We start from the raw sequence: 144,179 nt of genomic DNA, 5'->3' as shown, positions 1-144,179 counted from the left end.
AGGGTTGATCAATGAGTGCTAAGTGATTGTTGGATAAGAGAAGTTCTGATGTGCTTAATATATAATTCCTTAGGTTTAAAAAAAAAGAACCTACCATTAATTATTTTGATTGTGTTCACCACAAGAAAATGATAAACATCTGAGGGGGCAGACAGGTATACATGTATCAAAACATCCCACAGTATTCCATAGAATATGTACAATCTTAATGTGTCCATTAAAAATAAACAAAAATAGAACACTTTCTTGCTCTATCTTTTGTGTGACTCTCAACAACCATAAAGATTTTACTGTCATATTTCTTGCAGTTTCGACTAAGAGTATGTTTGCTATGTTTGCATTTTTTTCAGACCTAAAATTGTGCTGTAGGGGCTGGGAATATGGCCTAGTGGCAAGAGTACTTGCCTCGTATACATGAAGCCCTGGGTTTGATTCCCCAGCATCACATATATAGAAAACAGCCAGAAGTGGCGCTGTGGCTCAAGTGGCAGGGTGCTTGCCTTGAGCAAAAAGAAGCCAGGGACAGTGCTCAGGCCCTGAGTTCAAGCCCCAGGACTGGCAAAGAAAGAAAGAAAGAAAGAAAGAAAGAAAGAAAGAAAGAAAGAAAGAAAGAAAGAAAGAAAGAAAGAAAGAAAGAAAGAAAGAAAGAAAGAAAGAAAGAAAGAAAGAAAGAAAGAAAGAAAGAAAGAGAGAGAGAGAAAGAAAGAAGAAAGAAGAAAGAAGAAGAAGAAAGAAAGAAAGAAAGAAAGAAAGAAAGAAAGAAAGAAAGAAAGAAATAATTGTGCTGTAATGACTGAATATGCTTTTCTCACCAAACACCCCTCAGCATGAGCCACGGCGGCGACTCTCCCCTTCACCTGCCCAGCCTCGCCCACTTTCCCCACTCCCTGTTTTCTGAGAATCACTACTCTAGCTGAGGCACAGATCTGAAATGTCTATGATGCAGAACAGTAGGTGACAGGATCCACACAGGGACCCTCCTCAAAGAGACAGCGCCTACAGCCAGAGGCTTTCCCAAACCTGCAGTGTAGCCATGAAATATGGAACTGCATAGATGTACAAAGGCATCTACTAAGCTTCAGATCAAATTAACAAACACTCTTCCCTTCATAATGAGGGGTGATGATAAATTAGGTGGTTACACATTTTCATGAGGGGATTAAAACAGGGATAATTTTTGAAGTTCAAAGTGGTGGGGAAATGGTCTATGGATGGATGGGACAAGCCAAATCCAAAGCCATATATTCTTTAGATGCCATGCACTGTAACAATGCAGCAGTAGTTTGAACTCAGGAGTTTGGTGCTACCTACCCAGGAGCTCTACCACTTGAGCCATACCCCCAACCCAAGCAGCATGTTCATTTTAATAACTGCTAGAATGTCATGTTAGACCTAACGACAAATGAGCTCAGATACAGTTTTTCAAAACCCAACCTCTTGGTTGATGGAGGAGACTCTAGATCAAGTACAGTCTGGAAGCATTCTCTCCATTTCCAAACCACTTTGCTTTCTCCTTCCATAGCTTTGCTTAGGATCTTTGACTTTTTTAATGGCATATTTTTATACTAGAGAGAAAATGGAAGGGCCAATCCTTGGTTCTGTCTTTCTCTCTCATTCTGTGGACAGCTCCATGAAGGCGCTCAGCTGTGAAGGACAGGCAGCCCTGCCTTGGGAAGTGGAGTGGGCAGATGCCCTCCTAGCAGGGATTAGCACAATTATGTGCCAGTGGCATGACCCGGACGAGGCACGGTGATGAGCTATAAAGAGATACCAAGCTCCCGGTAGTTGTCTAGGGGGAAGGATAATGGATAGAGCGAGGTGTTACTTCCCACATGTTTCAAAATGTACAGGGCTGGGTTTCAGCCAGGCCACCTTCTACAAGTAAATAGTTGATTCTTTTGTTTTGTTTTGTTTTGTAGCATTAGGTCCACCTGCAAAATTATAATTTTACCACTTCCTTTACATGATATTTTGCCTTCTTTTGTTCTCCTCGCATCTCAAAAGCAATCAATTCCCGTGAATTCTTTAAAAATATAACCTACCAAAGTTATGATATGATCGAAATGTTATATCTACTCAAAAAACTGAGACACAGATTTTTTTTTAAAAAAGAAAATCTGTTTTGGTATACTTTGCCAAAGCATTCTACCATCTTGTCCTCTGAGTGACTGAAGGGAATTCAAATGGAAAAGAAGACAGCAACACTTTGTATCCATCACCAACGGATCTTCTTTTGCCTGAAAGAAAGATTGGTCCTGAAAGAACCACAGGATCACCAGAGAGAGCCCCTGATGGTCACTACCCTATTCCCTTCTTCACTGGAAGGTTTTAGAACATCCCGTCAGTTCAGAATCATTCCCCTCACAACTCAAGAGAGGAAAAGGAGTCTCCAGGAGTATCCTCACTAAGAATAATTATCCTCCCTTGGCTCTCATAGTCTCATCCTCCATCCATCTTGCTTCTTCCCTCTGCTTTCCACAGCATCCTGCCCAGCATTATATAATCCATTGCAAATGCTAAGGAAAGGTACCAGAGCCAAAGCAAGTACCAGGGACCCTTGAGCATCTGTCTTTACAGCTGCAGGGGGGGGAAAGGGGGTTGCTAGGTTCCATGGCTCATTTTCTCCCACCACTTACACAAGCATCCCATCTCTATACCCATTTACTCCATTTGCTGTGCAACACAGAAAGACAGGCCACTGGGGCAGCTAGCTGGGCGGGTTAGGAAAATGAACATAGCCTTCAAGCTCGACTCCAGATTCACAGGATCCAAGGGGATTCTGCAGGACCATGGGCTGGTGGGGCTATCAAGTCCCAACCCTGACTCATGGGGTTAGAAGCAGCTCATCAGTTTCTCTCATGCGTGACCAGGGGGTCTACTTAGGAGGCTGACACATGTGGACACAGACGGTCTCTTTGACATCCTAAAGGGCCCTCTTTAGGAAGAGGAGTCTGACTCCAAGGGCATGGATAGGCACCCAGGATAGAACCTGAAAGAAACAGATCTTCATTTCCTATGAGGAGGAAAACAGGGCTACCCACAGGTCACACACACACACACACACACACAACCATGATTTGTGTAAAGGGGGGAATACTGGGCCCAGGGCTGTGTGTCACCTTGGCCAGCAGTCAAAGGTCTGCCTTGACCTGCAGAGTCCCGTGCACCCCTCTCCACAGAGGACAGAACTTGACCATGGGGGAGGGGGTCATACTTTTGTTTACCCAAGAGGTATCAACTTATACGCAACACTGCAAGCTGATTTTGAAAGTGATGACTTTGGGCATTCACTGTTTATTCCTAGGAACATATCTTTCTATCCGGATGTATAAATCTACTCCTTTTATTTTACATGCTGTGTAGTATTCCGTGAAGAGTTTATTCAGTAATCTGCCTTTATTGCATATCTGAGGTATTTCCAAGCCCTTCCAAAATCTCAGGTAAAAATCCTATGCACTGTTAATATTAATACATCTGTTAACGTTCAAACAGTTCACTATGGCCAACAATATATACCCTTGAGTATACATCTCTATGTGCATGCATGGGTATTCCTGAGGCTCTATTCCCTGAAGTGGAACTGTTGGGCTAAAGGGGATACATTGTTTTTAATTTACTGCCAAATTGCATTTCAGAGGATCCCACTGATTTAAATAGTCCTAACAATGAGAGGGTGGGAGAGTGCTCCCCTCATATCTACTGCCACTTTGTTTCTTCTGAACTGAGTTTTTTAAAACAATTTTCTTGGTAAAAAAGAATCATCATCATTATTATTTTTTTTTGCCAGTCCTGGGGCTTGATGAACTCAGGGCCTGAGCACTATCCCTGAGCTTTTTGCTCAAGGCTAGCACTCTACCACTTGGGCCACAGCGCCACCTTGGGCCTTTTCTGTGTATGTGGTACTGAGGAATCAAACCCAGGGCTTCATGCATGCTAGGCAGGCACTCTACCACTAAGCCACATTCCCAGCCCAAGGAATTATTATTTTTAATTTTTTTATTTGAGGGAGCATCTTGCTATGTAGCCAGACTGGCCCCAAACTTGCAATCCTCTTGACTCCACCTCCTGAAAGTTGGGGTGACAGGCATGCACCACAAAGTCCAAAAAGGAATTTCCTAATGGAGGAGAGGAGGAGAAGGAAGAGAGGACTAAAGAAGAAAAGGGAAAGATGAAGGAGGAAGAGGAGGAGGGGGAGGAGGAGGAGGAAGAGGAGGAGGAGGAGGAGGAGGAGGAGGAGGAGGAGGAGGAGGAGGAGGAGGAGGAGGAGGAGGAAGAGTTGACTTTCCCTGGTCATTGGTGAGGCTGAGCATCTTCTTCAGACTTTTTTATTCCTTCTTCAGAAATAACCTCTTTCCTCTGCTAGTTTACTGATGTGTTGTTGTGTTTTTTCCATATTTATTCAGCAGAGCTCTTTATATAGAGAACACTTTGCTACAACCTTCTCTGAGTCTGTCACTTCTAACTTCATCTATTTGTGGTGGATTCATAGAGACTTTTGCTGTCTTGAAGATATGGATTTTGGTCATAAATCTTGAAAATATTTTCATTGTCCATTTTGTTTGGAACTTTACTGATCGAGAGGGGATTTATGACTCTCTTTAGCTGCACGAACCTTCCTGTAGCCTAAGTCATAGGAAGCTGTCTCCCACCCTGGAAAGAGGGCTTCACGAATACCGCCCTCCAATTCCCCATCAATGAGCTCTTAACCCAGCTGGGCTTGGTTCTGGTGTGAGGTACACCATGAGAACCCCACTCTTTTTTAATGTAGTTTTCCAAAATGGTCAAATTTCCCAATATCTTTCATCAAGTGAGTCATCCTTTCCTCTCGGGCTTGCCATCCCAACTCACTCATAGGCTTCATTTTTATTTGGCCTTAGAAGAAGCAGAAGTGATTCTGATCAGCAATCTTGACTTCATGTTTAGGGGAGGCACAGAGTGCTGTTTGTTTTGGATGGAAGAGGAAAGTGCAGCCTGGGATAGAATCAGGGAAAGGCGGTGTACACAGTCATGGAATTTGTTGTGAAAAAAGGAAAGTCTGAGGGAGACATGGCAAGAGAGAAAGCTACTGAGTCACAGACGGAACAGGTTATCAACAAAAAGGAGAGAGTTACAGATGGCCTCAGGACAGGAAGGCACTGAATCTTTAAATAAATGACACAAACAGCCTTGTCCTGGGAAGGGAGAAGAGGGCCTTGCCATCTAATCTGGTGGCTGTCACCAAGCCTCGAAGACATTTCTGGGCTGGTCAATGAATGAATGAATGAATACCAAGCACTTTGTTGCATTTATGCTACCTGGAAGCTACCTGGGTTACCTAGGAGTTTGAAACTCAGGGTCTTGTTAGGCTGGTGCTACACTGCTGAGCCACGCACTCAGCCCTGCTTCTCGCTGGTTATTTTGATCTGCCATTTGCCTCTTCATTTAGGCTTCCTAAATGGGCATATGGAGATAGGACATATGGAGATAGGGAGGGGAAGTTGCAGGTTTTTGCTGCCTTGGCTGGCCTGGCACTGTGAGCCTGCCCAGTACCGCCTCTCACATAGCTTTGGATAAAGGTATGTTCCCCTGTCCCAACTATAAACCAAGACAGGGGTATCACAAACTTTTCTACCTGGGTTGGCTTCAAACTATGATCCAATTGTCCTCAGCCTCCAAAGTAGCTAAAATTACAGGCACAGTTGTAACAAACAGCTTTAAATTAATGTATGTTTGTTATGAAAAATTAAAGTAAGAGAAAGAATAAGGAAAAAAATAGTATTTCATCTTTTATTGGTCACTTACTATGGTCCAACTCTACATAATAGGTGCTCAATTTAAAAACATCTGCTTTACACACACTTTATGAAAGAATCTTTAAAAGTCTCATAATTCCAGTACCTGACAGTATCCATCATTAACACCTGGCTCTATTTCCTTCCAGTCTTTCTCTGACATATATTTTATGACATAAGCTAACATTCATAAAATCCTTATTCCCATACCCAGCACTAATAAAAACCAATAAAATACTTGGTTTAAACCTTTGCAATATTGTTTTAATCTGTGTAGCAATCCCACAAGAGACATCCTGTTATTTTCCTCACTTTACCAATAAGGAAATAAGAACTGGAGAGAATCAACCATGTGCCAAGTGTAGCAGATCGCTTTCTAATGGCTGCATACTATTCTATCACATGATCGGGCCACCACTTACTTAACCATTTCACTATTTCAGATTAATTGTTGGTATACTTGGAATCAACCCTCCCATTATGAATGCACTGGGACTTAAGCTTTGCATGCCTGAGCACTCAGACAAAAGAGAAATCATCAGTAACATGGACTTTGCCTATGCTACATGTTGTCAAATTTCCTTCCAGAAAGATTCTACTTTTTTTTTATATTCACCAGGTAATAAGTGAAAACTCTGGCTTTATGCTCTGGCCAATGATAGGTATATTACTAATTTTAAATCCTAAATCATTCAAGTGGTATAGCAACTCCACACCAAAACTTTAGCTCGTTTTTATCAGGAAGGAGAAACAAAACACACTTTGGTTCTTCCAAAAAAATTTAAGGAAAGGGGGTCAATTCTCAGGCTAGGAGGCAGCCTTCAGACCTGGTAAGAGGAGGAGAAAATAGAAACGTCCTTGGCCAGGCTCTTGCAGGAAGGGCTGCGTGCGTCCACCTGCAGGCCCCGCGGCTCTGGGGCTCCGGGGCCCCGTTCCCGCGGGCTGCAGCGCCACCTAGCAGAGGAGAGGTGACACTGCATCGTCACCGCCCCGCAGTCGTCTGCCAGGCACTGCCTCTGCCAGGTGCTGACCTAAGGGGTCCTTCCTGGAGGTCCCAGGACCAGACCTGCGCATGCGTCCAGCGAACAGAGGCGCCTGGGCTCACCCTGGAGTGCTCTTGCAGAGGGACCAGCACTAAAGGATGGGAATGCATTTGTTATCTAGACACCACGGGTTGGGGGGTGCGCATGGAGGAAGCCTGCAGGCTGTGATTAAAGCCTGCAGGCCTTGAGACCCCAGGGGCAGGTGTATGAGAGAATCTAGAGCTTTCCAAGGCTGGAATGCTGGCATGACAAGCCAAGCAAGGTCCACGGGGTCTAGTTCAGCTTTCTGCTGACTCAAGCGAGAGGGACGGTGTGCAGAAAGGGGCACATCCCAATTTAGGAGTGGACTCTCCATCCTCTACAGACAAGTTCCCCTGAGCTCCAAAAAGACACGTTTGCATTCAAAACCATCTTCATCAGTGCTACAAGATGTTGGCCAAGGTGCTTACCATCTAAGCCTCAGTTTCCTCCTCTGTCACATGGAAATGATAATAGCCCTCTGTGTGTTGGTTCTTGGCACAATGTCTGGTACATGCTGAATAATCAGATATGAAAGAGGACAAATTTAATGTCCTCATGTTTTTTTTTTTGTTTTTTTTTGTTTTTGTTTTTTTTGGCCAGTCCTGGGCCTTGGACTAAGGGCCTGAGCACTGTCCCTGGCTTCTTCCCGCTCAAGGCTAGCACTCCGCCACTTGAGCCACAGCGCCGCTTCTGGCCGTTTTCTGTATATGTGGTGCTGGGGAATCGAACCTACAGCGCCGCTTCTGGCCGTTTTCTGTATATGTGGTGCTGGGGAATCGAACCTAGGGCCTCGTGTATCCGAGGCAGGCACTCTTGCCACTAGGCTATATCCCCAGCCCAAATGTCCTCATGTTTGATGTTAGATTACTGATAGGTTTCATGTGTGCATGTGTGTGTGTGTGTGTGTGTGTGTGTGTGTGTGTGTGTAACAGTATTAGAGCTTGAACTCAGGGCCTAGGAGCTGTCCTTTCCTCAACTTTTAACCTTCAAAGCTGGGACCCTGCTACTTGAACCAATGCTCCACTTCTGGCTTTTCGCTGGTTAATTGGAGATAAGAGACTCATAGACTTTCCTGCTTGGACTGGCTTTGAACTGCGGTCCTCAGATCTCAGCCTTCAGCACAGCTAGGATTACTCATGAGCCAGTCCGTTATGGGTTTTTTTAATTGGAATTATTCCTAATACACAAATCCTTTTATCCATAGTTTTGCTTTCTTCATTTTAAGTTTCTTTGTTAAAAAAAAAGCATCTGGAAAATTTCATGAACAGGTCATAAGTTTTTAAACATGTGCTGCTCTGAGTAGCAAGATGAAATCTCATGCGGTCCCTTTCATCCCCTCCCTTCACCCCCATATCTGCATTGCACACACCCCCTACCTGCGCTCCACTCAGCAGCCATCTCAGTTATCAGATGACTTTCGGGGCTACACAGTGTTCCACATTATCTGCAGTATTAGATACTTACTAGGGCCTTGGTTCACAGCACAAACAAAAGGAGAGAACTATTATAACCGCTCACCATGTATTATTTTTCCCATTTCTCACTAGGTACTAAGGACTGGTGGAATTGGGATTCTTCTGTCTAGATAACAAATACAGAAGCCATGGTCATGCGTTCAAAGCTTGAAGGGTTGTGCTAGACTAAGTGAGCGGAGGCAATCAGGAGTCAGACAGAGCTCTGAGTTCAATGTGAAGGGTTTTTCAATTAGGCACTGGTGGGTCACACTTGAAATGCTATCCACTTGAAAGGTGGGGAATCAAGAAGATTGATGTTTGAGGGCTGGGGATATGGCCTAGTGGCAAGAGTGCCTGCCTCATATACATGAGGCCCTGGGTTCGATTCCCCAGCACCACATATACAGAAAATGGCCAGAAGTGGTGCTGTAGCTCAAGTGGCAGAGTGCTAGCCTTGAGCAAAAAGAAGCCAGGGACAGTGCTCAGGCCCAGAGTCCAAGCCCCAGGACTGGCCAAAAAAAAAAAAAAAAAAAAAAAAAGAAGATTGATGTTTGAGACCAGCCCATGCAAAATGATTACAAAACCCCCATTTCAGCGGGCATGATGATACTTGCCCATCAGCCTCACTATAGCAAGAAGCAGAAATAGGAGGATCAAAATCCAGGCCCATCAGGGAGGGGAAAACGCAAGACCCTCCCTATTCAAAACTAATCAGAACCAAAAAGGGGGTGGAAGTCTGGTCCATGTGGTAGCCTGCAAAGGTGAAGCTGTGAGTTCAAACCTCAAGACCACCAAAAGAAGGATGAAGCCCTTTAAGGGGCCTGGAGAAGAAAGAATTTACTTGTAAGGGGAAATATTCAACTAAGAGCAGATGTCAAGGGTGCCTCCTACCTTGCGCAGGGCAGGAAGTCAGCCCATCCACGGTCACGGGCGATGCTCTAAGCATCTCATTGAGCTCTGCTTTCTAGGGGAATATGATTGGGCAGGTCATCTGGGAAGACAGCTGTCTGTGTTTGTAAATTTCAAAGTCATGAACCCTGCTCAGAGAAGTCAGGGTCCAAATGCATAATCTTGTTTTTTTCAGAGTAAATTCATTCGATTTTATCTGGGAACGTGGGGAAGTGGCTTAGATGCCTATGGCAGACTGGAGACAGGGGAGGGGGGGAACAGGCCAGAGTACGAGAAGACGGCAGCTCCACCTTGTCCCTGAGCACTGCCTGGAGAGTCTGCTTTCATCCTGAGAAGAGGTGAAGGGTTGTAGATGGCCAAGTGGGAGACAGAGGTGCTATCTTGGGATAATTCAATCACAGAGGACATCAACCATATCTGCAGGGTCAGCTATGTATAAAGCACTTGAAGTAGAAAAACAACTCTTCACGTGTGCGTACACACACACACACACACACACACACAAAAAAAAAAAACAAAAAAACAGTCTGAAGAAAGCCCAAGGGGCATAATCTAAGACAGGCAGAAAGACCTGGACATAAAACCTGCAGCTTAAGGCAGAAAAGGTCTCGTATTATTACTCAGCAAATCTAGCTTCCACAAAAGACAGCCCTGGATAAGGAGGAAATAACATTCTGACTGGGCCTTTGGTAGCCAATAAGATGAGAAACTCAAGGGGAAACAGCAGTGTGGACGGAAGCACATGTGCACACACACACAGAGGACATCACATATTATCAGCAGTATGTTAATTTTGATATATTTATTTATTTATATTTTTGTAGGTCATAGAGCTTGAACTCAGGGGCCCAGGTGCTGTCCCTGAGCTCTTTTGCTCAAGCTAACACTCTATCACTTTGAGCCACAGTGCCACTTGTGGTTTTCTGTTAATTGGAAATAAAAGTCTTATAGACTTTCCTGCTTAGGCTGGCATTGAACCACAAACCTCCAATCTCAGCCTCCTGAGTAGCTAAGATTACATGCATGAGCCACCAGTGCTCAACTTGTTTTATTTTCTAAAAAGAGAAAACCAAAGCTGAGATTATACTAGTCCATCTTAGTCTAGGAACTTACCCAGTATGTCACACCAGTGTGGTCAGAGAAGTTTAAAAAGCTTTACTGAATGTATGATACATGTATCATGTTCCAAAAAGCTTCACCTTGATCGTGGAGCCAATGCTTTGCCAGTCAGTTATGTGACTTGATTTAAAAAAAATGTTTAATCTTAGCTATGCAGAAGGCTGAGATCTGAAGAGCAGAGTTTGAAGCCAGCTTAGTCTATGAGACTTTTCTCTCCAATTAACCAGCAAAAGGCACCAGCCTTGAGCAGTGCCATGACCTAAACTTGGTGTTCCATCCAGTATCATGGCGGCTCCAGTGGGTGACCTGCCTCCTACCCCATCCACACTGATATTCTTCAAAGGCTAAACTTCAGTGTTTCTGGATCTTTCCTTGCTTAGAGAATTCCTCTAATTTCTCTGGCCAGCTCAACACTGGGACAATTAGCACTCCTCCCCTATCACTGCCGATGTCCAAAGCCATTGGGCAGGCAGCAGGCTTTCAGCAGGAATAGTGCCCTCTCCTGGCCTTCATGATGCCCATTAGTACCAAAAGTGGCAGAAAAGCCAGGCACCAGTATAGGTCAAACTTGTAATCCTAGCATCTCAGTAGTCTGAGATCTGAGGATCTCAGTTCAAAGCCAGCCCAGGCAGGAAAGTCTATGAGACCCATACCTCAATTAGGAGCCAAAATGCCAGAAGAAAAAATGTGGCTTAAGTGATAGAGCACTAGCCTTGAAGAAAAAAGCTCAGAGACAGTGCCCAGAACCTGAGTTCAAGCCTCAGGATGGATACAAAAAGGGAAAAAAAAAGGGGGGGGAGAGAATGGCAGAATAGAATAAAATAGTTTATTAAGTTTACAAGTACATCTTCATACTCATTCCGTTTGAAACACACAGCCCTTCTCCCATGAAAAGAAAACCAGAAAGCTACAGCATCCAGGGTTTGTTGCCTCTGAGCCAAGATGGCACCTGTGAAAAGTAGGAGGGAAGGATCCAGTTCTGGCTTTTGAGGTTCATAGCAACCGTCACGCAAGACTCGGGTGTGGAAAAGTCCGTCTTTTCCAGATCGCATAGGTCCTGAGTTCTAGAACATGGCTTAGGGCATGAAAGGCAGAGCCTGGAGAAGTGAGGCCCATCCCCCCAGCCCCCTGTAGTTTCTCTTTCTCCCTTCTCTGTCTCAGGGGCTCTGTCCTAGGGGCTCAGCCACTCCCACATATTTGCTCCTTTCCATCAGGCCTGCTCCTGGCTGGGCCCTCACCAGCTCCTTACCCAGCACCCTGGGCTCAGCCTCAGTCTCCCTCAATTCATGTTATGGTGACCTTTCTTAAATCCTTCTTCCATCTCCTCCAAAGTCCGCTCTGTCCACCAGAAGCAATTCATACCGATTCCATAGATACCCATGGGCCCCCACCAGCTGCTAGGCATTGTGCTAGCCAGGAATCAGCCGACTACAACCTCTGGGCCAAATCAGGCCCACTGTCCACTTTGATAAATCGTTTTTACTAGAACACAGCCACAGCTCAATCAGTTACTAGGAGTAATGTCAAGTAGTGACTGAGAAAGTATGCTCTCCCTCCACCTCCTGTCCTCCACCACCTAAGTCCCCAGTGCTTACGACTGGGCACTTGACAAACATGGCTGACTGACCCAGGTACTACATTCTGGAGAAGCTGTTCTTGCTTATGTCCAGCAAAACAGAGAATGCAGTAGCTTTTAGAACTGTGAAATTCACACAGTACAAATAACACTTTTAGCGACTGCGGAGGGACATTAGGTTGTCAGGCAGGTACAGTTTAAAAACTAGTCTACCACCTTCTCCATCGCTGTATCAGGACAAAGTCTTACTATCAGAAAGCAGTTAGAGTTAGTGTAGTGGCACATTCCTGTAATCCAAGCTACACAGGTGTGATGGTATCCACCTACAATCCAAGTCACTCAGAAGGCAGAGGCAGGTTAGAGCTTGAGTTCAAGGCCAGTTGGGACCAAGTTAGTAAGACACTATTTCAACAACAAAATATAAACAAAAGAGCTATAGTTGTGGCTTAAGGGGTACGGCTCCTGCCTACATAAGGCCAAGGACCCGAGTTCAATCCCCAGTATTGTTTTTTAAAAGTCAGAAGCATATCTTCTAAAAATGAAGGACAATTCCTTGAGTTACATTCATTTTATAGAATCTATCCTCTTAGGCTTATTTTTCCCCCTATGGAATAGTGAGCATTCTTGTCACATCACCGTTGAGGCACACAGGATCCAGTGGCCTAATCTAGAGACACTGGTTTATTTCATACCTGTTAAATCTGCACATCACACCACTTCCTCCTGAGCAATTAGTCTCCCCACTTCTCTTCCCAGTGTGTACACAGCCCAGCTTGGCAGCAAGAGCCCAGGTTCTTCCAGCAACAACCTAAGTGATAGCTGTTCCCAGAAGAGGTGACTGTGGCGTTGCTTGCCAGCCACAGAACAGGATGGCTGAGCTCCTGGCACTGACCTTCCTCTGGCACATGAAGGTGAACCCCTGACGGTCATACCCATGGCTCCATGACACAGCTTCTCACCCAAAATGGGAATCGGTGAGCACCAGCTTCCTGCCAAGTCTCTCACATGACCCAGTGGTGGCAGACACTGACAGCGGCTGGCTCGCTGGCAGGCAGCCCTGGGGTAATGGGTACTCACTGTCCACATGATGCCTCTGGAATCCCCTTGGACAATCCTGAGGTCGACAGGAAATAAATCATGGCTCTCCCATGAAGGTAACCCCAGAAGGGCTTGGTGCCCAGGACGCTACCCCCCCTTGCCTGATGACATCACTCATGGACAAGCACCTTCCAGAAGCTCCAGTTTGACCAGTACCTACCAATGCTCATGAGTGTGTGAGCAAGTGTGTGGGCATGCGTGCACACATGTGTACGCACGTGTGTATGGGCACGCAGATGCATTTGTACATTCTTGTGACCCCTCCCCCATTAAATCCTCTACTGGGGGTAAGAGATGAACCTAAGAGCCTGATTTTGATTCGTATTTCTTTACAAATGGGGTGAGGCTGTACATTTCTAATAGCTTGCCACTTTCAAGGTCAGAGGTCTTGCCCTCCTTTTACTGGTCTGTAGCAAAGTTGTTTTACATCTCAATCATTCTGATTTGGTCCACTCGTGAGACCCAGGAGGGGGACATGAAGTTAAAGTCTCTCCGGAACATTAGGAACCCTGCATCAAAACCAGAAGGACATTTCTGAGATTCCCTGGTCTCAACATCTCACAGCTGATGTTTGAGGTCTGGAAGTGGAGATGGCTGCTCAAATCTCTATTCGTGTAGATCTGAAAACAAGGAATAAGATCTCTTGGGTCCGTTGCAAATCTCCTTCTGACAGAACAGTCCAGCTCATTACTTCAACTCCCAAATGAAGCTAAATTCCTTCTAGAAAATTCAAGAGGCGCTGCCAGGTTGGCTCAGGATGTGGTGAGGAAGGGGGAAGAGGGGGGAGACAGCAGATAATCACGTGACATCTGCTTATCCTTATAGAAATACTTCCATGAATGATGAAAGGAACGGGGCTCCAAATTTAACTAGTCACCCCACAAAACAACTTGTTCTCTAAACACCTCACATGGAGGCAATGGACAGAGCCAAGGCTCTGGGTGGGACAGGGAACAAGTGAAGGTCACGCAGTCAAATGCAAAGTAGAATTTAGGCAGCAGGGGGCCATGGCCAGCTTGCTGACCCCGCACTGGGTCAGAAGGTAAGCAATCCCTGTCCTGGGGCAGACAGCCAGCCTTGAACTTGGAATTTCATCTCAGCTTTCCCTGCAGAGAGTCAGCTGCTCTCTCAGATCCCTTGGTGCCAGGCTGATATTGCATTCCTCTCCCTGGCTCTGGGGCCAGGGACACCGGTGACTGCCAGGCCTGGTAATGGGACCCTTCCCGCCACCTGATGTCATCCCCCAAGGCGTGACTCCTGTGTTGTGGCCTGGGGAACAGCTGGCTTCCCCGGCTGGTAGATGAGGCTCTGAGTCAGGTCTGGCTTGTCCTCGTCCTCGAGGATCGCCTGCCCTCTCACCAGTGTCACCAAAGGACAGGCTAAACTCTCCCCGTGACTTGAAGCCATGGGTCAGGCTGCCCAGGGCAGGTGAGGTTCTTCCAGGCAGCATCTCTAGCCTGCCTGCGGGTGACTTCAGGACAAGCAGCAAGGAGGTAGAGGCCCCAGGCCCTGCTCGTGGGAAGTACTGGGCCTCTCCCAGTCTGGGTGCTCTCATCTGTGCAGGGACACCCTGTCCTGTCTCCCCACAGCATGCAAAAGATGATCAGCAAAGGGAAGAGCTTGGAGGCCATAGGGTAGTGTACAGAAAGAAAACTGTGCTGAGAATTCCTAAGAATGATTCTTTTTGCCCCAGGAAGAAAGTATAGGTGGCACAACCCTCATTTCCAGTAACAAATGTACATTCAATGAGCATTCACTGGGCACTTACTATGAACCAGAGACTACACAAGGTTACCAGGTTCTAGAGAGAGAGGCAGGCACAAACAGGAGGAGGAGGGAAAGAGGAGGTGAAGAAAGAGGAGAGGAGGAGGAGGAAAGGAGAAAGAGGAAGAGGAGACATATTTGCTGACTATTATCAAAGGAGACTAGAGCCTGCAGGGCATGGTGACTTGTACCTACCTACAGACTCAGCAATTCTGGAGGCTGAGGCAGGAAGGGTGCTTGAGGCTAGGATCCCAATTTCAACAAAGGCCAGAAGGCGGGACTTCCCTTGAAGGAGAGAGAACGACGTGGACTCGTGAGGTGCTTATGCACAGAAGCTGTCTGGTGGCTCTTGAGCGGTGTGGCCTAGAAGCCCACTTCGTTGGGCTGCATCTCATCCATATGAGGGCGGGTGAAATTCTTTTTCTCCATCCCTGGGTGCTGATTAAGGCCCAGTCACTCATGTTTCCCAGTGAGGAAATGCTGGCCAATCACAGTGCCAGCAGCCAAGCCACAGGAGGAGACGGAGAACTTGGGAGCCTCCTAGGAAGGGGTAGTGAGGGCAGTGTGCCCAACTTCCAGACAGCCCAAGGTCAAGAGCACTGGGGTTCTTGTTTGTCCTTGCACCATTGCTGGGACTTGAACTCAGGGCCTGGGTGCCATCCCTGAGTTGTTGTTTGGTGTGTTTTTTTTTTTTTTCCCCCTGCTCAAGGCTACCACTACACCACTTGAGCCTCAGCTCTTCTGGCTTTTTGGAGGTTAAGTGGAGTTAAGAATCTCACATACTTTCCTGTCCTGGCTGGCTTTGAACCATGATACTCAGATCTCAGTCTCCTGAATAGCTAGGATTACAGACATGAGCCACCACAGCCTAGTATCAAATTAGAAATTTAAGGTCCAAACTAGTTATGGCCTTTCACACTCATCTGTAACATTTATCATTGAAATAAGATAAAAATCTGGGGGCTGGGGATATGGCCTAGTGGCAAGAGAGCTTGCCTCGTATACATGAGGCCCTGAGTTCGATTCCCCAGCACCACATATACAGAAAACGGCCAGAAGTGGCGCTGTGGCTCAAGTGGCAGAGTGCTAGCCTTGAGCAAAAAGGAAGCCAGGGACAGTGCTCAGGCCCTGAGTCCAAGGCCCAGGACTGGCCAAAAAAAAAAGATAAAAATCTGGTCAGCACAGAGTTAAAAATGAAGTTGGCATTGTGTTACTGTACAGATGCCTGGTGTGAGAATCCACTGTTTCACAAATCACAATTCTTAGGAGACTAGTATAGACCCATGATGAGCTGAACTGTGAAGTCATGGTTGTGAGTTGAGTTCCCCTCTTCACCTGAAATGATCCCAGGCCTGTTTTGATAAGTAAGATACCACAGTTCTAACTCCTCACATCCAGGTACTGAAGCATATTTACAGCATAAAATCTCCTTTCCACCCCAAGTCTGTTCCTTGAAATAAAAACCAACTAGACACAGTGGGGACTGGAGAGGCATTCTAGTACTGTCCCTGATAATACGAGAGCATGTGACAAGCAATTCGTCACACCAGCAGGCCAGGGAGGATTTTATTAGGCAAATCAGACAGTCCATTAAACACCCCAGGGCCCTTTCATCCTAAATGGAGCCCAGCAGGCCCAGGGAATGGGGATGCAGGCTCTCGTGAGCTCTAATCTCTGTATTCTGACATTTAATGAGCATGAATAGCCAGGGATGGACAGTATCATTTATGATCCTTGTGAGTCCAGGGAAAGGGTGATTTCAAAGGTTCCTCTGTGGTCTTTCAGGCTTTGTCTATAAACCACGTCTGAATTAGCTGTATTCCTTTTCATCCCAGCACATCACCTTCATCTACAAGAGACTCTGAGAACTGGGGTCGAGGAGAGACGTGGTCTGGAGCCCCTACTGTAAGTTACTGACTCAGGTGTTGAATTACCTCTTAGTGATGACCTGCATGATGGAAACGGGTGGGGGGGAGAGCTGTCCCCTGCAGGTATGTGAGCTCATCTCCTGCCCAATACCTACAGAGTGGCCCCAACTCAAGAGCAGTGAGCTCCCTGTCATTGGAGCAATCCAAGCAAGATGCAAGGTCAAAGGCTAGGAAAGGTGGGATGACCTAAAGGTCTTCAACTCCCTTTTCAGACCTCTGAACTGGAGATTCTGTGACTTATATAGGAGCAAATACTACACAATACAAAATACTTTATTATTTAAAGATTATTATTATGGCCCAGGAGCTGTATTATTTTCCTTGAAAGTGTTCATTTATTCCTCGCATAAAATAGAAGCCCACTCTCTTATCTCGTTTTTATTTTTATTTATTATTTTATTTATTTATTTTGCCAGTCCTGGTGCTTGAACTTGGGCCTAGGCATTGTCCCTGAGCTTTTGCTCAAGGCTAGCATTCCACCACTTGAGCTACAGCTTGACTTCCAGCTTTTTTGGTAATTTATTGAAAATAAGAGTCTCATGGTCTTTCCTGCCTGGGCTGGCTTCAAATCACAATCTTCAGACCCCAACCTCCTGAGTAGCTAAAATTACAAGCATGAGCCACTGGGATTATTATTTATTTTATTTTCTTTTTCTTTTCTTTTCTTTTTTGGATGAAATTACACCTGATTGCCCACAGACTGGGCAGAACTGGGCTCAGAGCTAAGTGAGCCAGGAGACTCCATGGTTCAGTAACGTCAGGCAAAGTCCTAGACCCTGGGGGAGGCTTCCTGTTTCTCACCTGCATAGGGTTTGTTCACTGACCTCCCTGACTAAGCAGGCAGCCTGAGCTCCAGCCGAGGGCCCCCTTCCTCCTCTGCAACCACTTTGCAAGGATCTATACATGAAACAAGAGGAGATGCAAGGGTAACTAAGCTATGGGGGAAAAAAAGGGTTGAGACTGGGGGGAGGTCTCATAAAGGCGGAAGGGCAGCAATAGAGGATGTCAGACAGATGCACGCGGGCAGGAAACTCATTCCCTAAGGAGGACATGTTAGGGACAGGAAGTTTTACCTCAAAGTGTGCCTACTGCTTTGAGCCACAGCCTTGGCTATGACCTTGCTGAGCAGAATGCTTAGAGCAGAGGCAGCCCCTGTTCCCATCCTGAGTTCATGTGGCAAGAACTACATCTCTCAGCCACTGGCACTAGAGCCGTTCATGGTTGGAGCACATCAGAGCAGCCTGGCTTTCTCTCTCTGAAAAGGAAGCTACAAGAAGTGTTTATTTTCTAGGAAGTCATGGGAAGAAGGGTGATCCTTTTCCTTCCCTTCCAAAGACAATTAGAGAGAAGTAAGAAAACGCCTGTGTTTAAAGGCAAAATGACGACAATTAATCTCTAAGCACAGGGCCTGGCCATTAAATTCTTTGGGCAAACAACTTTAGGAGTTTAACGACAATCAAGAGAACGAAACTGAATTAAGAGAAATAATAATTAAATCAGGAAAGAAGTTTTTGCAAAGGGGATGGTAAAGGAGATTAAAAGCAGTAATGCTGAAAAATAGGGTGAGCAGAGCTGGGGCGGGGGTGGGGGGAGGAAAGGGCAGAGCTCTCCACCAAGCAACCTAGGTGAGGAAAGGCAGAGCATTTGATGCTAAGAAATATGTCTGGAAAGTTCTCTTCAGGAAACCAGGTGTCTGGCACTTGCACGGTGGATCTAGATAAGCCCAGTTCTTAATGGGGACTGGCTTTCCTTTAGAGAAACAGCAGTAGTTAGTTAGATAAAATATTTTTTAAAAGCCACAAACTTGAAGGACAATGACCAGTTGCCCCAGGTGGCTCAGGATTGCCCCAGATTTAGTTCTCAAAGTCTCATGCCCTGGAAAAGCCGGGGTGCTTGCTTACCCTAACTCAGAGGGTAGGATAGGGCCCTGGGCCCTAGATCTGCTGTTCACAGTAGTCACATGACTTTGGATGGACCTCAGTTTTCTCATCTGTAAAACGAGGTCATCCTGGGAACATAGATTTGTTGAAATTCCTCTATGTCAAGATGGCTAGAACAGTATATGACAATTAAAGCTTGATAAACAGAAGCATAATGATAAAGAAAATATACACAATACTAGCCAACACAGTATCCAAGGCACACTAAAATCTGATACATCAGAGACCATCTCACCCAGACCATGATGTACAGGGATGTTCTAGAATATCTCATGGGACTCAATATACAAAAGAGTTGGACTCAGGGAAGCGCACATAAGAGTGGTCAGAGAGAAGAGACAGAGATAAGGAGATGGAGCGGGGAACTCTGCTCAGTCCTCCCGCTCTCTCCTGTGAGATGCAAGGATGTTCCTTTCTCCAGTAGTGGAAAATGTGACTCGTGTGTGTGTGTGTGTGTGTGTGTGTGTGTGTGTGTGTGTGTGTGTGTGTGTCTGTCTGTCTGTCTGTCTGTCTTCTCAAGGAACCTGCTAGACACTCAGCCCTGAGGGTTTTATTGGTACTGGTCAGAGGCCTCTTCTGTGTGGAAACTGCCAAAGTCTGAAGTTTCTGAAGAAAAAGGTAAATCAGTGTCTACTAAGCCTTATTCGTTAGTAAACGGTTCAAATGCCATGTTTCTAAATTCCTGCTAAAGACCAATCTTGCAAACTGCCTCTTCTAAAAAATGATACATTCAGTACAATGACCAAGTAGAGAACTTTCTAGAAATGCAAGATTTACATATATGAGCAATAACTTGACTCTGACTCCTCAAGCTTGCTGCGTAGGCCATTTCAACTAGCTGGACCGTCCTCACTGGTCCTTACTGGTCCAAACATGGCTGACAGTAATATAAATACCATCAACTCCACTAAGCAAACTCACCACTACCAAATTCCTTGCTACGGATTCATCACAGTCAACACTCATCTTCTTTTTCTTTCTAGAACTTTCTCCATTCACTAGGAGATGAACAAGCCTACAACCTAAACAATCTATATAGAAACAATGCTTACCTTGTTTCTAAAGAGAGGTGGGATTTCTATTTATAATAAAGGATATGTTTTGTAGTGAACCGCCTCAAATGCTTCTATTTTAGAACTGGGATGGCATCTTTCCTAAGTGTAAGATTCCTAGAATTCAAAAATCACCGAAAAGTTGCTTTTGAAGCCAGGCACCAGTAGCTCATGCCTGTAACCCTAACCATTCAGGAAGCTCCGATCTGAGGGCCACAGTTGGAAGCTAGCCCAGGCAGAAGAGTCCATGAGACTATCTCCAATTAACCATCAAAATGCCAGAAGCAGAACTGTGGTTCAAGTGGCACAGCAACAGCCTTAAGGTGAAAAAGCTGAGACAACACTCAGGTCCTAAGTTCAAGCCCCAATACTGATGCAAAAACAACAAAAGTTCCTTTGAAAGTTGTGGACGGGAAGTGGGGCAAGATAGGGATGGAGAAATTAGGGGTTCAGAGCAGCTACAGATGTGAGGGACCCAGAAAGACAAAAGGGGGGATGGATATTCAGAAGCCTCAGGAGGACATTGAACTGGCTTCTCCTTTAACACCTGAGGGTGTTAAGTGTGCTAGGGTCCCAGTAACAAAACATCACAAATGGGGTACCTTCAACAACAGAAATATATTGCCTTGCATTCTGGGGCTTGGGCTTGGCTCCTGAGGGCTGTTGGAGGAAAGAGCTGTTCCTTGGCTGGTAGATGGCTGTCCTCAAGCTCATGTGATGTTCTTCCTGTATGGCCGTCTGTGCCCACCACCCTCCCTCTAATGAAGACATTTGCCACATTGGACAGGCCCACTCTAATGACCTCAGTTTAACTTGACCCTGACTACAAGACCCTTTCTCCAATTATGGTCACATCTCCAGTTGATAAAAGAACAAAAGAGAGTAATGGAAGGCTGGACTGGGAAGAGGAAGAACAGGAAGGAAAGAAAGAAAGAAAGAAATGGGGGGCTGGGAAGATGGCCTAGTGGCAAGAGTGCTTGCCTCCTACACATGAAGCTCTCGGTTTGATTCCCCAGCACCACATATATGGAAAACGGCCAGAAGGGGCGCTGTGGCTCAGGTGGCAGAGTGCTGGCCTTGAGCGGGAAGAAACCAGGGAAGGTGCTCAGGCCCTGAGTCCAAGGCCCAGGACTGGCCAAAAAAAGAAAAGAAAGAAAAGGAGGAAAGAAGAAGGCAAAGCAGTGAGCTGCGATGGACCACCAAGGTGCAGAAAGAATGAAAACTCACCACATGCCTACCTTGCTTTAATGTTAGTTTATCCACAGACAGCCCCAAAGAGTGCAAAGAATACACACAGCATTAGTATAAATGTCCCATGGTTCCCTGGTGCCGCCCTTCCCTTCTCTCCCAGAGGTGCAGAGCGAATGTGGATTCAGCAGCCTCCTGCAGAGAGGATCTGGGGAGGAGGAGAGAGCCAGAACTCCCCTCTTCTTACAGCATTGCAGTGCAGGAAGCAGGGGCCACTACCATATTAATGAGCCCACTCAGGAAGGAAATTCTTGCCTGGCAGGATTGGTACTTTGCCACTCTGAGGTGTCAGAATAGCGAGCCTCCTGCAGCCTGCCACAGAGAGGAAAAGGAAGGCACAAAGGGCGTCTCCCAGCAGTTTATGCTGTTTATTCCAGTAGCAGGCTCCATGAAGAGAGGTGCAGTTCCTGAGTCAATGTGAGAGAAGGCAAGGTGAGAATCGGGGCTGTCTGGCATCTGGGTACTGCCCAGTCTACAACTAGGTACCCATGCATACCAACAGGTTACTAAGACACAGAATGCCAAAGTCATAAAAGACAGGGTGAATTTCCCCCCAAACTAACCATAGCATGGTTGAGGCTTCAAAGAAGTGAAAGGGAAACAAAATGAGCACATCCACATGGCTGGTCAGGCTGGAAGAAGTGGCAGGCCTACCAACACTAGCTATGTGACTCGGCTGAGACAGGAGATTCAAGACCTGCTGGGTGTCAGCAGCAGGGTCCCTGCAGGTGACCCTGTGCAAGGGGAAGTTTGAGGAGCCCTTACCTAAGCAGGAGGCTGCCCCGAATTCCACACACCAAGCCGATACGGACAGGACCTGGGAAGAATGAGCTGGGAGCTTCTCACTGGCAACTCTAAGCTTGTGCAGAACATGTGGGAGGACAAGGGACAGTCAATTGTGTGATCTATTACCATGCAGCCCAGGACCAGAGTCAGTGCAATCACCTTAAACCCGTCAGACACAATGAAATGCTCCCTCTCGTGTTTTTCATTTGCTCTGCAGGGCATACACTTCTAGATGTTTCTTTGAAATGGGTTCATCCAGATTAGGTATGACTACACCTTGGATATCTATTCAGCTCATTTGCACATTTCATCTGGTTTTAATATCTTCAATTGCCATGGTAACCAGGAAGAACCCTCAGACAGGTCAGCCTTTATTCAAACCTACTCTTCAACCTCTCCGGGTTGGCTTGCCTCATAGTTGTGTCCCTGTTCTTTCTGCTGGCTACTTTTCCCTATGCTATCTCCCTCATGACTTTCGTCTAACCTTGCTAACATGTATCTACCCCACTGATGAACCTTGCCCCCGACTGAGAACCCAGCCATGGACTCAACACAAGTCTCACCATGCAGCCCAGGAAAGAACACTGGTTTGCAAGCAGAAAGCCAATCTGGCCTCTGCTCTGCTATGGACTTGCTCTGCAATCTCTTGCAAGCCCCTTCCCTTCTCGGGGCCCATCTCCCATTGCACAAAGGAGAGAACATGATGCTCTTCCAGCTAGGGCATCCCAGAATCCTCTTGGGTTAGGCCAACCATTGAACCCAGGTGAAGAATTCTTCCCAGCCTGGTTTTCCTCTGCTGGACAAAGGGCCCCAGGATGAATTCCTGAGGCATGGGCTAGAGCTAGCTTCACAGGCCTTGGCGCCATGGCCCAAGTCACACATATACACATACTAGTTAAACTGTTGCCAATGGCAAGGATCTGTGAGAAGGCTCCCTGCCTGGCTTCCTCATAAACACATAGCTGTAGTCCAATGGGGCTAAGGACTTGCATTCAAACAAACACCCAGCCCTTTAAGCTATGAGCTTCCTTGCTGGGTCATTTCTAAAGCCCACAGCGAGGGTGTGACACCCAGGGCTCAGTGCTTTCTGGATAAACATCACACTTCCTCTACAACCCTAAGAACCACAGAAGGATCACAGCCAGAAAACCTCACACTTCGACTATAAGCTACAGCCATATGACAGTTCCACACTCTTGAAACTTTGAGAAGTACTATGTTAAACCCCTACTTCTGTGACACCCCTACTTCTGTGACACCCCACTCCCCCAATACTTAGGAGTCCCATCTATGTGGCTCTAGTAGGTCAGTCAAAGATGTGAAGCTAGACCCTGGCACTGGTGGCTCACACCTGAAATCGTAGCTACTCAGGAGGCTGAGATCTAACAATCACCATTCAAACCCAGCCTGGGCAGGAAAGTTTGTGAAACACTTACCTCCAATTAACCACCAAAAAGCCAGAAGTAGAGCTGTGGCTCAAATAGTAGAGCACTGGCCTTGAGCAAAAATGCCCAGGGACAATGCCCAGGCTCTGAGTTCAAAACCCAAGACTGACACCAATTTTTTTTTTTTAAGTGAAGCTAAATCCCAGTTCTTCCACTCACTGGCTGAGCAACTTGAACTTCAGTTTCTTCCTGTGCAAAATAGGGTATTAAACTGCCGATTAAATAAGAAAGCCCAGGGCAATGTGGTACAGCTACTTGGGAGGCTACTGAAGAAGGATTATCTGAACCCTAGTTCAGTACCAGCCTAAGCAATGTGTAAAGGCACACCTCAAAAAAAATTAAGCAAACTAGGAGCCAGTAGCTCACACCTGTGAGCTGAGATCTAAGGCTGAGATCTAAGGATCAAAGCCAGCTGGCAGGAAAGTCTGTGAAATTCTTATCTCTGTCCACCTGAAAACCAGAAGTGGACTGTGGCTTAAATGGTATAGCATCAGCCTTGAGCAAAACAGCTCAGGGACAGCGCTAGGCCCTAGGACCAGCACAAAAGAAAAATAAAAAAATTTTTTTAAAAAAAGATACGCTGCATGTCACCTGTCAACATGTCTTAAATTAATTCACTTTTGCTTTCTTTGGGGGTGCTATTTACTTTTAGGGGTAGTACTTTCACAAAGGCAAGGTAAGGGAAAGACTGACACAACAATCTGAATACACTACAGGACTGAGTGGTATAATATACACACAGGAACTTAAAGTCTGATCTTAGAAATTTCATTTTTTTAATTTTTAGTTATTTGATTGCTGTTGGTATAATAAATCTGTGGATAAGGGAAGACAATGTGCTAGGGCCCAGCAAATTTCTAGAATTTCCATCCATGGCTAGTTTCAGGAACTTTAGCCTTTCCCTCACATGCTTTTCTCCACTGAAGTTAAAAACCTCCGCTCAAATTGCAGTCACCAATGTCTCACTTTACCAGCTGCTTCTGGCCCCACAGTTAAGATGGTAGGTTTTATGTGTATTTTACCATAATAAAGGGTGAACAAGAGCAAAAGGACCAGCTTGAATACTATAATTCTCAGTGACAGTATTAGCATTGTGCCATCCAGCCAAAAGCAGCTAATAGCTGTTGTACATCTTTACACCCAACTCCAACCTTCCTTCCTTCTGTTTCGATGGAATATCTCATCTACCACTGAAATCTAGCATCTGCTTAGAAATCACTGGCTCAGAAAAACACCACGCTCTCAGCTCCCCATCTACTACCCACTACCATCACTGCCAGGTGGGAGGGAGCTTGCACCCCAACCCAAATACCCCTGTGGGGCTACAGCATCGATCCAGGGAGACACACACACACACACACACACACACACACACACACACACACACACAATCAGATCAGGAAAAATACTCCATTAGAGATAAAGTCAGCTTCAATTCCTTCCAAATGAAATTGACTTATTTCCTGCTCTCCAAAAAGGAACACCTGCTTCATGCAATACGCAACCCACAGAATCCAAGAAAACCAGTTTTGCATCAATTTCTCCCCCGATAAAATGCCATTTGGCTAAGATTTACAAGAGCACTGCCCCCCCCCAATAGATTGCCCTAAGAAATCTTTTACCAAGACATATACTTTCAACATGCATCCAAAAGAACTACTACTTTACCTCTAAGAATTTTAAAGAGCACTTAGAAAACCATTTGTTTGAAACAGCCTTACTGCTGAATGAAGATGTGACTTTCAGTTACTCATCCTTCTCCTTCCCATCCCTCATCATCACTTTCCCACAGTGCTGGCCAGTCAGGATCTCCCCAGGGATAACATCTGCTTCAGGAACTGGACTTCAAATCCTGGGCTGCCGGGATGAGCTAAATCTTGAGCAAATTCTGCCTATGTGTTCAGAGCTAACGGTGACAGCCTGAGCTAAGTTGAACTTCAAAAACTTCCACTGGGATGGAATTAAATAAACAGTGTAGAAGTCACACTCTAATGTTGAAGGTCTTGTAACATTTAAGACAAAATGTTGTTGATAAATCCAAATTATCCAAGTAATTCTTTCTAATAGGTTAAGGAGAAACAAACAGTGTACACTTGAGAATTAAGTGGGGGGTGGGGGGTATGCGGAGAGAAGCAAGTGTTTTAGAGACAGAGGACAGAAGGAGCCATGGTAGCACAAGCCTGTAAGCCAGACCGGCACTGGGGAGGTGAGGGCAGGAAGATGGTAAGTTTGAGGCCAGTCTGGGCTACACAGCAGGGCCCTATCTGAGAAGGGAGAATAGAATGAGCAAACATCCACCCAAGATTTCTGGTTTTGAATTTTTTGTTCTGTGGTATCAAATTGCCTTTGAGCACAGCTCTTCTTGGCAGAGTCACCACAAAATACCCCAAAAATCACAATCCCCAGGACAAAAATACCCTGGAAAAAAAAAAAATCATGCCAAGGCCAATTACAGTTTCCTGGGGTTTGAGTAAGTACATGGTTGTGAGGGACTGTCAATCCAGCCAAGAACACAATCTCTACAGGACAAATTTCCACCTAGTCAATAGCAATCCTACAGGCAGACAAAGACCCTAGCACGGAGACAGGAGCAACCTGACTGGGATATATCAATTAAAAAATTTATTAGTCATAGAAAAAAGAAATCTGATTCCTCACTCAATTCTTATTATGTTCCCTGTAAAACAATACGCTTACAGAAAATTTCTTTCTCATGAACAGAAAAATCATTTCACTTTTGGTCCAAGATATGTTGGGGTTTTTTTTTTTCCTTCTTCTTCTTCTTCAGATGACAGATGGATGCAGCCGAATCTACGAACGCGTGTACTTGCCCCAAATGTGCAACATAAATACAGAAGCGATGAACAGGAGACTCATAACCAAAACTGGAACGGGGCCACTAGAAATAAGAAGACAAGGCATGCATGCTTTAGTAATAAGGTATTATTAGAGCTCACACTCAGGCTCATCCCGGGGCAAAGTGAGGACACTGCGGGGGGGGGGGCGGGGGGGAGAGGGTTCAGATGTATCCAGGGGCATTATTTACATGGTCTAAAAATATTTCCAAAGCTATTGTGACTGGCTAGAAAGCATGATGATGGCACTTCAGTTGGACTCACTCTCGGTGAAACACACCAAACAATATATAATGAAATACTCAGATGTCCTGGGGAAAAAAAAATCACCTCTAACAAAGACAGATTCCCCCACTGAATTACAATGTGTTAGATATACAATGAGTATCACATTATATGACTGATGAAATGGTTTTAAACATATGATGCCATATGATCTACACAACGAATTCATGAGACAAGTATTAATTTCATCAGATACACAAAGAAAATGGAGAAATACAGGAACTATTATTACTTGCCTAAAACACACAAGAGGGACTGGGAGAGATTTGAACTCAGGTTTTCTGGTTCCATTGTGACTACCTCAAGGTCCTGTCTTCAAGACACAAACATTCTAGGCACCATGCACCAAATCTGAGTTATTGCTATGTATCCAATGTAGGAAATACACAGATTTTACTCATCTGCACTTCCCTTATGTCAAATGTTCTCCCAATTGCACATTAATGGATGGGTTTCTTAAACGGAAAGCTCCCTCAATTTACACAAGCTGTGAAGTTTACTTCAGAAGCTGCCTCTTTAACTCTTCCTGCACCCCCCAGATATAACCGAGGAGCAGAGAGAAGGGAAGAAAAGGAAAGCCCACAGAAGAGGAATCATCATAATCACCACACAGAGGCAGGAACCCCAAGAGGCAGCCGAGTGACAGTGACCACAACTGGACCAGAGTGGTACAGAGATCACAGCCTCCACCACCCTCCTCTGTGCTTCCTAAACATGAACAAGTGAGGGAGCAAACAAAAGTTAAAAGACCCAGGAAGAGACGACATCACATTGCACTCCATCTTACTCCCTCACTACAAGATACTGTGAAAACCTCAACCAGAGCACAAAACTGAGAGTAGATCCAGGGACTCAGTATTCTCAACCCTGTCACTGAAGCCCCATTCCTTGCCTACCTCAAGCCTCAGCCTTCCGCTTGTAAAGTAGGATTCATCATAGTACCTATCTTATAGCATTGCTGGGATGTTAACACATAAATGAATACTCAAAATGTAGGTTTACAATACCTCTCAAAGAAGTGCTAGCTATCAACCTGATGGAGAAAAATGAAGCTCCAAGACATTGTTTGCCTTTTCCCAGACATGGATTTATAGGCAGAAATTCCCCACTCTGTCCTCTTGCCAAAAACCCTTATCTCTGCAATGGTGAGAATATGTTTGATTCAGCCTTAACCACTTCCTGGGAGGCCTAGATGTACACAGCAAGTCTGGTTATTTATTCAAAAGCAAGAAGCCCATGGCAGGCATGAACCAGACACAGGCAGAGAAGAACACCTTTGCCCACCTTCTGGAGAGGGTTTAAAACAAGTCCCCCAGGTCCCAACAGAACAAAGGGATTCCCACTACCTCTGAAGTGGTCAGGAAAATCACCTTTAACCAAGATGGGAAGGAAGACTCACATCCCCACCCGCAATGAGTACTTCCCAAACACACTCAAGTCTCCAGGATCACAGTAACAAAGTCAACCAAATCTCCAGGACTCTAAGGAAGCCTTCGTAAACTACACCTGCAATGCAGGTCATGGTGCTGGTGAGATGAATTCAACTCCTCTTCCTATAAGCAGCACAATGCAAGTGCAGGGACCTTCCCAGTCTTGTGTCCACCTGTCTTTGAGCACATCACTCTGTCTGTCTCACCTGAGCCTCCCCTGTAAACTGATTCTCATACCTAGCAGGTCTCTGGACAGATCGGAGTAGAATCAGATACACAGCTTCTGTGCCCAGCATCAAGCGCCCCTCATGACCTCTGCTACTACAATCCCTGTCCTGGCATAGGGTTTAGTCACAATGTTCTGGAGCCTCTGAGCCTGGGAGAGACCTGCACTACTGGAGTGGCCACAGCACCAAAAACCCTGACAAGTGAGGCAGGCAAGCATGGGATGGGGGCTCCTGGATGCCCGCCTCCCTCACACACTGACTTCTGGAAAGCGCCAGGTTCACACCCAGATTCACAAACACCAACACACATAAGGAGGCCAGGGAACTTTTGGTGACACGGCCTAATGGGAAAACCTGCATTAGGCTGTAATCACATCAGCCCGTGCCTCCAGGAGAGCTGTGAAAAATCACCCGATTCCTATTCAAATTGTTCCTCCTTTTTCTCAGTGTGGGGCAGGAACACCAAATGAAGAGCAATCTCATCTCATTAAGTGGGTTTTCCCTCCAGTTCTCTCTGCTGCCATCACTTACGGTGACAGGGCGACAGGCAGAGCCTCCATGTCTCTCACTCACGCCACGCACAGACGTCATTTCAGGGCCTAACCTGTCTTAACAGCTGACAAATGGCCAGGTGACACCCGGCCTGCCTGGTACAAAGGAAGCCACTATGGATCACAAATGTCATCAAAGCCAGCGCCTTGTGGCTGAGGCACCACACTCTGCAACCCTGGATGCGTACACGGGTTCTGCTCCCAAGACTTACACTTTGAGCCCAGGGGAATCCTCTGTGTAGAATCGCCACATCCCTCCAGTTCCTGCTGAGGTTGTGCGGCCTGCGCTCCTTGTCCCACAGCTGGCATTTTTCCTGAAATAAAAGAATGCATTACCAAGGGACTTTCCTTGGAGCTCCTTTTAACATTATAGCATAGGCTACCATTGTACCTTTAAAGAATCAATAAGGAGCTAGGTGCCAGTGGCTTTCGCCTGTAAGTCTAACTGCCCAGGTGGCTGCGATCTGAGGACTGTGGTTTGAAGCAAAAGCTGGAAGTGAGGCTGTGGTTCATGTGGCAGAGCAAAAGCCTTAAGCAGAAAAGCTCAAGCCCTGGTTCGAACCTCAGGTACTGGCACCAAAAGGGGGGTGGGGTAGGAGGAGGAGAAAGAATCAATAAGGAGAAAAAATGTCTTGTGGAATTACTGCTATGATACCAACAACTATGAACTTAGTACCTACCATGTCATATGACAGTGTATACATCCCTAAGAAACAGCTACTATTTCCTGCTCTTTAAATGAGGATAATTTAGAAAGGTCAAGAAAACTGTCCTTTGGGTATTGGGGTTTGAAGGCAGGACCTGATGCTTGCCAGGCAGAGGCTCTACCATGCAAGCCTTACCCCTAACCCTTTTGCTTTAGTTACTTTTCAGACAGTCTTCTGCCCAGAACCAGCAGCCCTGGACCCACAATCTTCCTACCTGTACCTCCCACACAGCTGACATTACAGCTGGTACTTTCCACTCATTTGTTAAGATGAGAGTCTTACTAACTTGTTGCTAGGGTACCTCAATCCATGATCCTTCTACTTCTGCCCTCCCCCCCCCCCCCAAGTAGCTGGAATTACATGCATGCCACTACATCTGGTTGAGCAAAGTCTCTCAGTTTCTCCTCACACATATTTTTTGTGAATCCAAGTAAGAAACCCTCGTGTTAAAAAGATCTTGAATCCATATAATTTGATTTAAAATTACTAGACTTATTGCAGAAGAGACAAAAGCACTAAGTTTTAATTATATGCCAGCCCCCCAAATGGAGTGTATATTAAAAAGGACTTTGTGAAGGAAGCTTTACTATTTTGATGAAATGACTATACATCTTGGACAGAGTGGCAGATGTGAAAAGCAGCAGGAAACATCCAGATAGAATTTGTCCCCAGCAAAGGGGTGGAGGCTCAGCTCAGATGAGGCCTGTGATGCAGGCAGCCCAGGCCAACAGAAGCACTGCTCCCAGGTCTAGCCTGAGGTGACTTCTTCCTCTTGGCTGGGAGCCCCATTCAGCAGCTACTCTCCTGTGCAGTAGTACCCTAGTACTGCCTCTCACCCAGCCCCATGCTAGGGCGTTCCAACATGGCGGAAGTGGTAAGTGTGAGTTGAAAGGCCTCTTCTTCAGCCCATTCATCTCCCCAGGTGAGGAGAAAGAAAAAGGAGAGGAAAAAGCTTGTCTCAGTATCCCCTCCCTTAGAAATTCCACTTATGGTGCGGGATGCTGATTCTGGATGGTGTGCAAAGGGAAGAATGCACAGGAAGGAAATGCAACTGAAGAACCCACCCCTGCCACCCCTTTCCTCCCAATTCTAGTCCTAATGCCCTTCTCAGCCCCCATGGCCTTTATGCCACCCTTTACATGCAAACGGGCTGTCTACAGCCCAAGGAGCTTGCCCTGTCTGCTGCATGAGAGGAAGAGCAGAGTCCTCGGTCCAGCAGGAAGAGCTGCGTTCATCATAGAACTCTGAAAGCAATCAATATCAATGATTTGGGCCTACTGTATCATAGCATTACGTATCAGACACTAGGCATTAATTATGGACTACATGGTAGGCTGCTCCAGGGGCACACACTGAAAATAGTAAACATATGCAGGAATTTACAGATGAAGGCATACACTTAGAAAAGCGTTCACATGCTTTAATCTACAGGGCAGGTCCCTGGATGTTCCTCCTCGTTCATAAAAGGGAACCCTCACTGGAAGATAAACCCAATGTGGGCCACGTACTCACCACTACTACATCTTGCAAATCCAATTCCTGTCTTCAAAGCTGGGGTGACAGGAGCCCCAGCAGAATGAACACGGAAGATTCCATTTTTCTGCTAGCACATGTGTGTTCAGGAGCTGCCTGAACATCACTGAATGTACTCAAAACACTGTCCATTCTCTCACTGGGAAGCTAAGGAAAGCCCACTTCACGCTCTTCAATTTCTACTTGGGATCCATTTGGCCCTCACTAACCAGTGTGTAACTGCCTTCTTCTAAGACCTTAACAAACTGATTTTTATATCTGTTTACATCCTTTGCTAAACACCATTACCTGCTTCTGTTCCTGGCATAAACCAAGCTCAAGGACTTCTCTTGTTTCTTTCAGCTCTCCACTCAGATACAGCCCATCCAGCACACCCTGAACAAAAACAGCCATCCCCACCACACTCTGAACCCCTACCCAGCTTTACTTCTTTTCATAGCCTTTACTGCCTAAAACTATGTTGTTTTATTTATGAACTCCTACACTGCAGTAGAGTTCACCGAAAAAGAACAAGCCCTGCCAATTTTGGTCATGCACATAGTCTCCAAGCTAAAACAGTGTTTGTTTGCCATGCCGCAGAGTTTTAATAATTATTCGATGACTATCTTAATGTCCTTGATTCCTACTAATTCCGGTTGACCACTGTACAGTACTTCATAATTTTACTGTTTCTGATGTATTATTGTTCCTTTTCATTTGCACAGCAACACTATATGAAGCATTGTGAGGATTCCAACCCTGGCTTTGACCTTAAGTCCTGTACTGCTTCTCCCCCAAGATACGATTAATCCTGTGACTTTATTCACGAAGAATGCAAATCTACAAGCTATATAACCTAAAGCATTATTATTACCCACGAGCCTCAACTTTCTTCTAAAATCTTAGAGTGGATTCGCTCTTAAACCCACACTTAAATCACAAAATAATACTTAGCCAGCACCAAACTTCTAAAAGAGAATATTGTAGGGTCCCTCAAGATATCCATTCATACTGTCTAATTACACTGGCCCTGCCACAGTTAACCCTGTAAGAGCCATTCCGCTCTGGAATTTAAAATATCCATCCATCCACCTCACATGTTCATTCATTACATACAAAGGACCTCTGAAATCCAAGGCAGTAACAAAACAGAACACTCTAAGCTCACAGATTTTAAACCACTTCCCTTAAATACCTAGAGGACATGATACTATCAGTTAGAATGATCTTACCATTTCTGAGTTCTACTACAATTTCCTTCTCTGTTTCACCAATGTTCAAACCACCCAGTTTTAGGTTAGCTATTGTAAAACACCTCATCCCTCTTCACCGTCTGTTTTTGTGTTGTCATTACTGGGTTTGGGAAGTTTGGTGCATTTACACTTTAGTCAATGCCTCCTGCCCAGCTTTTGGCTAGTTAATTGGAAATGTTGTCTTGTGGGCTTTTCTGCCCAGGCTGGCCTCAAATCGTTATCCTCTGGATCTCAGCCTCCTGAGTGTGTTCCAGGAGTGTGACCCCAACTCATGGTATACTTGTCGTCTCTACAGGAACTGGGGTGAAAGGGGGTGCACAGGACCTCTGGACAGGAATATAAAGGCAAAGCTCAGCTCCTGGATCACCAACCTACTGACATCTGCTTGAACGGATCAGGGTTGGCTGTCCCAGATCCTTGTCTAGTTTAACTTTCCTTCCTAAAGAGTGGGACAGGTAAATGAGCAACGGAGACGAAAATGAAGCCTTCAACTCCCAAATGCCCTTCGACTTCTCCCCTGGCCCACGTCAGCCCGGGCTCGTTGCGCCCCGGGGAGCCTGAACGTCCCGGGAGTCTTTTCAAGCCCTGGGATCTCCTCCCCGGGCCCAGCCATCTCTCGGACCCCATCTCTGCGGGTCCACGCCCAAATGGGCCAACTGGAGCCTCACCTCTGCCGGACAGTCGATCCCGCGGCTCGGGCGGCCACCGCTTTGCTGGGAGATCGCCCCGAGGAGCCCACGTTCGTGCCGCTGGGGGTCGGGCCCGGCTGTGGGGGAAGACAAGCGGAAAGACCGTGAGATCCCCGAGGGCGGCTGGGGAGACAAGGGAACCCTGGAGGGAGGATGGGACGTCGGGCAGGGGTCAGCGCGCCTGGGGAAAGCAGGGAACCGGGACGGAGGCTGGAGCTGCGTACCATGCTGGAAGCTGGAGGACTGCTGAGGGTAAGAAGCGGACCGCAGGGAAAGCAGCAGCGGCTATTGCGGACCGCAGGGAAGGCCGCCGAGCACTCAGAGGATCTGCAAGAGGAAAGACAAACTCAGGCCCCGCCCCCAGGCCTGCTGGCAGGGTCCTCGCTGGCTCCAAGGACGCCTTGGCTGCCTTAGGATATGCCTTATACAAATTCTGCCGAAGGCAGCTTGCCTAGAGACTGAATGTGAAGTAAATCCCTTTTAAATACTTTTCTTGGGCTATATTCTGCGTCAAAGGACCCATTCCCTCCCATAAAGAAGCTATAACCAAAGTCTGATGAGACACTTTACCCGGCAGTTGCTAGGCGCCCACAGCTTTACGCTGACGTGGCCTCACGGAGGTGTACGAGGCGGGGCGGAGTCGTCCCTCAATGGCCAGCTATGGGCAGAGGGCGGGGCTTACGGAAGCCCCCTCGGGGTTCAGGACGCAGGCGTGGCTCTCCGGCTATGGCGGAGAAGCGGGACCCAAACCCGGACCTGTGTCCTGGCCCGTCGGTGCTGTTCCTGCACCCGGACCTGGGTGTGGGTGGCGCCGAGCGGCTGGTGCTGGACGCGGCGTTGGCGCTGCAGTCGCGCGGCTGTAGCGTCAAGATCTGGACGGCGCACTACGACCCGGGCCACTGCTTCGCCGAGAGTCGGGGGCTGCCGGTACACTGCGCCGGGGACTGGCTGCCCCGCGGGCTGGGCCCGGGCGGCCGAGGCGCCGCGGTATGCGCTTACGTGCGCATGGTCTTCCTGGCCCTCTACGTGCTGTTCCTCGCCGACGAGGAGTTCGACGTGGTGGTGTGCGACCAGGTGAGGCGGCCTCGGGGTCTCGGGGGGACCCGAGCTGCGGTCCGGCGATCGGAACGGACCTGCGAGTGCACCGGGAGGGAGACGCCGGCAACTTCAGCCCGCACCCAGAAAGGTTACACATCGCCGCCGGGCGCCGGTAGCTCACTCCTGTAATCCTCACTACTCCCAAGGCTGAGAGCTGAGGATCACGGTTCGAAGCCAGCCTGGGCAGGGAAAATGCCGGTTATCTCCAATCAATGACTAGAAAGCTGGAAGTGGAGCTGTGGCTCAAGGGGTAGAGTACCAGCCTTGAGCAGAAAACCCCAGGGATAGCACCCAGGCCCTGAGGTCAAGCCCCAAGACCCGCACGCGGGCACACATAAACACACACATACAATTTTTTTTAAGGATAACATGTAAAAGAAATTGTAAGTTTGTAAAATTGACGTGATGATCCAAAACAAAGTAAAAATAATTAAGGTGGCCTTTCTGTAACTCTGCCTTGAAAGTTCCTGCCCTGGCAATATTGTTACTGGAATCTGTAGCTCATTTAGTTCCTTAGAAGGAGAAAGCTCCTACAGCTGCACCGTTGTCCACTGGTAGCCATGTGGCTACTGAGCACTTGAAATATGCCAGTCTGAACTGAGGTATGCATGTTTGAAAGTATAGATTATAAACTAGAATTGAAAGACTTAATGTGAAAAAGAAAAGCATCTCAGTGTTAGTATTACCTTTTAAAACCATAGTATATTTGTTTTTCCTCAAGTTTAATGTTACTGGGTATTTATTTTATCCTAGAGGAAACCACATGCTTTGAAGCTTTGCACACATCCTGCACCTGTCTACCAGTCTTGGATACACCAGTCATTAGACAGGGCATGGATGAGTGGCTCACAATGCTGAATCAGACATTCCCCAGAGAAACCCATAGACTGGGTGGCTTTCCTGGCGGGTGTCTGTGCCTTTGGTTTGGTTATGATTGAGTTGTCCAGTCACTTACCTGCCATTGGCTTTGCTTTGGCTAGGTGTCTGCCTGTATCCCAGTGTTCAAGCTGGCCAGACGCCGGAAAAAGATCCTGTTCTACTGTCACTTTCCAGATCTGCTTCTCACCAGGAGAGATTCCTTTCTGAAAAGGCTATACAGAGCCCCAATTGACTGGCTAGAGGAGTACACCACTGGCATGGCGGACTGTATCTTAGTCAACAGCCAGTTCACAGCTGCTATTTTTAAGGAAACCTTCAAGTCCCTGTCTCATATTAACCCTCATGTGCTCTACCCATCTCTGAATGTCACCAGCTTTGACTCCACTGTTCCTGAAAAACTTGATGACCTAGTCCCTGAAGGGAAAAAATTCCTTTTCCTCTCCATCAACAGATATGAGAGGAAGAAAAATCTGACTTTGGCACTGGAGGCGCTAGTACAGCTGCGAAGGCGATTGACCTCACAGGACTGGGAGAGGGTTCATCTGATCATGGCAGGTGGTTATGATGAGAGAGTCCTAGAGAATGTGGAGCACTATCAGGAATTAAAGAAAATAGTCCAGCAGTCTGACCTTGACCAGCACGTGACCTTCTTGCGCTCTTTCTCAGATAAGCAGAAAATCTCACTCCTCTGTGGCTGCACGTGTGTGCTTTACACACCCAGCAATGAGCACTTTGGCATTGTCCCTCTGGAGGCCATGTATATGCAGTGCCCGGTCATTGCTGTCAACTCAGGTGGACCCTTGGAGTCCATCATCCACAACGTTACAGGATTTTTGTGTGAGCCTGACCCAGTACACTTCTCAGAAGCAATAGAAAAGTTCATCCATGAACCATCCTTAAAAGTCACAATGGGCCTGGCTGGAAGGGCCAGGGTAAAGGAGAAGTTTTCCTCTGAGGCGTTTACGGAACAGCTCTACCAGTATGTCACCAAACTGCTGGTATAATCAAGATTCTCTTAAAGCCTCTATACTATATTCATTACTATCATTTTAAGGATTGTAAAAACACTTTTGAGACCAAAAAGGAACCTAGAATCCAGTACAAAGGGTTTTTGTTATTGTTTTTAATAAAGTTGAGTCTTGAATGTGATACGCCTTCCTGGATACCTCCACCTCCATTTTTAAGAAAACATTCCAAGTCTTACCACTGTTAGAAAAATGGTAGAATTCCACCTTCCGCAGAATATTTTCATTGTATCTTTTGGATTATTGTTGCTCTGCATATAAGTATTTAATTATATTGTGCCTTAAGTGGTTTTCTTGTTTTAAGCATATGGTTATCAAAATTGGTTAATTTGACTTCAGAGCATGAGAACAGACAGCTGTGATTCCTAGACTTTGTCCATGAATCCTTGCTAGACCCCCCTCCTGGGTGATAGCAAGAATGCAGTGTTGTTTGCAGAGATGATGTGTTATATTTTTACATTCTGAGACGTGACAAAATGTGTTCAGCATAGTAATAGATAATAAACGACTACGTTTTAGCCTCCTTGATTTCTTTTGATGCTACTTAAATAAGATAACCATCCTGGCATCAAAAAAACTGGTGAACTTCTCCAGACATGATGAGCATATTATTACATATGTGGTGTGCATTACATTCATCACTTTGCCATTACTGTGACAAGACATGACGTAATTAGCTTGAAAGGAAAGAAGGTTCCTTTTGGCTCACGGTTTAAAAGGCTTCAGTCCTTGGTTGTGTAGCGGTGCTGTTTGGGCCTGTGGTGGCTCCATGCATCATGGCAGGAGAGCCTGTGATGTGGAGGACACCCCACCTCATGGCTTCCAGGAAGCAAAGACAGGAGAGAGCCAGGATTCCAATATCCCCTTCAAGGGCATGCAGCTAGTCATCTTGACTTCCTTCCATGAGGCTCCACCTAAAGGTTCTCCCGCCTCTGAATAGCAGCATTAGCTGGAGACTAGGTTTTCAAAACATAGGCCTTCGGGGACATTTAAAATGTAAGTTGTAGACCAAGTCTAGTAATATATGCCTGTACCTCCAGCTTGGGATGGACAGAGGGGAATCATGGTTTGAGGCCAACATAGGCAAAAAGACCCCATCTCAACAAATAAGCAAAATGTCCTGGCACACCTTTGTTCTCAGCTTCTCAGGAAACCATACATAAAATTACCATGGGCTAATAAGTACAGCCCAAGGCAAAAATGTAAAATCTTAGGTGAAAAGTAACAAGCAAAAGGCTGAGGACCTGGCTCAAATGGTAGAGCACCCAAGTAGCAAGTGAGACATCTAAACTACAGTGTAAACTATCTTGTTTAGGACCTGGTTCTTTCTGGTTTGGGGGCGGGGGGGTCGTGGGGCTTGAACTCTGGGCCTGGGCACTGCTCCTGAGCTCTTCAGCTCAAGGCTAGTAGTGCTCTACCACTTGAGCTACAATGCCATTTCCGGTTTTCTGGTGGTGCGATTAGAGACTCACAGACTTTCCTGCCCAGGCTGGCTTTGAACCTTGATCCTCAGATCTCAGCCTCCTGAGTAGCTAGGATTACAGGTATGAGCCACCCATGCCCGGCTACAACCTAGTTCTTAATGTCATCTAAGCCCTTATGTCACCAGCTCTGTTAATACTCATGTTGTATTGACCAAAGTAGTAAGTATTGAGCACTTCCAGGGTCTTCCATGAATCTTGACCACTCACATCTCAAGCTCAAGTAATCTAATTTTTCTGTAGCACTCACTAGTCTTACCGTTCATTCTTTACCCAGTAGCCATATGTTCTATATTAATCATCTCCTGAGAGGCCGACAGTCAGTGTGACCTTGAAACAAGGTTTGCCCCTCAACGCCCTCACCTGTGAAGTGAGATAACTGTCTTGCTGTGTTCTCGTGGGGTGCTTACGACAGGTATCCACAATATGCTGAGTGCTTAAAAGCAACACCACACAGGATAGAAATGTTAGCTGCTTGCTGTTGCAGTTCAGGGATGTCGGTGCTCTCGTGGGTCTGTGTGACACCAGAGCAGTGTCAAGGGCTCCTTCGGGGATCAAGTTCCCCACATGCATCTGATTTGCAGGAGAATTTGGACTGGTTGGCTTTGTACCAAAATAAACCAGTACTGCAACATGAGAGTGTTGTCTAAGTTCTATGGACTTTCAGACTGAAAGCTCACTGTCCAGTAAATAGGTCTTCTGTAGTTTGTGGCTTGCTATGCAATTTGAGGAACTGCAGCCTCTCCAGTAAAACAGCTCTGACTGCAGTCGTGTTGTGATTTCACTTTGTGATAGGTCTCCATTGCTCAGCTTTTCCAAACACAAGATCTTTTGCTCATGTGACCATTTCTGTACAGATCATAGCTGCATGGGTTCATAGGCCTTTGGCTTGTCTTCATTGTCCTAAGCCCCATCCGTAACTTGTTTCTTGCAGGTCTGGAAGGGCTGCAGAGTCCTGTCTGTCTGAGCTTCCAGCTTCTGACTTGATGCACAGCTGGTTGGCAAATGCAGCTAAGGATGTATCTTTGCCTACAGGAGACGTTCATGTTCATAGCTTCCAAATCCAGCTGTGGTTTAGGAAGTGACCCGTCAGGACCACATCCACAGTAATCCTAGCACTTAGAGAACTGGCCCTCCCTGGCCACAGGGATGGGAGATGCACAGCCAACACCTCATTTAATCCTCACATCAGGTCTTGGCCTTCTCTGAGTTGCTAGGATTACAGGCATGAGCCACCAGAGCTGGGCTCCTGCCGTACTGTGTTCTCTTCATAGCATCCTTTTAGGTCATTATGAGTACCTGTACAGGTGACTGTACAGGTGAGAATCTGAGGCTTACAGCCAAGAGGTAGAGGAGCTATACGCTAGCCCCAGTCTGCCCTGCATGGGGAAGACCAACCATGTCAGTCTGCAAATCCATCCTCACCTTCCAGCCTGTCCCACATACCTGTTTCACGCTATCATCTTCTGTGTCCTGTGTCTGTGTCTTCCTTAGAGAAAATAGGGCATGGGAACATGTGAACATTGCTGCTCACTTGCAGGCTCGCACTCTCTGTGTCTCTGTGTCTGTCTGTCTGTCTGTCTGTCTGTCTCTCTCTCTCTCTCTCTGTCTCTCTCTCCTACATACACACACACCCCTCATCCAATCAGCCATTCTCTGGCCACCTCTGACAGGACAGGGCCACTAACTGTCCTGTGGCCTCCTTTTTTTTACATTCCCAGAGTCAACCAGTTAGAAGTGACTAAGTCACCTACACTAATTTACTCTTACAGAGATGCATAACAGGCCCAGACAGAGGAAGGGGCAATTGCAGCCCTCTGCTATCTTTTCTGGGAAATACCTTACCTAGGCAATGAAATCTGGAGGCTGATCTCAGAATAGTCAGAACTAGAGGCTGGAATGATGGTGAGGAGGAAGAGGTAGGAAGAAATAGGTACAAACTTACACTTGTTCCATCCCACAGATGACCATAGTGGATACTGTGTATTGTAAATTGGCTGGAAGAGGATGCATTTGTTCTCATCCCAAGGAAACAATAAAGAAATGAAATGATGGAAATGTGAAGTACCTGATTTGACTATTATACATAGGATGCACATATCAAAACCACATTGTGCCATTAAATATGCACAGTGATGTGTCAAAGACACATCTTTAAGAGGAACTAAGGGTTTGGCCATGAAAAGAGGAAGTAATGACTTAAAAAACCAAACCTACTTTACAATATTGTAGACATTGAATGGTTCCAATGAATGCTGTATTTGGGATAAATACTCTGCTCTTTATAATTATTTGCTAGTACAAATGTCTCAGAGGTAAAGTAATTGGCCTTAGACTCTAAAACTAAGTGCTTTTAAATGTAAAAGGCAAATACAACTATCTAGAAAATGAGCTATACAATTTGGGGTGGGGATAGGAGAGAGAAACTGGAAGAGAACAAAGAAAGGAGTGACATCATCCAAAAAGAAACACGCTCATTACTTATGTAACTGCAACCCTTGCACATCACCTGTATAACAGTTTAAAAAAAAAAAAAGCAAATACAGGTAGCAAAAACAAAAATCTGAACAAATACTGAGCATGTAAAAACATTGCAGAACTACCAAGTATGATGCCAAAAAGGAAAAAACATCTCAAAGAAAAACTAACTAGAAATAGTTATTTTTCAAGCCAAATGACCACATTAACTTACTTGCATTCTGCCAACTTGTAATCTCTCTACTTTCTGGGACCTAGAAACCTAACAACACTCCAGTAACGTACTACCAGATTATAGGCAGGACACACAAGCTCTCTGATGTGTTTAGCGACTGTATTAGTCCAGACTCTTGGTTGAAAGTGAGCAGAAAATCAACTTTAGGCAGAAAAGTAGATGTTTTAGGAAACTTCTGAGACTGCTCACAGAATGGAAGGAAAAGTGCAGGAGGATATTCAAAGGGAGCAAGGAACTCAAAACACTATTTCTTTATAATGTGTCACTATCTTCCATTATTGACCACTTTCTTCCTCATGACAGGAAATATAACCACTAACAGCCAAGACTTCCATCTTAGTTCTTTCACCACAGAGGAACAGATTTTATTTCAGATTTGGACAAAAAGCTCAGGGAAGGACCCTGGTAAGGCCCCACCCCTGCCCTTGGTTTAGGGGCCTTCACTTATGTTAATGAAGCAAGGCCCAGCAGCAAAGGGCTTATGTGTGGCTTTCCAGGTTCATATCAGCCTCCTAACCCTGAGCCCTCTGGCTGGGACCATGTTCCAAGATCACAGGAATCGTGGCTGGGATAGGAGAAGGAGGTGTGCCAGGAAGGAAGCAAGCCCTCTCTAAGGTGAGCTAGTCAGGTAAGCAGGTGTCCCTACAGTGCTCAGGGATGGAGACCCCCTTAAAACTTACTCCAGCGGGCCCTGGCAGACAAGCCATCCCTTCCCACATGCCTTCTGCTCGTGGCTTCCATACTAATTCTGTGGGACCTCCCTTGTGAGAGGCACTGGGGATAAATGAAACCAATAGCTTTCCATTCTCGAACAATTCCTCATTACTTTGGATTCATATTCCCAGCCCCCTGACACAGCTTTCTTTCAAAGCTTTGTAAGTATTCTGTTACCTTCCATGGGAAATATTTCTATAAAAATGTTCTGGGGGAAAAACAAGCTGTCAGATGTTTCCGGGACAAGGGTTCAATACAAGTCATACAAGTATTGCAAAGATTCCATTTTCTTCTGAGAAGGTACTAGATCAAGTAGCATGGTAGAGGTCCTAAGGAAGTGAGGATGCTTTATTTCCAGTGGCACTAAGCTATTTGAGAAAAAAATGATCAGCAATAACAGGAGACATTATTGGGAACAAATGTTAACATTTGTTGGGTTCTGACTGTGCATTTATTGTTCTGAGACTAGGTCTGTACATATCTATTCATTTAATCCTCATATCAGCTGTATATTGCTGATAGGATTTTTTAACCTGTCTGCCTTAACAGATAAGAAACCAAAGTACCAAGAGCTGTAGAAAATAGGGGCTTCAAATTCAAACCTAAGCAGTTAACTCCTAGTCTATTTACCTATCACCTTAAAGGATGTCAGAGAAGGAAAGAATACAGGCAAACTTCTCTGTATCTCTTGCAAGTCTGAAAAGCCTGGCAAAAGATCTAATTGCGGACTAGAGGGAAAACTTTCTTCCAACTAGAAACAGGCCCTGCTAGGCTGCCACAGAATTTGCTGCTGCATTGTGGCCGAGGCACTTGGGGGTAATCTGATTATCACCCGTGCAAGTGCTCCAACTCTGCTGTTGGCTCTGGTCCAGGACCCATCACTAAACACTCATCACCTCATCAATTCATCCTTCTTCAACGGATGGGAAAAAAACAACATCCAAATATTCATTGCACATCTGTGCTGGGCAGATTAGGCATTAGCAATTCAAATCTGGCTGGTTGCACTGGCCATCACTGTAAATGCGTCTGTTTGGGTACGATGCCTTGTTGTCTAGGATGGATAGATAATAAGGCAACTCGGTCTAATCTTGACGAACAATCAGCCCATCTTGCGAAGGTGACTGGCCGTGTGTGTTCTTGCCCTGGCAGCACTGGAACAATGGCCCCATAATGCACTCGCCTCAGCTGGCGATGAAGTCCCAGCCTGATTAGTAGCTGTGGCTGGTGTCAATCACACAAGGATGCACCATTGTCCTCTGGTCCCCAATACAGTTTATTTACAGGAAAACAAAGGCTTTGGGGGGCTATGGCTGCTTCCCAAAGATTGCAAAATAGATTGAGCTGTCAAGCACACAAAGTAGATGAAGATTAATGAGTTGTGGGGACAATAAATATGAAGAGATGACCATGAATATGCTAATAGGCATTATCCATATACACCGTAATTGCTACCAAAATTAAAAGGTGGCATGAAGAGGATGGGTCATGAGGTGACAGGGACATAATCTTGAATGTTTGAGACGCTCACCCCCAGATAAGACTCTCTACAGGTTTCCTTTCCCCCAATTAAGCCATCAGGAGAAATATTGTCTACCAGCTGTCTGAATAAGCCAGGGGAGTGGTGGGGACAGAAGTTGAAAAGTTACTTCAGGGAAAGGTGTGATTAGAATAAGAAAGGTTTCATCCCTAGGGATGGAGCTGATGAGGCCTGTCACTTCACACCAGGTCCCTCACCCCAGAGCCGCTGCTGTGATTGCAATTGAAAATGTTATTTAGACCATCTTTCAGGAAGGCGATTCTTCAAAGTATTCTAACACTCCTCTGAGTTGTTGTTGTTGTTTGTTTAATACACACTAGAGAAGTTGGTTTGGGACTCCCTGTGCTGGAGAAGCGTGACGTGACTGAGTCCTTCCATCCACAGGGAGCTGAAGAGCTTTTCCTCTGCTCCCCTGAGCTCGACCGAATCTACATACATCCAGTGGTTCTCCCCAGGGTTTCCCAGCCCCCACTGATTGCATGGGGATCCTTGGCCTCTCTCCAAGACTCAGATATCCATTTAGGAGCACTATCCCTGCCCCACTGGCCCAACCTCTCATCACTGAGGGCTGCCTTACCATTTCTATGCCACATCAGACATGGCACCAGAGCAAAGGTGGCTTCTCTGAGTGGCTCAGAGTGCCAATCCTGATACCTTTTAACTCCTCCAATGTTAGCAGATACTTTCTTCTCTGGAGTTCAGCCTCAAGACCTAGGTGTACATGTCAGCTTCTGCATCATTGCCGCTACATAACCAAACCACCTCAGAACTCAGCAGCTTCCCACATGCATTTCTCTTCTTCGTTTTTAATTCAGAGGCAGGCTTGGCTGCCGACCCTGGCTGCGCATCCAGGCTAGGTTCTGATTTGCTCCCTGTGAGCCATATTCCATTTGGAAAAGCAGCAGCCAGAGACACATTCATCTCATGGAAAATCCAAGAGTCACAAGCAGGCCTCAGAGGTGCACCACTTCTCCAGGCCGTGGCTCAGATGTCTTTCCACTGTCTCTGCGAGTCACTCGATGCCAGCAAGGTCACAAGACCTTCTTCCTCTGGAGAGGGACACAGGGTTGACAAAGTTCAAAGAGGGAAAAGCTACCTGCCCTAGCTGGAACTGCAAGTGCCAGCCGGCCGGCCACAGGTCAAAGACTCAATCTCCATCTTGGCATTATAAGAAGTGATGGAACCTTTAAGAAGTGGAAATTCTTCACACAACTAACTCATGGCTTCACAAAATGCATGTCAGGAAGCTGAAGCCTGTGTTGTCGGGGTGGGGGCCTCCAAGGGAAGGCAGAGAAAAGGAGAGATAAAGGGTGCGCAAATAATATTTAATGTATACATGTGACCATAGAGCTAGGTAACTCAAGCAGATGGGTGGGGTTGGAGGTGAGGGAATGATGGAAGGGGTGATATTGATCAAGATGCATTGTACTCACAAGTTGATATGTTGGTTTGAAACGTCTTACTATAACTACTTGATTTATTAATTTATTAATAAATTTATTTATTAATTATTTTGCATGTATGCTAGTCCTAGGGTTTGAACTTAGGGCTTAAGTGCTGCTGCTGAGCTTCTTTTTGCTCAATGCTAGTGGTCTATCACTTGAGCCACAGCTCCACTTATGGCTTTTTAAAAATTGTATATTGGAGATAAGAGTCTCAAGAACTTTTCTGCTCGAGCTGGTTTCAAACTGCAATCCTCACATCTCAGCTAGGATTACCGGCATGAGCTACTGGTACCCAGCTCAAGTTTATTAATTTCTCTAGGCAAAAAGAGCACCACATAGTTTTGGCAGGGAAGAAAAGTACAATCCTCCTTTTAGTGGACTTGAGAACAAGGTTTTATAGAAGATTCTAGCCACATGAGTTTCTGGGTGAGGCAGGAATGGTGGCCTTGGGACCATTGACTTCTTGAAGTACTGACATCCATCTCCAGAGTTGTTTCCCTTGCTGTCCTGACTGTTCCTTCACGTCTATGGTTGGCAAGATAAGGGGAGGCCTGAGGTCACCTTGCCTTGTGTTCTGAGGAAAGGTTGAGTCATCACTTTGAGATGCCCGGATGAAAGCAGGAATGCAGGGGCATCTGGCACACTTGCTCTCTGACAGTGACGATATGGTAGAAGAAGTAGGAGCAAGTTCACCAGGAGGAGAAAACCTTAAAGATAATCTTTTTTATTTATTTTTTTTCTTATTTATTGTCAAAGTGATGTACAGAGAGGTTACAGTTTCATACGTTAGGCCTTGGGTACATTTCTTGTACTGTTTGTTATCTCCTCCCTCATTCCCCCCTCCCCCTTCCCCCTTTCCCTCTCTCCCCATGAGTTGTTCAGTTGGTTTACTCCAAATGATTTTGCTTTTGTAGTCGTTTGTCTTTTTATCCTTTGTCTCTCAATTTTGATATTCCCTTTCACTTTCCTAGTTCTAATACCAGTATTTACAGTTCCCAATGTACTCAGATAAGATACAGTGATAGTGCAGGTATAACCACAGGAAGGGGATATAAGAGGATCATCAACAATAGAAGCTACGGTTTCACATGGCATGTTGGAAGTAATTACAACAATGATTTAACAGTCATTTCCATAACATGGAGTTCATTTCACTTAGCATTAGCTTATGCATTCATAAGGGCATAGCTATTAGGCTCTTGTGATCCTTTGCTGTGACTAGCCTAAACCTGTGCTAGTTAATCCCTAGGAGGGAGACCATAGAGTCCATGTTTCTTTGGGTCTGGCTCACTTCACTTAGTATATAGTACTAGAATTCCTAGCCAGAGCAATTAGGCAAGAAGAAAACATAAAGGGGTTCCAAATAGGAAAAGATGAAGTTAAACTTTCTGTCTTCACAGCTGACATGATCCTATACCTAAAGAACCCCACAGTCTCTACTCCCAAGCTACTAGAGCTGATCCAAAACTTTGGCAAAGTAGCAGGACAGAAAATAAGCCCTCAAAAATCAACAATCTTTCTATATGCTAATGACTCGAAGACCGAGGCTGAAGTCAGGAAAGCAACTCCTTTTGTAATAGCCTCAAAAAACATAAAATACCTAGGAATAACCTTAACCAAAGAAGTGAAAGACCTCTATGATGAGAACTTTAAAAACATGAAAAATGAAATTAAGGCAGAACTAAGGAAATGGAAAAACCTTCCATGCTCCTGGATTGGGAGGATTAGTATAATCAAAATGGCAATATTGCCAAAGGCTATCTACAAATTCAATGCAATACCCATTAATATCCCAACACCATTTTTTAATGAAATAGAGGAAGCAATCCAGAAATTCATATGGAACAATAAAAGACCCAGAATAGCAAAAACAATCCTAAGCAGAAAGAACAGTACTGGAGGAATTACAATACCAAACTTCAAGCTGTATTATAAAGCTATAGTAATAAAAACAGCTTGGTATTGGCACCAGAACAGGCCTGAAGACCAATGGAACAGAATTGAAGACCCAGAAAGGAACCCACAGAACCATGCCTACTTAATCTTTGATAAAAGAGCTAAAAAAAAAAAAAATAGGATGGAAGAAAGATAGCCTCTTTAACAAATGGTGCTGGCAAAACTGGTTCAACACCTGCAACAAACTAAAACTAGATACATAAGTATCTAGTATTACTCTGTACCAAAATCAATTCCAAATGGATCAAAGACCTCAAAATTAAAACAGATACCCTGAAAACACTAAAAGAAGGAGTAGGAGAAACACTTGGGCTCCTTGGCACAGGATGGAACTTCCTTAACAAAGACCCAGAAATGCTACAAATCAAAGAAAGGATGGACAAATGGGATTGCATCAAACTACAGAGCTTCTGCAGGGCAAAGGACATAGCTCACAAGATAAACAGAAAGCCCACAGATTGGGAAAAGATCTTTACTGGCCATACAACGGACAAAGGCCTCATATCTAAAATATATACAGAACTAAAAAAATTAAATTCCTCCAAAACAAAACCACAAAGAACAAATAGCTCCCTCAACAAGTGGGCTAAAGACTTAAAAAGAGACTTCTCTGATGAGGAAATGAGAATGGCCAAGAGACATATGAAAAAAGTGCTCTACATCACTGGCCATAAAAGAAATGCAAATCAAAACAAAATTGAGATTCCACCTCACCCCAGTAAGAATGTGCTTTATCAAGAAAACTAACAATAATAAATGTTGGAGGGGATATGGCCAAAAGGGAACCCTACTTTATTGTTGGTGGGAATGTAAACTGGTCAGCCACTGGCAAGCGGTATGGAGATTCCTCAGAAGGCTAAACATAGAGCTACCCTATGACCCAGCAGCCCCACTTTTGGGTATCTACCCAAAAGACTACAAACAAGAACACACTAAAGCCACCAGCACAACAATGTTCACCACAGCACAATTTGTCATAGCTAAAATATGGAACCAACCCAGATGCCCCTCCGTAGACGAATGGATCAGGAAAATGTGGTACATATACACAATGGAATTTTATGCCTCTATCAGAAAGAATGACATTGCCCCATTCATAAGGAAATGGAAGGACTTGGAAAAAAGATAATCTTTTTAAAAAAGATGAAGAGGAGATGAGGAGTAAGGGGAAGAAGAAGAGGAAGAAAGAAGAAGAAAGAGGAGAAAAAGGAAAAGAAAGCGGGGGAGGAGGAGGAGAAGGAGGAGGACCACAACAATGAGGACCTTAAGGGATAGCTTAAGGGATGGCAGCATGCCTTCAAAGATGGCTGCAGGACACTGGCCATTCTCTTTGCTTCCTGCCTACTGTGAGATGAGCAGCTAGCTTCCTCTACTGTGTACTTTAGCCATTGTGTGCTGCTTTGCCGCAGGTCCAAAAGCAATTGAGCCAGGGAACCATGGCTGGAACTTCCAGAAGTGTGTGTCGAAGTAACCCCTTTGTCTTTTAAGATTGATTGTCTCAGGTATTTTTTGTCTTAGTGACAGCCAACTGACCAACATACTACCTCTTCCCAAAGGACACCACGAAGTACCCAGAAAGAGGATGACCTCTGAACTGTTTTAAGGTAAATTATTGCTTATCAAATGGCTCAAGAGGAAAGATAACCCAGCAGAAGTTGCGGGATCTATAAAAGGACCAGGAAATTATACAGCCAGTGTGTACCAAGTCCTCCCAGCACAGTGTGGTATGGTGCCTGCCTGGAGAGGGGTCAGAGGCCAAGTGCAGAGGATTCCACACCAGACTAGGATCCTAAAGGCTGGACTCCTAGAAGCCATGGGCAGTCTGTGATAGCTTCTGACCAAGGAAGATGCCTGGCCAAAGATTCATGGGGTGAGGGGGCGGGAGGAAGGGGGGAACAGGAGTCTCCTCACCCCCAAAGCTGTATCTCTCCATTACAGTGCATCTCACCCTATTTGCAGGCATTCAAGCCTCTAAATTCCAATGCATCCCTCTGGCTCCCCATCTTAGGGATGGAAGGAAATGGGGGGGGGGGTCTCCTTCAATGATCCTAGAAAAAGAGGCCACCCCATTTCACAAGACCCTGTTTACAGAGCTCAGCTGTCTTTGGGCCAGCAGTATCAATTCCTAGTAGTGTTCACATTTATTTGAGTTGGTGACTAGGAATAGGTGAACAGAGTACAAATTTATGGCCAGAAAAATATTAGCTTCTAAACACCACAGCCCTGCCTCCCTCGTTGCTTCTTTAAATTCAGATTCTTTTCTCGTTCTATCATTTGCCATCCCGAGTTTCCATCGCAGGCAGATTTTGTTACAGGTCAGTCCTAAGGTCTGGGATTTATTTGTGCTTGTAAACAAAACCCTGATATCAATCGCCAACTATTTCTGATTCTCAGTTAATGTCCTTAAACATCTTGTGTCCCGGGGGACTCCTTGCTCTGTCATATGAAGATGATGTTTCAAGATTTATATTTCCCTAAAGAAGCAAGTAGATCATAAAGCCTAATGTATTCCGTGGTTTGGAATGATAATTTCAGCGAGAGGGGATGGAATATTTCACTGTGGGTATTACAGCCTCCACGTAAATTGTTAATATACTACTTCCTTTTACATATGCATCCAGCTTCTAAACATGCCATGTAGCAGGGGCTGGCGGTCCTCATATTGGGGGAGGTAGTGAGGACAAAGGGAATAGCTCCCAGGCTAGGGCGAAGAGGATTCTGGCTAAAGAAAGAAGGCCTGGTGCTTCAAGCAAAGCTGGAAGGCTCTCACAAGCAACCCATCTGTGAAGGCAGCACTGACACCAATGGGAGAGAGAGAGCTTTGGCTAGCTGAGGAAGCCACAATCAAGTCCAGGGCAGACATTGTATGTAGCCACAAAGATGTCTATCCCTGGAGATGGGCAGAGGCTGTACAGGGCCATGTGATCAGCTGCTCTCCTTCCCTGTAACACATGATAATCCATTTATAGAGAGAAAGGGTTGACTTGGGGGGTGGTCACAATTTGGGGCTTCTTATCTATGATCAGCTGGCCCTATTGCTTTGGCTTATGGTAGGCCAGTACATCACAAAGGATATCAGCAGTGCTGGCTAGTGTAAAACCACTCCCTTCACGGCCCGGAAGCAAAATAAATGAGGAAAGGCAGGGATTCACAGAGTCCCCCACAAGGCACATGCCACAGGGCCTCAGGGCCTCTCACAGACTTAGCCTCAAAAGATTCCACCACCTCACAATAGCGCCAGCCTGAGGACCAAGCCTACATCACACCAGCTTCAACATTCAAGACCCAAAGCATAGCAACCCAGATGCAGAGATATTAAAGATGGGGGCGGAAACAGGGGAAAAAGAAACATGGAAGCTAGAATAGAGGGGGATTTCACTCAGCCAGCCTTTTCTGAGTTTCTGTGTCTGACTTTTCTCCCCATGGTGTAACAGAGGCAGAGAGACACCTGTATGTCCTTCAAGGAGACCACCATAAATGGGAACCTGGGAGCCAGGGAGAAGAAGCTGGGGTTCTGTCCTGGGGGAGGAATCTCAGAGAGTGTAGCCAAGGGATGTTGCTAGTCGGGGGACTGTCATGGAATTAGGGGTAGCTTTGAAAGCAGAATGTGTATCACCGTGCCTTCCCTTTGGCAGCCTAGAGCCAGAGGTACTTCTCCACACTCAAGTATTTTTTTGTCCGTAAAATGGGAGTGACAAAGCAACCAACCCAGTCTCTCAGGACAGTTGTAGAAATGAAACAGTGGTTCTTATGTAGTGCTTAGCCAAGAGCCTGGTACAGGGTGAAGGTCACTGGACCCTGGACCTCTACTACTATTCAAGTGGTGAAAGCCAAAGGGCCTGAGATGAAACTTTATTCAAAAGGTGATCCCCTGATACTTCTTTACAAGAGAACCACCCACCCAGCCCCCTAGCAGAGAGTCCCTGCAAAGGAGTGCTAGTGTCAGAACCCTGGGATAGGGAGGCTGTGCTCTACAATGTAAGCTCAACAAACAAGGGATGCTTCTGTGGACCTGGAGAGCTGTGTCTGGGGGAGGCAGCGGAGGGGTGGTGGGAATGGAGAAAGAGAGCCTGAGGAAGAGAGGGAAGAAAGAAGGAAGGGAGGGAGGGAAAGAGAGAGGGACAGAAGGAGGGAACTACAGGCCTGAGAGTCGGGATAAGCTGTATCAATCTCACTCATATCTCTGCTTCCATACTCAGCAGTGGAGACAGAATCACTGATTTTTAGATATGCATGTACATGTGTCTGCATTTTTTAATTTGGGAAAACAAAGATTATCCCATATCTCTAACATTTCGCTGCACTAACCCCATTATTAGAACTATAGCAGAAATATGGCTTGGTCATCTGTTCATCCATCAGTTCATCTAGCCATCCATTTAATCATCCATTCATCTATCTACTCACCCATCCATCCACTCAACCATCTATCTGTTCATCCATCCATTCATCCAGTCATCCATTCACCCAGCCATCCATTTATCCATCCACCCACTCATCCATCCATGCACTCATCCATCCCTCTACTCAACCATCTATCCATTCATCCACTCATCCATCCATCCATTTATCCATCTGTTCACTCATCCATCCATCCATCCAATCACAATGTGTGTCCCAGAGCAATGTCATAGAAAGAACTCAAGATATTATTGTTGAGTAAAAGAAAGAATAAATGAAATCCAAAAAAGATTCAATGAATATAAAATTTAAATTAGAACTCTTCATAGCAAGTAATATTATATCACAGTTTTAACTTCGTGTGTTTCAATGAAGAAGGAAAGAAACAATTTAAAAAACAGTCCCCACCATACTAACTCTCACCTAAATCAAGTCCATAGATCTTCCTGACAAGACACTGGCTCAGGACATCTACCCATAACCAGTGAGACTATGAACAGCACAAGTTCTTTACAAACTCACCATTTCCAAGGCCCAGACCAGGACATTCCACTTGCAAGCTTTTATTTAGACTTTAGTTGGCTGATTGGCTAGCACACGTGTAAAACACTGCTAATAACAAATTGGGGAACAAATATCCAACAAGAGGGGACCAATTGGATCATAGTATATCCATATTCTCCAGCTATTTTTAAACAAAAGAAGCCTTAAATACCTTGTTTGTTTTGTTTTGCTAGTCCTAGGGCTCGAACTCAGGGCCTGATCACTGTCCTTGGCTTCTTTTTGCTCAAGGCTAGCACTCTGCCACTTGAGCCACAGCACCACTTCTGGCTTTTTCTATATATGTGGTGCTGAGGAATTGAACCCAGGGCTTCATGCGTATGAGGCAAGTACTCTACCACTAGGCCATATTCCCAGCCCAGAAGCCTTAAATGTGTAGCTACAGACTGTCGCCAACATATAATAAATAAAAGCAAAAGCCTGCATTTGTTTAATACCCTTGGATCCCAAAGAACTGTGTTTGCTTCTGAGTGAAAAGAAGTGGGAAATAAACAGGGTCTTATATCACCTTTTGTACCTGCTTTGCAGATTTTTTAAAATACTTTAATTTCAAAAGCCAAATAGCAGAAGAAGAGTTACAGTGACCAATAAAAATGTCTGTGCCTCTTCACCCCTGACCCCACTCTCCAAAAGAAACCCAATTGTTTTTGCCATACTGGGATTTGAACTCTAGTCTTTGTACTTGCTCGCCAGTTACTCTGTCACTTGAGCCATACCTCCAGCTCTTTTTGCTGCAGTTTGTCTTTCAGATGGGATCTAATATCTTTGCCAGAGTCTGCCTTTGCCTGTGATCCTATTGCCTTTGTCTCCAAGTAGCTAGAGTTACAGGTTTATACCACCATGCACGGCCTAATTCTGAGTTAGGAGCTTGATAACTTTTACTGAGGCTGGCCTTGAACCTTAATTCCATTTCTGCTTCCTATGTCATTGGAATAAGTAACCACTCTTACTGAATTTTGCTTTCTGGCCTCTGGTGATTACTGCAAACAATGTACTAGAGTGTTTCTTAAATTAACCATTTTTACTTAGCTTACCTAAACCCTATTACCCTGAGTAGAATCTATCTCTTATTGTGTCTCATGTGAACCCTGAAATCACTGTGTAAGGTGGGTGACACAAGAAGCATTATCCTCCCATGGCCAGGAGGCACCTAAGGCTAGTGTGTCCATCCTGGTCTGAATCCAGTCCTCCATTTCCTTTGTCAGATATCCTTGTACTGAAGGAGCCATCCTTAAACCACATGCTCCGTAGGACTGGAACGTGCCACCACCTACTTCCAAAGTGGGGATAGAATTCCCATCATCTTTCTCTTCTTCACAGTCAACTCTCAGTTTCCCAGATTTCTTAGGTGGAGGCTTGGCATGTGTGGGAATGTGATTGTATATGCAACCATTGCCCTCTTGTGGCCAGTGGACAAAGTGCTTTCCAAGAGTGATGAACAAAGTTATCATCACCTGATCCAGCTTCTGAGAGGTGACATCAGCACTCTCCTCAGAGGACAAAGTCCTAGCAGCAACCTGGACCAAGAAGAATCGCAGAAGCGAGCCTTGGGGATCTGCTAGAAGCTGTATGTCATGGGCCTCTTAAAGACAGAGCTGGGCTGCCTTGAATGTAAAAGCTGATTTTTTGCTGCACATCTTTCCTGTATATTTCCGCACTCTGAGATCAATGTCCCATTGATGAGTGGAAAGATATGGTGCCTTAAAGATATTGTTGCTCTAATGCTTAGTGGATGAATGAATTAATTAATGTCGGTTTTCTGCATATGTTTGCACTCCATGCATATTCATGTGGGAACAAGCAGCAACCTAGAGCAGAAATGTTTTCTCACCTCTAATGGCACTGGGAAGAGCCAGTGACAGGTGTGGGAGCCATCTATCTACTGACAGTCCCAAACCAGGGCCACATAATATTTTCATTAATGGTTTGAAGGATGGAATGAAAACCCAGCTAATCAGATTTCTGGAGGCCACAAAGCTGGAAGGGATCTCAGCCACTTTAGAGGACAAGATTAAAATGTGATCCAAGCTTGACGGATGGCAGCGATTGGGCCTAAATCAATAAACAGATCAGCAATCAAGATAAATGCAAGCTGTATTGAACGGAGCATGGTGGTAAGAGAAATGAGTTTTGAGGGCCCAGGAGGAAGAATCTGAATAGAAAATGACTGAGTCATGGCATCTGTGAAAGGGGGAGGGGTGGGCTCTGCTCTGTCACCCAACTAGACCTCAAACATCAGTGAGCACAAAGGCAACTCAGAGACCTTAGCAAAATGCACAGTTTCAGGCCTCCAATAACTGGGCAGTTCTGGAGTGGAGCTCAGAAGATTGCGGTGTAGGTTGCCCAAGGGTGGCACTTTGAGAAATCTAGCAGTGCAAAGCCATAGCCTGGGGCTGTCATGCCCCAAGTGCTTACTCTGGGGAACATTTCTCCCCTGGGGTGCTCCATAAAAAAGTGAGTTTTGTGATCCAATACCCTTGGGAATGTTACCTTTTAGAAAGCAAAATCTACAAGTCAGGTGAATCTATTAAAGAGTTTTTGCCCTACTCCCATTAAAGTCTCTGGGACACCCCCCCACCCCCGCCCAGTCCTTAGCCCTGCCATGCTCAAGCCAAGACCTAAGCAAGAGCTGGCACCTGGCATCATTTTGTTTATTTATTTAATTTTTTTGTGCCAGTCTTGAACTTAGGGCATAAACTCTGGGCCAGAGACTGCCCCTGAGCTTCTTTTGCTGAAGACTAGCACTCTACCACTTGAGTCACAGTGCCACTTCTGGCTTTTTCTGAGCAGTTTATTGATGGTAAGACTGTCATGGATTTTATGCCCAGGCTGGCTTCAAATCACAATCCCCATATCTCAGCCTCTTAAGTAGCTAGGATTACAGGCATGAGACACTGGTGCTGGGCGGTACTTGGCATCAGTTACAGATGTTATTATCTCCTTCAACTCTGGGCCAGATCTTTCCTCTGCCATCACCAAGACAATAGAAATGAATGAACTACAGCTTTAGGTCTTGGGCTTTACTGCTTACGAATGCCTGTGTTCTCCACACTGAGAGGATAGAGGCAGGCTTTTTCTTCTTTGTTCACTGTCTTCCAGGTGCTTGAGTCAAGAACTGCTAGTGGCTGCCAATTGACTATTCTCCTCTTTCTTAGAAACAGAATCCCCAGCCATTTAATATGGCAAGTGCTCTGCTTATGAAAATATGTTTCTCCGCAAATAAGGTAGTCAGATGCATGCAGAAGGTATTGGGAGGGATCTTTGAGGAACTACTTCTGAGGGTCTGACACATTTGGAAGGCACTTTTTGCTCTTCTCCACTTTCCTATTCCTGCCTGGAACACAGATAGATAGATGGATGGATAGATAGATGATGTACATAAGTAGATCTATCTATATAGATTATAGATATTCAGTACTTATATATAAATATATAGGCATAAATATATGCATAGAGATACAGCTATATTAAGGGCACTGACAGCCATGTTGGGCCATCATATGAACTCTTGGATGAAAGGTATTCACTAAAGATGGAAGAAAGAGCCCAAGATTTTGGTGGAATTATGAAAGCACCAAAGCAATTCCGTGCCTCACCTCTATTCTGTTCAGGCCATTGTTGTCAGGGCCAGCAGTTAAATGCAACGTGCATTCACACAGAACAAAGTCAGCAAAGACTTTTTGCTATTTTCTACGAATCTCAACTACTTCAATTATCCACTCACCATCTTGACCGCATCTCCAGATGTTTTGCTGCACCTCGTGTGTGTGTGTGTCTGTGTGTCTGTGTTGTGCACACATGCATGTGTGTATTTGTGTGTGCGAGTGTTAATCTGCACACATGTGTGCAGGTAGCTTTGTGGAGCCTGAACCCAGACATTACCCAGGAGCCATGCTGCGTCTCTGGCTGCCTCTGGCCTGTCTCCTTTTCTGGAATGAACCACAGGATGATACTTCCGAGGGCTTCTCACCCACCTGGGAACCTGGCCATCACATCTGTGGATTTTGTACTCTACATTCTTCACAGAATTCCTGTGTAAAATCGTCAAGTGTGTGGGTTCTAAAGGGTGGGGGAGGGAAGAGTTTGAGTAGAAATCACTGTCTCAAGAATTCCTTTCATGTCGCCCATGAGACTTACCCAAAGGTGGAGGGAAATCAGCAATTACAAAGAAAAACAAGAGGTGAGCATGGAGGGGGTCGGGATGCACAGACTCAGCAGGAGTGGGTGGGTGGGAGGGCAGAGGCCCTTGGGCCTCACACCTCATGACCCCCACCCTCCATCTTTGCCCACACTCTCTCCCCCACTCACCTGGCTCACAGCAGGCCTATCTTCCCCAGTTAGCTGTTTGCCAGGACGTTGGCTAGTGAAGGCTTCCTCTGCTCCTCTGATGGTCACTAACACTCAAAAGCAGAGCCATGGCTCCAAATTTCTCCTCTGTGCCATGTGGGGAAGTCAGTTTGCTAGATTACCTCAAGATCAAATTTAGCATGGCGGCTACAGCTTCTGGGAACATCCAACCAGCCATCACCGGGGCCTGTTGCTTGCTTCTGCATCACCATTGTCTTAGGTCAAGAGAGAGAACCTGGCTGAGTCAAAGCAAACAAAAGGAAATGGGTGGAGCTGTGGTTCTGGCAAACCCCAACACTGGCCCAGAGAGTTCTCTGTCTTCCCAATTGTGTTGAGAAGTTACAAAGCCACAAAATCTCAACCTGGGCTTTATCAACATCGGGTCACAGAGAGACTAGAAACCAGATAATAAGGTCCAAATACACTGTTAAATACACTCACTGCACCAAGAGAAATGGGACCATAGAGGAGGAGAGACATATTCTGAATTAGATACCAAATCAAGGAAATTCTGTTTCATAAGAATTGAATAAGGCAAGATGAAGGAAATGCTTACGAGACAAAACACATGGAAAGTAATGACCCACAAACCTGATGGCCCAGCTGGCCAATCAGAGCGGAGGTGGCGAGCTCAACCTGGGTATCCAGAGACAAGATGAGAGCAACACAAACACGTGTGAAAGCCGTATAGTTGAAAACACAGGTAGGTTAGCAGCAATCCCAAATTATACCAAGAGAAAAGTCCTCCCAAATCTGGAAGAAGACCTCCAATTCTGACTTAGCTTTCTTTAAAGCCTTCTAAAAAAGAGAAAAAGCTAGAAGAGCATCACTTGTGATCCCACAGGTCCTTGATCCAGCCCGAGAGCCTCAACTGAGATCCTTCTCTACCTGATCAGAAACTACTCTCCCAGTGGCTTGGACAAGACACAGCCCTATTCCCAAATCCCAGTTTTCCCCTCAGTAAAATGGGTGGGAATCAGTTTCATCTTAGGCTTCCCCAAAGCAGACCCCTGGCAGGGACCTGGGTACAAGCAATTCATTGAGGAGATGACTGCAGGCCATGAGGCAAAGAAGTAAGGAACAAGAGACAGAGTTGGCCTCCGGAAGCTGGCTCAGCCCAACTGGGGATGCTCTGTGAAACAGAGCCCCCAGCTTCACAGTCCCCCCCACCTCGGACGGCTGGGGCCTCCATCCATAGGGCCCCTTTGGATGGCTGTCGCCCCCCTCCTTCTGCCATTCTCACCCTAGACCCCCCAGCGCCAGAAAAACACCAGCAAAGAAGTGAGCAGCAGGAGCTTTAAGTGGAGACACCATCCTTCAGCAACCTCAGAAGAGCCTGGGGCCAGAGGAGGGGGGACACGGGGCCCTTGGCTCCCTAGGCATGAATCAGAGAGGGGTGAAAGGGAGGCTTGAGTGTTTGTGTGAGGGAGGTGGCAAGGGGGTGGGGGCAGGCATGGGAGGGTGCCTCTGGGAGGGACGCTGAAAGGGAAACGAGAAGTCCGCATGTATACAAACATGTACACAATGTGTTGCTTCCATAGGAAACAAGGTCAAGGTCAAGGCATATGTCCCAAGGTTCACCTGGAGAACGTGCAGGATTCTTACTCCCTGATACTCCAAATAAAACCACCCTACTCCTTCGCAGTATCCCAGAGGATTTCCCTTAGACACGGGTGAATAAATGCACACCCTCTAAAAGCAGAGGCAGGTGTCTCTGACATGTCTTGTCACTTTCCAATATAGTCAGCATCTTTGAGGCCCTTGGGCCTCACCTCTCTTGTCCTATGGTCAAATAAACCAGTCAGCTTTCAACCCTCCCACTGGCTGCATGGCTCAGGGAAGAAACCCTCAAATCTGATTACAGGAAAATTCATTACTCTAAGACTTCCTTCCGGGCTCAGAGCTCATAAAAGAAACCTCCAGAGGTCCCAGCTTAGGCAAAAAAGAGGCTCCCTAGCTGTAAATCTACTGATTGGCAATAATTAACCTGAACTAATTATTGTCAAGCCCCAGGTCAGGCTTCCCAGATCCCACTCACTGAGAACAGCCATGTTCTGAGCTGAATGTTTGTGTTAGATGGAAAAGCATTGGGCGCATCCAGCCAGTTTTAATGTAAAGAGCAGGAGGGAGCAGGAGCTGCTGCAAGGCAGACTTGGGGGGAACTTGAGGTGGAATGGGGAGACACAGTTCAGAGCCCCAGGAAGGCACCTGTGGGAAAACTGCTTCTGGCCTGCCTGTGACACTGAAACGGGAGTTTTAGGCCCCATTGTGTTCCTGGGTTTAGATTTAAGTCAATAGCTAATAGAATAAGGCTGACATATTTTTTAAGTGTCAATTGTTCATTCACTATTGTTTCAGTGGTGCATGAGCTAGTCTTCTACTTTTACTACTTGCTTTTTGTTTACTAGTAAACTATTGTGAGGTTTGTTCTATTTTTGGTTTTTGTTTGTTTGTTGAGAGAAGAATCTCATGTTCTTTGCTGCCCAGGCTGGCTTTGAATAGCTAGCCCCAGATCTCAGCCTCCTGGGTGTTAAAAATGCACAGTTCTTCAGTTTCAGGAATGACATAAGAGATACAGAGCAATTTACTTTTGTGCAAAAGGATGCAATGCGATTACTCTCCCCAGAGCTGGGCAAGCACACTGGGCAGGGCAGTTTGCTAGGCATTTATCCCAATCCAAATTGTCTCTCCTCCTTGTCAAGAAGTCAGTCTACGTACAACTGACTGCTAAGGTTAGAAAAGGGGCCATTCCTTATTTCCTATCAAAAGTTTTATTTTTTTTTCACTTAGCAATTACTGCTTACTATTTTACCTTCTTCAACACAAGATTGATCTCCCTAACATGGCTAGCTGGTAACAAGCAATACAGATAATAGTTACAATTAAATAAAGCAGCACATAATTCTAGGAAATAGCAATACGCAATACCAAATACACTTCAGTTTGACAGAATACTTTTTCTCATGTGAGTAGCTAAGGATTGCAGGCCTGAGCCACCGGTACCTTGGCTTTGTTTTGTTTAAATTGGCCACATCTATAGTTGTTTGGAATATAAAGTGACAAATCAGTTCAATCAAAATCTGAAAATTAACATAGTGTTCATTTTACCTTGAGAACTTTACCCATAGGACACACCTTTACATGTAGGGGCATGTTCGCTGCCCAGGGGACATGTCAGTCAGGAGACATTGATTGTCCTTACATCAGGAACAGCAGGCCTCTGGCACCTACTGGGTGGAGGCTGATGGCCCCTGAGAATAACAATAACAATTATTAGTCCAAAAGAGCAAACTGTACAAGAAATGTATCCAGTGCCTAACGTATGAAACTGTAACCTTTCTGTACATCAGTTTGATAATAAAAATTTGAAAGAAAAAAAAAAAGAGCAGTGTTAGGTTGACAAGGCTTGCCCTAAGGGTGAGAACACAAGTGAGCTCAGGAGAATAGACACCCCAGGGTGCCCCAGGCAGCACTCTTCAAACAGGGAAAGCATTGGAACAGCACCCATCCATAGCCGATGAAATAAATAAAGCACTCTCCATTCAAACACCACAGTGTCACAGAGCAATTACAAATGCAGGCATTGGTGTGGAAATACATTCACCATACCTGGCTCTGTGTGAATAACTGGCTGCATCATCCCACGCCCAGGACACCTTTCTTTGTGTGTAAGCACTGTGTGGCCCCGAGAAGACTGGGAACTTTCAACTACCCTAACAGCACCTTGAACCATGCTGTCTAGGTGGTTCATCTCCTCAGTGTTCTCTGTTTAGATTCCCACAGCATGGCTAATAGAGACCCTTGAGATCACCAGTTCCAGGCCAAAAGCTTCCAGTCAAACAGCAGAAGTTCAGGATGGTCCTCTCCCAGAATACAGGAAGTGAAGCTTGGTACCAGGAATCCACATTTCTGTCTGTCAACAGCAGCAGTAGCTGCTCCTTCCCAGGTTCACCCCAATTAGTACAGAGTCACCTCAGGGCAGGCTGTCACTATTTCCCTTTTCTCTGCCTGGGAAGCATTCAAAGCAAGCATTACCACGGAGGTCAGGACAACCCAAACTCCAAAACCAAAATCATCAGGAGGAGAGGTGGCTGGAAAGAGGCAACTAATAGGGGTCTCGTGGGAGAGTGTGGAGAGGCTAACGAGAGAGCCAACCATCACATCTCTTAAAAGTACGATTCCTCCCGCATTTGCAAACCAAGAGTCCCTTCTTTCTGACAGTGGGCTGGTCCTGGGAGCTGTAGGCCTGTGCCAAGATGCTTTCTAGGCTAATGAGAGATCACTTATACTAGGTGGGTTCAGGGAGGTAGTTTGGGAAATGAGAGAGAAGACTTACATAGCAAAAGCAAACATCGTTTCTCCCAGCAACAAACAAAAACCAGCTCGGAAGCCATTAAAGGCTGCATGAACTCATATATAATACCTTGTAGGGCTTTAAGAAAAAAAATTCTCCTTGTACTGGGGTTATGATACAGTTCTGCTTTGCAGAGCCCAAAATTTGGCTAGGAAAGCCAGACATGAATCAAGTAAGTCCACACAGTGTAGGTGTGGTCAAGGAGGATGCTATAGCTTGGATATGGATTGCCCGCCCCCCCACCCCACCCCGACACCCCACAAGCTCACATGTTTCATTAAGGCTTAGCCTTCAGATGGATGTTAATTCCATGTGGTGGAACCTTTCCCTAGAAGGGGTCCAGGGGAGGAAGTTAGGTCACTGGGGGAGTGCCCTCGAAGGCAGGACTGGGACTATGACCTCTTTCTCTGTCTTTGCTTGGCAGCCACCATGAGGTGGGCAGCCTCTCTGTCCACACTCATTGCCTTGCCTCACCCAGGCCTCCCAGAGCCATGGAGTCAGCTGGCTGTGGTCTGAAACCATGAACCAGAATAAACCTTTACTCCCTTAAGTGTGTTACCATCCCAGCTCATTAGTGGATTTAGATGAGTTTTTGATCACGTATATGATTTTTTTAAGGTAAAAGGAAATTTCAAAAACAAAAATTTAATTCCCCTCTGTACATTACGCAGCCCAGTTGGTGCAGAGGAGCTCAGTCTCTCGTTATTACCCATTCTGTTTACATCAGTGTGCGATCCATTTTGTGAAAAGCTGCCTTTCCAAAAAGCAGATGGCACCCCAGTAAGCATAGTCAAAGTGGATGTGCTTAATTGAAGTGATAAAATGAAAGTTTTAGATTGTTGGAAGATGGACTGTCTTTCTCCGAAGTTGGGTATGTCACTCTGGGAAAAAAATGAATCACCCATTCACATTCTTTAAGATAAAGAATTTGAGATAAACTCTAGGATTCGGAGAATGGTATTCACGAGTAGTCTCTGTGATGGTAATGCAGCCCCTTCCATTTGGTTCTCAGCCCTGGATGCTCAGAACTACTGTACATAGAGTGTAGGAAAATTGGGTTGGTTTTAGAAAGCTGAACTCTGGGCATCCTGAGATCTCCGTTTTTCTCAATGTCTGTCTCTGTGCAAGTATGTGCCTAGGGATCCCAGAGATCTAGTGGATTTTTTGTTTTTTTTGGCCAGTCCTGGGGCTTGGACTCAGGGCCTGAGCACTGTCCCTGGCTTCTTTTCGCTCAATGCTAGCACGCTGCCACTTGAGCCACAGCGCCACTTCTGGCTGTTTTCTGTATATGTGGTGCTGGGGAATCAAACCCAGGGCTTCATGTATACGAGGCAAGCACTCTTGCCACTAGGCCATATCCCCAGCCCCTGATCTAGTGGATTTTGATCCAGTGATGTTAGGCTGACTGACATAGAAGGTAAGGATTGGGGTTGTAGAGTGAGATATGCCTAGATTTGAACGTTTACTCCTCAACTGAACCTTCAGAGTGTCTCACTTTCCTGTAGAATGGGGAAGTATGATAGTACCTACTTATACTGTGTGGTTGTGGACTCAGTAAATGGTAGCTATTGTGACTATTAATACAGTGGGCATTATCATTAGTGGCAGCAGCAATAGGACAGAATGATGGACGGGGGAGAAGATGGGGGGTAAACAAAAGCTATAAAAACTTACCATGGGATGGGGATGGTTGGGGATGGGGATGGGGCATGTCTCCAGAAGTTACTCAGGCATTGAGGTTTGATCTGGATTCCACCAGTGCACACCAGGCATATTCCAGCTGAACTTAGCTGGCTCTGAGGGCACACCAGAGACTCCAGAGAGATTGGAGCCATTCTCTAAAGCTGAGGGCCCCACCCCTACCCACTGGCAATCCTGTCAGCAGGTGCTACAGCCTGGCAGGAGCTAATGAAATGTTTGCTAGAAAGATCAGCTTGTTAAGGGGAGTCTGGACAGATTGTGACTGATCCTCCACACAGCTGCCATCTCTGTCCCATCTGTAACAGAGGTGGGGTGGGTGTTCTCTGACCCAGAACTCAGGGACACCATGGTCCTGAGGAAATATGGCTAGCAGGGCTGTGCCCTGGTCAGAGTGGCCTCTGAGTCACTGGAAGCTTTTACCTCTGCTCTCCCCTGGGATGATGGCAAGCACATAGGGAATGTGAGACTTGAGTTCAAATCCTGGTTTAACCACAGTCAGATGTTACTTAAGGACAGAGAGATCAGTTCTGAGAAATTCCTCATGAGGTGATGTCATCACTGTGAAAACATCATGCATTTAAATTAAGATGGATATGAATTCACTAGACCATAACTCCAGGAAATTACTGTCCTATATTTGATCTGTCACTGACCAAAATGTCATCCATGATGCCTGGCTGTATTTGTGATCAAGGATGCTGTCGCACTCAGCTTTCCCCATTTGTACAATGGGTAAAGCACCTCATGGAAATGCTACAATACTTTCCTTAGGAAAAGGGTATCAAGATGGGTGCTAGTGGCTACGCCTATAATCCTAGCTACTCAGGAAGCTGCAGTCTGTGGATGGTAGTTTAAAGCCAGCCTAGGTAGGAGTCTGTGACATTCTTATTTCCAATGATTCACCAAAAGGAAAAACAGAAGCTGAAAGTGGAGCTATGACTTAAGTGGTAGAGTACTAGTCTTGAGCAAAAAAGCACAGGGACAGGGACAGACCCTGAGTTCAAGCCCTAGTGTCAGCACAAAAAAGGGCATATTAAGTTCAGCAGTATGTTTATTTTGTCATTCAAGGAGTTTGAACTCAGGGCCTTGGCACTGTCCCTGAGCTCTTTTGCTCAAGGTTAGCACTCTATCAAGTTGAGCCACACGACCACTTCTGGCTTTTTCTGAGTAGTTTATTGGAGATAAGAGTCTCACAGACTTTCCTGCCCTGGCTGGCTTTGAACAGCGATCCTCAGATCTCAGCCTCCTGAGTAGCTAGGATTATAGGCATGAGCCATTGGCACCCACCCTCATTTTATTAAAAGAAAACAGTTTGAGATTAAGACCTTCATACTAATCCAGGAACTTTCCCAGTATGTCACATTGGTGTTGTCTGGAGGAGTTTAAAGAGCTTGACTCCATGTATGATGCGTGTGCCATGTTCTAAAGAGCTTGACCTTGATCATGGAGCCAATGCTATGACTACAATGGGGTGACTTGATTTAAAAACCAGGTTTAAGCCAGGTGCCTGTGGCTCATGCCTGTAATCCTAGCTATGCAGAAGGCTGAGATCTGAGGATCACACTTTGAAGCAAGGCCAGGCAAGAAAGTCCGTGAGACTTTTATCTCCAATTAATCACCCAAAAAGGCAGAAATGAGGTATGGCTCAAGTGTTAAGAGTACCAGTTTTGAGCAAAAAAAGTTAAGAGACAGTGCCCAGGCCCTGAGTTCAAGCCCCAATACTAACACCACAGAGAGAGAGAGAGAGAGAGAGAGAGAGAGAGAGAGAGAGAGAGAGAGAGAGAGAGGAAAAACCCACAAACAACCAAACACACAAAACCCCCAGGTTTATCGGGATCACTCGGCCTGCAAGAGGTAAGCCTAGAACTTGACACAGTCAAACTCATGGCCGTGGGGACAGTCTGATTGGAGATGAATGTGTGGGATTTGAAGTTAACCGACCAATTGGATGGTTAATGAGATGGTGCGACACTGGATACTTTCAATGATCATGGGAAACCTGGAGGGAAAGCAGAACCAGGGGAAGGCGATGAGCTTGCCTGGAACACAGTGAGTAGTGGATCCTTACAAGACTCCCATGTGAGATGCCTCCTGGGTGGGTGGCTACGTGTCTGATGCTCAGGACTCGGTACAGAGCTGTGAGTGTTGTCATGGTGATTGTCCTCTGGTTGTCACGATGGCCTTCTCATGTGGCTGGCAATGGAAGCCTCTGAGCAGATGAGAAGGAAACCAGCACAGACTAAAGAAAGAAATGTCTGCACACACAAGAAGGGTTTTGGGAAGTCAAGTAAGTGTGAGTTTCAGGAAGAAGGGAGGACAATAACAACCCTAGGTTTCCTGACAAGGAAGTGACTGTGAGCTCCACATCTGCAGGGCAGTCAAGAAGGCAAGTGACAGTGATTTGAGAGCCAGAGAGGGGTGACAAGAGATAATAGTATAATGTCTACGTGGAGGAGTTCCACACGGAGGGGAGGAGAGAGGGTGGTGGCCACTGCTTTGTCTTTGGAAGGTTGTTTTGGGTTTGTTGTTTTGTGTGAGCTTGGGGTTTCACTGCATTGCCCAGGCTGGTCTCTCATTTATGGGCCCATATGATGATCCCATCTGCACTTCTCCAGTAGCTGGAAGGGGCAGGTGGGCCACAGCGCCTAGCTGCAGAGTCACTGGAGCAGCAAGGACCTGGGACACTAAAGGGAGAGCGAGAAGGAACAGTGAGGAGGCTCAGGGCCCATGAGAGGGACTCAGGCTACTTCTATCACTAGCTGAAGGGTGGCAGGCTTTCCACAGGGCAAGTGAGCTGGAAGGAGGAAGGAGGACATGCAAGCATCCTACCTAGACAGAGAAGAAGGAAGGTGGTATGAAGAGAATGGGAGCTTAGAAAGAACCAGCTAAGGGCAGATGGCTGGAGGACCAGCTAGACGTGAGACCATAAATATACACAGGAAAGGAAGAGCTGGGTTCAAGTGATGTCGGAATATATTGGGCAGGATCTGAGGGTCTGGTGGGGAAGGGCTAATGACATGTAAGAGTCAGGAAGGTGTGTCTGGGGCTGGGGATATGGCCTAGTGGCAAGAGTGCTTGCCTAGTATTCATGAGGCCCTGGGTTCAATTCCCCAGCACCACATATACAGAAAACAGCCAGAAGTGGCGCTGTGGCTCAAGTGACAGAGTGCTAGCCTTGAGCAAGAAGAAGCCAGGGACAGTGCTCAGGCCCTGAGTCCAAGCCCCAGGACTGGCCAAAAAAAAAAAAAAAGGAAGGTGTGTCTTCCAGGACTCTGACTCCTGGGCTGCGGGGTGTAACTGCCAATTTACTGCACAGATGGGAAGGGATGGTGGGTACTAGCTTGAAGGCCCTTGCAGAACAAATCCTTTTCCTTCCCTCCTTTCATCCCCTCTTGGAGAACTCTTGAGCGTCACTCAGCTTCATGACAGCTGATAAACCCGGTTGGCATCGTGTATCATGGAGCACGTTACCACCACATGTCCAGCTGGTGTGCACACGGCTGAGCAAAGCAACAACCAGGCCAGGGAGACCACTGCTAGTGTGGAACCCTCGACCCTGGGACACTGTCTTCCTTCATGTCTACTATAGTTTTTCCCCATGTAGGCAATAGAAGACAGTCTCCAGAAATCCCTTAGGCCCCTGGCTGGGAAAAGGGAAGAGGGGGGTCAGGGGAGTACATTCTTCAAAGGGAAGTTTTATTGATGAGTGAGGCTTTTTTCCCCTGCTCCAATCATCTGAGCTGTTAGAAAGGTGCTCTGGAAAGGCAGCTGGAGTGCACAGCTGAGCTCAGAAACCCAGACACAGAGATAACCCTCTAAACAAGATCTGAATGGAAACGTTCCCTTGTTAATTAATGGCTGCTTTTGAGATTATTAAGTTAGACTGTTAGGTGTATGGCCTTTCTTTCAACTGCCCTTCCAATTAACAGGCACTTTGCTTGGTAAATGTTAATTTTGAGTAATTGGGCGTGCAAAGGAGGGTATGGGGCGGTAACAATACAGCCTCTACCTTGGGTTAATTGCTGGTAAGTGTGGTTCAGGCAGCCCTGGTCCTGGATGATTAATGGCCTTGGACTACCAGCTGGCACCCCCAAGGGCAGCAGCATCTGCACGTTTAACCCTTCAGTGATCAGAATGAGGACCGAGAAAAATACCAGTGGTGCTTTCTGGGTTCATAAGTGAAAGCTTTAGAGGGTGCACTCCCCTGTAGAACTGAGGGATCATTTCCTACAAGTCTGTTAGGAAAGCCAAGTGTCAATCAAGGGAACCTTGGCTCAAACTGCTTCATCCCACCAATAGAGGGAGTAACTAACTGGACCCTGAGATAGTACCACCTTGGGAAATAAGGAAAACCAGGGACAGGCAAACTTGGCTTTGCTCAGAAAGAAAGGAAGGCATAGGAAACCCCCCTGTAGAGCAGCAACCGGAGCTCTGATGGCTCCTGTTGCTTTCCAGGCCAACCTGAGTGGAACCCTAGCTACTTCCTCCTTTGTAGAAAGGGTAAAAGTTCAGAGGGGACACTATGCAAACCCCAGGGCCTTACCTCACAGGAGCAGGCCAGGGCCCTAAACCCAGCATAGAAATATGGCAGGAGGGGGAGGGGAACAAGGCCAGAGGCCAAGACACAACTGCTTCCTTTCCTGAGCAGCACCAGGGCTGGGTGAAGGAATGGGTCCCCTGGGAATCTATCCCCCCCTCACCACCACCATACACTAATCCCTGTCATCCAAAGATACCAGAAAGGTTCACTGACAAATGAATCAACTGGAACTCCTCACAGTGAGGTTATTTTCTATGGCTGGGACCATTTTGTCACTCTTTCTTTTTTTTTTTTTTAGAAGAAAAGGAAAATGAGTCCCCAGCAGAACATTGTCCCAGAAGGGAGGGAAGAAGGTCATTCAGCTGCAGAGTTTGGAGACTTGAGGGTATAGTGCATATCTGGTGGCAGAGCTCAGCCTGTTAGCATAAAGAAGACAGAGCCTGACCTCTTCAAGAAATAGCTGTTTATGGCAGCCTGCCTTCTATAAAAGCCGAGAAGGGTTTATAGGTATGCGTGTTTATGTATGTGCATATACGTTCATTTGCAGGTGCAGGTACTGGCTGGGTTATGCATGTGAACTATCCCTGGACAAATCCAGCAATGTGTTTACACGTTGGCCTCCAGGAAAGAGAGTTGAGACTACTGCATCAGTTAGACCACATAGGCTGTTATGAGAAATGACCCACAAATATTAAACTTAAAGAAGATGGCAGCCAGGCACTGGTGGCTCATGCCTATAATCCTAGTTACTCAGGAGGCTAAGATCTGAGGATTGTGGCTTGAAGTCAGTCTGGGCAGGAAGGTCTGTGAGACTCTTTATCTCCAATATACTACTCAGAAAAAGCTGGAAGTGATGCTGTGGCTCAAGTGGCACAGCACTAGCCTTGAACACAAAAGAGGCTCAGCGACAGAGCCCAGTCCCTGAGTTCAAGCCCCAGGACTGGCAAAAAAAAAAAGTACGAGTCATCTTTACATAGATTAGGATGAAAAGGATGCTTCATTTTGTGTACCCTTCTTATGTCCTTTGAACCACATGAATTAAGGAAAAGGTTGTTAGAACAATACATTAGATTAGAAGTCACAAATTAAGCACACTCATCCACTTTTCCACTATACCATGGACCTACTAGAAAATAAAATACAAGGAATTACTGAAAGAATGAAATCATACTAGGGCTAGCTAGAAAGTCTACTGAGAAAAATATTAGAAGTTAGAAAGCACATGAGAAAGAACACAAGAAAACCACAGCTCCAAACACCAAGACTAAGAACTTTATTCTTCAAGGGAGTAGCAAAGCAACTGTACACTCAAAGACAAGGAGAAGAAAGCCAGAGTAAACCACAGCACCACCACTATCATAGCAATTGAAGAAAGACCTGCAACGCAGTCTATATATCCACAACCAACAAAGAGCAACTAGCAGTGAAAAATCTTGTATCTTGGGATCTTAGGACTTCAGAATTATGATAATAATTTTTTTTCTTGTGTCAGTCTAGGGCCTGAATGCTTATCCCTGAGCTTTTTTGCTCAAGGCTAGTTTACTACTTGAACCATAGCTTCACTTTCAGCTTTTTAGTGGTTAGCTGAAGATAAGCGTCAGACTTTCCTGCTTATTCTGGCTTCCAACTGTGATCCTCAGATCTCAGCCTCCTGAGTAGCTAGGATTAGAGGCATTAGCCACCAGTACCCAGCTCAGAATTATTCTTTTTTCAAAAAGTGGGAGAGTAAGAGAAGGGGTGACTGTCCAAAAAGAAATCTACTCATTACCTGACTTATATAATTGTAACCCCTCTGTATATCACCTTTGTAATAACAATTTTTAAAAATCTCTTTTAAATAGTGGGGGGTTTATCTAGGAAAGAATCCTAGAATGGGTATTAGAGCTTAAGAGAAAAGCAGATCAAGACTTTGGGTGTTCTAAATCTCCACACCAGGCTTGTCCAGCAAGTTAGGGGTGGGTGGGAAGGGGAGAACTCATCCCCAGTGAGAAAACATAGCAGAGTGCTCCAGCCCATTACTGAAAGCCCTGCTTACATTGGCAAGTGTGGGCATCCCCAGGATGCTGTTTTGCAGGCTGGAGGGAAGCCTGCTGACAACATGGCTCAATGACTTTGAACCCAGAGCTAGTCCTGCCTTTCAAGAGAGGAGCTTCTTAGGAAACAAGCTACACCAGGCATCCACACAGATTCACTGAAGCCTTTATTTATGAAAGTACATGGACACCCATAGGTCACCACACATTTGAGGAAAATTGACAGTATGAAGAGCTGAACAAAGAGAAACAAAAACAGAAGCCATTACTGTAGAAAAGCAGGCAGCAGGAAACATTAAAGAAAAAAAAAAACCTCGTGTCTTTGGAAAGATTAGAGAAAACATGAAATCTCTAAAGCCAGAGTTACCTGCCATAAAAAAACTATAGAAGAAATAATTTCAAGAAATTTAAAAAGAGGCTCAAAAACTTTTTAATCCAAGAAACAGAATGAATAAAGGAATGTAAGACTGTGCAGGTAGACCAGTTATCTGGAAGTCAAAGGTATCTCTGAAAATATATGGAAGAGACAAAATGGGGAACAATGGAAGAAAAGCCAGGGGACAGAGAAGAGACACAGGAGGGCAACATCTATCAATGCAACAGGAGTTTTAGAAGGACGGAAAAAGTTGAAGGCAAAGGGAAATCAAAGACATGACAGAAAAACTTCCATTCCTGGAAAAAAGACAAGTCTTCAGATTTTAAGAGCCTAACAGATACTAAATAGGACGAATGGAAATAGAACTTATCATGGTAGGAACTTCAGAAACCCAAGAACGACGAGAAAGTCTTAGAAGCTTCCAGAAAGCAAAAAAAGAAAAAGGTCATTTGAGAAGGAGAATCTGACTAGCATGAGACATTTTATCAGAATTTCTCTAAAACTATGACTTTAGAATGCCAAAGTAATATGAATTTTGGGCCTGGAATATAAATTTGAACGGTGAATTTACAAGCCTTAAGCCATGTGAGAAAATTTTGTCATGTATGCACTCAAACTTACAAATTATTCCAGGAAGTACTTGGAAGAAAAAAAAAAAGAAGGAGTGTAAGAACGAAATTTCAAGAAGACATGAGATTAGGGACTGGGGTTATAGCTCAATGACAGAGCATGTGCCCAATGTGGGCAAAGCACTGGTTTCATCTCCAGCATCACAAAGCAAAAACAAAGAGTCAAAATATGAGATTAAAAACAAATTAAAAAAAAAACAGTGATCACTGAGGAAAAGTGAAGGAAATAAAACTGAAATTAAAAGACAACTGTGTGAATGATTAAATAGTTGGAATTTTCTCTTCCTCTGCAGAGCTGACTAGTTTCCTGTAGGAATTACATTTATGTAACCACTGTATGGTGAATGATATTTTTATTGGGGTTGAGTATGAAGAAGTATCCCGATGTATACAGTTCTAGAACAGAATGCAAATGTTATAAACCCTGTAAGTAAGGAGAATGAAGAGCCTACATATTAATGTGGAAGACATACACAGTGGAAAGAAGCAGACGTAGGCTTCAGAATAATAGAAACAATGTGACCCCATAGATGTGTGTGTATGTGTAATACTGTATAATTTTGTGTATCTACAAATATATAGCAAAACACATGGAAATTTTTACTCACTAAATTTAAGTAACAAGACATTTCAGAACTGTGTATAATGTAATTAAAATACTTTCAGTACTAGAGTAATAAATAGTTATCCAATTTTTAGACTACTTAAGGAACTTACTGCTTTTGTTCAAGGCTCTTAAGCGAAACAATCAAATTTGAGTGAAAAGTACACATTTTAGGAAACCCTCCCTCCAAAGCTGGATAGAAACCTCAGCCATATTAATTCAAACAGAAACAAAACCTTAAGAGAGCAAGGGAAGGGGGTGACACTGTGTCCAAAGAGAAATGTACTCATTACCTGATTTATGTAACTGTAACTTCTCTGTATATCACCTTTATAATAACAATTTAAATGAAAACAAAACATCTTCCCACTGACCAAAAATGAAAGAGCAACACTGCCACCTATTGAAGATGATTTGGAAAATCTGTAAGGCATTTTCTTTATTTTTAGCACATTACCTAGAAGCATAACTTACTGTGCTGTATAAGAAATTGGGGTTCACAGAGAGAAGCTAGGGAAACAGCAATCGACAGTGTAAGAAGTGGGTGTTGTTCACCCTAATAAAGAACCCACCCAAGGGAACATGTGGCAAATCTCTAACCAAGCCACACTAGGGCAAAGGCTTGGAGCGAGGCACCCAGAAAGACACGCAGAGATGGGGGGCAACAGAAGAACGTCTTGCTTTTCTAGAAACTTTTTTTTTCCTGTGGAAGAGGTAGTAGGAATTGAATTCAGGGCCTGAGCACTGTCCTTCAGCCTTTCCACTTAAGGCTGCTGCTCCACCACTTGAGCCACAGCTCTGCTTCTGGCTTTTTGGTGGTTAATTGAAGAGTCTCATGGACTTCCTGCTTGGGTTGGCTTCAAACCACTCTCCTCTGATCTCAGACTCTTGTGTAGCCATCAATACCTGGCTTTTTAGTTGCTTTTTATAAGGTCTCATATTTTCTCCAGGGCCCAACCTTGGACCTTAGTCCTTTAACCTATGGCCTCTCTCACAGCTGGGATTACAGACACATATTTCCACACCCAGCTTGTTTGTTCAGATGAGGTTTTTTGTTTTTTGGTTTTTTTTTGCCAAAGGTTGGCTTTGAACTGTGATCCTCCTGATCTCCATCTCCCCAATAGCCGAGGTTACAGGCACGAGCCAATGTGCCTAGCCCTTCATTGTCTAGTCCACATTAGTGGGCCTTTTAATTTGTAGCTATTTATGGGAATGATTAATGAAGCTGTGGGGAAAAAAATATTATTACCTTCTAAATTTTAAACAGTAAGACAAAATTTTCTACCACTTGGGTTGTCTGTAGTCTGTGGTTGAAAACATGAACATCTCAGTATGACATAAACAGACTTTATTCACTTACTGATTTTAGAAAAGAAAAATAAGAGTAGAATATATGCTAGAATCACCAAATAGGAGAACTGGAAAGATGCCAAAGTCATCTGGTTCAAGAAGCCCCTGAACTGGGATGAGGTCTAGAATAATAGAAGTAAGAATTCTAGGACATGAGGGAGAGGGAGAGGAAGACGATGTAAGAAAAGAGATGCACTTTCAAAATGTGAGTAAGATCACAACACCTTGTAATAATTTGTTATCTAAAGTTCTTCAATGATATCCTGCTATACCTTACAACACAATTTGAGCAACTTCTACTTCATGATTTCTTTTTTTTTTTGCAAGTATTGCTTTTGTAGTTATTTCTCTTTTTTTTTTTTTACCCTGTGTCTCTCAAATTTGGTATTCCCTTTGAATTTCCTACTTCCAATACCAGTAAACACGGTTTCCAATATACTCAGATAAGATTACAGAGATAGTGTAGGTACAACCATAGGAAGGTGATACAAGAACATCCTCAATAATAGAAACTACACATACACATAGGACGTTGAAAGTAGTTACAACTGTGATATAACAATTGTTTCCATAACATGGAGTTCATTTCACTTAGCATCATCTTATGTGTTCATAAGGGTATAGCTATTGGGCCTTGTGATGCTCTGCTATGGCTTGCCTAAACCTGTACTAATTATTCCCAATAAGGGAGGCCATAGAGTCCATGTTTCTTTGGGTCTGGCTCACTTCACTTAGTATAACTTTAGGAAAGCAAACATGTGATAAGGAATCAGAATGGTAGATTTTTGAATAGTTGTAAAAAGATAGCTGAGATTCGAGAAGGATAAATAGAAATTTTGGATTTGTATGTAATTCAAAACATAATCTGTATGTTTTACTTTTTTAAACAAAAAAAAAATCTATTCAGGGCTGGGGATATAGCCTAGTGGCAAGAGTGCCTGCCTCGGATACACGAGGCCCTAGGTTCGATTCCCCAGCACCACATATACAGAAAACGGCCAGAAGCGGCGCTGTGGCTCAAGTGGCAGAGTGCTAGCCTTGAGCGGGAAGAAGCCAGGGACAGTGCTCAGGCCCTGAGTCCAAGGCCCAGGACTGGCCAAAAAATAAATAAATAAATAAATAAATAAATCTATTCAAAGCAAGAACATATTATCCACCATGAAAGCCAGCAAGAGGTGACTATGTTCTGTATAATATACTTTATGTATATTTATGTTTAAAATCAGTATTTTATTTATTTTTTCCCAGTCCTAGGGCCTGAATTCTGGGTGTGAGCACTATCCCTGGCTTCCTTTTGCTCAAGGCTAACACTCTACCACTTGAGCCACAGTGCTACTTCCAGCTTTTTTTCTGTTTATGTGATTGCTAAGGAATCAAACCCAGGGCTTCATGCATGTGAGGCAAGCACTCTATGATTAAGCCACATTCCCAAACCATGTATTTTATTTTGGTTTAATTTTGTGTGGATTAAAAAAATATTGTAAAAAAAAAAAGAGATGCAAAGAGGTGAGTAATATTAGCAGGATTTGTTACATGATCAGTGCTCTGATGATTCACCAAGACAGTAAGAACACTTTCACTTTAAATAACTCAAAATGCCCCAAATTCCTATCTTACTCAAAGGCGTGGAGTTCAGACAAAGCAGAGACCATGTTTTAAAAAGTAACATCACATGAGAAAAATGCAAATCAATAAAAGGACAATGGAAGTTAATGATGAATAAATAAAATACACTAGCAAGGGAAGGTGAGAGGTTGGTAAGTCAAGAAGGAAACCTACCAACCAAACTCACAGAAAGTCCTGCATGAAAGCTGGGGTCCGGGCCTTTGGGATGCCCAGGGTAGAAGACTGCCCCTGTAAGTAGCCACCTCTGTAGCCGCATCCCTGCCGGTCGTATGGTACTTACTCAGGACTCATGTAACTGGATTCCTGTTCACTCAGTAAATTTTTCTCCAGTCCGGTTCTGAGTTAAGTCCTGGGCCCTGGTCAGGAGTCACAGAAGTAAGGCAGACATGATACTTGAAGAGGGATTTTCACACCCAGCTGCAGCCGGCAGCCTCAGGCCCACAGGGTGTAATACTACCACAGCAGGGGGGGGGGGGCGGGTGGAGCCTGTGTGTTTACAAAAAAAGATGTGGCATCAGAAACAAAGCTGGCTGGCAAGCCCTTCAGAGAAGCCCTGGAGCACCCCAATTATCCCTTGACAGGTTCCCTAAGAAAACAAGTGTCCAACAATCTAGCAGAGCTGGTGGCCGACTTACCACCAATCCTGGTTTATTCATTCTTGGTTTAGGTATTTGGGAGGGAAATTTGTGAAAACAACCTGCTTCCTTCACGGGGATAAAGAGAGTCAAGAATAAATTAAATCCCTATGGGGGTTTAAAAAGGAATGTAAATAAAGTCAATGGGCCAAGTGATTTGGAAATTCTAAGAACTGTTTTCAGTAGACATTTCCTGTACCTTCCTGGGAGCATGCCTGCCAACAGTTGGTGGCCATTTTTAAAATTGGGTTGCTTGTCCTTCTGATCTTCAACTTCTTTATATATTCAGAATAAATACAATTTTTTTTTTTTACGAGACCATTTCAAAATATCTCCTTTTAGTTGTCTTCTCTTTCCACTCTTATTTTAAAGTCCAAATGATTTAATGTTGGCAAATCTAATCAATTTATTATTTGCTTTTGGAGCCATACTGAAGTATTTGCCAAGGTCATCAAGATTTTGTTTTCTACTAGCAACTGTACAGTTTTGGTGCCGCTAGGTCTAGAGTGAGATCTAACTTCCTCACTGCCTCTTTTCTTCCTTTTTTTTTTTTTTGGCCAGTCCTGGGCCTTGGACTCAGGGCCTGAGCACTGTTCCTGGCTTCTTCCCGCTCAAGGCTAGCACTCTGCCACTTGAGCCACAGCGCCGCTTCTGGCCGTTTTCTGTATATGTGGTGCTGGGGAATCGAACCTAGGGCCTCGTGTATCCGAGGCAGGCACTCTTGCCACTAGGCTATATCCCCAGCCCTCTTTTCTTCCTTTTTAAACATGGGCATCCTAAAGTCCTGGCACCATTTACCTTTTCTCCTCTTCTCTGGCAGGTCTGTTGACTGGACACGCAGGTAAGGGTTCTCTCCTATATGCCTGTCTGTATGCTAACAAACTGCCTCAATGAATGTAGCTTTACGGTAATTTCAAAGCTGTATTAGGACATTACTGCATTTTCACTATTTTAGATACTTTCTATTTCTGCATATGTTTTAGGATCTTCTTAAGAAAAAAAAAAAGCTCCTAGCTGGTGCCAGTGGCTGAGATCTAGGGATCACAGTTCAAAGCCAGCCTACACAGGAACATTCATGAGACTCTTATTTCCACAAACTACTCAGAAAAAGCCCAAAGAGGCAAAGTGGTAGAGTGTGAGCCTTGAGCAAAAGAAGCTCGGGGACAGCACCCAAGGCCCTCAGTTCAAGCCCCAGGACCCATTAAAAAAAAAAAGTTCCTGCTGGAGTATTTCCTGGGGTATAGCTATAATAGTATTGAGGCCTCTCACCAATGGACATTGACAGCCTCTTTTCATCTTCTTATCTTCTCATCATCTTATTTTCCAGAGAAATAAAGTTACCGTTTCCTTAATTCTGTTCTGTGCGTTTTCTTTTTACTACTTCTTGGGGGATTGTCACTGCTACAATTTCATTATTTAAAATACTGGTTTTGTGTCCTATAACCATACTAAATACATTTTTAAAGCTTTGTGCATGTTTTCCTTAGAATCACACAGAATTGTTACTTCTGATGACAGTTTCACTTTTTTTTTTTCTAATCTGAATGCCTTTAAGTCTATTTTGAGAGGGGAGGAGTGAGGGCTTTGCCCATTATTTATATCTTGAGTGGATGAGTTTACCTTGTTTTGTTCCTGATTTAGGGGGAAAGCATTCTCTTCACCATTAAGTATATTAGCTGTGGTCTTCTCACAGATGGCTTTCACAGATTGAGAATTTGACACCAAAGTTGTTCAGTAATAAATACTAATTATATTTGTAGATGGATGTTACATCCTGTCAAATGCTATTCAGTCAATCATGTGGGCTCTATCATTTCTTAACATGATACATTAACCTTGCTTTATTTGTAGGTTACAGGTGTTTGAGCAAACACAGTAATAAAGAAAAAAAGAATTAAAAAATATCCAAAGAAACCTCAAAACCTGAGTAAAATTTAGTTCCTGTGCACAATATACTCAGCTCAGTGAATGGGAAATTCAAGTCAACCCTCAGTTTTCATCAGCTGTGTTTAAATCTGTCATGTGATCTGCAAAGCATTTCCACACCTACCTTTTATAAATAAATATATATATGCCTTTTCCAAAATAATTGGTGTCCCAAAAGCAAGGTAAAAGTTATTGAAAGCTAAAAAGGGCTACGAGTAATGTTGTTTAAGTGATAAGACTAAAGTTTAGATTTGTTAAAGAGAAGCTGCTCTTTAATGGAAGGTGAGTGGCATTCTGGGAAAAATAAATCAAGCACCCACAGAATAGCACTGCACTAACTCCATGCACCAGTGCTCTCTGTGGGACTCTGCCTGCAGATCTGGAGGGCCTAATGAGTATTCCATTGATTTTTGGATATCAAATGGGGCTTGCAGTGACAGACACATCTCACCTGGTCTTGGTATATAAACTTTGTTTTGGGACTGTTAGCATTGTTTTGACATTTTGGCATTTTACTTCATTATCTTCATCATTTATCTTCATAAGTTACAGGTTTTAATTTTAAAAAATTACAAAATTTTCCTTAAATCACTGCTCTAGATGCATATCATGACTTTTAATATGCTTTATCATCCAATTGCAATTACCTGAATTATACCTTGAGATTACTACAATACATTGGTTAGAAGTATCTGCATATTTCAAGACCTGCAAAATTTGTTGACCACTTCTAACTCATTTTCAATTTCTTTTCTATTATTTCAGTCCTTTAAGAATTCTTTCAGATTATTTTTTAAGGCACAGCATATGGTCTTTCATGCCAATGCTTTATGCACAGATGGGAAAAAATGTATTATTTTGATGGGAGTAATGTCAGGACATGTTAGCCAACAGCAGTGTCGTGTGTGTGTGTACCTTGAACTCAAAGACTGGGCATTGTCCCTTTGCTTTTTCACTTAGCTGGCATTGTACCATTTGAGCTACCGCTCTACTTTCAGCTTTTTGCTGGTTAATAAGCTGTAGATTGAGTTTTCTGTGCTTTTTCTGCCTGGGCTGGCTTTTGAATCTAAAGTGTGATCTCTACAGGTCCCAGATAGTTGATATTTTTTATTTTAATGCATCTTGATCAATTATAGCTTTTGAGTGTTCATTTCATTTCACATTTAATGTATTTTGCTCCTCTGTTCATTGTCTTTTTTTTTCTTGAAGTGACTTTGATCTCATGACTTTGTCTTTACAACATGAACTTGAGAAAAGATCACCTGGTCTTTTCTCTGATCTTCTTGCAATTTAAGTGTTTGTACATCTTAATAGCCAGTACTGTCTCAGATCTGCAGATGGGACAACACATTCAAGCCTCAGCACAATCTTCTTGGTAGTTTTAACCCTCTTCCAGAAACTGCTTGTCTGCCCACCATAGTCCATCTGCTTCCTGTCCTAACTTTACTTTCCTTGGGGCATAGAGTGCTTGCCTTCTTTTACTATGTCATTTTTGTGGGGCTGGCACTCACCACGGTTTTTCTAGAAAGTTCAGAACATTTAAGGAATAATTAGGATTTGGGGAGATCTACCAGGCACAGAAAGATACCTATCTGTCCTTTATGTTACCTGTTTTTAGTATGCTGCTATTCAAACTATTTTTTCTAGTACATTTCAGTGCTTGCTTTAAGGACTGCAAAAATATATGTTTCAAGTTATCCCAGTCTTCTCTAGATTAAGGATAATGTAATTCCAATAAAAAGTTTTGTTCTAATATTGCTTTATTTCCTACTCCCTCCCTTTGTGCCACCATTATACAATGAACCTCTGTTGTAAGCCTCACAATAGTGTTATAATTACTGCCTTATACAACGTAATGCCACTTAAAGAAGAAAAAACAACCTATTTAATTATGGTAGGCAAATGTGTCTATCCCAAAGATCCCCATCTTCTGGTTATTTAATCCATCACAAATCATGGTACTGCCATAAAAGGACTTTGCGTATTCAAATTGAAGCTACTAACTAGGGAGGTGATCTTGAATTTGTCTAAATGAGCCTAGTATAATAAGATGAACTTTTAAAAGCAGAGGAGGGAAGCAAAAGATGCAGAGGCAATGGAATAACTAGAGAAGGGTTGAGGTAGAAGGGTGATTAGAGAAAGGAAGTGTGAGGACTCACCTCTTGTGGTGGTTTTAATGGTAGAAGAAAGGGTCTTGAGACGAGGAATGAGAGTGCCTTCTAGATATTAAGATTGGTGCTTGGCCGAACATCAACTGGCAATGGAGACCTCAGTCCTACAATCCCATGGAATAGAATGGAGTGAATTCTGACAATAACCTGAATGAGCTAGAACCTTATTCATAACCAGCCTCCAGAAAAGAATGCAGCCACTGGTAGTTGGGAAAAAAGGAATTTATTTGCACTGTTTCCATTTTTCTACTGAAGTGTTAAGAACTTAACATAAGCATTACTCTTCTATCTCCTATTTACAATTCATTTGGAATATTACTACAAATACAATATATAGTTTTTAAAGACTTATGGGGAAGTGCAGTTTATGTTTTCTCTCTTTTACAGGCGTCTGAAAATCATTCAACTTAAATGAAAATTTATAGGGACGTGTTCTGTACATATCTTAAAGGGCAAAGCTTACACTGAGAAATGCAAAAAAATTTGCACACATACAATAAAAAACAGTATAGATGATGTTATTTGGGGTAAAAATATAAACAATACAGTACCGTTCAGTAATTTTGCAAAATAACACTCATACTTTATAGAAATAAAACTGCAAACCTGGAGAATGCTCTGACAAATATTAAACATTATATACACAATGAGGTAAATGTACCTTGGTCTCTTAGAGGTAATTTAAGTTTAAAGCAATTGACATTTTGAAGCATCTCCTTGACATATAAAGAAATATTAAATACCCATTCCATTGGCACAACGTGAAAAGGAGGATATCAAAACACGGTGCGTGATAGTCAATTGACAAATTTATCAAAAAAATAAAAACAAATTCACTGAAGTTTTTTAAGTGTTAAGAAGAGGGTTGAATGTTATTAACCATATTTTTTCAAGTTTGTTTACAAATAAGATTACATAACAGGACAAAAAGTAACATAGTAATAATCCTCATAGCATTCCTAGAAAGAGAGCCCTTGGTACTCCAGCATCCAAATTAGACTTACTAAACTGCAGTACACACCTAGAGATACTCTTCAAAATCTAAATAGTTTAGTATTTTCTACAGCACTTGGGATCTCTATGCCTTGTAGTCAGAACACTGCCACATCACGAAACAAAATAAACCATTGACTTACAATCATTACTTCAGTGCATGGAAAATAAATTTTTGATATGTCTAGAGGGATACAGATTTTGTTGTGCACATTTATTAGCATTTTACTTTACAAAATAGTCAGTATCTGACAGTTCTCAGAGAAAGAAAAGTCCCCCATGTGTGGACTGTAAATGGTCAGGTCACCACTTACATTTTGCAGTGAGAACTGAAACAGGGGATTCTTGGTGGACGGGGCACTGTTCATCAACTCAAGGCACTTCTTGAGCACTATCATTACAGCAGAATTATAAGCTCAGCTCTTCACACTTGGCAGGCCTTCAAGGGAGCACAAGAGGCCTTTGCTTCTGTCACAACTCTCAATGCCACAGCTGCCACCTTGCAGTAACCCCATTTTTTTCTTATCCATGGCAAAGAGTCAAAGCAAAGCAATTGGCAAGAGCATCCCAGGCCTCTTCCACTTACTGTTCAGACCTGGAGACCACTAACTAGCACATCCAACAACTGAAGGAAATGAAAGCATGTCCCACAATTTCCATCAACCATTTTTACTCCTAATACTCAAAAGCAACTCTTCGGTCAAAAGGCTGAGGTTGGAAAAGGGTCTCTCAGGCAGGGGCAAGCAAAAAGGCAGACTGGGAGAAACAGAGCTGAAAATATGCAGGAAGAACCAGGGACGTCCACACTCCAGGAAATCATACTTCTTCTCCTCTCACTCCTTTTGGAGTATTGACAAGAGGCCATAAGTAGGTTAATTTGCCAGAAGATACATCTTAGTCATGTTAAATCTCGGAAATTGAGCATTTTTAGATAGGCAGTATAAACAAGGGTTTTGTTTTTGCAGGACTGAAGTACTACTTAAGTCAAATTTATCTTCTGTTATGACCACAGTCAATGGTCTATGTCATTTTTAAAGTTAACTTCATTTTTAATATTAGTCAATTGAGACTCATCCAGCTGTCTCTACCAAAAAAGGAAATTAGCATAGTAACATGTAAACTCAATTTAGAAGTAAATTAATTTAAAAAAAATCCCTGATTCACCAAAAGTACATTTATCCACAAAGGCAAGAACAGTATAACTGCAACTCAATCTTTGATGTAATAAGGAATATCTTTAGCAAAAGTTAATTACCCCATACGAAAGTGAGAAATCATGTATTACAACTTTAAATCAGACAACTTTTGGTATGTTCTTAAAATTATATAAAAATAGTTTTAGTGATAAAATGCATTGGTCCCCTGGGTTTCATAAAGCAGGTCTTAAAGGCTTAGAAATAGCAAACAAAACACCCCAAAACAGTACCTGATCATAGAACTAGAGCTTATTAAACAGGTAGTATAAAAAAAAACTATGAAAAACAAACCTCTCAAACTTATTAACTCCAATGAAATCATGGTAATGACAGAGGAAACTCAAATTTGTACTCAAAATATTGACTTCTAAGCACATTTTCCCATTATGTTCTTGACACTAAATTCCTATGTAATATGTCATTCACTCAAAAACTGTTTTGGTTTTAAGACCAAATTTATTCTATGCATAAGAGATAAGACATTATCAGAATGTACCTTATTCAGGTATTCACAATCTTTTCCTGGCCCAAATTATGATTTTTTAAAAAAAAGTTTTTTCTAACCCCTCTGTGGGGAACTGACAGCACAGAAGTCAAAGCCTGATCTCACAGCTAGTTTTCCCCTTCTGAATGAGATCACAGTGATATTTAAAAAAAAAAGCCTTCGAAAACTGTAAAAGCCCTGTAAACGCTTTACAGAACTGGAAGTAAAAACCAGTCTCAACTTCATGTGAAAAAAACCATGTTTACTTTGAACATGTATTTTCAATTAAAAAACATTCTTGAAAGTGTAGAACCACTACTCAGAATGTCCTTTAGCTACTACCCCTCCTATTATCAAGGGTACACTGAATTGATTATGTAAAAATGTAAATCAAGTAGTTGCAACATCAAGATAAAAGACTGAATTAAAAGCTGCTTTCCTCACTTTCTAATCTTACAGAGAATCCATCAAACACACTAAGTAACAAGTGTGACTATGTGACCATCAAGCACATCTATTCAACTTAACTATCTCTGTCTGCCTAGAAAAAGGCCTAGTATTTAACATTACCCATATCCTAATCTTCAATGTAATTAATTCCTTAAAAAAATAACACTGTCTTTGATCAGATAAAGAAAACAAATGGCTTACAGAATACCACACAACTTTTCACAATCAGCTAGACAAACTTCCCATATAGAAAGCAGTCTGTATGCTCTAAAGGAACAGTTACTAGAGCGCTATAAGCATCTAGAGTGCCACGTGACTTTTTAAAGTTATTCAGACAACACAAGCAAACTAAAAAGCTCAATGTGAGAATATTCCAACAGGACCATTTACTTATTAATGCCACTGCATTTCTTTAGTGGTTCAAGCACATTTCGGTAGGAAAAAGGCATTTTCAAAATGGAATACTGAACAACATACCATAAAAAACCTTCTAAAAACAACAGAAACGGTTTGTGTTACCCCGATAAATAATTTTTTGAATTCAAACAATAAAGTATTTAACACAGAGACTTTAAGCATTTCCATTAGAAAGACAAAGAAGTGGCACTTACTGGTGTAGTACAATCCCATTTTGAAGGCATGTAATGCTCTGAATATGTGAAAGAACAGTAATAGTATACAAAATACAATTGCATAAATTATGTTCCTCACTATTATGAGGTCATTTTTAGACTCAAAATACAAGTTTTGTAAGTGTTAGTTTTAAGATCCTGAAAAACCATAGAAAGATTACATTCAAAGTCTGAATCAAGGAAACTCTTTAGTGGTTCAGAATCCTCTGAGAATGTACTAACCAGGAGTAAATAATTTTCTTGAAAAATAAGAAATGTTTTATGTAACTCAACAATCCAGATCCTTTCCCCTTAAAGATGATCTTCAACAAAGTAGAGTTACCCAAAGTTAAGACCAGCATCATCTTTTAAAAAAAAACAAGTTTTAATAAAAACTAAAGGTAGACTACACAATATTTTGAAACTTTCCTGGGAAAGAAGCCTTGATAGTGCACAGAAAAGACCCACATGGCTGTTCCTGGTTCCAAAGAAAATCCTGGGAAGTTTTCCGTTGACCTTATTACACTGCTGCAAAAGGAAGCGGTATCTTCTGTTCTCTCTCAGTGAGGTAGAACAATTGACCTCCCAAATGAGAACCCAGGAGCAGATCTGAAGAAACAGTAGAGATCCAGCAAAGCTGCAGAATTACATTTTGATGCCTTCCTGTTGACTGAGTTGTGACAAAGTTTTCTTAATCCGCAAAGCAGTCAGCCTAGCTGCTCCATTGGCATACCAACATTCTCTCATAATCTTAGCCATCACTCTCAAGGCCTACAAGAAATGTAAGAAAAATTATTATTAATGCACATACCATTTGCCATTTATCTGGGTCAGAATCCTTATCTGTAAATTTTCTTTTAAAATGATATATTCACATGGTTTTTGTTTAGTGTTACTTCGAATAGCAAATGAGTAGGAATGACTTCGGTTTCCACGTGGGAAGGAAGGAGTGCCAGTCAAGGGTAAATTAGCAGTCCTCAAAAGGATGAACCTTAAATCAGTGCTGGCAAGGCAAAGAATGAATCTACTGCTGAGACACACACACCCTCCCCCCTAACCCCTCCAATTGAGAAATTAACTGCAAGCCTCATGACCAACCAAGAAATGAAAGAATGTCCTTTGGAAATGTGAGTAGCCCAAGAAGAGGCCAAGAGACTGATATCAGTGGTTCCCCCAAAGCAAGATCAGTATAAAAGCATGCATAAATGAAGATGAAATGAAGCTGATAAATCTCCTAGCAAGTGGAGAAAAAGAAAAAGAGGAAAGAAAAGAAAATTAAATGGCAGGAGGTTTAATATTCAAGTCACTAGAGTCGAATAAAGAAAAACAAGGAAAATGGGAGGAAAGCAATTCAGCACTCCTTCACGAACTTTTTAGAAAAGATCATGTTTCCAGAGTAAAAGGACCAAGTGCCAACACATACATAAATTCATTCAACATATACCAGGTATCATTTTAAATTTAGCGATGTAGCAGTGAACAGACAAAATCCCCAAAGCTTAGATTCCAAAGGGCTTAGCCACACAATACATAAATTACTGTAAAAGACAGGGCCTATCCCTGGTAAATGCTAAAGAAAAATAGTTTAGAGGAGTTAAAATAGGCAAGGGGAGGAAGATGCAATCTCTGAGCAGAAACCTGAAATGGGGAGCAATGAATAAGGAAAGAAACAGGAAGACATGAAATCCAAGAAGGAAGATTCAACATATGAAATATAGGCAATCCCAAAATAAAAGCTATCCAATTGGCTTTGAGAACAAGTTTAGACTAAAAATAGTCAGAAGGCTCTGGAAGAGACTTATTTAGGAATTCTGTCCATTTTACGGTCTTTTTTTTTTTTGCCAGTCCTGGGCCTTGGACTCAGGGCCTGATCACTGTCCTTGGCTTCTTTTTGCTCAAGGCTAGCACTCTCCCAACTGGAGCCACAGTGCTACTTCTGGCCTTTTCTATGTATGTGGAGCTGAGGAATCAAACCTAGGGCTTCATGTATACAAGTCAAGTGCTCTTGCCACTACTAGGCCATATTCCCAGCCCCAGTTTTACACTGTTTTTTTGGTTGTTGTTTTTTTTTTTTTTGCCAGTCCTGGGCCTTGGACTCAGGGCCTGAGCACTGTCCCTGGCTTCTCTTTGCTCAAGGCTAGCACTCTGCCACTTGAGCCACAGAGCCACTTCTGACCATTTTCTATATATGTAGTGCTGGGGAATCGAACCCAGGGCTTCGTGTATACGAGGCAAGCACTCTTGCCACTAGGCCATATTCCCAGCCCCAGTTTTACATTCTTTACGAGTTTTATTATCAAAAGATTTATAAACCCTAGAAAAGAAAATGATTAAACCAGTGATAAGCACATTAAAAGAATACCACTTTGAGAAATAATAAAAATGACAGTAATGGCATTAATTCAGCATACTGTGATAGCAACTGCAAACTGCACCTATTCATAAAGATTAAATTTTCTTCATGCTTAAAAATTGTATGTAATGTGCTGCAATTACTAAATCAATATGTAAATACTTTGAGTTCATACTTTGAATTACCCAGGTACCATTTTACCGTGTGTGTGTGTGTGTGTGTGTGTGTGTGTGTGTGTGTGTGTGTGTGGACTTGAACTCAGGGCTTGGGTAATGTCCTTCAGCTTTTTCACTCAAGGCTTTCTACTATGTGAGCCTTAGCTCTACTTCCAGCTTTTTACTGTTTAATCAGAGATAAGAGTCTTAAGAACTTTGCTGCCCAGGCTGGCTTTGAACCAGCATCTTCAGATCTCAGACTCCGATTAAGTAGGATTACAGGAGTGAGCCACCAGTGCCTGGCTTCAGATAACATTCATTAAAGACATTATTCTTTGGCTGGGGGTGGTGGTGGTGGTGGTGGCAAGTACAGAAACGGAGAGAAGAAAGGGAAACATATGCAATCATACTATTTAGTATATACTGCGTGAAAAATGAACATGGAACTTGTGGGCAAGGATGGGTTGAAGAAACAGAGGGAAAGGGAAAGCAATGGAAGGGGAGACATTGTCCAAAAAAAATGTTCTCATTGCTTAACTTATAAAATGGTAACTCCTTGGGCTGGGAATATAGCCTAGTGGCAAGAGTGCTTGACTCGTATACATGTAGCCCTGGGTTCGATTCCCCAGCACCACATATATAGAAAATGGCCAGAAGTGGCGCTGTGGCTCAAGTGGCAGAGTGCTATCCTTGAGCAAAGAGAAGCCAGGGACAGTGCTCAGGCCCTGAGTCCAAGGCCCAGGACTGGCAAAAATAAATAAAATAAAATAAAATAAAATGGTAACTCCTCTGCACAATGCCTTAATACATTAAAAAATAAAAACAGCTTCACAGTTGTGGCAGCAAGTAGGTTGTCATATTAGATCAATATTTTCCATCTCTGTCAAACTGGATATGTTTTGAGCCTATGTGACCTCTGACTTGAACTTATAAAAGTAGAGTGAGGTTGTAGAGCAGTGAAAATTCTCTGTATGCTGTATTCTCTATATGTAAAATGATGATTACACACTATTATCACTTGCCCAAAGTAACAGAATGCACAATAATAAGAATGAACCTCAATACAGAGTGTAAGTGATTATGATGTACTGTTGGGGTCCAGCTTTATGGACTTCAGGGTGAAGGGCATTGGAGAGCGCACCCGAGTCGCCCTTCCCCCCAGCCCTGGGGAATGCGGAAGCAGGCCACAATTCTCTGGGTCCGGAACCAGAAGAACCGGCTTTGCAACAAGCCCCCAATTTTCTCGCCAGCCCAGGCGCCCCCCAGTCTCTCCCTGGCGCGGTGCTTTCGAGTGACGTTAGCTCATGAGGGGGTCATATGACAAGCTCCCAGCCTAACAGCATCCTGGCCGATCGCCTTCTCTTCCTATCATTAGTCCTTGCCCCTGCCTTAATAAATCAGATTGCTCTTGAAGCTTCTCCGAGACCCGCGTATGCCTGGCTTTCTTTACTGGTAAGGAGGTGGGCAAAGCCCTCGTTGGGCCGCGTGCATGTGAGGTCAGTGCTGGCTCCCCCGCCCCATCCTGGGTGACCAGGGGAGAGGGTGAGAAAGGGAGTTGTGAGAAGCCTAACTGAGCCTTGATCCCCACGCCAGGGGAGGCGACCCGAGCCCGACAATGTATCAAAGTATGTTCATCATTTGTGATCAATGAATGATCTGGAGAGATGAAGGGTAATACATGTATGGGGGTAGGGCAAATGGGCAATCCATGTGCTTTCAATTTTGCTATGAACTTAAAACTTTTCTTAGAAAAAAATATTAAAAAAAAACCCCAGATACTATCATTTGTCAAATGATGTCACATGCAAATTCTCTAACAATAATGTGCCATATCTCTTCTGTGCCTGTCTGAATACTTCATTTTTGCTGGAAGTAGCATACTCTCTTATAATACAGCATATTCTCTTATAATACAGTTTCCATGGAGTCCTACATTAAGATGTAGAATTAATTACTGACATAACCAACTTTTACTCCTAAGCTACAAAACAACAGATCTGAAAGCTGTGTCACCACTAACTACCACCAATTACAACTAGGAAACAGTTTAAGAATTTTTTGTAAAAGCTAGGAATGAGAAGTTGCTGACAGTGTTGGAAAGCATCAGTCCCTCCCACCCCCAAACTCTTGGTTAACAGTCACCAGGGCCCAAACAGATAAAAAGACTCAGAATCATTGGAAACTGCTTCATAATCATCTTAAACAAGTTCTTCATCTTACAAACGGATGTTGAGTTCAGAGAAGTAAAGTGATCTATCCAAAGTTCAACCAGAAAATTTAGAATACAGGTTTCCTAATTCCTACAGAGTATCTGTCCCAGTAACTTTAGGTTGCACTCTTAGGAGGGAAGTAGTCATCTAAAAGGCAGTAGTCTTACTTCATCTGGCAGATCTAATAATGTTGAGATCTGCCAGTACCACTGCAAATACTCTCTGACCCTTTCCATGTGCTTATAGTTGAACATGAAAAGCATATTACTTTTATTCATTGACTTAAATGCTTTGAAAAAGAATGAAAATTTTAATTCTAGTCTGTTTTCCTTAAAGAAAAGAAGGAAATTTCCTCATACTAAACAGAAGCAATTTAGAAAATGGCTTCGTGTCAAGGAGAAATACTTACTTCACAGCTCTGCCATCTGTTAGGAATATTTGGTCTTAACTTCTGTTCACAAACCACTTTTCTCATTTCTTCAACGGATGGATCAGAAGGTACAAGATCATAATAAGGCAGTTGATAATCTTCATGAATTCCTATAGCGGTTAAAAAAATCTACTTTGAAGAATTTATCAGCCAATGCCACACATTTAGAAGTATCACCTGAGAGGACTATTACAATGACCCCATTACTAAATCAGGTAATTAGAACTAAGCACCGATCTGCATCAACACCACAAATGAGATACTATTTACCCCACACCTTGAAATTAATCATAGCCATGAGATTATTTATGAGGTTATTTTTAATGAGGGCTAACTATGAGCTATACAGATCAGGTTGACATTTTCCCCTGTAACCCTATTAGAGAGCAAATGAAGTTGTGTTCTGTGATTGTACAAGCCTCTTTCTGGGTAGGTACTGACATACACATTCTTTGTCAATGAGATATGAACTTTGTAAGGCAAGCCTCAAGTGCAAGTCCCTTCTACTTATATCTCTCAATACTAGGTCTTACTTGCTATAATTCTTAGGCATACTCTGTCCCTCAGTACCCTGGATCCTAAGTTTCAGCCAAGCCTGGATCTCAAAGCCCAATCTTTTCTTTTCTTTTCTTTTTTTTTTTTTTCTCGTGCTAGTTCTGGGGCTTGAACTCAGGGCTGAGGGTGATATCCCTGAGCTTTTTTGCTCAAGGCCATAATCTACCATTGAAGCCAGAGCACCACCTCCAACATTTTTTGGTGCTTTACTGTAGAGAAGAGTCTCACAGACTTTCCTGCATCAACTGGCTTTGAACCACAATTCTCAGATCTCAGCCTCCTGAGATGCTAGGATTATAGGTGTACCTGGTAAGACATTGTTTCTTGAGTAAACACTGACAAATGCTCTAATCTAAAAATGAAACCTAATCTAAAAAGTAATGTAGTGGTAATTACCACTACATTAATCTCTAATAATCAAGCTAGTGAAACTAACCACAGTATCAAGAGGAAAACAAACAAAAAAAAGTTTGATAAGGTCCATGCCAGAAACAGCTTCTTCATGACCTCACAAGCAGCCATTCATTCAAGTAACTACAGCCCAAGACAAGATTGAGTTCTGATGCTGCCTGAGAGTCAAATGGAAACAAGTCAATATTAGAACAGCTACGCATTGGCATGCCTTGTCATTTCCTTCACTCCAGGTTTTAACATCATTTTTCCTCTGGTACTCTCAGTGATCACCTGTCAGACTGTTAATTGTAGAAATCTCATTCAATAAAATGAAGTCAATTCTTGATCAACTTCTGCTCATAACGAACTGTAAGGAGAAAAAAGAGCCATTTACCACCAATGGAACATCGTCGTGCAATTTCCCAGAATACTAAGCCCATTGCATAGATGTCAGCACGTTTGAAGGATTCAAAATGTTTCATATTTATGGAATCATCTAGAACTTCAGGAGCCATGTACCTACAAAGAAGACAAAATTGTGCTTTATTCAATAGCAAACACATTATTTCTGAACCATTTCTTTTTTTTTTAATTTCTTGGGAGTATGAGACTATTATTAACTTTTTCTATCTTTAGTTGTGCTATTTTTTTAAAAAATAGTTCACATTTCCTATTTTTACAAAAAGCTTTCCTAAATACATAAAGTACAAAGTAAAATATCCTTCTTTTACCCTCAGTATTAACATTTGAATGAACTTTCTTTCTGACATCTCTCTCCATACTTATACATACACACAATTTACATAAATGAGATCATATCAGAATCAAGCAGGATTTAAAAGGGGGCAGAGATATACTTTAGGGAACAAATAGATAAAAATGTGTGTAAGCCTTCATGCTGAAACTACATTACAAGGTTACCCTGAGAAGATTATAGGTCAAGACCCATGAAGACCTGCAGCAACCTCTGTTGAGGATCTCTGAAGCCAGAAATCTAAGTATATTTGAGACAGGCCTAAAGCTGTTGGCATTGTTCAAGGCCTAAGCAATAGTTCTGAAGAAATGTAGAACAAGGTGTGGGATGAGAAATCTGAGCTCCTCAGGTTACTATCCATACAAATTGTTCATATTCTTAACATCTACAAGCTAGTTTCCTCATCTGTGAATTCATGGTAATGATGTCCTTAGACATCTCATCAGGTTCTCTTGAGAAGATTCCCACATGTTCGGTAGACACTGTGATGGATACTTGCAATACAAGGCTGCTAATAAGCAGTTTGAAATCCAATAGAACATACAAGACACATAAATGGACAGTTATAACATAACATGGAAATGCCTCAATGGTCTAGGTTCACTGTGCTATGACAGCCCTTCCTGGGCTGAGATCAGAAAATACTTTTCGCGGGGCTGGGGATATGGCCTAGTGGCAAGAGAGCTTGCCTCGTATACATGAGGCCCTGAGTTCGATTCCCCAGCACCACATATACAGAAAACAGCCAGAAGTGGCGCTGTGGCTCAAGTGGCAGAGTGCTAGCCTTGAGCAAAAGGAAGCCAGGGACAGTGCTCAGGCCCTGAGTCCAAGCCCCAGGACTGGCCAAAAAAAGAAAATACTTTTCAAGAGGGAAAAAAATTTCAAGAGTTCTGAGGATCATAAAAGGCTTTCTATGAGAAAGGAAGGATGTAAGTTAAGAAAAAAGCCAAGGATATAGCACATGCTTAAGTTCTAAAGAAGACAGGCAAGTTAGTATATGAGAACAGTTGGACTAGCTACAACATAGCATTTGAAGAAGGCATTAAATAAGGATATGCGCATGCATGCAGGCTTGTACGCATGCACACATACACACATGCACACATGATACCAATTAAGATATTGTTGAATAGAAGATAATCTATAAATATCAGTTGCTATTGTTCTTACAATTAATCTACTTAATGAAAATATTTTCTGGAAGTGCTGCCTTTTATCATCAGACATCTTATTAGTCAGGTAACCTTCCTTGACTTCAGAATAGGAAAGGCCAAGAGACTATATTCCTGTGTCCAATCCAATAAAATACCAAGTTTGAACTGCAGAAAAGACATGCATATATGAATGAGAAGGAGGAAAGGGAATCGATTTCAACAAACACTAAATACCACTTATTCACAAGTATACCTTTTTGTTCCTACTCTGTGGTTTGGAGCTATATCAATTGTATCCGTAGCCGAATCATGCCTTACTGCCAGTCCTAAGTCTGCAATACAGCAGGTTCCATTCTTCTTCACCAAGATATTCTTTGATTTCAAATCTCTATGAGCAATGGCAGGTTTTCCTAAAGAACCAAAAATGAACCATGATTGCTTAAGAAGTATTACCAGTCATAATCATCCCCCCTTTAGGCTCAAAAGTCATCCTCCAGTCATGAAATCTTTTCCACCACATCACCTCCAACACCTAGACTTTTACTAAACAATCTCAAGTGACTCACTCTACCAAAGGTTGCTGAAATTCTGTTTTTAAAGAAAATGGAAACAGTAAGATGTGCCAAACTATGACGTTCAAACAACATTAAGTCTCAAAGATTTATAGTGAAAAAAGACGGAAGATGAAAAAAGTTACTGGTTTATTGGTGTCTTATGAATACTTTACAAGAAACCTAATTAGACTGATATTCAAGTGTGTGTGTGTGTGTGTGTGTGTGTGTGTGTGTGTGTGTGTACACAAATGTGCCAATACTGGGACTTGACCAGGGAGCTCTACCTTATTTTTGGCCATGGCTTACCAGTTGAGCCACAACTCCACTACTGGCTTTTTGCTGGCAAATTAGAGGTTAAGTATCTCATGGACTTTCCTGCACAGCTGGCAGATCTCAGCCTCTTGAGTAGCTAGCATTACAGGCATGAGCCACCAGCACTCAGCTTGAATGCTACTTTTAAGAATTCACAAAAATATCCATGTTGTTACAAAGCCTACAAAAAAAAATCTCAGAACAAATTCCCAGGCTTTTAACACTGTAATTTTTCCTGCAGAAATGGTGTCTTCAAGAAAATAAAATCCATTTAAATACTCCTAGAGAGGCTGACACATAAGATTCATGATAATTTAAAGTTGAAGAGTTACCTTGGGTACCAACAATCTCCATGTGAAGATGGGCAAGACCACTTGCTGTGGACAAAGCGAGTTTGATCATTCCTTCCACAGTAACTGTGTATCTGTTCAAGTAATCAAAGAGGGAGCCATGCTCATGATAATCTGACACCAACCAGAGCTGAGTCCATGTACCATTGTCTGCAAAACAACAATGATGTTTCAGCTGAGTTGTAGAAACTTTATGGTTTGTGTTCAAAGTTACTTACTCTCAACTCCATATCACACTACTACAACATGATTCCCCCTTAAGTTTGAATTCCCTTCACAATTTGTTATATATTCAGTTTGTTCTATACTTTTACATGTACATCCTTTAGATACACAAAAGTAATCCATTTATTCTTGAGATAAGGCAAAGATAAATAATATGCCTAGATCAGTGTCAGATTAGGAGGAGTTCTATGCCAGTTTCTAAAAGAAAAAAAGTAAAATAAAAAATAAAATAAAACAAATACCCTCATCCCCAGCAATAGGGAAGGACGTGAGAAGTATCAGGGAGCCTACTGTGACCACAATGGAGATAGGGTAGACAACAAGACAATGAGCTTCCATGAACAGTGATGATCTTTAGTGAAAGACCATGGATATCGTTCACAAAGATACCAGGTAAGATAATGGTTAAAAATCAACAAAGTGGTGCCTGTGACATAAGCACACTGACCCTAGTTTTATCCAAGTTGATTATGAACCTAAACAACTAAGAATGTGAATTCCCAAAGATCCTGTTACATGAATTTGAAGTGTACTGTGTTATAGGAGTAACGGTGAAGATGCCAGGTAGACTCCTAGGTTAGACTAGTCCATAAAATATTATTTAAGCTGGGAGCTAGAAAAATACAAAATTGACTTATGAAGGAAAAAAAGCCTTACAACTTTAAAAGACAGAGTAATTCAGTGAAAGATATACACGTTAGTCATTGTGACCTGAGTTGGAATCCAAGGCCTGTTTGTTATCGATTATATGACTGTAGACAAGTTTCTTAACCAAGGCCTCTGCTCTTCCTTTCATACAAGAATCATAACTTACCATATATTACTTAAGATTTCAAGGAGAACACAGTACTATACTTCTAAATTTCAGGCAGTACAATGCTTGGCAAATAAAGAGCTTAAAATGTGTTTCTTCCTCCCCTACTGGCTATAAAACTAAAGAAAAAATTGACATAAATCCTGTGTTTTAAAGGTTACTTCAAAAAGAACAACACTGATTAGAAGAGATTAAGGAAGGAGATGGAATTTTTCAGATTTGAGATATTTCTCAGTACTTTCCAAAGAACTAAATTAGTAACCTTAGTTTCTAGTTAATTTTTTCATAGCCCTTATGACTCTGTCCAAACCATCTTTTTCTTTAAGTACATTACTAGCTTAGGTGCATGCTTATTAGCCTGTGAATGAATTTTGAAAGGCTCACAAACATAAGAAATAAAAAGGAACATAAAGTCCATTAAACTTTGACTAAGAAGAGAGAAGGAATAGGGAAGAATCAGTAGGGCCAGGTAATTCCTACAGTGACCACCAGATGACAGCATCCACTTACTTGGTTGCTGCGTTTTTCTTTTTCTTTTGTTTTTGTTTTTTTTCCCTCCTTTTTTCTTTTGTCTTTTTTTTTTTGGTACTGGGGATCCAACCCAAGACATTGCACTTGCTAGGCAAGCGCTTTGGTCCTAAGCTATATCACAGCCCTGTTTTTATTCTTTTTCCTTTTTTGGTGCTGGTCCTGAAGCTTCAACTTGGGGTCTAGATACTGTTCCTGAGGTTTTGTGCTTAAGGCTAGCACTCTACCACTTGATCCACACCTCTCCTTCTAGCTTTCTGATGATTCATTGGAGATAAGAGTCTCATGGACTTTCCAGCTCAGGCTGGCTTTGAACTCATCATTCTCAGTGGTTAGGACTACAGGTATGAGCCACTAGTGCCCAGCTAGTTGCTGCTTTTTAACAAATGGATCAGGAAGTTTAGACACAGCAGCTCTGGCATCTTTGCCCATGTGTCTGCACCTTGCAACATACCCTAATACAAGCCCTGAGAGAGATTTAAGCTCAAAATGCAGATTTAAGACTCACCACCATTGTAGATGTTGAAATCAGAATAGATAAAACCTTTAAGATAACAATTAGTATTTGTAGAATTAGAGATTTCTTGTCAAATCAGTAAGATGCTGAGAAAATAATAAGAACAAGCTGAGTGTGGTATAGTATGCCATTAATCCCAGGCCTTGAGAGGCTGAAGCAGGAGGATCACAAGTTGCCAAGGCCAGTCTTGGCTATCTATATAAAGAGTTCCAAGCCAGCCTGGACTACACAGCAAAACCTTGTCTCAAAAATAAATGGAAGGAGAATAAGAGGGAAAAGAAAAGTCTACGATTATGGAAGGATTGGGGGAGGAATTACTATTTCAAAGGAAGAATAAAATGAGCACAAAGTACTTGGTCCAAGTATGACTACTATTTTTGTCTTTTTTTTTCAGTTTAAACAATATTGAAGTATTAGTGGCTACTAATTATTGCTGCCTACAGCCATCACTGTCCATTGTCATAATAAAGCATTATGTGTCTCTTGTGATATAAGAAGTATACAATGTACTTAGTATGTATTTAGGGAAAACCACTAACACTTCAATTAGATTAGGCCTCTAAAGCTAATTGCCAGATTTTAAAGAAAATACAGAGGCTTAAGAGATATTCCATATCATTTCTGTAATAAGCAAATTACAGAATTTGATAAGCCCACAGTACAATCTACTTTCTTTAGCAAATAAATTGCCAAAAATCCCCAAAACCAACAGTGGAGAGAAACCAAAGATTTTTAGGAGCCATATGAGAAGTATTAACCAAATGCAGTGTGTGGATTTGGAACTTTATTTGAATAAACAATCTGTCTTTTTGGAAAGAGACAATTGCAGAGCTGAACCAGACAGGATATTTGAAAAACATTTAGAAACCAACAATGGTAGAGTGGTTGTTTCATAAAAGACACTTTTTTATAACTTAAAGATAAGAACTGAAATGTTTATGGATGAAAAGATAGGTTATCTGGGAGTGGCTACAAACAATTTGGTCAGGGGGTAGAGTAAGTAGATCAGAGACCAGTGATTGACAGTGAGCTGATAACTGTTGAAGCTGGTTAATGGAGAATCAACAAATTATTCTCTACTTTTTCACATGTAGGACATTTTCGATAGATAGATAGATAGATAGATAGATAGATAGATAGATAGATAGATAGATAGATCATATACATACATTTTTTAACCAAGCAACAGATGCTTATTATAATCTGAAAATACACAGTGGAAAAATTATTTTAAAAATCATCTAACCACCATCTGAGATCAAACGGTTATTATTATGAAGAAACAAATACCACTAAAGAAAATGAGAGACAGAAGGAAAATGATGCCTAAAAGGCCTGGCCAAGCTACAAAAGACAGTGAAAATTTGTTTTTGTTTTGTTTTATTTCTTCTTTTGTTGCCACTCTGGTAGTATGAACTCAGGACCTGGATAGTGCTCTATCATTTAAGCCATAACTCCACTTCCAGCGTTTTTGGTGGCTAATTGAAAGTAAGAGTCCCTACCTGGGCTACTTTTGAACTGTGATCCTCAGATCTCAATCCTTTGAGTAAGATTACAAGAGTGAGCTAGCCACCAGCACCTGACTTACATTTTTGTTGTGGTTGTTTTGTGTGTGTGTTGTTTTAGAAAAACTGAGAAATATATTTGATGTAGAGTGAGATGGTGAGGGGAGGGTCACAACACGAGTCTGAAAGAATGGTATGTGGTAGAAGTAGGAACTGTAGCAGACAAGTAGTAACTGAGGCCAGAAAGCAGGTGAAGCAGAGTCTGAAATCACTGCTGCGGTCACCATCACTCTGACACTGTTGAGGCAGCTTCTTGCTCCTTCAGCATCTGACTTGACTTGCCCTTGCACCTGTGCTATAGGCAAGAATGTGTCCACCTAGCTAACGACAGGCAGTTGGGTAAGAACCATTTCTTTTTAACAGAGCTTACTTAAAAGATGTATATTTATCCCCTGGGAACTCAGAATATAGAATATATTGACAAGTCATTTTTACCTTCCCCCAAATAAGGACATTGGTCTATTATATATACTATTATACTAAAATATCCTACTAGGTTGAAAGAAATTACAAAGAAACAAACATCGAAGCCCTACCCTACTTCAAGTTTTGACCAACCAAAGCTTATAAATTTTTTCCATCTTATAATTCAACTAACTGCCCAGAACTAAAATAACACAAGCATGTGGCTTTCTATTACAGTTCTTCTACTAAAATAGCCAATGTGAGATTTAGAATCATTTGGCTATGAGGTAAGACAATCTTGAAGGGTCTATTTCCTAAAGCTTATATTTGACCGAATGGGTGACTTCTTTATGATCCAAATCTAGTTCTTACCAAATATACTAAGATTTAGTAGCTGATCTTTAAAATAGACGTAAGTAGACTTTGTTACCCTCCATAAGGGTCAGCAAATGCTACTGACCTTTATTGTCTGCAGCTATAAACCCCAGGATGTTTTCATGGCGTAGCATTACAGTCTGATAAATCTCTGCCTCACGGAACCAGGAACGCTCTTCTCTAGAAGAGAATATCTTCACAGCAACTTCTTCTCCCCGCCACTTTCCTCGCCAAACTTCTCCAAATCGACCTTTGCCAATACTTTCTTGTAATACTATTGTTCTTGCAATTGTTCTCTGAACAAGCAGTGGTAGACCTAAAGACAAAAATAAATAGTATTCATATAATCAGAAATATGTGCCTCAAACATTGTAACACACTGCAGTGACTCAGTAGGTGTCACGAAACTCTACCTTTAAGGAACTTAAAGGTCATTGAGGAGATATAGACTACATTTACAAAACAAAACAATAAATGAAAAGGGAATTATGATAGAACAATAAAATAATCCAGAAACTCTAGCCTATAGGATCAGGGTAGGCTTTGTAAAGTAAGCTCAATTTTGACTGTCCTTCATTCATTCACAGAAGGGACAGAACCAAAGTAGAAAAAAGAAATACCATAGTTAGGTAGGGAAGGTATGCAGTTGAGGCAGGTAATAGAAATGAATAAATAGTGCATGTTTCAGGAACCAGTATGATTAATCAAGGAGCCATCAATGGAAGGGAAGGGAAGCTATCACCAGAACATGAAGAGTACTGAAGGACAGTGTAATGTAATGACCAATGAGGTCTGTGGATAAAGAGGACCCATTAGAGATTTTGAAAAAAGGGCCATGATTAGGGGAAAGTAATATTAAAATCTTATTTTCGAAAGATGACTTTGGTATGATGGAAGAAAAACGGTAACATAAGAAACACAGAAAAAGAAATAGCCAGGTACTTGTGGCTCACACCTGTAATCCTACCTACTCAGAAGGCTGAGATCTAAGAATCACAGTTCAAAGCCAGCCTGGGCAGGAAAGTCCATGAGACCCTTATCTTGGACTAGCCACCAAAATAGGCCAGAAGTGGGTCTGTGGCTCAAGTATTAAGAGTGGTATCCCTGAGCAAAGAAGCTCAGGGACAGCACCCAGGCTGAGTTCAAGCCCCAAGACTGGCAAACAAAAAAAATAAAAATACTGAAATAAACTCTGATTCAACTTTTAATAAATTGAAAGTTGTATTTTCTTTTAATAATTGACCTTGCTTTACTCTGAAATACCTATATTTAAATACAGTGCTTATTTCACTTAAAATAATTTACTTGTTATCTATACATTTAAGAGATTTTAAATTTGGGCCATGTACCAGTGGCTCATAGCTTTAATCCTAGCTACGCAGGAGGCTGAGATCTGAAAACTGAAGTTCAAAGCTAGCCCAAGCAGAAAAGTCATAGCCTTGAATTTTTAAAAATCTCAGGGACAGTACTTAGGCCCTGAGTTTAAGAGAGAAGAAAGAGGAGGGACAAACAGAGACAAAGAGAAAGGAGAGAGAAGGGGAGGAGGAGCAGAGAGATAGAAAAGAGGAGAGAAGAGAGAAAAGAGAGGGGAGAGGAGGAGAGGAGGTGAGGGGGAAAGGAGGAGAAAGGGAAAGGGAAAGGGAGAGGGGAAAGGTGGGAGGGGAGGGGAGCAGAGAGGACAGGATATTCTATATTTGGGGAAATCACTTAATATCTTATTCTCTATCCACCGAGGAACTGTCATTTAAAATATACTAACAATTTTCTATACTAGTATTTTATTTACACAGTATATGTAATATTGCATTTATAATCTGTATTAGCTCTATCTACTAGGTCAAATTAGCCCAAAGACAGTAAATGAAATAATCTACCCTTTGATTCTATGATGTGAAATGATTCTAGGTCCAAATGTAGTCAGAAAGTGATCAGAAATCCTTCTCTTTTGTCTTTAAACAGTGGGCCTTTTCTTCTTATATACCCACCCTATTTAACAGTTTAATTATAAACAATTGTTTTATGTACAAGGCGACTTCTACTTAAAAACAGATCTGTGAAAAAAATCTCTGATTTAAATAAAGTCTGTACCATGAGCAACCAGCTTCTAATCATTATGTGCTTTTTACTGTAAATGACTTGCTGAAATTTATTAAAGCCTTGTATAGAGCCATATCACACATTTAGAAGTATATTGAAGAGTTCATTTCGAGAGATTAAATTGGAGGTTACAAATGAGTAATAAATAAGAAGCTATCATAAACAGGAGGTCCAGAAATACCCATCAGGTTTAATACTTAGATAAATAGTAATGCTCAGGAAAGGTTGACAGGAAAATGAGAAATGCTGCCTTCCCTTTCACATTGGATTCTAGATGTAGAATTAAAATTAAAAACCAAATATAGATTCATGATATTCTCTACTGGATTTAACCCATACAAATACCTAAGCATTTTTTAAAACAAAAATTTTCTTCTAGTGACAAAAATGGGTATGCTAAATTTAGATTATTATATTATTCTGTTTTCCCTTTTTAAAACTGTTTGAGAAGAAATTGAATATAAAAGACCTGGATATAAGTCCTGAATGATATACATAAAATACTAGAGGTCACAAGCACACATAACCTAAATAACACAGACCACACTCTTTCAAACACTGGTATATACTTTACAATCTAATTACAGCACATGCACAACCTGTGATTAAAATTAGCTTCAGGGCTGGGGATATAGCCTAGTGGCAAGAGTGCCTGCCTCGGATACACGAGGCCCTAGGTTCGATTCCCCAGCACCACATATACAGAAAACGGCCAGAAGTGGCGCTGTGGCTCAAGTGGCAGAGTGCTAGCCTTGAGCGGGAAGAAGCCAGGGACAGTGCTCAGGCCCGGAGTCCAAGGCCCAGGACTGGCCAAAAAAAAAAAAAAAAAAAAAGAAAACAAAATTAGCTTCAAAGAACTGCTACAACCCAGTTCTTCACAGCCTTCCCAGTAGTTTTGAAGTTAAAACTACAGTCTTTTGAGAGGTAGAGATAAGGTCTTTCCTCAAATATGGTCTGGTAATGAGTAATGAACATGTGAATTCTAAACAGGAAATGCTGTTTTACCTTTTCCTTAATGAGTAAAGAACTAAAAACTGTATAATGAATAATCATTTTGCTTATTCACAGTTATGAGTCTTACGCACAAGGCAGCTGTAAGGCTTTACAAGTGTAAGGGAAATGGACTTTTTTGCTGTTATTCAAGAGAAGATGATTTTTGCTTTGAGAAGTTCACAGAGAAAGAAGGCTTTTTTGGACATGACTCAATTTTATCAATTGTTTTCATGCAAACATCTTGTCTCACTTGAACTTCACAATAATCCAATAACATGCACTGGTCATGGCTTTTAAAGATGGAATAAATGAAGCATGAGACATCAGCTAACTTGCCCAAGGCTACAGAAAAGCAAATGATGTAGAGGAAATTTTGCAGAGCAAGGTATAAAAGGAAAGAGAGACGCTTTCAGGCAAAACAGAGCTGAGATACCTGATGAAACTTGAGAAACAGACCAAGTGGAAAAAGAGTAATTCTACTTTTCATGTCAATATTTTAAAAAACAAACCTACACTTGTTTAGAAATCAATGCCATGCACACAGTAATGCCTTTAATCATTTAAGTGAGCTGTGTGAGCATGAGCAGCTTTCATTTCCCTGGGTACAAGTTGGCAACAAAAATGTTCAAGGAATTAATTCAAATGATCTTCAGCTACCCCAATTTTCTGTGACTTTTAGATCAGGATAACTTATTTAAAGAAAAAATCCGTTGAAAACTGTTACAGGGTTTGAAACGTTATGGGGTTTGAGGGAGGGGATTCCCCATCCCTCCACAAGTCCACCACTCAGAGACAGTCTCAGGTAAAAAGATGGATTTATTGGGGAAGCATAAAGCAAACTGACCAGCACAGACTTGGAAGCTGAAACCGCGACAGTAAGAAGCGGGCTGACTGGCCAGGGACACAGTGTAGACTCGGGAGCTGACACCATGACCCTGAGCAGTACTCAAATTGGGGATTATAAAGGTAAAAAGTGTAGCACAGATGTAGGGGGTTGACGCAGGGGGTAGAGCAAGCAACAAACAAGTTAAGCAAGCCATTTACAGAAGCAGAGTTTTGGAGTCAGGTTGACCTAATCTACTCCCCCCAACATTTCCTACCATGTTTCCCTAATCAAGATGGAGTCAGCTGTACTCCCTACAACAGAAACTTTTTGATCTAACTCCAAATCAATGAATCAATGGCAAACACACACACACACACACACACACACACACACACATATATATATACACACACACCTTAAAATGTCATTTTCCCAAAGATCATATCTTCAATACTCAAGCTGCTCCTTCTTAGTCTAACTTCAAATTGCCTCATTCCCAGACTGGTTCAAGGAACCTCAGAAAAAGGCTGCATGAGTTCAGGGAAAGAACATACTTACTGAATATATACTGTCAAGTTTTACAGAAGGCTTCAGATCATAGGATAAGTTTCCTATGGTACTTAAACTCATGCTACTCCTCCTGCCTCTACTTCCCAAGTGCTGGGATTTACAGGCATGACACCATGCTTGGCTTCTGTTCTGTACTTCTCATGAGGAAATAAAAGTCCAAAGAGGAAATATGGCTTAACCAAGCTCACAGGACTAATTAGTGACCAAACTTGTACTGAAATTTGATCCATTTCTAGGCCAAGTATCAAATTCCCAAACTGTAGTGGATACAGATATGTTCCACTCTCAGGATCTTTCCCAAATACGTGAAAAAAGTAAAAGACATTTCCTTCTCAGTTTAAAAGTGAAATACTTATGCTAAAATCGACCTCAGATTAGTATTATTTCTGATCCCATGAAAATCAACAAAACAGAAAAGCAAACATTTCAGAGACCATGTGCCTACAAAGCTGTATTAAATAATAGGGGAGGGGGTAATATTTGTTTCTGAAGAAAATGACTAAGAATTCATGGGTTTAACTAAAACAACAACAAAAACACAGACCTGAGATAAAATAACCTCCCTGTTTCAAACACATTTCTGTCATGTCAGCTTTCAAATAGAAAAACATCTCCGCACTTAGGCGGGTGCCAGTGGCTGATGCCCTGTATTCAGTCCTAGCTATTCAGGAGGCTGAGACATGAGTATCACAATGTGAAGCCAGCTCGGACAAAAAAGGTGGTGAGACTCTTATCGCCAATAAACTACTCAGAAAAAGCTGAAAGTGAGGCTGTGGCTCAAGTGATAGAGCACTAGCCTTGAGCACAAAGAGGCTCAAGGACAGTGCTCAAACACTGAGTTCAGGCCCCAGGATGAGCAATAAAAAAAAAAAAAAAGATGTTATTTCCTTACTCTCTCACCAAACAGGGCAGGAATCATAATGGTGACGAGTGCCAGAACCCAGGTTCCTTCCACTTTGTTGCTCTGCATCCATACAGCATTTAACAAATACTAATCAATACTAATAAATCCATATAGCATATACAAATAACAAATACAAATAAATACTATAATTGAGTAAATATAATTAAATACTATATAATTAAATAAATACTGTAATTAAAAAACAACTTCATAGGAAACAAGTGAAACAATTACATTACCTGATCCAGATCCTGATGTTGTCATATCATAAATTAAGTCTTTTAACGTAGTACCCTCTGAAATGAAAGGTCGATCTAATGAAGGATCCTCTTCATTAGGCACTCGATGGTGAATGACAGTGCGGTTATGGCAGATATATACCATCAACATGAGTGAAATACACACAAAGCAGACTGGTCCAGCAATGACAGCTGCCAGCTCCACTGGACCAAGGCCAGGTGACGGCTTCACTGAAAAAGGGACCCAAGTGAAATAAACATCAACAGTAACAAAGCTCTGCAGGTAGCACTTGTATCTTCCTAAGCCCCACCTCGCCATTTCCTAAGTGGCTGTTGCTACCACTTAGCCCCAGGGCTTTATCGTAACAGCTCACACAAGGCCAGAACAAATGTATCATGCAGTCTTTCCTCACTGGGTTCTAGGACCACCAGCTGTCAGCACCCTCTCACTTCTTCCTACGTTCTCCAGCCATATCTAAATCGCAAGGCCAACCACCACTAACATCTGAGGACCACTCCATTTGTCACCTCAGGTCACTAGGACCAGAACAAATCTGAAACTCCCACAAATATCTTTTCAAATCATCTTTTTTTTTCCTTGCATACTTTTGGTTTATCTTCTTCTTCTTTTTTTTTTTTTTTTTTTTTTGCCAGTCCTGGGCTTGGACTCAGAGTCTGAGCACTATCCCTGGCTTCTTTTTGCTCAAGGCTAGCACTCTGCCACTTGAACCACAGTGCCGCCACTCCTGGCCATTTTCTATATATGTGGTGCTGGGGAATCGAACCCAAGGCTTCATGTATATGAAGCAAGCACTCTTGCCACTAGGCCATATTCCCAGTCTTGGTTTATCTTCTTATTCTAAGACCAGTATATACTTATGGCAGGGGACAAAAGATATATAAATACATACAAGAAGCTTTTAAAAAGTATGTACTTCCTCACCACCCTGAAATAATTCACATTTATATTGCTGTTTGTTTGTTTTTAAGCAAAACATATCCTTTTTTTTCTTTTTGCCAGTCCTGGGGCTTGAACTCAGGGCCTAGGCACTGCCCCTGAGCTTTATTTTTGCCTCAAGGCTAGCATTCTACCATTTGAGCCACAGCACCACTTCTAGCCTTTTCTGTTTATGTGGTACTGAGGAATTGAACTCAGGGCTTCGTGAATGTTTGGCAAGCAGTCTACCACTAAGCCACATTCCCAGCCCACTATATCCTTTATTTTTAAAGGGAAGTTTTGTACACATATATTCTTCTTACACTATTTTAACCACCTGGGCTTTTAATTCCCAACCATTTATGTTCTTATAATCTCTTTTTAATAATCTTGTATATTACTTTGGAAATATGTAAATTATAATATTTTGAAGGTCAACTTGAGCTTCTCTGGTTCACTGTTTACCTCCATTTTTTTCATATCTTTCCTATTTTGAGATCATTATTTGGATTAATTTCTTATCATATAAAATTTCTTCTTTTAAGAAGAAGCACATTGTCACGTGGGTCTTGGTTTGCACACGTCCTGGGCTGGATGTCTATGCGAGAGAGGGATGTGTGCAAACCAAGACCCACGTGACACTGCAAGTTGGGACAACAAGGCATAAATAATGCACTCTTGGATGACCCAATGGGTCTGTGTTTTCCACCCTTTCCCCCTTGTCCACATCAGCTTCCTCCAGGCATATGTGACAAAAATCGTGTGCATATCCACAGGTTAAAGTATCACAGTTAGGCCAGGTGCTGGTGGCTCACGCCTGTAATCTTAGCTCCTTAGGAGGCTGAGATCTGAGGATCTTGGTTCCAAGCCAGCCTGGGCAGGACGTTCCATGAGACTCTCATCTCCAATAAAATACTAAAATATGCTATAAGTGTTGTGTGAATGAAGGGTTAGAGGGCTCACCTTGAGCAACAGAAGCTCAGAGGTAGTGCCTGCATCCTATGATCAAGTCCCTGTACCGGCCATATACATACATACTTAAATTTATATGAATTATATATTTTTTTAATGTTTATATATAATTTATTTCATATATGTGGATATATATTTATAGACAAGTATTATATATCATAAAAAAAGAAGAAGCACATTATTATTCACAGAATACTTAATTATCTAAAGATGGCTATTGTCTATATATGTGAAAAATCTTGGTTTATTGACAGATATTGGGATGACAATCTTTTTTTTTTTTTTTGTGGCCAGTCCTGGGGCTTAGACTCAGGGCCTGAGCACTGTCCCTGGCTTCTTTTTTTGCTCAAGGCTAGCATTCTGCCACTTGAGCCACAGTGTCACTTCTGGCTGTTTTCTGTATATGTGGTGCTGGGGAATTGAACCCAGGGCTTCATGTATACAAGGCAAGCGCTCTTGCCACTACGCCATATCCCCAGCCCAGGATGACAATCTTTTACATTACATATTATGGATATATTTCTGTTAGCTTTTTATAGGCAAACTAGTGTCTACATGCACTAACTGCTTATATGTTTTTTTCTTTCTTGAAAATTATTCTGCTAACAAGTATTTGTTTAAACATTTTTCACTAACCTTGATCTTTTCTGTATGCTATTTTATTTTCTGAAACTGTAATGAGCATTTTGGATCACCTACTTTTGTCTTCCATATCTCTCCATTTGCTCACTTATTGTCTTTTTCTCTAAACAGACATAAAATTACATAATCTCAATTTGCTGTTCGCTCTCAGTATTATGTTTATTTAAAACATAGTTTTAAAAAATAAAAAATGTCCTCATTTTGTAGTGAACAACTGAAGACAGACCCTGGATTGTCTGAAAGTTCTTCCTAAGTGAGCAGTAAGACTACTGCATAGGAAAACAAGTATGCTAATTTAACTAGCTCAGTCCGTCCTTCTCCATCTTTGGAATTATCATTTTCTTTGACATATTAAAATTACAGATGCCTACATAATGTCACAAAGAAATTACAGGCCGGTGAAGTCATAGTAGAGGGCTGCCTCCCTTTTATAACTGGCAGGCCTGGCCATTTTCCTCTGAACTACAGCAGTACTTCTTTAATCAATTTAAAACTTACACTACCTCTAAGTAATTGAACAACAGGATCTGTTCTTGAACACTGAAACCAAACAAACTACTTGCTGAGGAGAATTCAATTTTGCCCTTATAGAATAATTTCACTCCCAATTCTTCAGCATAAGGTACTGGTGGGTTTTTGCTAAGGATGCTTTTATTTACATCTTGTATAGTGAATAAATTCTAAATCCAAGCAATCTTTCTAGTTTTTCACTGACAAGGGAAAAGGGAAAGTCCAGGCATATGGTAACACTAATAATTCCACTCTATCTAGAAAAATTGCTAGGCAGAAAGAAGGCCAGAAAAACACTAACTCCTGACGCTAGTCTCGTCAGCTGTATAACAACCACAGCAGTTCCTCACAAGTACTGGCATGAGATGGAAGTCTTCCATTCATTCTGCAAGTGTTAATATAAGTTTATCCTCATTTATACTCCTTAATTATTACAGTAGGAGCCTGTGACTTAGGGAGAGTGGCAACTTTCATTTAACTCAGAACTTTTAAAATCCAAAGAGTCAATGAAGTCTTTAAAGAGCTAGTTCTGCTAAGACCTCCTAAAGTGTCAAATAGGAGTGATGACACACAAAAACCTAGAAATCATATATAATTAGTTTATATGTAAAGGTCATAAACAAGGTGAAACTACAAAGTTAAAAGCATCTAGAGCCGGGCACTGGTGGCTCACACTTGTAATCCTAGCTACTCAGAAGGCTGAGATCTGAGGATCACAGTTCAAAGCCAGCCTGGGCAGGAAAGTCCATGAGATTCTTATTTCCAATTAACCACCAGAAAACCAGAAGTGGCGCTGTGCCTCAAATGGTAGAGCGCTAACCTTGAACTAAAGAGTTCAGAGACAGTGTCCAGGCCCAGAGTTTAAGCCCTACAACTGACAAATAAAAATTTTTAAAAAGCATCTAGATAGAAAAAAAACAAACACAAAACTAAAGACTGTTCAGTGCTGCTGTCAATTCCTTCCTATTAAAAGGCTGATTTAAAAGGTAGAATCGGGCTGGGGATATAGCCTAGTGGCAAGAGTGCCTGCCTCGGATACACGAGGCCCTAGGTTCGATTCCCCAGCACCACATATACAGAAAACGGCCAGAAGCGGCGCTGTGGCTCAAGTGGCAGAGTGCTAGCCTTGAGCGGGAAGAAGCCAGGGACAGTGCTCAGGCCCTGAGTCCAAGGCCCAGGACTGGCCAAAAAAAAAAAAAAAAAAGGTAGAATCATTATACAAAAAAAAGGAATAAAGAAAAAACAGACTAGGAGTGTGGCTTAGTGGTAGTAGAGTGCTTGCCTAGCATGCAAGAAGCCCTAGGCGTGATTCCTCAGTACCACATAAACAGAAAAAAACCACAAGTGGAGCTGTGGCTGAAGTAGTAGAGGGCTAGTCTTAAGTAAAAGAAGCTCAGGGACAGTGCCCAGGCCCTGAGTTCAATTCCCAGGATTGGAAAAAAAAAAAAAAAGTAATCCCTAAGGACATGTCCTGTGGGACTTATCAAAGCTCACTTTTAAAAAGCTATTCATCATCTTCTTTAACACTTATCCAAAAATCATGGTTACTTTTATTACTCTGTAACTACAATCAAGTCACTTCTTTACTCTACCTTGATCAAGCTGGGCTAGATAATTTCTAAATCCCTTCCAGTTCTGAAATTGTAGTATCCAAAAAACCCAAAAATGTTATAGAATGACTTACCAGTAGTTGGGAGTTCAATTTTATTGCAGTGGTCTTGATTGCAACAAAATGTTGTAGTAACTCCAGCTTTTGAAGAGGGAGCACATACAAATGGCCTGTCTCGTGGAATTAGGTCAATTTCAGCTATACACATGCTATTGTGTATAACTTTATCTGTGGTCTCTGTGACAGAGACAAAGCAGAGCCCATCTGTCACACAGGTGAAATTGTCTTTTGTACATAGGTGGCAGAAACACTGTAACGCTAGGAAAAGAAAACAAGACTTTATTAGGAAAAAAAGCAAGATTAGGTGTGAAATTATCCAACATTTATTATGTTAACAGATGCTTTTTTTTTAATGTGTGCTAATAGTGGGGCTTAAACTCAGGGCCTGGATGCTGTCCCTTAGCTTTCCACATAAGGCTGGTGCTATAGTACTTGAGCCACAGTCCACTTCTGGCATTTTGGTGACTAACTGGAAATAGAGGCTTGTGGACTTTCCTATCCAGGCCATCTTTGAACTGTAATCCTCAGATCTCAGCCTCCTGAGAAGCCAGGATTACAGGTATGACCAACAAGTACCCAGCTCTGTTAATATATTCTTGATCCTATTTTCATACAATTTATATTCACTGTTCAATAAACAAAACTCTTTGTTGTTTTTAGAGTATCCAAATTCTGTTGAGAGCTATGTATCTGTAGAAACCCAAGGAAATGTAGTGAAATTTGTGCCGAGTTTTTCCTAAATATTTTGCTTCTAAGTACAGAAAACAAAAATTGTCACATAAAATTTTGTTGAGTTATGACAAACACTTGCTCCCCATGTGAAAGAAGATACATTTAAATTTTTAATGATTAAAGTATGCATTCAAAACTATGCATTCACATATATCCCAACTGAGGAGCAATGTGTGAAAACACTACCACCACAGGACTCACTGTAGGTTGGAAATGCCATTTTAGTGGATTTATTTCTTAACCTGTATCTTTTCACTGTAATAAACCACAACTATGACTATAATAGCTTTTCTGAGTCCTGCAAGTCCTTCTACCAAATCACTATGCCAGAAGATGGTCTTGCCACTGAACTGACTTGGTAGCTAAAGTCAAACAAGAATATCAGATTTTCCTCAAGCAGCTACTTTTTAGTTGCTGGCACAATTTATACTCTTGTCTATGATCTTTTGTCGTGTGTGTGTGTGTGTGTGTGTGTGTGTGTGTGTGTGTGTGTGTGTGTACACCAGGGCTTAAACTCAGGGGCTATTGTTCAAAGATGGCACTCTACCACTAGAGAAAGTCTCCAGTCTTGCTTTCTGCTGGGTTAATGAGAGATGGAATTTCACAGACTTTTCTGTTCAGGCTAGCCTCAAAGCACAATCCTCTACACCTCAGCCTCCTGAGTAGCTAGCATTATGAGCCACAGGTGCCTCCCTTTAATAGGCCAGGAAAGTTTTGCCTTAACCATTAGAAAAAAAAAATCTTTCTTTCTTCATAAACAATTCAACTATCTGACTTAACTATTCACAAGTATAAAGGAAACTCAATAAAATACAAGAGAACCAGGAGTGGTGGCATAGTCCTGTAATGCTAACATCTGGGAGGCTGAATAAGAAGACTGTAAAGTGGAGGCCATCCTTGACTATATAGTAATCTCTCACCTTAAAAACAAACAAATAGGGGCTGGGGATATAGCCTAGTGGCAAGAGTGCCTGCCTCGGATACACGAGGCCCTAGGTTCGATTCCCCAGCACCACATATACAGAAAACGGCCAGAAGCGGCGCTGTGGCTCAAGTGGCAGAGTGCTAGCCTTGAGCGGGAAGAAGCCAGGGACAGTGCTCAGGCCCTGAGTCCAAGCCCCAGGACTGGCCAAAACAAAAAAACAAAAAAACAAAAAAACAAACAAACAAATAAGCCAGCAAAAAAAAAAAAAAAAACCAAACCACCACAACAACTAAAGTACAAGAAAGAGATATAACCATACGCCTATTTAAACATTGTTACCAGAGACAGTAGTTATTCATATTGATGTTGGGGTGGTAAGTGTAAGTTCACTGAGTACAATTTCCTAGGGAAAGACTATGATCTAGGAATTAATGGACTGGCTTCAGAATACGTGAATGCCATGAAACTAAAAGGTCAAATGTTGCACATACTTATAAAAAGTGGTCTGTGAGTCACAAAACATTTAAGACCCCACCACAAGATGTTATTATCCACCTCCCTGGTGTGTCCTTACTCTTAAGTTGTGTTTTCAAAGCATTACCATTATCAGTTACTCCACCAAAAGCTTTGACTACTGATACAGATCATTGTAATGCAATGCAGTAACTGCAATTGTCTAAAAAGTACCGCCATCAATACTCTAAATTCTAAAATCAACACGGTTGCTAAACAAACATCTGCTATAACAATTAAGACTTATAAGGATAAAAAATTATTATTATGATATCTCTTCTTATAACCTTGGTCTTTACATATATCTTGTCTCTGTGTTTGGTTTAAATACACCCTCTTCTGCCTCTCACCCATTAAATGCCTATTCAAATAAGATCTTCAGAAGATCAGAGTCTGAGAGAACTGATACTCCTTTTAATCTGTTCCCACGTCCCGTTGCATATCTTGAGGCTAACCACAAATCTATACATTTATAGTCTGTTATTAAATGTTATTAATTTAGGAAGGGCATGTTTTGTTATTGTTTTGTATATCTGAATTCTGGATCCTTACATAATGCTCAGAAAAAAATATATGCTAAAATACTACTTTCCCATATCAAAGTTCACAATCATATCAGGAAGGAGGAGGAAGTTAAGAATTAAATAAAGAATTAAGTACACACTTTCAAAGATAATCCAAAAATAATGATGAACATTCTAAATCTAAGTAACCACTATCTCAAAAAGCACTGTTGTTAAGTAAGCTTTTACTGCTGCTCTGTGGCTATGTGAAGAGCCCATGTCCTTGTGGCATTTATAAGCTTTATAGTAATTCTACCAGAGTAAACAATACAGGGGCATAGAGCAAAATAGGCATGGTAAATCCTGAATAGACTAAGAGCCGATACCATATATACACTATAAATAAATCTTACGTGAATCTTGTCCTGATAATACAATTCGCTAAAGTTCATTAGTAGTAATGTGATTCTAAGTATTCGATGCCATTTTTCCATTTTCACTTTCAGCAACAATGGGCTTAGAAAACCATTTAATGAGAATTTAATAATTCAGTAATGCTAACTCTGTCTTTCAGGGAACAAAATGACACCTCATTAAAACTGAGATTTGAGGAACACTTGCAAGTAAGTGTTTTGGTTAGGTATAAGGTCTCATTACCCTGAACTTACCAACAAAGCCTTGAAGTCATTAATATCACCTTGTAGAATATTACTGATGAGAACCAGCACTTGCAGGTTTTATTTTACTGAAGTTAAAATACTGAAAACAGTATCTAATTTATATTTGTAGCTTTTTGTCACTAAAAATAAAATACTGAAACAGATTTAAAATGAAATCAGGCCTAAGGCTGTTTTTCTCTACTATGAAATCTAAATATCATCTGTCACACTGAACAATTGTATTAATTTTTGTAGTTTTCTTTGTATTTAATTTGCAAATCTGATTTACAATGGTAAATAATCCAGAAACATATGCGTTTTATCCTCTCTGTATCATTTAAGAAACATCATGAAAAATACATTCTGTACCTTTTCTTTCAAAAAGGTCATTATGGCAAACTTGAAAAACTCACTGCTTCAAAGTTTCTCTTACTTTTCAGTGAGAATCTTTTGATAAGAACAAGTCATATTTACAAATATAAACATCATACAACACAAAGCATACCCAGACAAGGATACAATTTTTTAAAAAATTTTGCTCCTAACAGTCTTGAACACAAGACTGCAGTTATATATGGTAGAATAGTTAAAGGTAAAATTAAAATACAAATTTAAAGATTCCCATGAACCCAGAAATTCAAGTTCCTATTCCTTAATAAAATTTTCTTAATTAAAAGATAGATCAGGACCCTAAGAACTTCCCTGCTCTATTAAACCAGCGTTTTGTTTACATTTTAAAATATTTGCAAAGGGCAAATGTCCTTTTAAAAGGTACATAATGACATGATCTTCCCACTACCCCAGAACACAAATCCACTCTACAGCACTAGGCCATCAGAATGACTATCTCATTTAATTCTGCAATCTTTTATTGGCCAATGAATGCTATTTGCAAAGTACTATGTGGGCTACTATGAGAACTTAAGTAACTCCCTAGGGAGGAGGAGTAAGGCATTACACAGATACTTAAAACCCAGAGTCCTAAAGGGCTCTGTGCTTTAACTCTGCTGAGGTAGGAGAACAAGGAAAGCTTTACAGGAGTTCTGGGCCAGTCTGGACTACATAGCAACACTGAGCACTGAGTCTTACACACACACACACACACACACACACACACACACACACACACACACCATTCAAGTTAGAAGATCTTGGAGAATGTTTGATATCATAATAAAGGTCAAAAGAAAACTTCAATGTCCCAGAAAAAAAAGTAATCTTTCACAGCTCTGGCTATGCACAGAAAATATCCAACTTGCTAAATAATTGTAAATGAGAAAGCTATCCTGAGTACATTTTTCTCTAGTATTAGGATTTCATCTTTGGTCACTAGGTCATAAATTTAAATAACTACTCAAGATGCTAGCTATAATATTTCATCAGCAAAATGAATATAACAAATCCAAACTAGTTCATCATCTCACTGAGATAAATGATACTGTACATTAGCACATTTTGAAACTAATACAAATTATATAAACACACAGAATTATTACATATGATAAGTGACACTGTTCCATATGTGGTTTTTATTTGCATTCCAACAATGAAACATCTCTTCCCCCAAAACAGTACATAAAATCCCACTTTAGGATCCTGAATTGACAGAACAATATGAAACCTTATATCATCTACTTGTATTTATTTATTTATTTATTTATTTTTTGCTAGTCCTGTGCCTTGGACTCAGGGCCTGAGCACTGTCCCTGGCTTCTTCCTGCTCAAGGCTTGCACTCTGCCACTTGAGCCACAGCGCCACTTCTGTCCGTTTTCTGTATATGTGGTGCTGGGGAATTGAACCCAGGGCCTCATGTATATGAGGCAAGCACTCTTGCCACTAGGCCATATCCCCAGCCCCTTATATCATCTACTTGTAATTCAGTTCTGTCATTTTATGAAGAAATCAAAATTTAAGAATATCAAAATGATTATAACACTACCTAGATCACATGTGGCTATGAATTCCCACTTCATTCCCACTTGTCTTCATGAACATAAATAAAATATATACACTTTCTACACTGGTATTCCCATGCTAAGTAGCCCTATACTTCACAAAGACTCTTGGGAGGATCAACAGGCCGGCTTCAGGTTTAGATTGCAAGACTATGGCTTTTTGCTTGATAGCAAAGAATCAAACACCTGCTTAGTACCATTCTACTATAATGTACAACTTTGTTTCCATACCCAGATCTCTAATAGCAGGCACAGGTTTCTTAATTCTAGGATGCACATTTCCCCACATTTTTTTTTAACATTTCTAAAATCTGGATATATTTCACAATGAAGGTTAAAAGGAAACTCTCCTCTTCTGGACAGAAAGGAAAGATCAACTGTTGCAACACTGGCTAGGCACAAAAGGTATTAGTCATTCAATTATTATCACTTCCATTGTTTGCACTGTTCTGCAACTAAAGTTTAACTTAAATTTAATCCCAACCAAAATGCCTGCAAAAAGACTTCACTATCAATGACATTTCCAAATATTGCCAAATAAATCAGTATTTCTAGATTTTGGTGTAATATGCAAGATGATCAGAAACCAAACACTAGCATGTCAGAAGTAATGCAATTTAAAAACAGCACCACCTTTAGGGTTACCTACACTGTATTATAGGACAGGTGATAAATCCCAAGGTGAAATCCTGGCCCTTGAACACATTAACTATGATTACTTTATTTCGGTGTGTCTGGAGGTCACATATGCAAACACTATTACTTCTATCTACTGCCAGGATTTACCAAGTTAGTTTAGAAGCCCCTATTTCTGTCTAGAGAAGTAGAGAGGTAAATAGCCTACATATAATATGGACTCGACAATTACCTTTTAAAAAATTTTGACCATACTGGGGTTTGACTTATTTTTATTCAAACATTTTAATAATCTCTCCTTTTCCAACACTTGGTATTTTATCCTCTCTATCCTCCCATCATCCATATTTCTCAATCCAAAATTCCACTCAAATACCTCTCTAAATTTCTGACCTTCCAATTGAATTCAGCAGTGTTTTATGCACATGAGACAAAGTAACAACCTTCCTTTTATTAACTGACACATTGCATGTTCCTATTTCCTTTCTACTGAGCCCTTTGCTAAATCTCAAATCTGCATCTCTATATTGCCTAACTTTTCTCTTGTGCTCCAACTTCACATTGTAACTGCTTCAAGGAAACACTGCTAGGCTTATCTAGATGTTGAGTAAAACCAACTTCTTCAAAGCCAAATGCAACATTATTTCTCTAACATCATGATTTTAAAAATGAAACCTGGAAGGATTCATAGATTCCTTCTTGCTGAGATATCTCAGCAATTTTAAGGAAAAGGGATGAAGATTTCTCAACAAAGACCAAATTCCAATCTTTCACTGTTCTAACTTTGTTGATAATATCCCTCGATTTCCCTTACCCTACCCCCGCCCCCCCCCCATTTTACTTCATGCCACAACAAAAGATGAAGGTGAAAGTTAATACATAACAAATCCACTCAGGCACTAATGACAATCCTTCTAATCATCCAATCAATACTGGATAATTTCCCCATTTTTTCATTCTCAACACTAAGTCAAGTCTGCCCCTTCCTCAAAGAGATCCCTCCTCTCTCTTTTCCCCTCTTCCACCCCTAAGTTGAAACACATCAAGTAGACTTCTTTCCTCTGACTAGCCTAAGCCTTAGCCACCTACTCCCTTCAAAGTACTGTTTGGGGTTTATTTCTCAATCAGTGGCTCTTCTCAACTCAACCTCCTTAGGATTATCCTGCAGCAGTAATGTCAAAGTGAGCTTGTCAAAACAGAGTAACAATGGGCATCAGTGGCTCACACCTATAAACCTAGATAGTGAGGAGGCTGAGACCTGAGAATTGAGGTTCTTAGCCAACCAGGGCAGACAAATTTGCAAGATGTTTGTCTCCAAATAACCAGGAAGTGGAGGTCTGGTTCAAGTGGCTTGCTATTTATTCATGGTGCAAGCCATGAGTAGAAAAAGCCAAGTAAGAGTGAGAGGAGTTTAAATTCCAGTAACAGCCAAAAACAAACAAAAAACCCAAGAGCACCATAGAATGTATAATTGCTCTCATCTAGATAACATTTTAAACTCTCATGACTCCAGAATAAAAATTTAATCATCTAAGATAAATTTCCATTGACTACCATCACTTTTAAAGAACTTAAGAAGCATCATTTATAACTGAATCCCTTTCTCATTACAGAAAAATAGAAGAACTTCTAAATTTCCAACTCACTCCTTGTTTCTCCACAATACTTCATATTCCAGTCTTTAGCCTCTGTGGAATTAGCCAACATGTTAACTAGTAGCAGAGAAAAGGGAATTAAGCACAGGCTATCCAATGACAAGATGAAATTTCACAAAAGGGACTAAGACAACAGATTTTTAAAAGAATCAATAGTATAATTATTAACTGTATCCACGATGATAGGAAAAGAACTAAGTACAAAATCCTATAAATGTCCAATATTATAAGTAATGAGTATCACTTGAATATCAATCTGCCACATAAATTTAGGTCAGAGAATCAGAATGAAAGTTGGAACTGAACGTTGCTACCACTGCTAGGGAAACAAACATTTCACTTTTTTCTCTCAATTTAGCAACCAAATCCACTTATTTTACTAAAATACAAAATCAACTATGGCAGTAAAACACAGGAAATGTTGTTTCATTTAAAAAAATATTGATGTCAGGTGCCAGTGGTTCACACCTGTAATCCTAGCTACCCAGAAGTTGAAATCTGAGGACTGTGGTTCAAAGCCAGCCCCAGCAAGAAAGTTGGTAAGACTCTTATCTCCAGTTAACCATCAAAAAGCCAGAAGGGAAGCTGTGGAGGGGAGCACTAGCCTTGAGTAAAAAGCATAGTGACAGCACCCAGGCCCTGAGTTCAATTCCCAGGACTGGCATGTGCGTGTATGCATGTGTACATACATTCGCACAGGCACACATGTACACAAACCATATTGGGCAAAGTAAGCCAGGCTCATGGAAGACAAAGAACACATGTTTTATCTCATATGTAGTATTAAACCTAAAACATGTATGTAAACACATACAGGGTAAAACGCATATATAAATGATCAAACTGACTAAAGTATGGTATATGCAGGGGTGAGAGTCCATGGTTTAACCCCATGAAACAGTTTAACAAAATAAATATTAGGAAGTTAAAACATCTCTTAAGATCAGAGAATCACAGTTCAAAGCCAGCCCAGGCAGAAGGTTTGATGGAGTGTAATACATAGTTATAAAAGGAACATTGCTTTAATTGTACCTACAAAATGTGAACTTAAGTTGAATTGGTCATAAAATGAAAACTTGAATGTGTGACTTGATACAACTTGTAAAATAATTTTTAAAAATCGTACTAATGGGAGGACTGGCAAATTTTAGACTAGCCTTTTATTAATAAGGAGATTCCTAATTCACTGTTGACTCTTGGTCATTAAGCCTGTGCTTAAATATCTTTAATGAAAAGGAAGTCATGACTTCCTGAGGGAGCTGATTGTAGGGAGAAGTTGCAGTTGCTATGAAATGATTTAAAAAATTTAAATTTATTATTGCTTTAATTTATTTATCTCCAAATAGTTGTTCAAGGAAGTTTCAACTTAACATGTTCGTTTAAGTGTATAATGATCCTTGCTCAGAGTCCATCATTCTTCCCATTTCCACTTATCCCTTCTACTAGTTTTGTTTCCTAGTCCATTTCTCTGTGTATGTTGAGTCTTATCGCTGCACTTGTCTGCTATTTTTTCATTCATCTGTCCCTCTCTATCACCTTCTTCCCTTATGTCTCCTACCAATGCAGTGAAGACTTTTTTTAAAAAATTCTGGTCCTAGGGCTTGAACTCAGAGGCCTGGACACTGTTCTGAACTTTTTCACCCACTTTTTCACCACTTTGAGCAACAGCACTATTTCCAGTTTTCTGGTGTTTAATTGGACAAAAGAGTGGTGGCTCACATCTTATAGTTTTAACTACATGGGAGATGGACCCCCGTCTCAACCAAAAAGCTGGGCATGAGCTGGGAATATGGCCTAGTGGTAGAGGGCTTGCCTTGTATACATGAAGCCCTGGATTCAATTCCCCAGAACCACATATATAGAAAACGGCCAGAAGTGGCACTGTGGCTCAAGTGGTAGAGTGCTAGCCTTGAGCAAAAAGAAGCCAAGAACAGTGCTCAGGCCCTGAATTCAAGCCCCAGGACTGGCAAATAAATAAATAAATAAATAAATACATAAATAAAAAGAAAAAGCTGGGCATGGTGGTACAAATCTGTCACTGCAGCTACACATAGGTTATACAGGAGTGGGATGGTGGTCCAGGACAGCCCCGGAAAAAATACCTAGGAAAATAACTGTCCTCACTAAGAAAGACAAGTTGGTCCCTAGCTTACATTGTTTTTTCCAAATGTAAAATGAGATAAAATAACGAAAACTACTTTAACTTATTTATTTTGGAAAATAATTGCATATAATTATTGTTGAAGGAAATCCACAATAGACCATCTTGATGTTTATATTTAAATCTGTTGCACATTGAATAACAAAATTAAAATGTCAGCTTCTCAATTGGAGAATACTCAAATCAACAGCCATGTGCTAAACAAAGAGACTAAATTAGAGCACATTATAGTTCAATTTGGAAATGAGTACATCAAGCAAAAGAATCATATGTACATCTCATGTGTATGTATGCACATACAAATAAATAGCCAGTTACTGCTTTTCTATCTCTATAATTTTCATGTTTTGCTATATCCTCCATGTTCAGTGTTCTCACTTTTATTTGCCCTAGCTTTTAGTCAAAAAAGCTGCTTGTTTTTGCATTTCTCGTCGAACCTATTTGTATTTCACTGCATATTTCAGGATCATATATTGTAGAAATGTAATAGGATGCCTGCACAAGGTGTCCTAGAACTATAAATACACACTATTATGTAATCAGTGAGGCTCACACCTAGGAAATCTAAATAGAATGGTTATCCTTAAGCAAGTGAACAGAAAATAAGGTTCAACCCTGTTAGTGAGATCAAGAAAACACTATAACAGACCTAAAGCAGCCAACTACAGAATAAGTAAAATTATCCTTATAAGTCATGGAGTGATAAACACACTGTTCACTGTAGTTCACTATGGCTCCATACAAAGACTTTTATAGTAGATTCTCCTATGGAGGAGGAAGAAACTAGAATGCCTTCAAGCAAAGAATGCCCCTCACATTAATGTCTGTGGATCTCATATGTATATATATATATATATAATGAAATGTATATTTTTATATGTAATATATTACACATTACATTATGTATATATGCACACACATATATACATATATAATGGAGTTATTGTGAGATTGGATGATAGGGTCACACACTCTAAGTGAAATCTCTCAAAGCTGTCATTCTCAAAATCCATCACAGCACTTCAAACATGAAGGCCAAAGACACTCTCTAGATCTGGCCTGCTTGGGCCTGTGTGAAGAAAAGTATATGACTTGCTCTGTTCACCTATGATGGCAATACTCTCATGATGCCTGCCAAATGGACATAGGCCAAATGATAATGACATTAAGAAAACGTCTTTGTAAACCAAGATGAATAGTTTCACATTGCTCTCTGCTCATGATTCTGTAGCTTTTAGCAAAGCATGTCCTATCTTTATATCAGTGGCTACACTGGCATTAGGGGCTCTTGTGTACATACTCGAATCAGAGTCTAAAAGAACAAAGATGTTTAGTACTAAACTGAACCCTCCAATATATGTTAGGAAGCCTGAGAACAAGAATCAGGACTGCCAAGTCCTCATTCCCTGGAGACTCTGCATACTGCCATCTCAGTGTCATTAAGAAGGTGGTGGGCTCCTCATGAATTTTCAGTAATAGGCAATGGAATCTGTGCAAACTCTCAGGTTTCCTTATTTGTCCTTGCTGCTGGAAAACTAAAAGCTAAATATTGTGACCGACTAAGTATTGTGATAGCAAAACTTTCCTCAGCTAGTAATAGAAAATTTCTTTCCTTTTACCTTTTGGTTCTGGTTCTTTTATTTTATGATCCTTAGTTTTGATTTTGACAAATTTTATTTATGTAGATGCTTTTCTTTTTGTGAAAAGGAGAGAACAACCAGGTCTGCCAAGAACAGCAATATCCCTTACCACTTGGAGATTCTCTGAGCATTGGCACCTTGGTATTTTAAGACAGGTGGAGATTTAGCTAAAGGTGTGGCTCAGTGGCAGAGCACTTATCTTATAAGGACAAAGCCAGGCAGTCACATCTCAGTACCACACTTAAACAAAATAAGTAATGAAATCCTCGAGGTATCTCATTAATAGGCAGTGAGATCTATGTAAATCAAACTTTTCTCATCCAATAAGAAAGACACAAGACAGTGCTCATCTTGAAGTCATAAATTCTAAGATGGTTCAGCCTGTACGTATGTTGGCTAACAACAGTAAACAAAGAAGTTTAGACTACCCCTAAAAGGACAAAAATTCTAAAGTAAAAACAGAGCTTAAAGATAAGCAAGTTTAAACTTCCACCTAATCCATTACCTGGCCTCTGCCTGAGTATGTTTTGTCACAGGGAACACACTACCTTGTAAAGTTCCATTTTGGGGGCAGCTACTATTGATAGAAAATAGCTAAAATAGCTACAGCTACTATTGATAGAAAGCTCCTTATCTTGAGCTGAAATGTGCTTCTCAATCAAGTAATTCTGGTTCTTCCAAAAGACAGTCCTTTGCTTACTTAAAAATATAATAATTCTCATTGACAGGACACCTACTAAAGCCAAGCTTGTGCTTGGCATGTTATAAACACTGCTGTTTACTATCTTCACAGTGACCATGTAAGTCAACAGCTAACCTCCTTTAAAAACTGAGTCCCCAGAGAGATGTACTAACTAGAACCTAATTCCAAATGTTCATATTTTTGTTTTTTTTAGTTAACAGAGTAAATTTATTGAAAATGAAAGGAATGAGACTCACCATTTGGAAAGGGGACCCAAAGAGGAATCTATGTGTCTATTCTTAAAAACAAAGATTTTACAAAATTTGAGGAATTTAATCTGTCTTCAAAACTGGAAAGAAAAAAAAAACTTTCAATCAATCGAAACAGAAATTTAAAGAGAGACAGACTAGAGATAGAATTGTAACCGTGTTTGGTTAGTAGAAAAAAATGGTAGCACTGAAGAAGGTAGCCCTCAGGGAGCTTCAAGAAACAGCCAAGTGACACCTGTTACATCAGCAGCCATGATCTGAGACCAAGTAGTGCAAATTCATGTCTCAAACACAGCACTTCCTGTCTATTATGTCATCAAGGAGCCAAAGAGCAAGTATTTTAAGTTTCAATACAATCAAATCACATTGTGAATGACTATCTCTTGGTGTTAGAGGGTGTGTGTGCGGGGGGAGGGGAGGGAATATCACAATGAACTGTGCAGGGCTCTCAATCCAAACGAGTACTTCAAGATTAGCTACGGAGAATCAGAACCAAAAGAGACTGCAGTAAACAGGAAATACTGTTAAGTCAGTTCTTTGCCTAAGTCTTTCTCCACTTTAAGCAGGTTCTAGTCTGCTACCTTCACTGCCTCCTGAACAAGTTCACTTGTCTACCTTTATCTCTACTGCAAGCAAGTGGGAATTCATCTCCCCTTAGTTGTTCGCTAGCCAAATTCCTTATTGAAGATATTTCCTGCAAGTAAAAACCAGAGTGTTTCCTCTGCATCTTATGTCTTGAAAAGAAAGTCTACCTTTTAGTTTTTCTATACTTTTTATCATCTTAATAATTAGGAAATATTTACTAAAAACAAATTAGTTATTTCTACTACAAGCTCTTTGCCAGCTTTGGTAAACATGAACTGTTTACAAAACGTATCAAAAAACTGCATAGGGACGAGATAATAAAAGCCAAACAAGTTCATGTTGGCTGATGGTAAGTTTTCTTTTTTCCTTTTCTCCAATTCAAATTTTCAGTTACTTTCAGTTCTGTGCCTGGCTTATTTAAAAGCAAAATGTTTTCTATGAACATATATAAACCCAATACAAATAAGTAATCAACTATCATTAGATAGTTGGATCGCATTAGGGAGATTCAAATTACTTAAAAACTGTACCTTCAAAGAAAGACTGCAAGCCTCTGGGTACACTTCCATTTCAAGAAGCCAAGCTTCAATTAATGCTGAAGGCAAAGTATGATGGATCATGCCTATAGTCCTAGCTACTGGGGAGGCAGGGACAAGAAGACCTCTGAAGCCTACTGGACAAAAGCAGCATAAGATCCTACTCCAAAACTAGTATAAAATCCAATCCCCTTCCCCCCCCCCCACAAAAAACCCTGTAGTATGAGATGCTACTTCCTATTAAAAAAAAATAGTATGAGATCATACTCCAAAAATACAAATTAAAAGTGAAAGGGGTGAGAAACCGTAAATGCAGAGCCATTAGGTCAGCCTTAGAGAATTGGAATGCCATTCTCTGTCACTCTCTGTCTCTCTGCTGAAGGCGGCCCGGTCAAGAACTAATGCTATCACTGTATTTCATTTGAGTACCCTGGATACTGTTTATATGGGTACTAGAACTGGGGAGAGTAAAGGGAATATCAAGATCAAGAGGCAAAGGATAAAAAGACAAACAATTCCAAAAGCAATATAAAACTATTTGGTGTAAACCAACTGCACAACTCTTGGTGGGGAGAGGGAAAGGAAGAGGGGATGGAAGGAATGAAGGAGGAGGTAAAAAGTTGAACAAGAAATGTACTCACTGCCTTACATATGAATCTGTAACCCCTCTGTACTACACTTTGACAATAAAGAAAAAAGTTAAAAAAAAAAAAAAGACCTACTGTGCTTAGCATCACAATAGCCACAATTCCCACCGTGAACATCACAGGACCTTGAAGCCAGTAGGTGGCCTATGCAAATTGGTTGCTTTCTTTCACCTCTTGTTTATGGGAAATTGCCTATCCTAGAATTGTTCCCCCACCCAACTGACACCCTTATCTCTTTGAAGTAGTCTCTTTGATGAAGCCACCTTTCTGCATGTACTGTCTTGTTTGATAATGAATAAAAGCCCTGTCCCTGGGTCCCTTTGGATCTGTTGCTGGAGAGAGGCAGCAGGTCCCCTGGAACCCTGAAACCAATTCCACGGTCTGGTCTCCATTATTGCTTTGCTCCCGGCCTTGCTCCGGGCAGCAGCAGGACAAGGCGTTCTCAACCGCTTAAAACAAAAAGGACTACAGGCATCATTCAAGTGGTAGAGCCATTCTGAGAGCCTGAGTTCAATCCCCAGTACTGAAATTAAAACATTCTTGCTGAAGTGGTCCTAACAACATATTTACTGTACATGAAAACATTATCACTTACTCTGGAGTGCTCAAATGCAAGTATCCTTATCAAATAACAGCAAGACTAAGGTCTTAGAAAACCTGGAAAACAGCTCTTCAGTTGGTAAGCTTTCATAAATATAAACCAGATTCCAAACTAAGCAAACCCCCAGTAAATTGTATCAAAGCAGGCAGGTGGAGGGGCTGGGGATATGGCCTAGTGGCAAGAGTGCCTGCCTCGGATACACGAGGCCCTGGGTTCGATTCCCCAGCACCACATATACAGAAAACGGCCAGAAGCGGCGCTGTGGCTCAAGTGGCAGAGTGCTAGCCTTGAGCGGGAAGAAGCCAGGGACAGTGCTCAGGCCCTGAATCCAAGGCCCAGGACTGGCAAAAAAAAAAAAAAAAAAAAAAAAGCAGGCAGGTGGAGTTCATGAGTAAGGCACAATAGTTTGTCTATTGTTAGTTTCTATCTGTTCTAACTGTAGTAGCTTTCTTTTAATGTTGAAGAAAACTGAAGAGAATCTTGAAGAGAATCTTGGGTTAAAACCAATATTATCAAAACCAGTTATCTTCTAACCACTGGTGATCTGAACCCAAGAATAAAATGATTTTTTTTTAAGTCTTTTGGAAGCTAGGGGCTGGTGCTCTCACCTGCAATCCTAGCTACTCAAGTGGCTGCGATCTGAAGAACATGGATCAAAGTCAGCCCAGCCAGACAAATCTGAAAGACTTGTCTCTAGTTAACCAGCAAAAAGCCAGGGTGAAGGTATGGCTCTATTGGTAGAGTATCAGGTGATAAAGCACCAGCTACAAGTAGAAAAAGCCCCTCAAGAGTGAGAAGCCTTGAGTTCAAGCCCCAAATACTGACACAGAAAGGGAGGAGGAAGAAGAGGAAGAGGAGGAGGGGGGTAGGGGGAGGGGGAAGAGGAGGGGGAGGGGGAGAGGAAGGGGGAGATCAAAAAGAAAAAATTCAAAAAGGTCTCTTGGGAATGAATCAGCACCTAAGTAAAAAGTTCAACTATAATTCAAGGTTGGTTATGGAAATTAAATGAGACAAAGCAGATTGACTAGCTGGCACATTCTTACATTTTTTTCAAGAAATGGCAAAACAGGGCTGGGGATGTGGCCTAGTGGCAAGAGAGCTTGCCTCGTATGCATGAGGCCCTGGGTTCGATTCCCCAGCACCACATATACAGAAAATGGCCAGAAGTGGCACTGTGGCTCAAGTGGCAGAGTGCTAGCCTTGAGCAAAAGGAAGCCAGGGACACAGTGCTCAGGCCCTGAGTCCAAGGCCCAGGACTGGCCAAAAAAAAAAAAAAAAAAAGAAATGGCAAAACAGCCTATAAGAATAGTCATAATTATCCTTCAAGTTAGAAATCATTCTTTATATGTATTGCTTTCAGATTGCTAAGCAGAGGGAGAAGATATATAAAAGGATAGATCTGATCTATAAAACTGGACCCACAAAACTAGATTTGCTACACTGGTATTTGAGAAAAAGGTTTAAAAAAAAAAAGAGAAAGAAAGAAACCCAAGACACTGACCAATTAAAAATTCATACTGAAGGATATTTCCCAGAAGCCTACCTGAATCGATGGCTAAAAACCTACATGGTTAAACTCTAACTCACAGTAGCAGCAAATTTTAATGTTTCCAGAAACTGTTAGGATATGCCATTGAGAAATTCATTTTAAAAAGACATTAGTGCCATGTGCTAGTGGCTCACACCTGTAATCCTAGCTACTCAGGAGGCTGAAATCCAAGGATTGCAGTTAAAAGTGTGGGCAAGAAAGCCTGTGAGACACTTATCTCCAACTAATCACCAAAAAGCCAAAAGTGAAGCTATGGCTCAAGTGATAGTCCTGAGCAAAGATGCTCAGGGACAATGCTCAGGCCCTGAGTTCAAGTTCCAAGACTGGCACCAAAAACAAAAATAAAAAGACACTAGTATTATCTGAAGTATTGGGAGTTAGGCTGAGTCAAGATAGATCATTCATTTGAGAAACATTCAAAAGTTTCCTGGAGCCTATTCTATAAGACAAAAATATAAAAATCCCCGCGAAACATGCCCTAATTCCAGAAGCAGGAAGCAAAATGTGACTTAATCACATGGTAACAAAACCACAGTCCATCTGTTCAAGAAAATACTGTATGTAAGCCATGACCAAGAGAGAGCAGCAAAAGGCACAGGTTTGAAAAGACATACTTTTCCATCCAAGGGTCATCCACAGGATAATGCCACTTTTAAAACTCAAATACATGGTGGCTCACACTTATAATCTGAGGTACTCAAGATGCTGAGATCTGAAGAATTTCAATTTGAGGTCAGCCTGAGGAAAAAGTTGAGACTCCACCTCAATCAATAAAAAGCTAGATACAGTGGTCTAGCTAAGTAAGAAATGTAAACAGACAGATCAGAGCCCAGGCCAGCCTAGGAAAACAGTGAGACTTTATCTGTTAAAAAAAAAAAAAAGCAAAGCAAAAAGGGCTTTGGGCAAGTGTGGCTCAACAGAAGACCATGAATTCAAACCCTGGCACCATAAATAAATAAATAAATGCCAATAAACTGTAGAAATGTAAACATGTTCAATTTCTCTGTTATGCAGTATAGCAGTTCCTCAAAAAACAAAACATAGAGCTACCCCCTATGATTCCACTTGAGCATTTATCCAAAACAGAACACAGTAAAGCCTCCAGTACAACCATGTTCACTGCAGCACTATTCACCACAGCCAAGGTATGGAATCAACTCAAATGCCCCTCAATGGACAAACCCATCAAGAAAATGTGGTATATTCTTCACTGAAATAGAGAAACCAATCCATAAATTCATATGGAACAGCAAAAAACCTAGAATAGCCAAAGCAATTCTAGGCAAAAAAAGCAGTGCAGGAGGTATTACAATACCTGACTTCAAGCTCTACTACAAGGCCATCATAACAAAAACAGCATGGTATTGGTATAAAAACAGATCGGAAGACCAATGGATTAGAACTGAAGACCCAGAAATAAAACCGCACTCTTACAGCCAACTGATATTCGACAAAGGAGCTAAAGACATACAATGGAATAAACATAGCCTCTTCAACTACTGGTGCTGGGAGAACTGGGCAGCCATATGCAGAAAACTCAAAGTAGACCCAAGCCTATCACCATGCACCAAGATCAACTCAAAATGGATCAAGGACCTCAACATCAGACCTGAATCCTTGAAACTACTGAAGGACAGAGTAGGAAAGACACTAGAACTTATAGGCACAGGAAGGAACTTCCTGAATAGAGTCCCAGGGGCACAACAAATAGGGGAAAGACTCGACAAATGGGACTACTACAAATTAAAAAGTTTCTGCACAGCTAAGGACATAGCCACCAAAATAGAAAGACAGCCAACGATATGGAAAAGGATATTTACCAGCACAGCAACAGACAAAGGCCTGATATCTGTCATCTACAGAGAACTCAAAAAACTAAGCCCCTCCAAGCCCAATAAACCTATTAGGAAATGGGCAATAGAGCTAAAGAGAGACTTCACAAGAGAAGATATAAAAATGGCAAAGAAACATATGAGGAAATGCTCAACATCCCTGCTAGTAAAGGAAATGCAAATAAAAACAACCCTGAGATACCACCTCACCCCAGTTAGAATGGCCTATACTCTGAACTCAGGAAACAACAAATGCTGGAGGGGCTGTGGGGAAAGAGGAACCCTTCTCCATTGTTGGTGGGAGTGCAAATTAGTACAACCACTTTGGAGAACAGTATGGAGGTTTCTCAAAAAGCTCAATATAGACCTACCCTATGACCCAGCCATACCACTCCTAGGCATCTATCCTAAACAGCAAAATCCAAGATATCAAAAAGGCATTTGTACTTCCATGTTTATCGCGGGGAAACAACCCAGATGCCCCTCCACAGACGAATGGATCCAAAAAATATGGTACTTATACACAATGGAATACTACATAGCGATTAGGAATGGTGAAATACTGTTATTCGCAGGGAAATGGTCAGAACTCGAACAAATAATGTTGAGTGAGACAAGCCTAGAACACAGAAAACAAAGGGGCATGATCTCCCTGATATATGACTGTTAACAAAGGGAGATGGAGAGACAGTAGAGACCAAGTCTGTGAATACTGTATATGTTCTTGATACATTGTATATTGCATATATGTCAACCTGACCTAGACAAGGGATAGAAAAACAGGTCGTAAGATATCATAAGAAATGTACACACTGCCCTACTATGTAACTGCACCCTCTTTGCACAACACCTTGTAAAAAAATTTATGTCCAATTAATAAAAAAAAAAGAAAATGTGGTATAAATACACAGTGGAATCTTATTCATCCATTAGAAAGAATGATATTAGAAAGAATAATATTTGCAAAGAAAGATCTGAAAAAAAACTTATGTTTAGTGAAGTAAGTCAGGCCCAAAGAGGAAAAAGTTGCATGTTTTCTCTCTTATGTGGAAGCTAGAATTAGTTTGTAAGCATATAAGGTAAACACTTTAGGTGGTATACAAGTGTACACGAATGTATTAACTGAAATACAGTAGACTTGGGGGGAAAACTCAGTGTAATTTCTTAGAAAGACTAAAATCATAGTTCAACAAAACAAACATCAGGAAATGTGTTCTTGAGAGCAGTAGGAATGATATACTAATTATATATAAACAAGTTATATTTTATATATATAAACAACCCCCCCCACCAAAAAAAAAAAAACAATCACAGATGGATATACCCAGTGCAATACAATACTAAAAGAATGGTGTGGAGTCCTTTCAGGTCAATCATTTCCAAACAGAACCTTTCAGTAAAGGTTGGTTACAGGATCTGCCCTCCCCACAGGAACAAGATTTTTTTCCCCTTGTGACAATGATTATGATTTTTGGTGGTTCTGGGGCTTGAATGCAGGGCCTTCTGCTTACTCAGCTGGTACTCTACTACTTGAGCCATACATACAGTCTTGTTTTTTTGTTGGTTATTTTAGAGATGGAGTCCAAGGTGCCCAAACTGGCCTTAAACTGAGCTTCTCTGGCTTTCAGTTTCCCGCTCAGCTAGAATTGTAGAGCTACCAGTGTCCCACCCTCCTGATTATTTGATCATCTCATTTTCCCATTTCATTTCAACAACTAAGTAGAATCACTTAAAATTCTAGACCAAATAAAAGCCTTTCAGTTACAACCTAATTCAATTGCACCTTAAACAAGATCAAATTTCAAACTACTTTGAGCTCATTTTTCTCAATCAACAAGTACTGTACTAGATCTTTTTATGGACAATGATAAAGATACTGGCCTTTGGTTTTTTTCCAGGTCCTAGGACTTAAATTCAGGGGCCTAGGGGCTGTCTCTGAGCTTCTTTTTGATAGTGCTCTACCACTAAGGCCACAGCACTACTTCCAACTTTTTCTGAGTAGTTTATTAAAGTTAAGAGTCTCATGGACTTTTCTGCCCAGGTTGGCTTTGAACTGCAATCTCAGATTTGGGCCTCTTGAGTAACTAGGATTACAGGCATAAACCACCAGCACCCAGCTCACTAGAGGACTTTCCATCTCTAATTATTCTCCTACCTGCTATAGAATTGACTTTTCATAAATTCTATGTAATTTAAGACCTTCACTTAAGGAAATAATTTCTAACCCTGTCCCTCCTCATCTTCTAGGCATTCACATTTTAAAGTGCCATATAGGTCACAAGACTTCAAATCAGAAAATCAAACTAATCTTCTGGTTTTTCCATCTATAAGCTGAAATAATGATACACCTATGACTTTTACTATTAGGATGCCCAGTACTGATGGACATCCCAGTGTATTATTCTCCCTCCCTTAGCCCACGTATTTTCTGTTTTGTTGCCAAATACATATTACAGTTTTTTAATAGTGGGAAAAACAATAGGAGTTAATACATCGAATCCCCAAAGTACATACAGAATGAGGAACCTAACTTTAAAGATAAACAACACTAAAAGCTTCGATTTCTACCCTGGAGTAGATCCCAGGACAGTTGGGAACACAATTTAAAAAAACGTAATAGTCATCACATTTTGTTCTCTGCCTGTGTGAATTCTAAACACCTTTTCAGAGTCAGTTTAAATATGAAAGTGTCCGGGAAAACTACCCCACCACCTTAACCACTTAATTACTTGCCTCTCTAGATACTAATGTCCCTATAGAAGTGATATTAAAGGTACTTAACTGACATTATTACAAGGGTTCTAACCAATCAAAACACAATGGACCCAATGGAAATTGCTTACTGACCATTGGTCCTATTAATTGCTAACATCACAAAATGGCAAACTCAAACTCAAATATACATGAATTTGATCTCACAATCTTATAAATTAAGCCAAGTAGGTATTACATATTGTCTATATAGCTAGTGGTAAAGCTGGGACTAATAACTAAGTTAAATTATCAACTGCTTCCTACACACTACCATACAACTATTCCTGGGTATATATGCAGACTTGTAAATTACTATTCAATAACCCATACTTACATAAAAACAGTAAGACTCCTTAGTCAAATGGAACTCATTTAATCAACAAACAACATGTGGAACAGAGTATTTGCTAGGTTCAAAGGCCATGAAAGAAAGCCATGAATCTTGCCCTCTGGGTACCTAAAACAAACTCTAATACAGTTAAATAACAGTACAAGATGGTAGAAATGGACAACTGTAAGTGCTGTGCAGTTCAAGAAAGTAAAGAGTTCAAAGAAAACTAAACCTCTACAGGAAGTCAGGACTGAGAATTACTCTTCTCAAACACCCACAAATGAGGTAAAATTATATATGTACAGAAAAAGCAAAAGAATAAAAAATCAGTGGGGAAACAGAAATCACTATACATGAAGGTTTGCAGTAATTAAAAGTGAGATATCTGGTTCAATCTCTGAATGCTGACTACAAATGGGAAATCTTAAAACCTTTACAGGGATAGTCCAGGAAGATATGTTTGGCAATATTTCATTGAAAAGCCTAGATGATTATTTAAAAAAAAATACCCACTAGGCTGGACACCAGTGTCTCATGCCTACAATCTTAGCTACTCAGGAGTCTGAGATCTGAGAATCTCAGTTGGAAGCCAGCCAGCCAGATAAAACCTCAAAACTTATCTCCAGTTAACCAGTAAAGAGCCAGAAGTGGGAGTTCAAAACTCCAGTACTGGAGTTCTGAACTCCAGTATTAGCTCACACACTTACACACACACATACAGGTTCACATGTGCATAAAATAAACAGAACAGAAAGGAAAAAGAACACTCAAGAACAACCAGATTTGGAGCAAAACAGGCAGGGCAAATTTAATAGCTACACACCAGGAAAGAGTGGGATTTTAGATATTTAAAACAACAAGTTATAAAACAGCAGAAAGGTAACAAACAGTACTGTCACATAGGAACATTCACAGATGAAGTAGTACTAAACCGTACTACTAAACTACTAGGGGCAAAGGACTATTTTCCATAGAAAAATCCATAATGGAGAGAGGAGAATCGTAATAGATAAACACAAAGCAAATACAGTTCAGGGTGCCTGTAATCCTAGCTGAGATCTGAGGACTGAAATTCAAAGCCATCATAGGCAGGAAAGTGCCTGAGACACTTATCTCCAATTAATCACCAAAAAGTCAAGAGTGGGGTGTGTGGCTCAAATGCTAGAAAGCCAGCCTTGAGAAAAAAAAAAAAAAAAACAACTAAGGGACAGTGTTCAGGCCCTGTTCAAGCCTCAGTATAGGAACCAAAGACACAGGTACCCTGTGTCTTGTATATACATTTATCTGATTTGGGGAAGGGAAGGGAAATTACAAAATGGTGAGACAAAGGACAAAGGGTGAACCAATGCATCACAAGACACTAGGTTAGAAATGAACTTTACAACTTGGGGTGATGGAAGGGAAAGTGGGAGAAAAGGAGGGAGGGGGTAACAGTGTTGGACAAAAAATGTACTCACTACCTTCCTTATGTAACATGTAACCCCTCTGTACAGCACCTTTACAATAAAATTAAAAAAAAACTTTCTCAGAATAAAAGGAGTAACTTCAAGTTGTTCAAGAAAAGCTAAGTTACAGAGGAAAGAATAATAGGAGCTCCTTTAGAATGTATGAAACGGTGGTCTGGAATATCAATATAACCAACCTGGGCAAGCAAATAAGGTGAGGTCCCAGGCTTTCAGTCATAAAGCATGGACACACCAGCTTTGCAGGGTATGTGTTCCCATGCAGACTGCACACTCCTCCAGGGCACCAGCACAGACTGAGCCATGCTCTGAGCATCCAAGTCAACACTGTTACTTAAATGCAAGAACACTTTCTAACCTAGGTGGAATATAATAAACCACCCTACTCAAGTAATGCTGCGAAAATGTTACTTAGGTTTGATACATAATTATATTTATTCACCCACCTGAGCATGTAATTATCTTGCCTCTCTCTTCGGGCCAAGGTTAAAGCACCCTTGCTCTCCCTAATGCAGGCCTCAAAACTCAAGAATATTCTAGGAACCAGAAAGACACTAATCTGATATGTATGTCCTTAGGGCAAAACCTGAAAGTGAGCAGGAAATATCAAGTGCTCATCAGCGGGCAGGAAAGGAAAAATGGGCCATGCTGCTTTGGTGTATGTATTAAGTCTAGAGGCTTCAGAAATAACACTAACTCAGTATCTCCTTTTTTACATCTATAAACGGGGCACATGCCAATAGCCCTGACAGTTTCCTTTTAGGAGTGGAATAATGCACTTGGGTGTGTTTTGTGCATTTACATGATAGTAAGCTCCAAATAAACAATTAGGATTAACAAGTTAGGATTTAACAATTGGCGTCCAACCGCTCCTAATAAACAATTAGGATTAGCAACTGGCATCCAACCGCTAGAAGGTTGTGGGGTGTTTTGTGCGTGTTGCTGCTGTTGTTTTAACGTTTTCTTCAGACACAAATGAACTTTCACTTTATTCCAGTTGCCAGTGCTGTCGCTCTACATTTCAGTTCCTCACAGCCTGGTGCTGTTGCTAATAAGCTTCCCACTCCTTCCTTCACCGGAGTAGACTGCCAACCTTGGCTCACAACCTGATTTAATATTTTGGAAAACCGCGGAAACATTCTCCCTTGAAAAGCAGCTACGCAAGAACATCTATCTGTCCCTCAACTACTGTCACTCAAAGAAAAGAAACGTCTCCAGGAAGGTTTCCATCCCATCCTTCGAGGAAATCAAAGGGTCCGATCAAATCCACAGGATCGTTCCCGTGCAAACATTCCACAGCCCGCAGGAAAAGCACCGCGCACGCTGGTGGGTTTTTTTCTTCTTCTTTTTTTTTTCCTAGCAGCGAAGGCGATCCGTTAGCCTTCGGGTTCCGGGACTCACTTCAACCCGGAGGGAACGTCCCGCTCATCTGCCAGCCCCCCTAACTCACACAAAAGCTCCCAAAGCCGCCGCCGCCCCCCTCTCCGACCCCGGCCGGAGAAGTCACCCCCACGGAGGGCAGCAGGAGCGGCGCCCAGCCCAGGGGCAAGCCCTGCGGACCCGGGGAGGGCGGGGGTCTCGGCCCACGGCGCCCCCTCCCACCGCCCTGGAAAGCCCACCCCGGGCGCCCGCGCTACCCGCAACTCCCGGGCCCTGCCCGCTCGCGGAGCCCGGAAGAAGGCCACACTGTGCCCGACGGTGGAGCGGCCCCGCCGGCCTCACACCCTACGGGGGCTCTCTCGCCCACTCTCGCCCCACCGGGGTGCCCCGACCTCGAGCCGCCCGCCCGACGCCGCCGCCCCCCGGGAGAGCCCGGACCGGGGCGGCCTCGGACTTCCTCCCCGGCGCGTCCTCCCACCCCATCCACGCCCCACGCTCGGACCCACGCCCCCACCCCGCCTCGGCGCCCCGTCCGGGGCTCGCGTGGAGGCCGCCGGGTCAGGAAAGCCCGGCCCGGGCCCAGCACCGCCACCTGCGCCCCCGGCCCCGCGCCATGTTTGAGAAAGAGCAAGAGCGAGCCAGAGGCCGGGCCCGGCCCGCACGCCCCGCGGCCGCCCGCCAGCTCGCCCGCCCTGCCGCCGCCGCCGCTGCCGCTGCCGCCGCCGCCGCCGCCGCCGCCGCTGCTCACCCGTCGCCCTCGGGAACAGCGTCGCCGCGGCCGCCAACACGAGGAAAAGCAGCCGGCGACGCGGAGCAGCGGCCGCCGCCGCCGCCTCCATGGTCCCGCCGCCACCAGCCTGTGGCACGGCCCCGGCCCGGCCGCCGCTTCGCCTCGGCAAGCCTCGCCTCGCTCCACCTCCCCCGCCGCCGCGGCGGCCTGGCTCCGGCCCTTTGTAACTGCTCCGGGGGACGCGCGCCCATTGGCTGCCGGGATCCCGCCGGCCCCGCCTCCCGCCGCCTGCGAGTGCCCTAGCGGGACCCAGCCGCAAGCCCCGCCCGCGGCCCAACCAGGCAGCCAATGAGGAGCCGCGGGCCCCGGCCTCTGGCCACGCCCCCGCACTCCTGGGCAGCGCCCCCCAAACCGCTGGTGCAGAACGAGCTGCCCGATCGCCGCCGCCGGCCACGGGCGGGGGAGGGGGAAGGGGGAGGCGGCTGGGTCCCGCCAGCCTCGGTGCCCAGCCTCCCGCCCCGGACGCGCCGCGGGGCGAGGGTTTTGAAAAAGGCTGCGGCCGCTGGACGCTCTATTCTTTTTCTTCTGGCCTCACATGCACGCCCCTCTCACAGTCCGGCACTGGAGAACCCCAACACGTCCATCCACATCCACACACAGTACAGTCAGCACCGCTGTCGACTCCAACTTTCCCTCCCCAGAGCCGCGCTGCAACTTTCAGCTCCCTCCACCGAGGCAGGTGACACATAGCCCTGTTTCTTCCTTGCTGTTTAAGGTCCATCCCAAACCGCGCCCACATCCCTCCCCCCCCACCCCCCCATGCCAGGCCCAAAGTTCTCCGACCCCAGACCAGGAGCTGGACACACCCGCAAGTGGGAGACGACAGCTCTGCAGAGCAGTCCCAAAGTGGGGATGCAAGCTTCCCTCCTAACCCGTCCACATCCAGGCTGGCCCGGGAGAGTCCCACACCCCCCCCCAAAGGAAGAGGGCTCCCCCAGGACTGAGGGGGAGCAGTCGTCACCACTCTAAACTGTCTTGGACACGCCTGTGTAATAATCCTGAGGTGTCGCTAAAAGACCCAAATAAACTACGTTTCATTCTGAATTTCCCATTTACTGTGAGACGCTGCTCCGCCCACCTTTCCTCTGGGGATGCCAAAATGAGCTCCGGATTTGTAATTCTTCCTGTCAGACGAGTCCCTTCTACAGACACAAACACAGCCAGCCACCGAGGCAGCTGCGGAGCGCACAGAACGTGCTTCCCACTCCCCACCCCCTTCTTCTTTCCGCAGAACCTTTTAAGGACAAAATTTTATTTTCTGTGTGATTTGAGCCTGGAAATTAAATAAAGCTGGATAGCAGCAATCGAGTCTGGATGGATAAATGACTATAAAAGTTCTAGCTGAGCATTTTCTCCAGCTCAGAAGACACCCTTCCTGAGCTGGGAAGGGGAGAAGGAAAGGGAATTGGAGCTAGGGTATGAGGCTGTGCTATGCCTCTTTCTGGCTGGGTGGGTCACTTGAGCAAGTCTCTATAAGCTTTTGCAGCCTGAATAGGCTGCCCTCTGGGGCTCTGCTTGGCGGGCAGACAGGCTACTTCTGGAAGGCTCCAGTCCCCATCTTCTTAGTCCCAGGTGTTTCAAAGGAGAGTTGGTAGGCTTTGTCACATCTGAAAACTCGTTGCCTTTTTTGCTGCTCTCTCATAGTGTCTTGCATCGGTTAAGAGCTTAGGAGAGTTTTTTTTAAAAAATTAAACGAAGAAATGAATGAAATGAATGACCTCAGACGGTATTTCTCTCTCTCTCTCTCTCTCTCTCTCTCTCTCTCTCTCTCTCTCTCTCTCCATCTCTTGGGTCCTTTAGTGATGCAATACGTCTGGAATAGCATCTGGAACATAGTAAAGACTTAGTAGCATTTTCTTTGCCATCCTCTTTCAGTTCTGGATGATTCTAGTCAGAATTTACACTGATTCAAATCCCTGCCTTTGCCTTACAGAGTTATACTAAGCTAATCAACAGGAAGATCTCTTGGATGACACAACTATAGGTCCTTAACATTTTCCATGGAATCCAATGTGCTCACTAGGAAACTAAGAGACAGGAAGGAGAAACAAACTATTTTAAAATTTTGTCTTCCTGATACTAGAAGGAAATTTCCATGAGGCACAAATGCATAAATAAACCATGTTAGTATGGAACAATAAATTTTAAGTTTAAAATCATGGCTGTCTCTTTCTCTGATGCTGGGCCTGGCCCCTGGCTGCAGGAATCAGCATTTGTAAGCAACTCCTCAGAAGGATTTGGCCCCACAGGACACTGGGCCCACTTCAAAACACACTGGTTTTACTTACAATTCAAAGTAAGGTGAATAAGCCTATTTGTCTTTAGAAAAAGGTTGAGCCATAGAGAGAGAAAAAAAGCTCTTCCTTTGGAAACCTTCAGTGTCTCCTTAGAATTCTGACTCTGCCAATCCCTGGATGTAGATCTGTGACACAGTCTGTTCTCTCAGAGATTTTAGCATGTTATCCCCTGAAAAACATAATACCTACTCATCATTCTATTGGGAAATCTAAACAGAGGGAATCTATCACGAATGTGAATTTCCTACACTGTCCACAAGTTCTCCAATAGGCTTATCAGTCATTCTCTTCAGTATCTTGATGTAAATGGGGAGAAATCAAGAGTTAGTTGTGGAGCTCAGCCTGAGAAACATACGGCAATACCTTGTCCCTTATACAAAGCTACCTCTTAATCTTTATGCCAAGTATATCGATTGTGTTTCTTTATGATTGTTTCCTCAAAGAAGATGCTGTCTCCAAATTAGAGAGCAGAGGCTACTAGTACCTATATCTACTCCCACATTTGCTTTGTAACAAGTTTTTCTTTTTCCTTTGGGGGAATGTAATTTACCTTGGTTTAAAGAAGGAAGAAAAAAGTCAATTTCCCAGGCTTTTTGCACTTAGCTATGATCACCTGACAGAGTTCTAGCCAGTGAAATGTGATAAGAAGTCTACTTTCTACACAATGGTGTTTGTTCCCCATTTAAAAGAGAGAGAGAGAGATAGAGAGAGAGAGAGAGAGAGAGAGAGAGAGAGAGAGAGAGCCTGCATCCTTGCTAAATTCCTTGAGCAACTGTACCAGCTCCAAAAAACTTACTTATTTCTTGTTATATGAGAAAACCCTTTTTTTTAAACCTCACAGCCCTTCAAGTATGAAAATAATATAGAGAAATCCACTGACAGCTATTTTTAAAGGAGGTTGGAGGGAGATTAAGAAAGAATAATAAAAGCCAGGCACTGGTGGCTCACACCTGTAATCCTAGCTACTCAGGAGGCTGAGAGCTCAGGCTGGTGGTTCGAAGGCAGCCCAGGCGTGAGACTCTTACCTCCAATTAACCACCAGAAAACCAGAAGTGGCACTGTGGCTCAAAGTGGAAGAAAGAAAGAAAGAAAGAAAGAAAGAAAGAAAGAAAGAAAGAAAGAAAGAAAGAAAGAAAGAAAGAAAGAAAGAAAGAAAGAGAGAGAGAGAGAGAGAGAGAGAGAAAGAAAGAAAGAAAGAAAGAAAGAAAGAACAAACAGAGGAGAGGAGGGAGGATAATAAAAGAGGTAAATTTGATTAAAGTATACTGTATGAATGTATATAAATATCACAAAGAAATCCCTTTGTACAATTAATTTGTTTAAACACACACACACACACACACACACACACACACACAAACACACCACTATACTCATAGGCCCAGTCTGTCTATCATTGTATTCTTCTTTTCCATCAAGATATTGATTTATGCCATTATTGACTGTTGCTCTTAGTTTTCCTAACTGAATAACAGTCTACCTCCAAACTCAGTGGCCTCAAATAATAGCCAAGTGATGTGTTGGTTTTTTTTTTTTTCAGGAGACTGTGGGCAGTTCCTCTGGTCTAGGTCATTTAAGCTGATCTCAGCTAAACTCTTGCATAAGTCTGCTGTCAGGTGACAGGTTAGTTGGCCTCTGAGCAGGTCTGTGATGGTCTAGACAAGCTGCTCCAGGTGGTTTGCATCCTCCAGCAGGCTGGCCTGGGCTTGTTCACATGGCAGTTCAGGGATCCAAGTTAATGAGACAGAGTGGGCATGTCTACCTGAGTCCTAGGTTTAGAGCTACCACATCATTATTTTCATTTCTGACACATCCCATTGGTGTGGACATAAACTGAACTGAGTCCAAATTCAAAAGGTAGAGATGTTGCTATGGATATATATATATATATCTTGGACCCTTTTTGTCCCCCATAGAGGTCTCAGAACCTAGAATTTCTTTTTCCTGGGACTGGTTATATAAATGAATCCTCCATCTTTCTTCCTTAGATGTGCTAGTCATTTAAAAAAAATCAACCTCTGTGATGTATCATGCCCAATAGCAGGTCACAAGACCTGCATTTGAGAAGTGGATCCTACTCCATACCCTCTGAGCAAGAAATGCTGCAGAAACAACAAAGCCTTGATGAATTTCCCTGCCCTGTGTCTATTAGCATGCGATCACTCCCTCCAATCACATCTCTGTGCATCTCAATCCCACCTATAGAATGGAGTCTCCATACAAACCTACATTCCAGCTGGGCACACTTACAGTATTAGTGATTCAGGAGGCTTAGACCTGGAGTTCAAAACCAGCCTGGGCAGAAAAGTCTTGGAGATTCCATCTCATATTATACAGCAAAATGCCAAAGTGGTGGCATGGCTTAAGTGGTAGAGTGCCAGCCATGAGGAAGAAAGCCAAATGAGAATATGGGGCCCTGAGTTCAAGTCCTGGTACCACAGCCATGTTCTGAGAGCTTCTGGACACATGGGGGTTCGCTGTAGGTGGTAGTCCTGGGAAGGGCATGGCCATGGAACCCTGCTTCTCCCCTGCTGCCCCCCTAACCTCACCACAAGTAGGAATCACTTCATCTGCATCCTCTATTGTAACATCCTGTTACAATGAGCACCAAGTGTTACCCTGAGTTTTGTAAGCTGCTCTAGCAAATTAATCAACTCTAAGGAGACAGTTTGGGGAAACTCTGATTTCTATCAAGTTGGCCAGAACCACAGGTAAAACAATCTGGGACTTGTTACTGGCATGAGAAAAGAAGGATAGAAGTCCTTGGAGACTAAGCTTTCCACCCGTGGGACCTGTCTCTTCTTCCAGCTCCTCAAATCGGAACTGAATTAAAGGAGAGGACATCCGGCTGGTGTTCCCTACAGAAATGTAGCGCTGCTTGGTGTGTAAAGAAAACCCTACATCTCTCTGGTATCAGAGGTGATCTGTGCCCTGAGAGTACTGGTGGAGAAACTGAGGCAACTTGCTATCTTCTTTTCAGTGGAATAATGAACTCCATCTTTTAAAATAAAAGGAGATGTGGGCTGGGAATGTGGCTTAGTGGTAAAGTGCTTGCCTACTATGCATGAAGCCCTGGGCTCGATTCCTCAGTACCACATAAACAGAAAAAGCCAGAACTGACACTGTGGCTCAAGAGGTAGAGTGGTGCTGGCCTTCAGCAAAAAGAAACCAGGGACAGTGCTCAAGTCCTAAGTCCCAAGCCCCAGGACTGGCAAAGATAAATACATAAACAAAAATTTTTAAATAAAAGGAGCTGAAAAAAATCACACCATGAAGAGGTATGGATATCAAGAGAGAAATAAGTATGTCTGGCTGGGAATATGGCCTAGTGGTAGAGTGCTCGCCTTGTATACATGAAGCCCTGGGTTCGATTCCCTAGCACCACATATATAGAAAATGGCCAGAAGTGGCGCTGTGGCTCAAGTGGCAGAGTGCTAGCCTTGAGCAAGAAGAAGCCAGGGACAGTGCTCAGGCCCTGAGTCCAAGCCCCAGAACTGGCAAAAATAAATAAATAAATAAATAAATAGATATGTCCACCTTTGCAACCATTTTTTTTCCTAATCTTCATTTTAAAAAAAATTAATTTTGGGTAGTTGTACAAAATAATTACCATTTAACAAAGCAGTTTGTGAAAAAAAAAGCAGTTTGTGAATACAATGTATTTAGATCAGTGTTAGCCCTTTCAACAACCTCATCCATTCCTTCCCTATCCAACCCCTTCCCTCACTTTTGTTAATTTTGTAGGTTATACATTCGATTCTTGATCGGATTCTCCCCTAGTCTTTTCTATTTTAAATCACTTCCATCTGCCTGAAGTATATCGTTTCAAGTTTCCTTTATTGAGTCTGATGGTAGTAAACATAAACAGTCTGCTTGTGTTTAACATAAGTGTTTTTATTCCATCCTCATTGTTGAACAATGTGTTGACTGGACATAGAATTCTGTGTGTTTGTTTGTTTTCTGGTCCAGTGGCTTGAACTGAGGGCCTGGACTCTGTCCCTCAGCCCCTCTGTGCTCAATGCTAGTGCTCTACCACTTGCACCACAGAACCACTTACAGCTTTTTCTGTTTATGTGGTACTGAGGAATGGAACCCAGGGCTTCATGCCTGCTAGGCAAGCACTCTACCACTAAGCCACAATCCCAGCCTGGACATAGAATTCCAAGTTCACGATTGTTTCAACAATTGGAGAGAACATTTCACTACCTTTGATTGCTGATGTAAAATCAGGTACTTGTCTAACTTTCTCTTTTGTAGATGATCTACCTTTTTGTCTGTTTTCATTTTGTTTTCTAATAGGCTTTATTTTTAAAGGCGTTTTAGGTTCACAGCAAAATTCAATTGAAATAATCACAATTCCTACCTATCTGCTGTCCTTGATCCCATAAAATATCCTCCCTGTGGATACTGTACACCAGACTTGTATCTTTATTAAAATTAGTGAAGGAACACTAATACATAATTACCACCTTGGTGTACATTTGGGTTTTGACAAATGTACATGGACAATTATCAGCATTGAAGTTTCTTCCCTATGCTTAATCATAAACATATCCTCCTTCATGATCTTCTACTTGTTTTATATTCTGACCTTTTGCATTTAAGTCCTTAATCTATCTAGAATTAATACTTTTTTCCTGGCAGTACTAGGATTGGAGAGGTAATTCTTTTCCCTCCAGTCCCAGGGTTTGAATTCAATGCATTGAGTTTATCCAGTTTTCTTGCTTTCTTGACTACTACTTAAGCCATGCCTTCAGTCTGACTTTTTCTGGCTACTTTAGAGATGAAATCTCACAGACATTTTTGTCCAGGCTGGCTTCAAATTATGATCCTTTAGATCTCAGCCTCCTTAGTATCAAATATTGTAGGCATGAGCCACAGATGCCTATATCAAGTAACTCATATAAAGGCTGGGTGCGGTGGCACAGGCCTATAATTTCGTTTACACAAATTGATGTCTGAAGTCGCTTTTCTTCTAGGGAAAAGGCCAAGACCATACCTACTGAAGTTGTTGTTCGAGTGATGGAGTGCCTACTTAGCAAATGAAGGCCCTGAGTTCAAACCAGGTACTGCAAAAAAAAAAAAAAAAAAAAAAAAACAGTTTATTATGTAAAATGTGAAATATAGTTGAGTCTTTTTCCATATGGAAATTCAACATGGTTTGTAATTCAACATGGTTTGTTGAAAAAGCTGTCCTTCCCTCATTAAACTAGACTAGAGACTGGCTCTATTTCTAGACTGTCTTTTCTTTCCCATCGGGCTCTTTATCTTAATACTATGGTCTTTATCATGTAGAGTAAGCCCTTCAAATTTGTTCTTTTTCTGACATTGTTTTGCCTATTTCAAAATATTTCTAGTTCCAAGTAAACTAAAAATCCACAAAATTCCACAAAAGTCACTTTAGTGACAATTTGTCAATAGTTGTAGAAAAAACTTGCCAGGATTGTCATTGGAATTTTATTTTTATTTTTAGTGGAAGTCAATCTAGGACAAATTGATACCTTTGCAAAAACTAATCTTCTCATCCATGAGCATGGTATATTTCAGATATTTAACTTCTCTCAACAATGTTTTATAATTTTCATTACTACAAAAATTTTATTACATTTGTTAAATTTATTTTTAACTTCCTAACCTAGAAATAAAATTTGTAAAATGAGACTGATACTTTTTATTAAGTAGTTGTACGAAGAGGTTACAATTTCATACATCAGGTTATGTATAATGTATCATGATCAGTGTTGTTCTTCTCTATTTTCCTCCTCCCATTCCTATCCTCAAGTTACATAGTTCAGTATTTTATAATGCACAGTGAATATAATGACTGCATTTGCTCACCCTTCCTACCTCCTTTTGTGTGCTCCCTCCCCCGCCCCAGTTCCCTTTCCACTAAAATCATATTGCTTCCTGGTAGTCTTTGTTTTTTAAGCAGTTCATTAGTGGTTCAGAGGAGTTAGTTACACCTTTGGACTCCTCCCCTAAGTATATCATCCTTTAGTCAGTTTGTGTGTATATGCATAAAACCCTGTATATGTTATCATATGTGCTTGTATTTTGATTCTAGGTTCCACATATAAGAGAAAACATGCATTGTTTGAATGGGACTGATTTTTTTCCCAGTCTTTGGGGCTTGGACTCATCCTGAGCACTGTCCCTGGCTTCTTTTTGCTCAAGGCTAGCACTCTACCTCTTGAGCCACAGTGCCACTTCCAGCCTTTTCTGTTTATGTGGTGCTGAGGAATTGAGCCCAGGGCTTCGTGCATGATAGGCAAGCACTCTACCACTAAGCCACATTCCCAGCCCTGAATGGGACTGATTTTTAAAGTTCATTTTCTGTTTTAGAAATGAAGTTTTCATTGCAGTTATCCTATTTTTCATTTATAGAAGTTCTATTTCCATCTTTTCTATATCTGCTTCATTTTCCTTTAAAATTCTTGGCTTCCAATATGTATTTTTCAGTTTGATTTAAAAAAAAAAGCAGCATAGCAGTCATAGTTATTTCCTACTTCTGTTGGGCATGACAGATAATTCTTGTATTTGAAGCCATGTGGTCTATTTTCTGCTCTCTGTTTTTTTTTTTTTTTTTCCTCATTCAAAATACTTCTGTGTAAGTATAGTTACTTTTACCCCAAACTGCTCATTTTCCTTGGGGTTTTATTGACGGAAATTCTTTGAGGCCTGAAATAAAGATAAGTCTTTTTTTTTTTTTTTATCAAAGCTCTGCATTTATTTTTGCCACCTGGACTCCTCCAGACTCTGAATATATTGAGTTAAATTATTGGCTTGAGTTTTTTCATTTGTTTACTATTTGGTTCACACAGGAAATAAGAATGTGGGCTTCAGACTTCATGAGGATTAGGCAGCCTGTGTTTCCAAATTCTCAAGACACTATGTTCTCTTTTGCTCTTTCTTTTAATTTCATCTAGGTTCTCGGAAACTCCAGGGACTGATGGAGTTACTAGTTACTTCTGGTTCAACCTTCTCTGGGTGGAGAGAGTGTAGAATTTCAGGATTTCATCTTCATGGAGACAGTATCCAGAGGCCCTGGGCCCCTGCCCCTGTCTCCTAGTCCTTATACCCCATGAGTCCAAACAACAGAAGCTCAAGTTAATTTGGTTCAATACAAATCCCCCCCCCCCCCCAAAGCACCAGTCCAATTGCAGTATTGCAACTATCCTTCTGAATTCCCTCTTTCACTTAGAACTTTGGCCATAGAATCTTTTGACTTACTTGCCAATTCACAAATGAAGTTAGGAAGATCTATTTGGTGTGCATTTTCAGTCATTTGGGGAGTTGGTTGTGTGTTTCAATGAATGGTCAATCTACTTGTTATTAGGAACAAAACTACTACTGTGTAACCTTCTGCCTGACACAGAACCCTACCATGTTCTCTGTGATAGCAGAACACAATTGTAACTGTTACAGTGATCCAAAAGGATGGAAAAATAAAGCTATTTTGCCAATAGAGTATGGGAGAAGTACAGCCTCTGGCATTGTCTTTACTTCTCCAACATTAGAAATCTGCTCGCAGGCTGTCTACCGCCACATTCCCTCTTTCAAGCTGGCGTCCCCAAATGCTTGGGTACCTTTAGGAAAATGCTTTGTTTTTGTTGTGTTCAGTATTTTGAATTGCTTTGTTTTCACTTAGCTTTTGTTAGGCACGTCTGATAGGGAATAGGACAGAGATAGGAAAGAGAATATGACCTGTGGATAGGGGAGTCTTGTCTTTTTCTTAATTCAGGGCTGATTTTATAAACGTTTCCTGGGTTCTGGAAAGCAAAAGTAGACCCTTGTTCTTGTGCATATGAATTTGTGTGCATATTTAATGTGTGTAGGTGTGTGTGTGTGTGTGTTAGATTCTGGTATTTAACCCTTATATTTTGACTGTTCAATATGCCAAACATAGCTGGCAGGGCAGTAAAGCTGTTCCTGCTCCTAACACTTTCCTTGTTTCCCTGGAGATTAATCATCTAGTCTACATCACCCTCCCTCCTCTATCAGAGAGCTGAAGTCTTCTTGGCTCTGACCCCTTCGTGTGAAGACTGGGGGCTGGCGGGTTTGAGCATTTCCTCTATGGTTCTGAGAAGTAGTCTTATTGCTGTGGCTCTGCTTCTCACAGAGCCCAGCACCAGTCCTGCTATCAGACCCCTGGAGGTTCAGCTGTCCCGGCCTCCCCCTCTGGTCACATCCTCCACAGAATGATGATCAGGCTTTGCCTTTTGCTCATCATACCTTGGGTGCTGCTTCTGTGCTGATGTGGTCAACTTGTCTCAATCTGGCCTAGACTCTCCCTCTATCATTCCCTCTTCCAAAACAGGAATGTTAGGCCCAAGCCCAGTCCAAGGGGGCAAGTGTTTGCTTGGCACAGACACCCCCCTGCCCTGCCACCTCCCAAATGTACCTGCTTCTGCTGCTCTCTGCATGTGGACACATGCCTGGAAACTTACTGCTCTCTATGGTTCTGCTCCATCCAGTTGCCTTGTCTCAGGCAGAAGCTAACTTCTGGCCAGTCAGGAAGATTCATTTGTGGTCAAAACAAATTGAGGGTTTTCAATCAGTTACCACTCCCCCTTCCCTTTGTCCCAAATTTCCCTGTAATCACATGTTTTGAAAAAGCACAAAGACACAGAACAGGCCACAAGATGTGGCATGCAGGCCCATGTGGCCTTTTTGTTGGAGATACAAATAAGTTTAATTACACACACATACACACATGCATATTCACGACAATACATCTAAACTACATCATCTCCATTTGTTGATAGAATTCAACAGAAGCAGAGAAGAACTGCAGGGAAATAAAACAACTCAACTTGAACAGTTAAAAACCAAACAAGGATAGATAACTAGTAAGATGAAGTGTGACACTCTCACAGCCAAATTCACTGCCCCAAAAGCAGAGACTCCACTGTTTTTTTCTGAGACCTTTACAAAACTGATCATCAATTAAAAAACTTCAAGAAATCACTCTGAAGCAGAGACAGTAAGGGACAAACTCTTTATCCCTAGAGTATTAGAGTTAGACATTCATAATAAAAATTTGAGTGGAATAATACATATAAAACATTCAAAGATACTTTTTAAAATATCCTGAAGTAGCTTGAACATTTGGAGAAATCAGAGAAAGTGGAAGAGTCTAGAAATATCTCAAATTTAAGGAAGTGAAGACAAGTCAGAAGTAGAATATTTTTGTACTCTTTTTGTTTAAAAACTTTCAATATCTATCTACTAGTTAAGATTGTATTCTGCTAGAATAGAACCTAATAATAAATTATGTTTGTGTAAGGGGGGTTGAGCATGGAATGGGCCAGTGGGCAAGGTGGCAGATAGTAGGCTTTACAAGGGCACAAGTGCAATCAACAGTTCCTTATCTAGGAATGTTAAAGGACAGCCAGACCTCTTCTTCCTCCATCTAAGTCACTCAAGCCCCAGCCTTGTAGAAATAAACCCAGGGAGGACAAAGAACCCCATCTCCATCTAAGCTGTTCTCTGGTCACAGGAGCCTCTAAAACTGAGCCTTGGAGGGCTGTTAACTGCTTCCTGGAGGTGTTCTAAGGAGGACTTGGGAACTCTCAGGGACTAGTGTCCTATCTTCACCTGGAGAACTCAGGATGAGGAAGGATGAGCCTCAAGCAAGCTCAAAATTCTCTGCCCTTTCCTTTGTGTCTCCTCTGCCCCCAGTTTCATCTGACTATCCCACTCATGAAGCCAAAGCTAAGTGGAGGCCCCAGCCAGCTTGCAAAGCTCCCAGTGGATGTAAACTCCACATTCTCTTGAGTGCTGGGGGAGGGTTGGAATGCTAGTGGATGCCTAGAAAGGACACAATGATAGGAGATTAACTATTTGTGCTGAGATTCTGACTTCGTCTCTGGCTTCTGTCACTAACTTTCTATGTAACTTTTCTTTGGACTAGTTTCCCTATTTTGAGAAAGTATGAAGGGAGGTGTGGGAAGTACAAAGAGAATAAGTGAAAGCTACTTTCTAAAATCTGGTTTGCTCCTCTCATCATTGCTTTCTGAAACAGCAGCATAGTCAAGATTTTCTTAGGGAGGGGTGGTCCAAGAGAGAGATTTGAATCAAAGATTTGAATGAATGAATGAATGTCACAGTGGACAAGGGCAAGACAAATGTCGTCACTGACCCTTTCACGTCTTGTCTTCAGCTCTCATCTTAGCCTCTTTTTCATGTCAACCTTGAAACTTAGGACCTGGGTACTGTCCCTAAACTCTTTTTGCACAAGGCTAGCATTCTATCACTTTGAGCCACAGCTCTACTTCCGGCTTTCTAGTGGTTAGTTGGAGATAAGAGTATCATGGACTTTCCTGTCCAGGCTGACTTTGAAGGATGATCCTCACATCTCACTATCCTGAGTAACTAGTAGCTAGGATTACAGGCATGAGCTACCAGCACAGGGAAGAAAGAGGATTTCTTTCCTCAGATATTCCTAAACAAAAATCCCAAAGGACAGACTCTAATTGGCCCAGCTAGAACCAGGTGCCTCTCCTTTGGTTCAGGGTTTTTCACAGAGAAATTAGTAGCCTGTTAAGTAGGACAATTCTTTTGTCATAGGATACTATTTGGGTGTTGTTGGTATTAAGCACACCTGAGCACTAAAAATGTCCCAAATGCTCATTATGACAACTACCACCACAAAAAGGAATATTACTCCCACCCCCCATTTCTAATGAGAGGGGAACAGGATTGCAGTGCTGTCCTATGCTGAGAACCGAAGTCTTGTAACAACTGCTGAAGCCAGGCCCAGGGACTTGGGACACAAGTGTGTTTTCTCTTGGGTGGAGTCAAGATTTTTGACCACCCACGAGACCAACAAGACACCAGAGGCTGAGAAGGAGTGAACAAAAGTTTTCCTAAAGGAACTACCACTAGGTTCCTATTACCAGAAGGGAAGTCCCTCAGACAACAGTTACAGCTGCTGGGAAAACTGAGTATTACAAGCAGAAAGGTGTCTCAGCCTCTCCCGTCCATCAGCTTCTATGCCCCCCAAACTCTGCATCCTAATCCCAGGACCCAGTTTAAAACTAACCCTTCTTGTGTCACTAGAACCTTTCTGATCTCACCCTTTATTTTGTGTGTGTGTGTGTGTGTGTGTATGTGTGTGTGTGTGCGCACGCACGTGCGTGCCAGTAATGGCGCTTTAAATCAGGGCCTGAGCACTGTTCCGTAGCTTTTTTGTTCAAGGCTGGCACTCTAACACTTGAGCCACACATCTGCTTCTGGCATTTTGGTGATTAATTAGAGATAAGAATTTCATGGACTTTCCTGCCAGGCTGGCTCTGAAACCAGAGATACTCAGATCGCAGCCTCCTGAGTAGCTAGGATTACAGGTGTGAGACATTGGTGCCTTGCTTCCTTTATAATTCTTTTACATGTTCCCTGGTCTACAATCTGCAGCAGGATCAAGGGCCCCTGTTTCAGCAGTGTTCAGTCCTGGCGCTCAGGACCCCGAGAGTGAGAAGATAAGCTACAGGGACTCAAGATATGCAAGACAAATGAGCCCATCACAACTAGGCCATGTGGTGTTTCCAGGAAAGAGTTGAGAGACACAGAGCCTCCATCATCTTTGGCTTCTGAGATTTTAAAAAAAGGATTGTTTTTGAAGAACTCTAGCATCTGCATGGTTCCAGAGACAAGCCATGTTGACAGAAGCTAGACTCAGAAACATCTCACAATAAGCAACAGCAAAGGCCAGCTAGCACTTTAAGAAAGGATTCAGACTTGATACATTGTGTATTGTATACATGTCTGCCTGACCTAGGGTAGGGAAAGAAAAACAGGGTGTAAGATATCACAAGAAATGTACACACTGCCCTACTATGTAACTGTATCCTTTTTGCACAACACCTTGTCAAAAAATTTGTGTTCAATTAATAAATAAATTAAATAAAAAAGAACTATGTTGCTAATAGTCTCAAATTAAAAAAAACTAAAATCTAAAAAAAAAGAAAAAGAAAAAAGAAAGGATTCAGAGAGTCTGAGCAATGGATGGGTCCTGTTCAGGTTGGACAGCCCATGCTAGCTAGCATTTCCAGCTCTCTGTCCCCAGTTATCTCACCCCTCCCCTAAAGCACAGTTCTTGTCTTCTCCCTCAGGCTTCAGAATATAACCCTGGCCCCTTCCTCATTTGTGGTTAAGATGGTTGAGGCAGTCAAATACTTTCCAAAGGAATTTGACTATGAAGCTAAGAGTGATGGAAGAAAAAATTGTCCAAAGTCCACCAACTTCATTGAATGGGTGTGTGAGCTCCTGGAAAATTCTCCTCTGCACCCACTGTCAGGGTTCCATTTACTGAAGACTGTGCTGTTTTTTATTATTATTATTATTATTATTATTATTATTATTATTATTATTATTATTTTACTGGTCCTGGGGCTTGTACTCACACCTGGGTGCTGTTCCTGAACTTCTTTGCTCAAGGCTAGAGCTCTACTAACACGAATCACTGTTCGACTTCCAGCTTTTTGATGGTTAATTGGAGATAAGAGTTTCACAGACTTGCCTGTCTGGCTTGGCTTTGAACCATGATCCTCAGATCTCAGCCTTCTGAGTAGCTAG

At 42.4% G+C, this 144,179-nt stretch overlaps 3 protein-coding genes across 4 annotated transcripts; 1 reads left to right on the top strand and 2 right to left on the bottom strand.

Annotated features, from left to right (window-relative positions):
• Positions 1-25,754: 25,754 nt before the first annotated feature.
• Sec61b (SEC61 translocon subunit beta) lies at positions 25,755-33,024 on the bottom strand. Its single transcript, XM_048338014.1, has 4 exons — positions 32,888-33,024; positions 32,643-32,740; positions 28,715-28,816; positions 25,755-26,053 (listed from the first exon to the last, which is right to left on the bottom strand). Exons 1-4 carry the CDS (start codon positions 32,888-32,890, stop codon positions 25,966-25,968), a joined length of 291 nt encoding a protein of 96 aa, XP_048193971.1. The 5' UTR covers positions 32,891-33,024; the 3' UTR covers positions 25,755-25,965.
• Positions 33,025-33,364: 340 nt separating this feature from the next.
• Positions 33,365-36,188, top strand: Alg2 (ALG2 alpha-1,3/1,6-mannosyltransferase). The gene is made up of 2 exons (XM_048338001.1): positions 33,365-33,737; positions 34,742-36,188. The coding sequence occupies exons 1-2, from the start codon at positions 33,390-33,392 to the stop codon at positions 35,642-35,644; spliced, it is 1,251 nt and encodes a 416-aa protein (XP_048193958.1). The 5' UTR covers positions 33,365-33,389; the 3' UTR covers positions 35,645-36,188.
• A 40,787-nt stretch (positions 36,189-76,975) lies between these two features.
• Tgfbr1 (transforming growth factor beta receptor 1) lies at positions 76,976-129,424 on the bottom strand. 2 transcript variants are annotated; one of them, XM_048337981.1, is made up of 9 exons: positions 129,268-129,424; positions 104,526-104,768; positions 99,781-100,011; positions 94,237-94,467; positions 89,705-89,872; positions 88,760-88,916; positions 86,993-87,117; positions 85,630-85,760; positions 76,976-81,273 (listed from the first exon to the last, which is right to left on the bottom strand). In XM_048337981.1, the coding sequence occupies exons 1-9, from the start codon at positions 129,356-129,358 to the stop codon at positions 81,148-81,150; spliced, it is 1,503 nt and encodes a 500-aa protein (XP_048193938.1). In that variant the 5' UTR covers positions 129,359-129,424; the 3' UTR covers positions 76,976-81,147. The 2 variants fall into 2 exon arrangements, with proteins under 2 accessions (XP_048193938.1, XP_048193947.1); XM_048337990.1 differs by lacking the exon at positions 129,268-129,424 and adding an exon at positions 108,212-108,818.
• Positions 129,425-144,179: the final 14,755 nt, after the last annotated feature.

The sequence above is a fragment of the Perognathus longimembris genome, chromosome 1, assembly GCF_023159225.1.
Source record: "Perognathus longimembris pacificus isolate PPM17 chromosome 1, ASM2315922v1, whole genome shotgun sequence".
Classification (NCBI taxonomy): domain Eukaryota; kingdom Metazoa; phylum Chordata; class Mammalia; order Rodentia; family Heteromyidae; genus Perognathus; species Perognathus longimembris.
The sequence above is the reverse complement of the archived record's forward strand: the minus strand, read 5'-3'. Positions and strand labels throughout refer to the sequence as shown.

Coding starts and splice junctions, on each gene's coding strand:
- Sec61b (XM_048338014.1), bottom strand. Junction 28,817..32,642: donor GGATCGACTGTCCGGCAGAG/GTGAGGCTCCAG, acceptor CTTTTATTTCAG/GAAAAATGCCAGCTGTGGGA. Junction 26,054..28,714: donor GATTCCCCTGGGCTCAAAGT/GTAAGTCTTGGG, acceptor TCTTATTTCTAG/TGGCCCCGTTCCAGTTTTGG.
- Alg2 (XM_048338001.1), top strand. CDS start 33,390: ATGGCGGAGAAGCGGGACCCAAACCCGGACCTGTGTCCTGGCCCGTCG. Junction 33,738..34,741: donor ACGTGGTGGTGTGCGACCAG/GTGAGGCGGCCT, acceptor TGCTTTGGCTAG/GTGTCTGCCTGTATCCCAGT.
- Tgfbr1 (XM_048337981.1), bottom strand. CDS start 129,358: ATGGAGGCGGCGGCGGCGGCCGCTGCTCCGCGTCGCCGGCTGCTTTTC. Junction 89,873..94,236: donor TATAGCTGCAGACAATAAAG/GTCAGTAGCATT, acceptor GTTGTTTTGCAG/ACAATGGTACATGGACTCAG. Junction 85,761..86,992: donor ACGACGATGTTCCATTGGTG/GTAAATGGCTCT, acceptor TAACCGCTATAG/GAATTCATGAAGATTATCAA.